Raw genomic sequence first — 144179 nt, forward strand, 5'->3', positions numbered from 1 at the left:
TAGATAGAATATCTCAGCATGTATCTGATCACTTGACCCTTAAAAAAATCTACACTTGTGGCAGGTTCCTGAATCTTTATAGGGTCTATTTCCCACCTCTGAAGCACATGTGTGTTACAAAGGCTTCCAGCATAATAGCCAGTCATTTATCATGAATGATGTCATTTATCAATGAAATGATGTTAAGATAGTCCAGATCTCTTTGGACTACAGTATGTATGACGAAGGACAGGAGAGTTAACAGAGCCCTATGGAAAAACTATAAATTTTTACTGTTGTCCATAACATGAACATGTACAAACTGTTTCTGATCCTCTTTCTGATGTAGATAGGAAAGAATGTATTCACGAAATCAAAAAACATATGCCATGTGCCTAGGACCATGTTAATCTTCTCCAGCAAAGAGCATATCTGGGACAATGCTACAAGTGGTACTTTTGATGCTGCAGTTGGTTGAGTTTGATAGTCTATTGTCGTTCCCCAAAATCTGTCTGGAATTTTCAAGGACAAGAGTGGTGAATTAAATGGAGACGTGATGAGAATTACCACCCCTGAATTCTAAAAATCTTTGAGTAGGCCTTAATTTCTACCATCTCCCTCAGGGTATAACATTTATTCCCTTGTCCAGAGCAGAGGTGTTCGTTCTGAGCCTACAACTTGGCCTTCCCCATTGTGCTAGCTTTTACCCCACAGGCTAATGACCCAATGCAGTGTTGTACCAACTAGCAGGTATGGGTTTCCCAGGCTTAGCGGGTTCAGGGGGAATCTAGAGATTCAAGATCTTTTAGGTTATCAGACTAAATGTCCTCACTCTATATGTCAGTTCCCATTCTTTCTCAATTAGGACCCTGAACTTGGCATAGAAGACCTGTCTTGTAGGGAGTTTAACTCTCTTTGGAGCTTGGCTACTCCAATGATTAAGTTTTGGGCCTGGTCTTTGGCTTTCTCTACCCTCCCACTGTAGGAGATGAAAACCTCTTTGGAGGCTATCAGGGAGACTGCCTGGATTTCACACTTAGTTTCCAACTGGTAATTAATGCTCTCAGGTTTTCATTATCTTTTTTTTGTGCTTAGTGATAACCACCCAATATCATTGTCCTTAGAGTTACTATAGTTTCCTCTTCCCGACATAGTTAGTTTACAATCTTCAAATGCCTAACATAGCTCACCAGCTAATGCATTCCCTTCCACCACGTATCAAACAATTCACCCCTGGAGAAAGTTTCAATCTGTGATCTGTCCTTATCATACTAGTCAAAATTTCATTTTATAACTGCTCCTTGACTGAAACCCTCCTGGTAACAATTGTCACAGGATGGATTTACCAGGAAGCTAACTCTGAGACAGAGTTTGGCTGAGATGGCCAGGCCTTTATTCCTTTCTGTTGATAAAAGTTGTTGGAGATGGGACTTCCAGAAGGAGTGTGGCATTAGGTAAGGTGGCTCTCAGCTGCAGACACAATCCCTGAAGCAATCGACAGCTGAATGTAGACTGCAGACAGCAGAGATGGCAGCATAAGTCATTATACAAGCAGAATCAGCATGCCCACCAGAGAAACTTATAAGTTAAAGAGACTTAGGGGATATATCAAGTATATGTGTTGTATTGATCATATGATCCTGATTCAACTGTAAAAAAGAATTGTGTGACAATCAGGGAAAACTGAATACTAAACAATGATAATAAGACATTATGTTGATTTTTTAGGAGTGATAATAGTATATAGTCGTGTTTTTTTAAAGATTTTTTTCATTAAAATATAGTAACATACAATATTATACTAGTTTCAGGTAAACAGCATAGTTATTCAACATTTATATACCTAAAGAAGTGACCACCATGATAAGTCCAGCAACCATCTGATACTATACCACACTAAGACAATATTATTAACTATATTCCCTATACTGGACATTACATCCTCATGACTTATTTGTTTTAAGCCTGGAAATGTGAACTTCTTATTCCCCTTCACCTTTCCCCCTCCCTTTCTTAATCTTTCATTTACAGTTGACATTCATTATTATTTTATATTAATTTCAGGTATACAGCATAGTGGTTACACATTTATATAATTTAGGAAGTGATCCTCCTGAATAGTCTAGTACCCACCTGGAACTATAGTTATCACCATATTATTGACTATATTCCTTATGCCTTGCTTGAAATCCCCATGACTATTTTGTAAATACCAATTTGTACTTCTGAATCCCTTCACCTTTTGGACTCTGCCCCCCCAACACCCCTCCCATGTATCACCCCAATAAATGTAGAATCCATCTGACACCACACATAGCTATTCAATATTATTGACTATATTCCTTATACTATACCTTACATCCCCATGACTATTGTGTAACAACCAATTTGTACTTCTTAATCCCTTCCTCTTTTACACTTACCCCAACCCCACTCTCATCTGACAACCATCAAAATATTCTCTGTATCTTTGAATGTGTCTCTGTTTTGTTTGTTATTGTTATTTTGTTCTTTAGATTCCACATATAAATAAAATTACATTGCATCTGTCTTTCTCAGTCTGACATACTGCACTCAGCACAATACCCTCCAGGTCCATCTATGCCACCCCAGATGGTAAGAACCCACTCTCTTCCATGGCAGAGCAATATTCCATTGTATATATTTACCACCCCCTCTTTATTTATTTATCCATGGATGGACACCCAGGCTGCCTCCACATCTTGGCCATTGTGACAATGCTGCAGTGAACATATAGATGCACACATCCCCTCAAAATAGCGTTTTGGGTTTCTTCAGATACATACCTAGAAGTGGGATAACTGGGTCCTTTTTTGTCTCTTCTTATAGTCTTTGTTTTAAAGTCTATTTTGTCTGGTTAAGTATTTCTACCCCACTTTTTTTTTTTCAATTCCATTTTCATGAAATATCTTTTTTCATCCCTTTACTTTCAGTCTGTGTGTGTCTTTTGATCTGAAGTGCGTCTCTTGTAGACAGCATATGTGAGGGTCTTGTTTTCTTATCTGTTCAGCCATACTGTGTCTTTTGATTGAAGCATTTAATCCATTTACATTGAAAGTAATTGTTGATAGATATGTAGTTATTATCATTTTATTATTCATATTTTTGACCTTTTTTTCATCTTAAAGACATCCCTCTACCATTCCTTGTATCCTGGTTTGGTGATAATGAACCCTTTAGATGATTCTTGTCTGGGAAGCCCTTTATCTGTCCTTCAATTTTTAATGATAGCTTTGCTGGGTAGAGTAGCCTTAGTTGTAGGTCCTTGCTTTTCATCACTTTGAATACTATGGGAGCTCCCTTTTAAGTAACTAACTGCTTTTCTCTTGCTGCTTTTAAGATTCTTTCTTTGTCTTTAACCTTTGGCATTTTAATTATATGTATTTTCATGTGGGCCTCTTTGGATTCATCTTATTTGGGACTCTCAGTGTTTCCTGGGCTTGTATGTCTATTTTCTTTGCCAGGTTAAGGAAGTTCTCCATCCTACTTCTTCAAAGTGGTTTTCAATTCCTTGTTCTTTCTATTCTTTTTCATAAGGTACCCTTATGATGTGAATGTTTGTACACTTCATGTTGTCTCAGACACCCCTAAACTATCCTCATTTTTTTAAATTTTTTTTTCCTTTTGCTGTTCTGACTGGGTGGTTTCTACAACCTTTTCTTCTAAATCAGTGATTTGATCAGTGGCTGCCTTCATGTCCAGAATTCATTCAAAACATTTACCTTTCATGGTCATTTTGACTTTGGGGAAGAGCCAGAAGTCACACAGTGCCACATTTGGTGAATAAGGTGGATAAGGACACACCATAATGTTTTTATTTGACAGAAATTGCCACACCAGAAGCGATGTGTGACACGGAGCCTTTCTGTTGTGATAAAAAATATATATATGGTGGATGCTTCTCTTGAGTGTCATCCAACAGAAAGGCAGGGATCTTCAGTATGGAAAGTGGCGTGTCAAACCTTAGTAACAGTGTGTGACGAGTTTTAGCTTGCTTGGTGCAGTCAGTCAGGTGTGAGCTATGGTTGAGAAAAAGTGTGTTTTAAAGTGTACCGGAAATCATCCTCCATCATGACAATACTGCGTGTCACACATTGCTTCTGGTACAGCAATTTCTGTTAAGTAAAAACATTATGGTGTGTCCTCATCCACCTTATTCACCAAATCTGGCACCATGTGACTTCTGGCTCTTCCCCAATGTCAAAATGACTCAGGATATTGAAGAAGCCATGATAGCACAACTAAAGACACTCACAAAAGAGAACTTCAAGAACTGCTTCAGAATGTGGCAAGAATGACAGGATAAGTGTGTTTAAAGCAGGGGAGAATATTTTTGGGGGGATTAATGGCAATGTGTCTTTTGCTGTAATACATTTTTTTAAAGTTTAAATATTCACCATATTTTTTTTATCATACCTCATATTGTTCATTTCAGTTACTGTAGTCTTCATTTCTATCTGGTTATTTTTTATGTTTTCTATCTCCATTTTTACATTTCCAATCATTTTCTTGAAGTTCTCCCTGAGATCATTGAGATCCTTATAACCAGTGTTTGGAACTTTGCTTCTGGTAGATCGCTTGTCTTCATTTCATTTCATTCTATTTCTGGAGCTTTGTTCTGTTCTTTTATTTGGGAAATGTCTCTGTGTCTCCCCATTTTGGCTGCCTCCCTGTGTTTGTTTCTCTGGAATAGGTAAGGGTGTTATGCTTTCTGGTCTTAATAGCATGTCCTCATGTAGTAGGTGTCCTGGGGGGCCCAGTGGAGCAATCTACCTGGTCACCAGAGCCGAGTGCTCCAGGTGTGTCCTTTGTGTGGGTTTTGTGTGCCCTCCTGTTGTAGCTGAGCCTTAGTTGCTATTTGCACATCAGTGGGAGGGATTGACCATTGGGCTAATTGGTTGTGAGGACTGGCTGTGACAATAGTGGAAGAGCTGTTGTGCAAGGGCTGACCCTATGGAACAGGATCTGCTTTAGCAGGGCTCTTGTGCCTGCCAAGAATGCCCGTTGGGTGTGTCATCCTTGGAGGCAGCTGGATGGTGCTGCAGCCGGGTCTGAAGTTGGCTACCAGGAGTGCCAGCCCTGGGGACCTTCTTGGAGGGTCCCTACCACAGGTCAAGTTCAGCCACAGCCTGTGCCCTTCCCAGAGCCACCTAGCATGAGCCAGGAAGCAATCCATAGATGGCCTCCTCCTGTGCCATGCTTGTAGGTTCCTCTAGGGGCCAGGCCATGAACTGAGGCTGGCTGCCACTAGTGACAAGCTTAGGGCAGTTCAGGAAACTATATGGGGCATGCCAAACTTGTTTGGGGTTTGTGAACCTTTGAGAGATTTTAGGAAAGTTCACAGCATGAGCCCAAACAGGCCATTTGTATAGAAAAGCCACTGGAAGCATCTTGGGTGGGCCCACATGTTGGGTAGGGTGGGGCTTTGGGGAATCACCAGGGAGGGGAAAATGAATGGTGTTAGCTAGATTGATGGAGACTCAGATATGGTGACTGCCAGGTGTGGAGAGGGCTCAACAAAGAAACAATGGATTCTGCCAGCACTTCTGTCTGGGAGAAAGCTGCCCCTCCAGTCCTTGCTCTGAAACCAGATAATTCAGTTCCTCCCTGTCAACAGCACTGGAGCTCAGAGCAAGTGAGTCTGTCAGTGAGTAAGTCCGTGTGCATGCCCTTTAAGGAAAACACCTGGGATTCTAGCTGCCCTTTGTGTCACCCAGCTACAATCTCTGCTGGTTTTCACTGCCAGACATTATGGGGAATTCTCTTCCTAGTATTGTAATCCTGGAATGGGAACCTGGTATGGGGCTGGGACCTCTGCATCTGAGGTATCCCTCCCGAATTTTCAATCACAAACAGGTATGGAATTAGCCCATACCACATCTCAACTCCTCCTACCAGCCTCAGGTGGCTCCTTCTGCATGTCCTTAATTGTAGGACTTCTGTTCACCTGGACTTTGGCTGGACTCAGTGATGGTTATTCTGTAGTTTAGTTGTAATTTTGATGTGGTCGTGAGAGGAGGCAAGCACAGATGACTCTGCGGTCTTGACCAGAAATCTATAGTCATGATTTTTAAATGAGCTGTTACCTTTTAGAGACAGATACGAAAATGTTTTTGGATGAAATGATAGGCTTTCTTGGATTTGCTTCAAAGTAATAGGTTGGAAGCAAGTTAGAGTATACATGGGACAAGAGTAACTATGAGTTGTTAGTATGGATAGAAAACAAAATAATGCCCCACTCCCCAAAGATGTCCATGTCTAATCTCTAGAATACATCATGTTACATTGCAAAAAGGATTTTGCAGGTGTAATTAAATTAAGCATCTTCAGATGGTAAGACTATCCTGGATTATCCCCAGAAATCATGAGTCCTAATGAGAGGGAAGCAAGTAAAAAAAAAAAAAAAAAAAAAAAGACCGAAAAAGGAGAAGACCATGTGAGAGTGGAAGCAGAGGGAAGCCGAATCAAAGAATGAAGATGGTATGTTGCTGCTTTGGAAGATGGAGAAAGGAGCCACCAGCCAAGGAATGAATGTAGCCACTAGAAGATGGAATAGATAAGGAACATTATTTCCCAAAACCTTTACAAGAAATGCAACTTTGCCAACACTAAATTTAAGCCACTAAATTTATGGTAATTTATTACAGCAGCAATAGAAATTTAATACAATAGACATATGAGAATTTCATTGTACTATCTTTTCTACTTTTGTGAAATTTCCTATAATAAAATGTTTTTTTAAAAAAGAAAAGAAAACCAGAATTGAAAAAATAAATGTAATATGGGTTGATACATAGTTGGGCAAGTCCTCGTTTTGCTTCCTTTTAAAATTATTTTTTGCTGTTCTTCCACATTTTATCTCCCAAATACACTTTTATTTGGCTTGTCAAGTTTCTGTAAAAAAAAAAATCACATATTTTATCCGAATTTTATTGAACATACGTACAAATTAATTTGGGGAAATCATATCAAAGATAAATGTAATAGGATGTCCCTGCTAGTCTGTGCTGATTCTTGTGTATGTCTAGTGGGTAGATTCCAGGCTATCGTCCCTCCTTGCAGGAGTTAAAGGAGTACTGTGTTTCTCCAGCTGCCCCATCTACAACTTAGTAGGCAAGTTCTATTCAGAGAGAAGAGAGAAAAAAATGACACTCAGATCAAGTGTCACTTTCATGACGCATTCTCCAGGATAGCTTTATTACTATAATATAAATATTCTGAGACCTGTTTGTTCCCTTATGTTTGTTCCTAATTGGCTCATAATCATTGTATCTAATTATATTCTCTGAAATTACCAATACATCATCGATAGCCAATTAAATGATGGAGCTGAATGGGACTGAAGAATACAAAGAGAATTGATCCTGAGCATTTTGAGGCATGCCCTGGAAACTAACAAAACAAAACAAAACAAGTGAAGGGGAATAAGTAGAGGCTGGTAGAAGAAGTGGCAAAATTTAAGTATTAATATTGATGTGATTCATTGTCTACATTTGTGAAGCCTGGGGAATAGTTTAATTTTATAAGCAGTAAGTAATTCACTAGGCAAAAATATAGAACACATCTTTTGTGCTGCAACTACTAGATTGCTTTGGTACAGCAAAAATACTCTGACAATTTACTTCAGATTTAATCAATAAAGAAATTGAGTTTCATCTAAAAATACCCTAAATTCTATTACTAAAATATTATTTTCATAGTCCATCCTTATCTTGTAAATTGTCTAAACTGAGAGAACTTAAAAATAAATTAGATAAGGTTTTTATATGATGGTGGCTTGAATAAAAAGTATTATAGACTTTAAGGGGGGCTGGATGGCTCAGTTGGTTAGAGCACGAGCTCTTAAGAACAGGGTTGCCGGTTCAATTCCCACATGGGATTGTGGGCTGTGCCCCCTGCAACTAAGATGGAAAACTGCACCTGGACTTGGAGCTGAGCTGCGCCCTCCACAACTAGATTGAAGGACAATGACTTGGAGCTGATGGGCCCTGGAGAAATACACTGTTCCCCAATATTCCCCAATTAAAAAAAAAAGTATTATAGAATTTAAGGTAGATTAAGTCTCCAAGTGGTAGCATGAATAAAAATGTTATAATTGGCCAACAACTGCTGTTTTTTGGTTTCTTCTACTTAATTTATTAGGCAAGATAAAGTTATTTGTTTTCTCTGGTATTGGGAAAGTGAATAATTATTTGTGTAATTATAGATAATGAATCAAGTAACAAGTATTAGGAGAGAGAGAGAAAGAGAGAGACAGAGAGAGACAGAGAGAGACAGAGAGAGAGTGAGAGTTTCTTTCCAGGTCTTTGAAATCCTCCTTAAGCCAAACAGTCAATGCGATCTCCAATGGCAGCTCCTGCCACTGTAGTTCTGTTGCACCACTGGGCAGAGCTAGTGAGATAGAGTTTTGAACGCCCTATCCCAGCAGCTGCATTCCCAGCAGTGGTCACTTGGTACCAGAATGCAAGGTTAAGGAGCCTCGAGTTAAACCTCTGACTTTTCTCTCCATGGAGGAAAGTTTCTAGCTGCTGGTGAATCCATTTGGTGGGCGAGTAGGGGAGAAAGGGTGAGCTTGACTTGAGCATTGGCGCAAACACACTTCCAGAGGATGTGCAAACAGGTGCAGCAAAGGTCAGAAAACTTGGTACTATTCTCCTATATGTAGAGAATTATGGGACAATGTGAGAGTAAGGCACTAGAGATCCACACCTGTAGACCAAGGGTGAAGAGGAACTAGAGCCTGAGTCTTTTGTGAGGCAGCCTCAGAGGATACAAGTATCAGGTCCAGAAGTGAAGGTTCTGCCTTACAGGACAAGCGAACTATTACTTGAGCTTTTTGTCGGTTGCTTTGATGCTTTTCTCTGAAACCATCCTTCACATGAGAGTATTAAATCACAAATCGGAGCACTTGGATCTAGTCCCAGTTCTGTCAATTGACCCCAAGCAAATTCATAGGCTGCAAGCTGGTCAACCCAACAAATTGGTTGAAATATCTATTTGTTCCAGAAATCATATGCCTAATCACTGTTTTTTCAAGAATTGATGATTCTAGGGCCTCACAGTGTTGTTCTGCAATATTTTTTAATCTTTAGACACTTTTCCTATTTTTCAGGGGGGTATTTTGCATTATAGACGTATAGGTAATGTAATAAGTCCCATATTTGTTAATCCATCCTTGTTTAGAAAACATAATTGAGGTGCAACCTTCGGGCATTGTTTAACAATTGGTAAGAATAATAGTGAATAAGTGAACAGGTTACTATTCACCTGTTGTTTTTGACAAGACTAGTCCCAAACTAGTTATTAAACATCATTCCCCAGAATTCTCTGTGTTGCAGATAAGCCTATGTCTCTCCCTGGGTTTCCTGCCTCCTTCTGTAAGGGTCAAAGGAATTCCCAAGAACTCCGTGCATTTGAAGGGAGTAGGAACGACCCTCCCCAGCTTCTACACTTTCAACTGCAGCAGAGAAGAGGAAACCTTAGAGGTCTGTGTGTTTCTGGCAAGATCCCCACCCCTGCCTAGTCATGACACACCCCCACTATCTGCCCTTCCACCATTAAAACCAATATCATTATGCCTTTAGCTTTATGTCAGTCTCTGCAAGAAGCCCCTATACCTAGGTCACCCCTCATCTGGGTACACTTCATCACTTACCCCTTTTTGATTCCATTTCCCCAACCTCTGACCTCTGGACAAGCAGTGAAATCCTCCGTATCCTCAAACTCTTCTCTTAACGGTTCCTTTACTTCCTTATTCTAAGTGGAACTTGATTCTTTCCTGAAGTCACTGCTTTTCCTGCATCTCTCTCTTGAGATGGCTAATGTACCACTGGGCCTGGAGGTCATGTGATGGTCTTCTTTGTTCCCCACTGCCATTTCTAAATCATCCTTCTCTCCTCTTCCCTAGAAGCACTCAGCTTGGAGTCTGGTGTCAATGGACCATACATCCATTAACTCTCCTTGCCATAATCATGTACTGACCCCCCCAGGTCATACTCCATCATTCCTTAATTAATTTAGATACTGACTCACTATCATTCTCTCCAACACTACTCCTGTCATAATTCTTAGTGATTTCAATATTCACACAGAAGATTTTTAAAACCCTGGTGTTGTAGTAAGGTTTCTCCTGAAAGTAGACCCTGAAACAAGGACTTCGGTTACAAATGGTTTATTTGGGAGATAACCCAGAAAGCAGGAACCAGGGAGCAAGAAGAATAAGATAAGGAGGAAAAGCCTCTGTAAAGGTGTGGCATTAAGGTCACTACCATGAATGAAAGAAACTTGAGTCCACTGAGACCTCTGCGAAGCATCCTGAGTGCCCCACAAAATTGTTTGCATGAGGACCAGAGGCTGACGCACTTATTCACTGGCTTCTGACCTGTTAGTTAAGGGTTGTTCTCAGGAGCTTTATCTTCCCCACACTTTGCTGTACTTTCCTGTGAACCTAGCAGGCTGCTGGGCCTTCAGAGAAGACCCTGAGGTGAAAGAAGAAAGGAGAGGTGCCCTTTTCGGGTGGGAAGCTGTCAGGGGAGTCTGAAATGTCCATCATAGCTGCTACTGAAATCAGAAGTAGATCAAGGGGATGTGACTAGGACACCATGAGAATGCCTGGCTTCTCAGTTCCCTGGCCTCGTCTGTCCCAGTGATCCTGTTCTCCACCCTACCTCACTACTGTCTCCCTGATCATAGCTTAGCCCTTGTCATTACCAATAACTGCAACCGATAACAGCCTAAGCTCAATGTCACCCTCCAGCCACCTGCTCCTATCTTCCCAACTTACTCCCTCTGGTATCTTCATTCCAACAACCCTTCGTCTCTCACCCATACAGTACTTTAATCCTACTATATTTTCAGTTTTTCACCCTCCAGATTCAATTTTAACCCCATGGTCAATCATCATACTCTTACACATATGCTCAACTCGCTGCAACATCCTCTGTCAACAAAACCCTAACCTGGATTGGAGCCTAGTGTGTATCAATTCAGTGCCTGCACTTGAGTGTCTGAATGTGGCTTTAGAACGAAACAGGTCCTGCTACTCAAGAGCAGTGAGACCTGAGGTGTCTTACTTAACCCTGCTGTCTTAGTTTCCTTAGCTATGCCAAGTAGTCGCAACTAAAATTCAGGGCCACTACTCTCAATTGGGTCCTTGGGACTGCCCAGGAATCAGAACGCATTTCCTCTATCTCTTCACTCTCCCTTCTATATTCTTTTCTCATTTCTTCTTAAACTTCAGAATATCTGTTGTTTAAGACATTTGCAAGAAAATGATTATGTAATATACTCGTATGTATAAATTGGACTGTGAGAGTTTCACTCTGGACCTGGTCCCATGGAAATCTTAGGATGGTTCTGTTCAGTTTCATAGTTGCTAGTGGGGTTTTCACTTCCTTGTCCAGGGCCCCATTTTCTAGAAGGGAGAGTGGAGCTTAGAAGTGTTTTGGACCATGGAGGGGGATGGTCATTCAACCAGAGCAGATTCATGGGCTGAGCGCAGACTTAAAGCACAGGTAACTGTCTTACAGGCAATATAGAGAAAGCTGCCTCCGAGATACCCTCTCTCAAGAAAGACAACTAACACACCTCTCAGCACAAGCAATGTGTGGCATTTCCTGGCACAGCAAAGAAGGATCTTCTGGCTTAGGAATAAGGATAGAAATTGATATAGGGATATGGTTAGATTCCGGTTAGGGTTAGGCTTAGGATTGGCTCCCATGGATCTTCCTGGATAGTCTTTTGAGACAGACTCTTTTTCTCCATGTGGTATACAGAGATCTGGGAGACCCCAACAATCATTCTCCTCCATCTCTTGGGGCTGTTTCTGTCCTCCCTCTTCCACTCCCAAATCTTGCAAACCCTTGGTGCCCCATCTAGTTTTTCACCAGTTCTCTAATCAATATACAGTGTATTGATTAAACTTTATATACTATCTTTACATGTAAAAAAGCTTTTTGTCTTTTGCTTTGCTTTTTACAAATCAAAAGCTTTGTTTTATAGCTGTTGTATTTAAAATAGACTTCCAGAGCCTATTGTGGAAGTAATAATCCCAAACATCGTGGACACAAGGGATGCATTAGGGCCTGCTGGTAATTGTTTGCATTTCTACAAGAAAGTGTGAAAAAAGTACGCACAAACATACTTTTCAGTAATTTATATCACACAGCTGAGTGAAAATAAAGATGTGTGGGAGTCTTGCCTTCAATTTGTAAAAATGCAACAAGTGTGAAGTGCAATAAAGTGAAGAGCAATAAAAAGAGGTATGCCTGTAGTGGGTACTCAAACAAGTATTAAATACTTAATTGGATTCTTTAAGTAGGGTCATTAATTAATTGATTTATTCAATTATTACATCATAGTGTCTTCGGACTTTTTTTAGGGTACATAAAACTGATTATAATTTAATCAAGAGTCTTACATTTTAAATTAAGCAGTAGAGTTGGACTACAGTTGAAGATAACCCAGTTTCACAGGAAAAGGGAACCATGATTATATAAAGTTTATTCTGGACTAGGCCTTTTTCTCTGACCCAGTTGAGTGACTTTGGCAGGATAACCTCTCTGAGCCTCATTTTTGTCCTCTGTAGAACAAAGGTGACCTCTATGGTAAGAGTCATCCCTGTGTTAACATTCTGCCAGAACACACAGGCATAGTGGCTCTGAATCCTTGTCCTACCATTTACTCATTGTTTAATAGTGTATTGCTCTCTACTAAGTCATTTGTAAAATGGAGACACCCAGATGGCATGAAAGTTATGTTGATTTAGTGAAGTATTACATAAGCTTTCCAAATTACAGTTCTGCTTCTATTCACTCCATAGCAGTGAGAGTTAAAATGGGAGTTTGATCATGCCATTCCTGTGTTCAAAAGCCTGCAATGATTCCCTATCTCACTCAGGTAAAAGCCAGTCTTTATGGGTGGTCTACAAGGCCCTATATAATCTTCTGATCGCCTTATTCTCTGCCCTGAACACACCAACCTTCTCACTATTTCTCGGATACTCTTGGCAACCTACTCTCTGTGCTTCCCCTCTCTGGGATACTCTTCTCCCACAAATGACCTGGCTTCTTCCTTACCTCTTTCAAGTCTTTGCTCAAATGCCATCTTCTCAGTGAGGACTACTTGAATCACTGTATTTAAAATTTCCAACTTCATCCTTCCCTTCCGTTTTATTTTACTACATAGCTCTTATTTACTTCCAACATATCATGAATGCTAGTAAAAATGTATAATACAATACCAGGTATATTGTAGGTTGCACATATAAATTATATTCTCTTCCTTTGGCCAGTCCCTTGTGATCTGAAGGGATAATGCTTGGGGGCTTATGGTTTAGGATCTTCTGGGACAACGCCTTCAGGAAATCCAAGGTTAACGTTCATTGCCCAAACAGTCTTTCATAGATTATTTTAGTGCGAGACACACTTGAATAGAAATATTAATAGTTAAGGCCCTTTCTGCCATGTAAGATCTCTGCAACTTAAAAGAGGGCCCTCACCCAACCATGCTGGCATTCTGATCTCCGACTTCCTGCCTCCAGAACAGAGAAATAAGTTTCTGTTGTCTATTAAAAAAATAGTTAATAGTCAACATTTCATTCATTCATGTATTCATTCATTCATGTATTCATCCAACACATATCTATGGGGCGGTTTCTATGGCCAGTTCTTATGGAAGACAGCTGTTACAAGCATTTCATTGGGGTAAGATACCTCCCTTAACACTCAAGTCGCGGGATTTGGGGCGGGGAATAAAGGGTCTGGCCTGGTCTCGCCAGCAGAGGGCGTGATCCCACCCTCTTTGCAGCCTCTCGGCCCACCAAGGCTTCCAGGCTCCCACGCTCGCTCCCGAGCGCGCCCCCGCCCGCCGCGTCACGTGATGCGGCGGTGGAACCTGAGCTGCCGGGCCTAAGCCGAGCTAAATTCGTTGCCGGTGGCCGCTGCGGGTGCAACCACAAAGGCTAATCCGAAGAAGTGGGGAGGGTCGTGGAGTCGATGCTTCCTCTTCCAATTCAGGTCGGCTCCCGTTACCTTCTCACCATTCACCGTCGCCGTCTCCCTGAGCGTTTGCATGAGCTCTTTCGTGTGGGGAAGCTCCGGTGACCATGTAGGGGGAAAGAGTGAGGAAGCCTGGGACGAAGTCAGCGCTGTCTGCACGCCGCCCGGCGCCCACCACACCCCCGGTGCGGGCCGGTGGGCCCGTCGGCCCTGGTGGGACAACTCCGGCCTCCGGTTGTGGCCTGGCCCGGGGCGCCACGAAATCTCGCTACGTCTCGCGAGAATCTAAGTTGAAGGAACATGGCGACGTCTCATCTGTTAAAGGTAAGACCCTCAGGCTAGCTTGGCTTTTACTTCGCGACCGCTGGGTTCAGCTCTTTGGGAAAGGTTCGGATCGGGTTTAGGGGCAAATTGTAGGAGTGTTCAGGGGTTGTCTACCGGAAGGGAGGCCGGGGAAGCTGCCGCCCAGGACCGGAACGCGGGTCCCTGGCCTTGGGGTCGAGAGGCTCTGGTTGTCCCTCGGGCCGGTTGACCGGTGTGTGAAAGGCCCAGCTGAGGGATGGCGGGTAGCGATGCTTTCAATGGACCAGCTCTGGCCTCGGACGGGAGATGAATGGTGGTGCTTTGCCGTGACCGATTGGGCAGTTAGTACTCTTAGGGTCTCGGTTTGTTCTGAAGCGAGAGTCTAAGACGTATAAAAGGAAAATCCAAGAAAATGCTGCCTGACATAGGGATCAATGACGACCCCCACCTCCTTAATTTCAGTTCTTATTCTCTCTGCACGGAATTCTAAGTCAGACGGCAAGCACTGCCATCCACTCCACTCCCGCCGTCCCTTTCTGCACGCTGTACTTTCCCTCCTACTCTCCCATTCTCGAGTTCATATTTTACCCTTTTTTCCTTAGGAAACTGCTCCTCAGCCCCACTACAGCACACAACCAGATGACTACGGTACTGAGGAAGTGCTGCCATCGCTTTAGGGCTTAGGAAAGTTACCTTATCAAAGAAAACGGTTAGTTAGTTTTATATATTTGGGATAGCAAGGGAGATCTAGAGTCAGGAGCAGATTCTCTACTATCAATTAAAACGTTTGGAGGAAAACGAGAAAAGGCACTAATCTGTTTATTCTGTGCTTGTGTTTATAGTAGGAACGTTTTGCCTTAAAAGTATTTACTGAATTGGTCTGATTAGCTCAGGGAACATATATACAAAGGATGAAGTACTCCCCTCGAACCCATCATTATACATTCAGGCCGTGAGGATGGATAGTGGAAAATAATTGAATAGAAAATATGTTAAAATATACCGGAACCTCACTCATGTCCTTTTTTAGACTACTGATGTTAACTGCCTGATAGATGGGACTGTCCTATAAAATGTAGAACTGTTTTAACTAACTTAAGAGGCAATAATATTATCTTCCTTTAAATGGGGGAGGGGCCTAGAACTAGACTGAATTTCAGCCACTTAGAAGCTGTGTGACTTCCGGCAAGTTTCTTAATCTCGGCCTAGGTTTCCTCATCAATGAAATGGAATTATTAATAGAACCTGTTTCATAGGAGCGTTTTGAAGATTGAGTTAATGTATATAAAATGGTTAAAACCGTGACTGGGACTTAATTAGTACACAATACACCTAAATTACTAGAATCACTACTCTTGTTTCTCTAAGAAAACTAAATAACGGAATTGAGTAACCCATCCTACTGGACTCGTCTTTTGTAACATTATTGCAAATTTTAATATATTAGTTCAGAAAGAAAACTTGTTTAACTTCTAAAGACTCCTATTAAAGCGTCTGCATGATTACATAAGCAATCGCTTATGCTATTAATTGAAATCATGAAAAAAATAATTGGGTTCCTGATTCTTTGAATTTTTGACTGGATTACATGCATATACAGCAGTCTTTCCCCACCCCCCAATTATCTCAGCAAAGAGCCTTTTACTTTATTCTACCCCATACAAAGCTTTGCAAAGGATTGTTGGGAGGAGATACAAGTCTGAAGTTATATCAGTCAACACTACTAAGTGGTTACTTTGTAGAGATTATGAATCTACATCTACAGCATACATCTATAGAATAAAAAAGCTGCTTGAATATATAGAAAATGGACACTTAGTGTTTAGGTTAAAAGGATAACAAGAATTCAGAAGTTCTGTAATTCAAACAACTTTTATAAATAAAAGGAAGGTGGCAGTGCTTTGAAAAAACTGGTAAATTCCTCAGTCATTCTAGTGAACGTGAAAACAGATGCCAAAGATGCACTGGGAAAATTTCAATAAAGTTGTTTTATGAAATGTTGAAAGGGGGAAAAAGAATTTTTAAATATTATTTTATATCCTATGTGATTTTAAATATGTACAACTAAGGGAATATAATGGACAATGTAAATACACGTTTAATTCTTTTATCTGTATCACCAAAAGTTTACATATTTAAATTGGCCGGAAATCTTTCCTTCTCTTCTTATTGGGGGGAAGGGGAATTGCCCTAAATTCTTATATCTAGAATTAACTAATTAAAAACTGGGAAGTTTGTCTTGGAGAAATGTAATGTGACCTTGCCAGGGTGGAGCCATAACATAAGTCAGAGGGTCATTTAAATTCAAGGCTAGTGCTGCGTTGAACAGAGACAGGGCTGGCTAGGAAGTGGCCACGTTAGCCTCATTTCCTTTCTTGACAGAATTCATAGACTGGTTCCTTAGAACACTGCCTGAGACATTGTGTAATTAGATTTCACCACAGCATATTTGACAGAATTATCATGTCCTATGACCAAAATGGAGGTATGTGGGCGAGGTGAGAATACAAGTAGAATTTGATTCATTATCAGTTAAACAACTGTACCTGAAGGGAGGCCTTTACCGTCCTGCTGAAAGATAATGTCCTCTACCTATTTACCAGTAACTTGGATTAGGTTAAGTTTATTGAATTTGTGGATGACAGAGTTCAGAGGAATGTGTTATGAAAGATAATAAGAAGCTAATATGAAAGCCAATATGTTATGAAAGATAACAAGATTCAAAACTTTGATGTGGAACTTATAAGTCAGAACCCAATGTAATAAAAACCACCTACTTTTTTTATTTTGGAATTTGTAATAATTGTATTCTCCATTTAAAGCAAGTGGACTATTGCTGGATTTGGGGAATCTTTTGGATATAAAAAGATTTGTGTTGTACATTTTGACAAATACAATTATCAGTTGCTTGGGTGGTTTAGATCTCCAAAAACTTTTTAGTATTACTACTTTAACTTTTTGTTTTACCATATAGTTCCACTTGTTTCTTTACTTTTGCAGTTATCTAGGCCCTCAGTGCTCATTTTCTTTATTTCCGATTGAATATTCTTTTCCAAATAACAATTGTTTAAATCTTATTTTTCTGAGCATTATCCCCGTTTAATTCTTAGCACATTATTTTTTCCAGCTGTTTGGGTGTCCTTAACTTCCTGGGTCAATACCACAAATTTTTCTAGTTTCCCCTTGTTCTCCTCTTTTCCAAGGCACCTGTTGTATTGCCTCCTTCCACTTGTTCTGCCTTCATGCACCACCAGGTCTCGGCAGCATGCCTCCTGTTATTTTTATTTGTCTCCTTTATTCTCACTTCTGTGGGGATAAACGTTCATGTAACTCCTCATATAAACTTGTGCTCTGCTTTGGCCTCAAACTTTTGCCCTTTTCTCTCTTTCTATTCATAATCACAGTTCTTAGAAAAGCAGAACCCACTTGCTGCCTTTATAATTCTTCACCTTTTTTAACTTACTGTGACTTTGTTCTCTCCCCCCACACACAGTTGTATTGAAGCTGTTAGTCTTAAGAGCTCTGGCAATTTCCTGATTGCCAAATGAGGTTATTCTCTGATACACTTATCCCTTCTGATATTGTTGATTACTACCTCTACTTCCCTTTTGGTTTATGACAGTCTCTCCTGGGTCTCATATCTCGCAAATCACCTGTATTTTTCATTGATCTCCCTTCTCTCCTTCCCAGTATAATTATTTCTCAGGATTTAATCTTCAGCCCTTTTCTTTGTACTTTTTTTTTTTCTGGGACAGTCTTCACTCCCATGATTTCACTATTTTTATCTCTTAGCTGTGATCTGAGCTCTAGACCAAAACAGTGCTAACCATATCACTTTCTTGCTGAGATACCTTTGATGGTTCAAATTCTTTGAGATCCTTCCAAGCTGGGTCTTCTCCCTAATAACACATTTATATTCATATTCCCTCCCCACACCGGACCTCTCTCTCTCTACCTGGCTGGTTATTTGTTGGTTCACTAGCATACCAGAGTCTTCAAGACTCTTTATATGTTTGCTATTTCTTCTGTCAGGAATGCCCCCTCCCCTGTTAAAATCTTATGTATTCATCAAGACCCAGCCCAGATGCCTCCTTGTTTCTGAGTGCTCTTATTTGGAATTAATTGTTGCCTACTCTGCATGCACAACCATAGCATTGCATCAGTCTCTTCTAGCACTTACCTTATGCCTTGTGTATTAGTTACAGGATCTGTTTACATATTTAACTCCTTTTCTGGATTGTAAGCCCCATTAGTGCCAGGATTTCATTAATCTGTTGATGCCGTAACTCTCTAGTGTGGTGACCACTCATGGTACGTGCTCCGGAAATGAGTGATGACTGGTTGGAAAGAAGTCTAGTGCAGTACCTGTGTACTGGAGATGCTCAGTGAGTGAGTGTTGATTGGTTAAAAGAAGGAATTTCTGGTTTTATTTATTTATTTTTAATTAGGTGTAGAGAGAGGGAGCAAGAAGGGGGGTAGAGGTTATAAAACCAATCCAGAAGAAAATCCACACTTTAAACTGAAATATGAAGCTCACTGCTTTCCTTGGTGGGAACATTTCTATCCTTTGAGAGGAAAGAAAATAGAAATACAAAGGAGTGATTTAGAGTGTGTGTAGAATTTATTCATTATTAAAATAGTTGTATTGGGCACATGTGCAAGGCATCGTGAATACAAAGCTGTGTAAAACAATGTCCAGCCTGTTTAGGAGTTTACCATAGACTGAAGGAGATTAAAAAGTACTGATGATTTGCTCTACGGCAAGAACTTCAGGAGTGTTACCACATCCTGTGTGGTCCCTCACAGACGAGGAGATCATTTCTGGTGGAATGATCAGGGAAAGGTTAATGGAGAAGGCATTGGAGCTGGATTTTGAAGAATGGGGAGACTTTTTGCAGTTGGAGATTAGCAGAAAATTTGTGAGGAATGGAGACTAGATGAGTATGGCTGAAGTGTGAGAAGGACTGCATGCTGTGTTACCTTGTGTATGAATGGTGCTCCTTGGAATTGTTGCAGCGTAGGAGCCCAGAATATGGGCAGCAGTAGGAGGAAAGTCAGGGTCAGATTGTAAAAGGTCTTCAGTGCTGAACAAAGAAGTTTGAAATAAAGTTCCATAGATGATGAATATTTGAAAAATATGTGAGCAGATATATTGTTAAGCCTTCAGTGTTTTCTTGGCTCACACATAAAACCTGTTATCATTACATCTATTTTGTGTGTATTCAAACTCTGATTTGTGAGGTGGCCACGAATGAAGGGCTTTTGTGTAATGTAACCGTCCGTGTTCATTGAAACCATAACAGGAGTCACCAAATCTGGAAAGTAAATTCATTCAACAAGTATTTAGCATTCTCTAATTCCAACTAGATAATGGTGATCTAGGCAAATTCCTGCCCTTAATGTAACTTACATTTTTGTCGGGGAGAGAAGCAATAAACATATATGCAAATACCGCATTTCCCGAAAAATAAGATCTAGCCAAACCATCATCTCTAATGCATCTTTTGGAGCAAAAATTAATATAAGACCCGGTATTATATTATATTATATTACCCGGTCTTATATTAAAGTAATACCGGGTCTTATAGTGATTTTTGTTCCCAAAGACGCATCAGAACTGATGATCTGGCTAGGTCTTATTCTTGGGAAAACATGGTAAATATGTACTATAAGGTCAGGTTGTGATAAATGTTATGAAGAAAAATAATCAGGGTTAAAGATAGAGAGTGATAGGTGTTATTTTTGATAGGATGATCAGGGAAGGCCTCTAAGGAGATGACATTTGAGGCGAGACCTGAATGAAGCAAGGAAAAAAGCCATGTGCCTAGTTTGGAGAAGCGTTTCAGGTAGAGGGAACAGAACAGCCAGTGCAAAGGCATAGAGTCAGGAACATGCTTGGCAGGGAATATGGATGTAATACCAAGATTTGAATGTTGCCTGTGTAGTTAAGATACACAACTGGATAATTCTTTCTAATGTTTATTTAAACATAAATGAGAGCCTCATTTATTTAGAACCTTACTTGCCAATTTTCACTGGGTGGAAGGAACTTGCCCTTTTGACTGGGCATTTAAGAGGGCTGTTTAGGGCTGCCTTCCCTCACTCCTGTGTCCTGTCCTAGAGACATAGCTACATTTGACACTCACAATCTAGGGAGAAAACAAATTCAGGGGTATGTATGTTGGCCGTGGGTAGGGGTGAGAGTGGGAATAATGCACTAAATCACTTCCTGTAAAACTGTGTGATAAATGTAAATGTGAGAATTTTTCATGGTCTGTGAAAATATATGAGTGAATAGTTACCATAATCTGGAGGTGATGTATGTTACTTAAAGCTAGTAACAGGAAGTGACAGTTTAAGATAAACGTAGAAGAGGAGAATTTTAGACTGCAGGAGGGTATCAAAAGGACACTAGGCATCTATCTATCTGGTGGACAAAGAAAAGTGGAGCAGAGAGGTAGATAAAGACAGGCGTTTCTTATTAGATACTTTGCTAGGGTCCCGGTGAACCCAGTGTGTCACAGAAAGTCATCTGCCTCTTACTTCCATGTAGTAGGTAGACTACTTTGGTGCCTGATAGGCTCGGCTCTGTAACAAGTAAACAAGTTACAGCTCAGGTTAAAACATTGGTCATAATACTTGGAGCACGTACAGGTAATATCAGGATATTTGATCTGTATAACTGGGGTTTGTTCATTCCACAAATCTGTGAGCATCTGCTCTGTGCTGAGTACTATTCTAAGTGTCAGGGGTACAGTAGTGAGTATGACAGACAAGGTCCCTCGTCTTTGGAGCTTATATTCTAATGTGTAAATACAGATACCAAAGAAATAAGTAACAGCACATTGGGTAGTTTTGTAATAATGAGGGCTATGATGAAAACAGTGTAATCAAGAGTGTTCAGAAGATGGGGCACTATTTTACTTATTTACAATGGAAAATTATTTTTAAAGAATTGCTTTCAACTATGTTTTTGGGTTTTCGTTTTTTTATTTCATAGAAAGTATTTATCATCAGAACAGTATGGTTTCCTATGTTTAAGATCTATTTAAACAACTATGTTTTGTTGAATTTTCCTTCCCTGGCACTTAATGACATTTCAGCCAGATCCCAAAACTTTCTGGTCTTCTTAAAAAGTACTGTTTAGTCTGAATTAAAATTTCAGTTTCATAGCAAATCAAAGCAACTCTTCCACCAGCTCAAGACTTTGGCTCTGGATATGCAGAGAAGAGAGGGCGAAGGGCATTTGTCTTAGATTGGTTTGGGAAGGCCTCTCTGAGGTGACACTGATGCTGAGACCTGAATGAGCTGCATTTTAAGCAAAGGTCTTGAGGTGCAGTGGTGAACCTGGCATATTAGAGAAACAGCCTTTAAAATGGTGGTGTGGCTGGAACATAGTGCAAGTTGCCAGTATTTAAATATATGTTGTAGTTTGTGGTTCTTTTGGTTAATGGGGATTGCAAATGTGGTTTTAAAATCACATAACTGGGAGCACTGGCGGTTCATAGACAATATGGGAACCCACACATTCAAATAGTTAACCTCATAATTTATATGAGAGACCTAAAATATACAAATTGGATTCTTTTGGTAAGTCATTCACATGCCATCAGTGGATGTAATCCATAATCAATTAGATCAGGAACTTCAAAGAGGGAACAAATACCAATCTTAAAACAACTAAAATCCTTGTGTTGTGGTCAAAATGTTATGAGCATGAAAGCATACAAGTGATAAAAAATAGTTGTCATTAATTGTATGGACGTTATTATTTCTTGCCCTGCCTTCAACTTGTCCTTTTTACCTTAACTCTTCTTACGCTTTTGTCATCGTGAAGAAGATAGAGCAAGAAGATGTACTGCAATAATAACTATATCCTTTATTTTCTCTTAAATGCAACATTTGACATCATTGTAAAAGTAATACTGCTCCTACTATTTGATGGGTTGTGTTTTGTCCCATATGTTATATGGGGATTTCTGGAGATTTTCAGGTGAACCAATAAGTCAGTATTTGTATTCTTGTTGCAAAGTAAGTGAGTCATTTTAAAATGATTCTGTTACTTTTAAAAGATTTTGCATGCCAGTTGACTTTTCTTTTTTTGTTCACTTATTTAAATATTCTTATTTTTTAATGTGATACCGAATTTTATATTTGCACATAAGCAATTATATGTCTACTCTTTTTCTTGGGATTAACATGGAATTATTGTAGATGAACTCATTGCTTGAACAAACGCTCATGAATTTCTTTTTTTTTAAATGTATTGGGGTGAAAATGGTTAGTAAAATTACATACGTTTCAAGTGTGCATTTCTATAATACATCATCTATAAATCCCATTGTGTGTTCACCACCCAGAGTCAGTTTTCCTTCTGTCACCATATATTTGACCCTCTTCTACCATCCCTCCTCCCTTTACCCTCTAGTAACCACTAACCTATTGTCTATGTCTATGGGTTTTTGTTTTTTTGTCTTGTTCCTTTGTTGCTTTCAGTTTTACATCCCACGTAAGAGTGAAGTCATATGGTTCTTGACTTTTTCTTCCTTATTTCGCTTAGCATAATAATCTCAAGATCCATTCATGTCGCAAATGGCAGTAATTCATCTTTTCTTATGACAGAATAGTATTTCATTGTGTATATATACCACATCTTTATCCAATCATCTATCGAAGGACACTTCGGTTGTTTCTATGTCTTGGCCAACATAAATAATGCTGAACATTGGAGTACATATACCTTACATATATTTTTACGGATAAATGTTTTCAGATTTTTGGGGTACATATCCAGGAGAGGGATTGCTAGGTCATATGGTAATTCTATTCTACATTTTTTGAGGAATCTCCGTATTGTTTTCCGTTGTGGTTATACCAATGTACATTCCCTGCAATAGTGTATGAGGGTTCCTTTTTTTTTCCATAGCCTCTCCAATATTTGTTATTATTTGTCCTGTTGATGATAGCCACTCTATCCTGTTTCCCCGAAAATAAGACCTAGCCAGACCATCAGCTCTAATGTATCTTTTGGAGCAAAAATTAATATAAGACCCGGTATTATTATATTATATATATTATATTATATTATTATATTATAGACCCGGTCTTATATTATAGTAAAATAAGACCGGCTCTTATATTAATTTTTGCTCCAAAAGACGCATTAGAGCTGATGGTCCGGCTAGGTCTTATTTTCAGGGAAACACTGTAAATAGTTTCCTGAAATCATTGTACCATTTTACAGTCTCATCAGCACGGTGAGAGTCCTGGTTTCTCTAAAGTCTCTTCAACACTTGATATTGTCATTCTTTTCTATTTTAGCCTTTTTGGTGGTGTGTAGTGATATTTCATTGTGGTTTTAATATGTATTTCCCTAATAATTAATGATACATACCTTTTCAAAAGGTTTTTGGTTGTTTAGATGTCTTTATGAAGGGTTTATTCAAATGGCTTGCCAGTTTTTAAATTAGATTATCTTTCTTTTCTTAATGATTGTTAGGAATCTTCACATATTCTGCATAAGAGCCTCTAATATGTCTATTAGAAATATCTTCTTCCACTGTGTGATTTGCTTTTTTTCACTCCCTTAATGGTGTTTTTTAAGGAACTAAAGTTCTTAATTTTAACATAGTACAATTTGTCTTTTTTTTCCTTTATGGTTAGTGCTTGGTTATACATAAGGTCATACAAGTGATCCAGACTCTACTTGTATTGATATCTTACTTAATTTTATAAAACAAAAACAAAATTGAACATTTATTTTTATAGTTTTGAGCTTCAAGAATACATCCTGGGACCCTTTAGGAGTCTATGAACCACAATTTATGAAACACTATACTAGAATGAATTCCTTGAAGACCTTTCATTTATGTGTCCTAACAACTGGCATAATTCTTCTTGAACTGTAGGCACTTACATATTTGTTGAATGAATAAATGTAACAAGTGAATGATGAAGAAGCACCCTAAAATAAACTCTTAGCAGTACTGTTATTTTTGCTTCTTTTTTTTTCTTAAAATCAGTTTGTGTGTCTAAAATGCAAGCATTTTCAGAATTTGTTTAAGTTTTTTTTTCCTTTATAAAAGGGGAATGTATTGTGATATTTTTTATTTCGGTGGAAAAAGGTATTTAACTTTTGGGAAAATAGTGTCCTCACCGTCCCCCAGCATGTTTAAAGAAACATATGTCTTTCATGTAGTGATGCTTCCACCTTATGGCTTCTAGATAATTGCCACTAATTTTTTATAATAATAGATTTTTGCAATTTACAGACCTGATGAAATTAAGCCAAAGCCTGGATCTGGCCCATAGGTTAAAAGTTCCTTAATTTCTCATCCAGGAAAGATCCAGGGAGTAGTTAAGAATGTATCTCCAACAAAACTAAATTGTTTGCATTTGAATCCCTGCATTGCCACTTATTGCCTGTAACTTTAGGGAAATAACCTAACCTAATCTCAGGTTGCAGTGTACAGTTTTTTCATCTATAAAATGATAATAACATCACCTAACACATAGGAGTTGTAAAGATTAAATAAATTAATGCACTTGTACCTGATACATAGTCAGCAATCAGATAATATAAAGTAAAATGATCAATGTGATGGCGTGATCTGTACTGAAGATTATACTGAAGTTAAATAATAAAGGGTATAAATAACTCAATTTTATTTACAGATATCAGATATTTGAACTACGTATGGAAATGTAAAGGAAACTATTTGGAGATAAACAAAAGGAAATGCTCTTTTCTACCACAGATATCACATGTACAAAATTGGTTGGACTCTAACCCAAAATTAGCCAAATGCCATATATTTACAGTGAAAGAAATAGAAAATCTTGCAATAAATAAACAGTAAAAATACAATGAGAAATTATTTAAAATTCCTCCCTTCCACAACTTCAATTTCAAGCATCCTACTCTGATTATCCTTTCCTGTCTTTCTAACTCACTCTAGTGCTCTCACTCCAATAATCTAACTGCTATGGCCTGCAGCTCATTGATTCTACCACTATATTGTTTAATGTCTTAGATCTGTGAGTTTATACTTTTCATCAAAGTAAGAAACATTTTAGCCTTTATTTCTTCAAATATTTCCCCCACCCCAAGACTCAAGTTATGTGTAGCTAGGGTCATTTGATGATGTCCCACATCAAATGATATGTGATACTCAGTGATACTTTTTTAAAAAGTCTTTTGTTTCTGTGATGTTCATGCTTTTCCTCTGTGTTCTTCACTGGGGGGGCTATTTACAATAGCTGGTTTAACATCTTTGTCTACTAAAACTATCTGTCATTTCTGGGTCAGTTTCTATTGATGGGTTTTTTTCTTGATGGGTTATATTTTCCTGCTTCTTTGCCTGCTTGGTAATTTTTGATTGGATGCCAGACAGGGTAAGTTTTATATTTTGGGGACTGGAATTTTTAAATTTCCTTTAAATATTTTTGGGTTTGCCTGTGACACTTAAGTTGCTTGGAATCCATGTGATCTTTTTGAAGCTTGCTTTTAAGTTCTGTTAAAGTGGGACTGGAGCAACATTCAGGGTAGGGCTACTTGGGCTTCACTATAGATACAGTACCTTTCTGAGGACTCAGCCGACGCCTAGCATTTTGAAGAACATTTCCACTCTGGCTGATGGGAATACAAACTACTGCTAGCCCTGTGTGGACTCTGGTGATTGTTCTGTCTACTCTTTTTTAATGGTTCTCTCCCAGCCTCTGACAGTTTTCTCACACACTTGTCGAGGTCAATATGCTGTCAAAGGCTCGAGAGGACCCCTCTCCATATCTCCAGAGCTCCCTCTCTGTGCAGCTCACTTTTTTCTGATATTCTTATGCCACAAATTTTCATTGCTTTGGCCTCCTCAAACTCCGAAATCTTTCTTCTAAACTTAGTGAAAGCACCAGGCTATTTCAGTTTCCCCTGCTTGTGCTGAGGCCTGGAAACTCTCTAGGCAGTATGCTTGGGCATATGTAGTGCTCACCTCATTTGTTTTCCTTTTCTCAGGAAGCACTGTCCTGTACTGTCCTTTGGCTTTCTAATTATTTAGGCAGTTGGGGAAATCTGGCCCCTGTTATTCCATCATGGTTAGAAGCAGGAGTCTCTGTCTGTCATCATCCTGATGTCCTTTCTCTCTTCCTTACCCAGCATAATTCTCTGTTCAATCATTATAATCACTCTCTTGAATACACTTTGACTCCCTCGCTCCTTTTTTGTTTCACTGAGGAAAACCACAGCCCTGGTTAAGTCTATCTCGTCACCTTTCAGTGCCAACACCTGTATAGTGGAATGTTGCAGAAAAAGATGGTACACTTACGCTATTTTCGCTTTAAATTTATGACCACAAACTATAATTGAGCGTAGTCACACTACACTTACATAGTCACTTTTCCACTTTCTTAGATGTCTGTTACACATCTTTTTTCTCAAAATTCCAGCATCTCCTCTTCTATCTTCCAGGGCATTTCCCTTGTTTCCACATCGCTGAGAAATTGAAACAGTAAAACATGAACTTCTCAGCATGGTACCGCATCTGTCCCCCTACCAGCGTCTGCATGTGCATGTCTGCCTTCCCCTCTTACATACAGCCAGTTTCCCCACCAGTGCATTAGACCCCATGCCCTGCTGCCTACCAAGGGTGATTTAAATTCTACGGCAGTTTCTGCCTTTTTCTCCTTCATCCTCAGCATTATGTCCTGGCACATGTCTATCAGTATACAAACATATGTATCTTAAAAACAAAACAAAACATTGACTCCCTCTCACCTTACCAGTTATGATGCCATTTCTGTGCTCCCTTTTACAGCAAACATTGTCAAGAATTGTCTGTACTTTCTCTTATTTTTCCCCTTTCTTTCTCTCTTAATTCTACTACAATCTAGCTTTTGTCCTGACCATTCTACAAAAACTGCTGTTAACAAAGTCTGAGGGACGTCCACGTTGCTATTTCAGTGGTCGTTTTAACATGTTCCTTGAGGAGCGTTTGCTAAAGTTGATCAACCCCCTCTTTCTTGATATGCTTTATTCACTTGGTTTCCAGAATGCTGTACTCTTGATTTTCTTGCCACCTCTCTGGTTGCTTTTTCTGTCTTCTTTTCTAGTTCTTGCTCTTCTCCCCACTTCTTTATGTTGGATACCTAATGACTCAGGCCTGGGTCTTCTTGTCTATTTATATTCTCTCCCTTAGTGATCACATCCAGTAACAAATTTTAAACCCTTCTGTACTCTGATGACTTTCAAATTGTTATTTCCTGGTCAGACCTTTCTTTTAAATTCTAGATTTGCTTATCAAATTGCCTATTCAACACCTTCAAATGGCTGTTTAATAGATGTTCCAAATGTAACATGTCTGAGACAAATTCCTGAGCTTTCCTTCTTAAGCCTGTTACATCTGTAGTTTTTGGACTTGTCAAATCACAAAACTAAAACAATTTAGTAATGAGTTTGATGTTCTCTATTCAGGGGAAGACAATCCGTGGATTGGGGGCGTACAGTGCCTAAGAAGCAGTGGAGCATTTTTCATGATGGATTTTGAGCCAGAGCGAGTTTCGTAGAATGTTAGAGGAGACGATGCGGAAATAGGGCTAGGAATGGCTAGGAGGGCAGGGATTTCCTTGTAAGGTAAGCAGGCCCTATGTTTTTAGTTAAGGTTAACTAACTAAAGTTGGAGGATTGTGATCAGTGTTAGGTGTCCTTGACAGTGAGGCATTTCCCGTATGTGGAGCCTCACTTAAGGTTAGGTTTGGGATGTGGGCTGGCCACTGGGGTAGCCTCCATTTTGTGGGTCCCAGTATACTAATGAACTTTACCAGACAAAAGCCTTAGAGCCGTGCTTTACTCCTGTCTCTCATTTGAGACGCATACTGTCAGGAAACCCTGTTAGTGCCGCCTTTAAACCGTGAAATCTAACAACTGCTCACTAGCTCCATTGCCAAGTCATCGTCTCGCCTGCCTCCTAACCCTGTACCCGGCTTTAACCCTGGCGCCTGGTAATGCATTCTCTACACAGCATTCAGGGAGATTTTAAAATGGAATTCAGATCATGTCTCTTGTTTAAAAATTTTTAATGGTTCCCCATCTCACTTATATTGAAGTCGAAGTCTTTACAGTGGCCTTCAGGGCCCTACAAGATCCAACCCTCTGTTGTTTTCCGACCACCTCTGCTTTTCCTCTGTCCTTACTTGGCTCTACCTTGAGTACATCAAACATCCTTCTATTACGTCTAGATTAGGGTCTTTGCAATGGCTGCTTCCTCTGCCTGGAATACTCTTTCCCCCACCTATCTTCACAGCCAGCTCTCCGTTGGCTTCCCTATGGCCCATTTGTCTGTTTGAGGAGTGCCTGTGAAGGAATTAGTTGTGCCGTAAGGCCTGAATGATAGAGGGGCAGGGGGATGGCAAATGTTGAGATTCTCTCGGTCAAAAAGAGCCAGTGGGTGAAATAATCCTAGACTTACTAGCACTTGGTGAATTCTGAGTAAGAATGTTATTGCTATTCTGAGTAATAATGAAAGAGTTAAAGCAGAAGAGACTTTGTAGCACATTAACAAAGATGAGGCAGCTTTAAGTTCGCAGTTGGAAAAATTCATAAATCCTAGTTCATAATTTGAAGGTACCTTCGCTTATTAATAAGGTATTCTATTTTGTAGATAGTAGATTTGGTATCCTGCTGCTTAGTTATGGTTTAATGATGTGCTCTTCGGTTTAACAGACAATAGGTCAAAGAACTGCTTGAGTTACTGATTTTCGAGTCTATTATAAAAGCTTAATAGAAAACGTGTAATTATTAAATTCCTCCTTTGAGTACTGGGAGAAATGTTTCTGTAGTTAATCTCATATGTTATCATCAAACAGGAGAACCAAAATGTGTTTCCTATTATTTTGTCATATCTGATAGATTTCAGAGCCTAACCAGTATTTAATTTATCTCAAATACCTGTTTAGTCCTCTGTACTTTTTTGATTTTTAATTGAAGGATTTATACTGCATTTAATTTTAGAAATTGCCAAAATTGCTTATGGAAATAGACTTATTTGACCTTATAAAGTACCCTCTTATTAAGAGGGAATTATGATTCTCTGTGTCATAGTCAAGAAAAGATTTGTATGTTCTTTATATGGTTCTTTCATATTTGTTTGTTTATACACCCTTTCCTCAGAGTAAATGAAGAAATGAGGGTTACAGGAAAATAATAACAATATAAAAAAGTTAGTACACAAAGTATATAGGATCAGAAATCTGACTGAATTTTTCATTAGCCAACACTAAGGAGAGCAAAGTTACCTACATAATTCACTTAAGTCCATAAGGTAAAAATAAACTAGTTGTTCAAGGGAGAAGCATGCTAATCCTGGTACTAAATTTTTAGTGAAAATCTTCTGCGAGTCTAGTAATAAGAATACTACTGTGTGATAAAAGTGGGTACCTAGGGCAAGACAGTACATAACTTTTAGGATCAACTGTGTTTGTAGATATAAGAAGCATCACTTGCTGTCATAAGAGTTAATGTTATTCAGTAGTTCTTAACCTTTCTGGGTCATAACATTTTAATGTAATTTTATCATGAATTTACTAAACATGCAAATTCTAAACTCAACCTCAAGAGATTCTGATCCAGCAGGTCTGAGGTAGATTTTAGAAATCTGTATGTGTAAACACCACCCTAGATAATTCTGATGTAGGTTCTTGTCAGACCATATGTTTAGAAACTGCTTCTGGATTATAATTTCAGGGAGTTTGCAGATTCTGTGCAGTCAGTACATGAACCTTATCTGATACAAAGGAGCAACTTGCTCAACAACAATCGTATAGTAAAAACAGTAATGAGTTTCCAAGGACTGTATGGTGCTGATATTTTAGAAAACTAATGATTTTGTTGAAATTTATTGGTAAAAGCAAGTAACATGGCCATACTTAACTTGAAAAGGAACAGTACAAATGATAAACATATGGGGGTCTCCCTTTTCTCTTTTTATTATAGTAATGTAATGAATTGATTTTTTTTCCTAATATTGAGCAACTTTCACTATCCTGGGATAAACCATGCATGATTATGAGGTATCATTCTGTTGATATTCCACTTGTTTAATTTTCTCATATTTATTTAAGATTTTTACATCTACGTTCTCTAGTTAGATTGGTCTAGAGTTTCCATTTCTTGTTCTCACCAGTTTGGTATCAGGCTTTTGTTAGCATTATAAAATGAGATGTGTATCTTTCTATGGTTTTTTTTTTTTTTTTTTTTTGTCTTAGTTTTCAGAGTTTATATAGGTTTTTAGTATATAAAACTTTTTTTGTGAGGTTATTCTTTTTTTGTGAGGTTAGGACAACTATAAAATTAGAGGGCACAGTCTCCACACATAAGACCACCCTTACTTCTGACAACAGCTGCATGTTTGGGGGGCTCCCAAAACTAGCCTGAGGTTCCATAATTCATGAAAAAGACTTACAGATCTTAGTGAAAGCTGTTCTACTCGGGGTAATGGTTTATTACAGGGAAAGGAGACAAATTAAGATTAGCCAAAGGAAGAGACATACAGGTCAGAGTCCAGGAGCTTTTCAAACACTTCCCTTGTCCTCTTCTGTATACTCAGGTCACATTTCGCTCCTTTCCCCAATGTGTGGCAGAGCATATGGAGTACTGCCAGCTAGAGCAGCTCACCCAGCCTTTGGCGTCCAGAATTTTTATTGGGGCTTTGTCATGTAGGCATGATTGATTGATTGTTCACATGGGTAACCTCAGTCTCCAGGTTGGTTGACCCAAAACTCCCATCCTAAGTCACACAGTTGGTATTTCTAGATTGGCCAGCCCTCACTGTAAGACTAGATGTGTATGGCAACCCCCTCCCTAAATTACCTTGTTATATTACATTAACCAGTATGACCCAGTGTTCCCAAGCAAATAATGATACAGCATTTCAAGGGCCCAGACATTACCTGCTAGGAGCCAAGGGCAAAAGCCAGACCTCTTTGGGCAAGACCAAATTCTTTATACACTTTTGTACAGTTAATTTTCTTTTCTATCTTTCTCTTCCTCTGATTCCTTGATACCAGCTTAAGTTTACAGGGATTTCATTATGGAAAACTGATTCTTTTAAATTTATCTATCTCTTAAAAGATAAAAATAACGGACAGTTTTGATTTAATTGCATTTAAATTAAACTACTGTTTATCCTTCTTTTTATTAAAGAATAAAGGTTCTCTTCAGTTTGAAGACAAATGGGATTTCATGCGTCCAATTGTTTTGAAGCTTTTACGCCAGGAATCTGTTACAAAACAGCAGTGGTTTGATCTGTTTTCGTAAGTAATCTATTAATTCTAACTTTTTGCTAACATAAAGGAAATTTTGGTGATGTTCTTCTATGTCCAAATGGAATGTTTACTCTAGATTGGTCTGTTTACCTATTTAAAATTATTACTAGTTGTATTGGGGGTCCCCAACACCACCCCTTGGTTCAGTGATTTGCTAGGAGGACTCTCAGGACTGAACATGTCATACTCACAGTTATGATTTATTACAGCAAAATGATACAAAGCAAAATCAGCAAAGGGAAAAAGGCACATGGGGATACAGTCTGAAGAAAAACAGGCACAAGCTGCCAAGAGCACTCTCCCAGTGGAGTCACGCAGGACATGCTTAATTTTCCCAGCAACAGGATTGACAGCGTATGTGTTATGTTGTCTACAAGGGAAGCTCATTGGAGACTCAGTACCCGGGGTTTTTACTGGGGGCTGCTTACATAGGCAGCCTCTGCCTGGCATGCACCAAAATTCCAGAGCCTCAGAAAAAGAGCAGGTATTCAGTGTAAACCATATTGTTTATACAAAGAGTTTAGGCACAGTGAGCCATTCTTACCATTTCAGCAAAGTTTTATGTCAGTGAAGGGAACTGTGGACCATTCAAGTTCTCAGATACCAGCCAAGGCCAAGAAGCCTTTCCTAAGGAATACAGTCTCACTTCTGCTATGTTAACTGTTGGCCTTTGGTCAAATGTCTTTACAGAAAAACTATTATCAGTAGGGCTCCACACAGGAAGGCAAGACCAACCTGTAATACTGATCTCAGTTATACCTTTTAGAGGTCCTGGGTTTACTGTATTTTGCCGTGTATAATGCGCACTTTTTTGTCCAAATTTGTGAGGGAAAAATAAGGATGCACATTATACATGGGTAATACTAATCTGTATTTATATAAATTTTTTAAATTCTTTTATTTATACTTATGAGTTAAAAGTGTAACTCTAGAAATCAGTAATGATATCCATATGCAAAATAATACCCTGGAATACAATTATCAGTTTTGTTGAACTTATGATGAACTTACAACGATGAAGACTTCCTGGCCTTCTATGATGCATAACTATCGCAAATTTGTTACCAGTACATAAAATTTCTTATACCTTGTATCTGTTCTTGTGTTTTGTAATTATTTCTTACATAAAATTTCTTGTACCATAATATGTTAAAAAAATGAATGATTCCCTTATAATACTAAAAACAAGTACCTAAATGTAAACAAATAAAAATTTGAATTATAAAATTAAAATGAATTATTTTTTCCCCCTGAAAGTTGGGCCAAAAACATGGGTATGCATTATACACAGGAGTGCGTTATACATCGCAAAGTATGGTAGCTAATTAATAAATCCCGTCAACCATGGGGTTTATCTTAGAAAACTAGATGGCTTTCTCCTTCATTTACTACGTAGATCTTTTTTTACATGCCTTAAGGTATCAGTTCAGGCAAAGTACAACGCTGGCCCATAAGTTTAAGCATACCTGAGGGCTTTGTTGAAGCAGTGTCATGATAGTCAAGGTACCCACGTAAAGAAGCATAATTTCGGAGGGTACATGTGGTACCCCTGTGAACAACGAGTTTACAATTTTTAGGGTATCCCTCAAATAAGACATACATGAGTCAGGTAGTGTAGGTTAACAAGGCCCCCAGTGCCCTCCTCCCCTGGGGCTTTACGCTCTAGCGTTCCCCATCCAGTCCAGTTATTTCAGTTTGGGCCTTGATTTCAGATGGACTGTCTGGAGGCAGGTAGTTCCACATGGTTTCATTTATCCGTAACACCAGTTCATTTGCCTTGCTACCGTGGATGACATTTAGAGGTGTTCTGTATGGAAAGTGTAGGAACTGAGGCTGCTTCCTGCTCTCTCAGAGCACTGGTAGGTGGGATTAGAAGCTCGGCAGTCAGTTTAAATTCAGAGCACTCATAGCAGCATGGAAAGCCAACGCCAGCAGGTTTTCTTCAGGAAAAGGGGAAAGCTTTCAAGAATAGTTCTAAAAAACAAATATCATTAATGTCTTCCTCTTCTGGTGCTGAGTTTTGTTTTTTCTCTTTTATAAAATTAGTATGTCCAATTCAGTAATGAAAACTATTCATTTTTTGCCAATTATCCATATCTGCAAGAGGAACAAAAGCATTTTTACAGAAAGACATATTTGTACAACCTAAGTAGAAAGACATATTGTGTTTAGGAATTGGTCTAGATGAAATCTCAAATTTTAAAACATTTTCAGAATAGGTTATGTCACCTCCCACCTCTTTCATCCAGCTCTTTATCTAGAAAAGATCCGTTCCTTTCTGAAGACAACTGTGTTTAATAACCAAGTTTCCTTACTAAGATGTGTACAGGAGGGATGACGTGAAGGTGAGGGAAATAGAATCAGGCTATTAATACATTGTTGAAAAAAAGCTAAACACAAGTCAGTAGCAGTGAGACATCCATGAGGGGGCATCTAGAGTCCAGTCTGTAAGGAGTGAGTAGAGTGCCCTCTCCCAGCCTGCAGCTTTTGGCAGTAACCACACGTTTAGGGATGTACTTAACCTCTGTATGAGAACCAATCAGCAGCTTGATTTCAGATGGCCCCATTAGAGATTAAGCCCTTTTCTGTGGATATCTGCAAGTGATTCTGATGGGCCAACCAGAATGCATGATGTTTCCAGTTTATGGCTGCACAGAGGGTATCTTAAATCTTCAGCAGCCCTGGAGTGAGTCCTGTTCATTGAGCATATGCCTGCTTTAACTTCAGTACAGCTTGCAGTGAGGTTTAAACAGCCCAATATCAGACAGTATAGGTTTCAGCTCAGAATCAGATCCAGCAAGAGAGGATCTGTGAATTCAGGTTTCCAAAAAAGCCAGTGACTTTTTTTCTTCAGCATCAACAAAGCCAATATGTGGCAAAACAGGCAGTCATATTCCAAGTCCAAGTGACGAGCAAGACTTTTCTAAGCTCATTTTATCTTGTCAGTATCTTAGAGTCTAAATTGATCTACTCAAAAATTTGCACATCAGGCTGGAAGATCATCAGCCTCTACGTACAAGTCAGGCATCTGATTTCAAAAGAGCTCAGTAGCAACTAAAAAACTGCTTGTTAAAACTCTAAAAGTTTATAGCTTTCTAGATATTTTCTTAGTTTTCATCCTGTCTCCCTTTTCTCAGAAATACCAATAGGTAAAAATAATTGTAAATAACATCCATTACAGAGATTTTTGTTTCCAATATTTAAACAGTTTCAATTCCAGTCCCCTCACCAGCAGTAAAAAGCAAGGAAGTTGTGTATTACTAACTTTTTATTTTGCACCTTTTCCTGATTGATATGATCCCTCTAGCATTTATGAAAGTACAGCTTGTATTTTATATCTTTAGTATATATCCAGATGCAATAGCCACAAAATACAAAGCCATCTTTTAAACCTTTCCTGTGCCATTTTTCTGTTACAAATGTATTCAAACGCCAGCAGTAAAAGCCAGCATTTGTAACATTAACATTGTAGCTCTGGGAGATCCTGCCTGGTGTGCAGGGGGTCTGGGGAGGTTGATGCCGGGGAGCTTAGGCCTCAGTGGTTTCCCTCTCCCTTGGTTTATCTAAAGCTTTCTCCAGTCCTGGGATCTCATTTAACTCTAATTTTATTTCCTCATGCTTGGAGGAAAGAGCAACACAAGCTTTTAACATGTTTGGTCCACCTAAAGCTTACCTTTGGGAACTTTGGGCCTTTTCTCCTCCTACTTGGAGGCGAGAACGAAAACCAAAGGTGTCACCCAGCCAGTCCTTTTTCTCATATCACTTTAGTCAGCATGGCCAAAAGCAGCCAGGGAATTGAGTGAGCCAACTCTTCTGGGGTTAGATCTGTCATTTTAAAATTTCATAGGTAGCTCTCGCAGTAGATACCAACTCAGCTGCTGTTTCATAGCCATGCAAGCCGCAAAGGTTTGTCATCCTACCACTTCATTTTTCCCTTTCCCAAAAAATGCTTTCACGTGCTCCAATGAATCAGTTCTAGTGAATCGCACTTCAGACACCAAACATATCTGCAGCCTCAAGACCACCCCAGGTTCAGTGATTGCTAGGAAGACTCATAGGACTCAGCATATAGTTTATTCATGGCTATGGTTTAATACAGGGGAGGATATAAAGCAAAATGCCACAAAAGTGCATGTGGCAAAGTCCAGGGGAAACCAGGTACAAGTTTTCAAGAATCCTCTCCCAGTGGAGTTACACAAGGTACATTTTATTCCTCCAGTAACTAATTGTGACAACATGTGTGAAATGCTGTCTGCCTAGGAAACTGATTAAAGACTCAATGCCCAGTACTGGGGGCTGGTCACACACGCAGCCTCTGCCTGACGTGAACCAAAATTCCAGACTCCTAAACAAAAAGCAAGTGTTCTACATAAATCACATTTTTTACATACATAGTGTAGGTACCGTGAGCCATTCTTAACAGGAAATGGTGAGAACTCTCCCAAAATCCAAGTTCCCAGATGCCAGCCAAGGACCAGCCTTGCAACCTTATCTTCCTAAGGAGAGCTATCTCGGTCCTGCTATAATTTTTTTTTGTGTGTGTGTATGTGTGTGTTGTGTGTGTGTGTGTATGTGTACTAGTGAAATACGATATCAATGAGTTGTAGATGTGTGACTGAATAATCTATACATGTTAAGCTGCTGTGTTCATTTTTTCTCTTTATCACATAAGAAAATAGTCTAATAATGTAGAAAACGTTGCATAATATTAACTTATATCCATGATTCTACCTTTTGAGAAATTAGAGTTTAATACAGCTGAGACCTTTTAAAATGTCTTTGCATTCATGTATCCATGTATTTTCCTGAAATTATTTGATTAAACTTTTATGAATAATATGTTGAATATGGTAGGGCTTTTTCTTTTATTTTTGCCAATTTGTGTTGGTAGTGATTTATCATCTAGAATAATGCTCGTTCTCTGTGCATCCTGACTGGGAACAGGAGCATAGTGTAATGCTGTTCCTTGCTTAAAAGAATGTTTCTAGCAGAAATAGTTAATAACCTTGTACTTGCTACAGTAAGTGGCCTCAACATACCATTTTTAAAAATCCTTGATCTCCTTGGAGAGTTACCCAAGGTTGCTCAATATGTAGTCTTTATAGGTTAAAGGATGCCATCACCAAAATTGCAAAACATACATTAATTGAAACCTTTCTAAATTGTAGCTTATTTAACCATATTAGTAATATTCAGGTTACTTATAGCTAAATCTGAAGTACTAAAATAATGCATTGCTATTAAACTATATTGACTATATGCTCTCCTTTTCTCACAATCTATGTCATGATTTCTTAGTAGGAGTGCTGTTGGCATTTGGGTGGTTCTACAAGGTTGTCCTGTATATTGTGGGATGTTTATCATCTCGGTTCTTCACCCTCATAAAGTCTAGTAATGGACACTCCCTGTGTGCTCCCTTCCCCTCCCCTTATTATTGAAAATGAAACAAACAAACAAAAAGCCCTCATATGTTTCTAAATGTCCTGACAGGGCGGTACCTCTCTCAGTTGAGAACTGCTGCTTTAGATTAGATATATGTTGTTTGGTTTGACTCTGGTGTGTGAAATTGAAGCCAAAATAAGTAATTGATTATTTTCAACTTGTAAGGCCTTATTTTTAAGCAAATTCCTCTTTACTATAAACAATTTTTTTAAAGATTTTGTTGTTGTTGTTTCTAAGTTGGTTTTTATAATACCACTTTCTCCTGGTTTTTCTCCTCTTTCGCCTGTCTCATCTCAGTCACCTTAGCTGTCTTTTCCTTACATGCCACTTCAATGTTGGTTTCCTCCAGAGTTCCAATATTTCCTTTTCTTTTACTTGTATTCTTATCTCCATATAAGCAATTCAGATCATTTTTCTGAGTTGAACTTCCAGACCTTACGTGGCCTTTTGTGTCATTCATAGTCTCAAGCCAAAAAACCTGACAGCTACTGGGAACTTCCTGTGTTTTTTTCCTTTTTCATATTGAGTTTATTACTAGGTTTCATAGATATTTATTACTTATCTCTTGAACTTCTTTCCATTCCAGCTGCCTTTTTTTCCACTGTCTCATCTGATTGATTACAGTAGTCCTCCATTTCCCTGCTTTCTTTGTCATATCTCTCTATATTAGTTATCTATTCCTGCAAAACAAATTTCACTAAAATGTATCAGCTTAAAACAGCAAACATTTATTATCTTACAGTTTCTGAGGGTCCAGAATCTGACAGCAGTTTAATTGGGTGGTTTGGGCTCAGGGTCTATCATGAGGTTGCAGTCAAGCTCTACAAAAAATATATTGAACTAGGGTGGAATGACCTTCCAGGTTCACTCACATGAGTGTTGGTAGGTCTCAGTTCTTCACTAGCTGCTCAGTTTCTCACTATGTGGCCATTTACAGTGTAGCAGCTTGTTTTCCCCAGAGCGAGAGACAGTGCTCCCAAGATAGAAGTCATGATGTTTTATAACATAATTTTGGAAGTGACGAGCCATCACTTCTGTGGTATGCTATTGATCATGCAGACAAATGTTTATACACTCTAGGAGGAAACTATACACAGGTATGAACACCAGGAGCCTGGGATCACTGGAGGCCGCCTTAGAGACTGTACCTCCAAGTTAGAGGGAGTAGATGATGCAAGGTTTGAAAAATACCCCCCCTAAAAAAGAAAAAAAAATGTAGTTTATATCATTAGAGAGGTATAAAAAGAAAAATTACTTTGGAAAATGAAATAGGCAAAATAAAGATCTTTGAAATAAAAAATAAAAAAAAGGCCAAGTCAGCAATTTGAAAAATAAAACCAAAGACTTCTCCCTGAATGTAGAGCAAAGGCAAAGGACAGAAAATTAAATAAAAATTAAGAAAAATGGAAGCTAGATCTAGAATTAGATTAACTTCTACTTAAAGAGAGTTCCAGAAGGAGAGAAACAATAGAGAGGATGTAGTCTGAAAGTATAAGAGTACAATTTCCCAGGACTGAACACTCTTGTCCCTTCCCTGCCATCCCTACAAGTCTTCATATTAGAAGTGCTAAACATCATGCGTAGACATATCCTTAAGGAATTTCAGAGTTCCGAGGATAAAGAAAATAATTCTAATTTTTGCAGAGGAAAAAAGTTATCTTTCAAACAAAACAGACTGTCCCCACTCTTTTTATCAGTCAAATGGTATGCAGGAGATTAATGGAACATATTCTTTAAATATTTGAAGAGAAATTATCTTGAACCTAGTATTCTGTCCCTACTCAAGTTTTTAATCAAGTTTATGGCAAAATGGACATATTTTCAGCAGGTAAGGATATAGAGGATTTAAGGATCTGCAGAAATGAAACAAGTACCCTTTCCTTTCCTCTACCATTAACAATATCAGCCATTAAACAAATTGAGCTTTGTTAAACTAAACAGAAAGAGGTGCTCTTGAACTAGAAATCCTGACCATAAAATGAATATAAATAGAACAAAGCAGACATCCATCCAAAAGTACAAAAAAGTACAAATCAAAACATTTTAGCTGCTAAAAAGTGTCCCGGAGAAACCAACTGTGAAGCAGAAGAACACAGACGCAACTCTCCAAACTGAATGTAGTATCCTCATACAACCAGTAGGGGTTATACAAATAAATCTTGAATCCAAGATTCAAAAGCTAACAAGATTAAAAAATTGGAGGAAATGAAATGAAAACTGAACTCAAAAAACAAATAGAAAACAGACACAATCATGTCAGGAATCAGTAATCTGAGTAGATGAAGAAAAGACAAAAAGATAAATAATCTTTCCAAAATAAAATAGGAAAATAACATTCTTTAATCTGATAGAGGTCATCTGTACATATACTATCAGCAAGCATCCCAATATTGATAGGTGGAAGTATTTATTTAAAATTGGGAGTAAGACAAAGTATCTATTTGTACACTTTGTTTCAATTTCCTCTAGGTTTAGAAATTTGTTGCCATAGAATTTTAAGTAGTATGCTTATCTTGTTGTATATGTGGTTAAATCTCACTTTTCATCCTTAATCCTACATATTTTTCTTTTCCTTGGCTCTTAAGGAGTTGGTCTGTTTTATAGGTCTTTTCACGTAACCAAGTTATAAAAATATCTTTGATGTGATACATCATATCAAAACTTGTTGTATCCACCTAAGCAGTGCTTAAGTGGTAAAGAGTTTATAACCTAGAATGCATGTAATTGGAAAAAAAGGCTAAAAGTCAGTGAGCTAATTTTTTATTTCAAGAAATGAGAATAAAGAAAACAGCAAATTAAAGAAAGTAGAAGGACAGAAAGCCAAAAGCCAAAATTAATGAACTATAAAGTAATTGTACGATAGAGGAAAAAAAGCAAAAATACTTTGGAAAGAATATGTATTCCATTTATGCTCATTATAAAATTTATGATTTGCTTCTTTATTGTCCTTTTTCTGGTTTCTTTGATTTATTTTGTTCTTTTTCTGGTTTAGTCCTTTTATAGAATTCTTATTTCTTTTATTTTTTATAATTTAAAATAAAAGCATTCAAGGCTATACATTTTTTCTTTTTTTAATTTTCTTTTTTTAAATTGGGGAATATTGGGGAGCAATGTGTTTTTCCAGGACCCATCAGTTTCAAGTCAAGTTGTTGCTTTTCAATCTAGTTGTGGAGGGCGCAGCTCACTGGCCCATGAGGGAATCGAACCTGCAACGTTGGTGTTATGAGCACTGCTCTCTAACCAACTGAGCCAACCAGCCGACTCATACATTTTTTTCTTAATATTGCTTTTATTATCATAGATTCTGTGGTATGAAGTGTTTTCCTTTTTATTCCTTTCTTGATTATTGTAAATTTGTTGTTTTTCGTTAATCCATGTATTATCTAGGAATTTAATTTCTAAATAGTGAAGTTTTTGTCACTTACCTATTTATCTATGGATTATGATCAGAGAAACAACCTATAAAAATATCTTTTAAAAATTTTGTATGTATGCATGTGCTCTTAGGAAAAAATGATTTTTTTGAGAGTTGCAAGAATTGCAATAAACCGTATCTGTTGATTGTTGTTGTTTTTTTTAATTCTTCTATGTCCTTAACTTTTTTCTTCTAGATTTTCAAGTGTTGAGAGATTTTTGTGATAGACACTATTGATTAGCTAAGACCTACTCATTCTCAGTTCTCTCTGCCTTGTGTATCTTCCATTATAGAGGCTGGGTAATTTAATACTCACTTCTGTGGCCTCCCTTACTGCTAGGGTGGCCGTGTCACACAATTCTGGCAAATGGGTCTACAGGAGGGCTTCTAAGAAAGTTTTCGCTCTCCAGATGAGTTAAACTAGTGTGCCTGGCACTTTCCTCCCCTTCCCCCTATAACTGTCACAGGGATAAGAGGCTAACATGCTAAGGTGACAGAGTGGAGAGAGAAAGATCCTGGTGAGTCTGAACAAACACCAGCAATTGCTAGCTCTAGACTTTTATATAAGAAAAAAATGCCTAATTATCATTATTATATAAGCCACTGTTAATTGAGTTTAGTGCTGTTTTCAGCTGAGTGAATCCTAACTGATATAAGGATGTCTTAAAGTATTCTAATGCATTTGTATCAAGTTCTTGCATATCTAATTATTTTTGTTTTACATTTTGAGGTATATATTTTCTGGTGTAAATAGACTGATGACATATCTTCATAAATAATGCTTTTTATCATTACATACATAATGTTTCTTCTCTCTAGTTCTTTTAACCATAAATTCCTCTTTGGATGATATTAATATTGCCACCCTGCTTTCTCTTGGTTTGTGTTTGCCTAGTATTTTTAAAAACGTGGTAGTTTAAAAAAATTTTTTTTGGTAAAACATACATAAAAATTACCATTTTAGCCATTTTAAAGTATGTGATTCAGTGGCATTGGTATGCAAACACATTCACAGTGTTGTGCAAACATCAACACTGTCCAATTTTAGAACTTAAACTTTATCCAAAACAGAAGTTCTATATCCAACAGTAATTCCCTGTACCCCCTCCCCCAGCGCTTGGTATCCTCCATTCTACTTTTTGTCTTATAAACTTGCCTATTACATAAGGTACTTCATGTAATTGTAATCATATAATTATATAATATTTGTCATTTTGCAGGGCATACTGTCTTCTAATAGGATAATTTATTCAACTTAGATTTAATGTTATAACTATATTCTTTTTACTTCTATAAATTTATCACTTATTATTAGATGCTATTTTTTTCCTCATTTTTCTTTTTCCTTATTTTTGTTAATTTGAAAGTTCACTTCCATTAATGGTTACTTTTCTATTTCTCACTCTCAGTCAAAGGCTTTATGGTATTACTATTAATTAAAAGCAAAATACCTATTTTTTATACCAAGCTCACACTATTTCCCTTTTACTTCCATTCTATCCAAGGAAGTTAAAACCTTTGGGATACTTCTTACTTCATGCTACTTGTTCCATCCCTTCTCTCTTGAAATCTTTGAACATTGTCATTCTTCTACTCCCCAACTCCCTGATTTTTCTAACATAGTTTTAAGTATTTAAAAACATTTCCCCTATAGCATGTCTTTTCTTTTAAAGCATCTTGGTTATATGTTCCAAGAGAATGTGTTCTTACCCATTCAGACTTAATTTCATATATTTATTGTGCACTGTTGCTCCTTCCCTTTATGTTGAAGTGCCATTTGATATAACAGATAAAGTGCATGAACTCGAACTCTATGCAGGTATAAGTGGGTAAAGAAATCATTTGGAAAAAATTACTATTTGGTAAAATATCTATAAAGTTCAGAAATCTTTATAGTCTGTTATAAAACTTGAAAAAGTACCAAATTCAGGCTTGGTTACTTCTGGGATGGAAGAGAGTAGGATTAGGGAGTGGAGCATAGTGGCCTTTAAGGGTATTATCATAATACATTCCTCAAGTATGTTATGATATATTCCTCAAGATGTGTATGAAAGTTGACCGGGAGATGCCACATGTTCTGTTGTATGAGTAGTATTGTGTTTTGAATAAGAAAGTGTATCGAGGACATTCATCCCTGATATAGCAACACCTGGGAATACCTGGAGGTTGAGAAAAGGGAGCTAGAGAAGATGTACGAATAAATTAATACCAAGTTTGATTTTTTTGGAGCTTCCCAATCCCACATCTTTCACCACACCATTCCCTGTTGCCTTATGAGATGCAAGTCACATTTGAGCCCTTCTTCCACATTTGAGCAGTGGTTTGAGTGTGGCAGGGATACTAAAGTAGTCCTATTTCGGGGAGACCTGTATCTCCTCTGATGAGTGACTTTTGCTCCACAACTCTCCAACAGCTTTATCAAACTTTCTTAGAACTACACTGCAGTCTAAGACTCTTGCTACCCAACCTTCCTTTCCACTGTTCCCTGTAGGGGTCAGACCAGCATTGTAGGCTCATCACTGCACAGCTTCCTGTAGCGCACTCCCCAGTTTTCCTCAGAAGCATTTCCCTCTGTTAGTTTCTTACACATCTGCTTCTCGGAAAACCTAAACTAACAGGAGTCAATATATGTAAAGTGCCTGGCACATAGCAAGCAGTGAATTCATGTTAGTTTTTGTTACAATAAACTAAGTAAGATATGATGGTGATTTTGATTATGGTCGTGATGATAGTAGGAAATGTCCTAATTGGAGAGACACATTTAGGTGATGGCTACAATAGGACTGTGATTGAACACGGGGCTAATAACGGGCTTAGTCTGCCCAGTTCCTGGCTTATCACTCCCCACTTCACCTGCTCACCACATTGATTTGTTTATAATTCATTGCAAACCCCACAGTGATCCACAGTTCTTTACTCATATTGTTAACATTTACATAAATATTTTCCCCCTCCCTCTTACATCTTTTCCTGGTAAATTCCTACCTGTTCTTTGAGATTAAGCTCAGGAATCAACTCTTCCAGGGAAACTTCCCTTTTCCTGTCTTCCTCTCATTTCTGCCTTCACCTTCTCCTTGGGTTCCAAAATCATCTTGTGTTTATATGCCTTGTAGTAGTTGTCTATATTGAGTTATAACCAATCTATTTTTGTATCAGTTTCTTCTTTTAGACTCTAGATTCCTTTAGTCATGAGGTGAGATTGCAGAGGTATTATAGGGGTCTATTAACCATTTGGTACTTTATTCAAAGAGCAATGGAAAACCATTGGAGGTTTTTAAATACAGAGGTAATATGATGTGATTTTTGAGTTTTACGAAGATCACTTTGGCTACTGTTTGTTGGGTGGATTGGAGGACTACAAGAATAAATTTGGGGAGGTGGTTTGGTGTGGGCTTTCGAGCCCAATTGCCTGGATCCACTATATACTAAGCTATGTAATCTTGGAATGTTATATAACCTTTCTTTGCCTCAGTTTCCACACCTGTAAAATGGAGATAAATATAGTACTCTTTCAGAGTTGCTGTGAAGGTTAAATGAGTTAAAACATTTAGGATAGAATCTGGCACATAGTAAGCAGTCAGATGTTACCTATTATATTATTTAACTAATATCTATGTGCTTACTGCATCGTAGGCACTGGCCCAAGGTACCACTATTAAACTAAATTTCATAAATGATAAAAGCAAGTTCAAAGTAATACACACACATATTAATGATGTCCCTAAGAATCTGAATATAAACTGAACTATTTGGCCTTTGTTACGAGTTTTGGAGATGTTTTATTTAGATTTCTTTGATATTTTTTATAACGGGCTCCATAAGGTACTAAATAAATCACTGTGGAAATTCTTTGAATAAAAAAATCTTTAATATAAGACTCCTTTTGTTATGTTTCTCTGTTCTCCTCATACAAGTTGGTAATTAAGAAATTAACTCTGAATATTTATTAATATTAAATATATTTCCATAATGAATGACTTTTGGGTAAAATATGTCAGCCTTGTAAGTTCAGAGCTTTTGTATACCAGTTTCTGAGGGCTTTTGTTTTTATTTTATTTTTTTTAATAAAGGAGACACAGTCGTACTTGATGTGTAAATGTCATAAATGTATGGGGGAAGCTAGGATAGTCTCCATAATGGGATTTAAATTACTAATTTTTTTTAAAAAGAATAGTTTATATATATTGCGTTAAAGACTTAAAAGGATTTATATTTGTTTTTACACAAGAAAACATTAATAGTAGTTCACTTTGGGGAGTGGGATTAAGAGACAGGAGTATACTTTTATAATTAAAAATATTTTATGCAGTAAGTAGCATAAGTAGCAGACATTTAAAGAAAACAATGACAAAGAAAATAAAGATAGACACAAATATACTGAGGGTGCCAAAAAAATGTATAGAAGTAGGCTCTTTGGTCAGTATTGCTCAAGCAGTAGTTCACCGTAATCAGAAGTGTCTGGATGCTGATGGTAACCACTTTGAGCACCTCTTGTAATTGCAGAAGTCAAACCTTTCTTGTATTCATCTTTGTTATCCGTATATATTGAGTGTTACAATTTTACAATTTTAATAGTTTTTTTCCTTTCTTCAAATGTGTATACATTTTTTTTTGGCACCCTCTGTATTTATGAGGCAACTTACAAAAAGAATGCTTGGTTCATATGAATGGATTAAGGCACCCTTAGCTTATTCTAGCAAGGTCCATGGAAACTATTAAAACAGAACTTAACATGAATTTTGTCTTTGTTCTTTTCCAGTGTTAATATTTGTTTACCTGCTTCGTTTTTACAGGGATGTGCATGCAGTCTGTCTCTGGGATGATAAAGGCCCAGCAAAAATTCATCAGGCTTTAAAAGAAGATATTCTTGAGTTTATTAAGCAAGCACAGGCAGTAAGTTCTTTATATTAAGATTTATTTAAGACTTTATTCTAAGAATATTTTTTTTTATTTTGAATGTAGAACTTCTGAAGTAATTTTAAATATCACATTGACTCTTGACATATTTGTTAAACAAATTTTTTAATGAAGTGATTGTTATTTGTTGTTCCCCACCCCCAGTGACATTTCTTTCAAGAGAGTACATTATTATCCTCAATTAAAAGGTGCTATAAAAAATTCAGTTTTTTATATGTTCTTAGACCACCATAATTTTTGGCCATATGTCAGTCCACATAAATCTACTTTTTCCTCACAACTAATACCTCTTCTTAAGATAATAGTAATTTTCTTCAATTCCAGATACTTCTTTGACAGTGTAATCTTTTCTTTTTTTTTTTTAATTAAAGTTTATTGGGGTTACAATTGTTAGTAAAGTTACATAGGTTTCAGGTGTACAATTCTGTATTACATCATCTATATATCACATTGTGTGTTCACCACCCAGAGTCGGTTCTCCTTCCATCACCATGTATTTGATCCCTTTTTACGCTCATCTACCCCCCTTACCCTCTGGTAACCACTAAACTATTGACTGTGTCTACAATAGATGATTGGATAAAGAAAATATGGTGTATATATACACAATGGAATACTATTCTGCCACAAGAAAAGATGAAATAGTGCCATTTGCGACAACATGGATGGATCTTGAGATTATTATGCTAAGTGAAATAAATCAGACAGAAGAAGTCGAGTACCATATGATTTCACTGATAATGTGGTATACAAAACTGAAAACAACAAAGGAATAAGACAAACAAATGAAGAAACAAAAACTCACAGACAGTATAATCTTTGGACTGTCTTTTGCATTGCTGCTGCTGAATTGAAATTTAGTGTTCTTGCATTGATAATATTTATAAGTATTTAATATTATTGAAATGAAGACAAAGCACATTTAGGCATTAGGTCAATTATTCAAGAGCTTGTTTTGTTTGTTTTGTCTTTATTAACACCTTTTTTGGGGGGGAAATTAATGCAAAGGTGAAGTGTTATTTTGAATCAATTCTGGCATCACTAATACATCCCTTAGAAGAAGAGCCTAAGGACATGATTATTTAACTTTCTAAAGAATGAAGTTTGAAAACTGGAGAGCTAGAATTTATTATTCTTTAGTTGAATTTTTGTGTTAGTGTCTCTTGTACAACTTTAGTAAAAGTTGTCTGTTAGAACTTTTGTTAAAAACTAGCTGCTTAGAAGTTGGAAATTGAAAAATGAGTTTTCTCCATGACTTAAAGGAAGATACTGAAATTAAGTACATGATTGGTATATATTTAATTCTGCTAGTGTGCGGCCACTACCATGATGCAATATGATGTCATATTAGGAATTATTTATGAAATGAAATGTTTCATTGATAACACCATTAATTCTGCAGTCTTAATCATTTTTAAAAATTATAGCTTTAGAGGAAATTATATTTTAATGAAAATAAATCATTTTTTCAGATCTGCCTAGAAAAATTAAATGTTTCAGTGTCAAAATTTAATCAAAACTGTGTTTTCCCAAGCTGATTTAGAAATGCAATTTCCACTTGCATTGGAAAGCATATCAGCTTATCTGTTCTTGACTTTTGGTGAAGATAAATTGTTTCAAATTGATAGAGCTTTATTCTTCAGTTTCTAGAAATGGGCTCATAAAGAATCATCTTAGATACTGCTAACAAATGTTTAAAAATGTACTTCACACTAATATGTTAGTGTGAAGAAAATATGTTAAGGGTTTCACTGGTAACGTGACCCAGTAAAGTTTGGAATGTATACCTCTGTAAAAACCTTAGGATGGGATTTAGTGCCACTAATTCAGAGCTGTTAAATTGTGGCATAGCAGTGCCAGAGACAGGTGTATAATTTTAAAAGATTTTTGAATTTTTAAGAAAATCTAGCTGTATGAGTTGTTTTACTAGTCAATTTACTAGACCAATTGAGCTCACCGTGTTAGAAAGGGCCAGATCTCCCAAACGGGAAAGAAAATATGCATTAAAATGTTTATTATAGCATTTTTTAAAATAAAAAAGGGAAGTAAAAATAAAGATACAATGCTTGCGAAGGTATTAGGATGTTGAATTTTTTTTTTTTTAGATTAACATAACTTATTTGCTCATAATTTTGTGGTTTAGCACTTTGGGACCAGCTCACTTGATTTCACCTAAGTTTACTAATGTGGCAGCAGTGAACTGCAAGGACTGGATGGTCCAAGAAAGCTTTTCTCACATACTTTGTGTTTGGTGCTGGCTTCCATCTGGGCCTCTCTCCCCTCATGTGGTTTCTTATGTTCAAGGAAACCAGTCTTTGAGGTGATAGTGGATCTACAAGACCTTTGCAGGTCTTGGCTCAGAAGTGTCACAGTGTCACATCTGCTGCATTCTGTTGATCAGAGCAAGTCATGGGACTAGCCCAAACTCCAGTGGTGGAGAGATAGGCTCCACCATATGGAAAAAAAAAAGATATAATGCATATACCAGAAAATTCACCCTCTTAAAATATACAATTTGGTGGGTTTTGGGATATTCATAAAGCTGTACAACCATCACCCACTAATTCTAGAACATTTTCATCAACCCAGATAGAAACTCTGTATAATCACTAATTAGCACAATCACTAGATTCGCACAATCACTAATCTCCTTTCTGTCCATATGGATTTGTTTATTCTGGACATTTCATATAAATAGAATCGTACAATCATACAATATGACTGGCATCTTTCACTTATGATAATGTTTTCAAGGGTCATCTGTGTTGTACCATTTGTCAGTATTTCATTTCTTTTTATGGCTGAATAATATTCCATTCCACGGCCATGCCACATTTTGTTTATCTGTTCATCACTGATGGACATTTGGGTTGTTACCTCTTTTTGTCTCTTGAATAATGCTGCTATAAACATTTGTGTACAAGTTTTGTTTTTGTTGGGGTTTTTTGAGGTGTAATTGACATAATATTAGTTTGAAGTGTACAACATAATGATTCAATATTTGTATTATTGCAAAATGATCACAACAGTAAGTCTAGTTAACATACATCAAAACATAAGTACAAAATTTTTTTCCTTGTGATGAGATTTTAAGACTTTGTTAGTAACTTTCAAATATGCAATATAGTATTAACTGCAATCACCATGCTGTACATTACATCCCCATGACTTAATTATTTTATAACTGGAAGTTTGTACCTTTGATCCCCTTCCTTCATTTTGCCCCCTCCCTCTGGTCTGGCAACCACCAGTGTGTTCTCTGTATCTATGAGCTTGTTTTGTGTTTTTTTCCTTTTAGATTCTACATATAAGTGAAATCATATGGTATTTGTCTTTCTCTGTGTTACTTATTTCACTTAGCATAATCCCCTCAAGGTCCATCCATGTTGTGCCAAATGGCATTTTTTGGACAATTTTTATGACTAAATAATATTCCATTGTGTATATATACCACATTTTCTTTATTCCTCCATTGATGGACATTGAGGTTGTTTCCATATTCTTGGCTATTGTAAATAATATTGCAGTGAACATGGGAGTACATATAGTCATCCCTCGGTATATATGGGGGGATTCCAGGACTGTTCTGCACCCGCCTTCCCACCCCCAGATACCAAAATCCACAGATTCTCAAGTCCCTTAGTTCGCCCTTTGTATCTGTAGGCTTCATCTGCAGATTCAGCTAACCGCAGATGCAGAACCCATGAATATGGAAGGCCGACTGTATATTTTTTTGAATTAGTGTTTTTGTTTTCTTTGGATAGATACCTATAAGTAGAATTGCTGGGTCATATGGTAGTTCTACTTATCATTTTTTGAGGAATCTCCATGCTGTTTTCCATAGTTGTTGCACCAATTTACATTCTTACCAACAGTGCAAAAGTTCCCTTTTCTCCACATCCTTGCTAATACTTATTATTTCTTGTCTTTTTAATAATAGACTTGCTAAGAGGTTTGAGGTTTGAGCTCATTATGGTTTGGATTTGCTCTTCCCTGATGATTAGTGATACTGGACATCTTTTCATGTACCTGTTGGTCATCTGTATGTCTTCTTTGGAGAAAGGTCCATGTAGATCGTCTGCCCATTTTTAATTGTTTCTTTTTGTTTGTTTGTTTTTGCTATTGAGTTGTATGCATTATTTATATATTTGGATATTAACCCCTTATCAGATATGATTTGCAAATATTTTCTCCTGTTAGTAGGTTGCCTTTTCATTTTGTTGATCGTTTCCTTTGGTGTGCTGAAGCTTTTTAGTTTGATGGTCTACTTGTTTGTTTTTGGTGTAAAATCCAAAAAAATCACTGCCAACACTGTTATCAAGTAGCTTACGACCTATATTTTCTTCTAGGAGTTTTATGGTTTCAGGTCTTAAATTTAAGTCTTTTATTTCAAGTTAATTTTTGTATATGGTGTAAGACAGTGGTCGAGTTTCATTCTTTTGTATGTGGCTGTCCAATTTTCCCAACACCATTTATTGAAGAGACTGTCCTTTCCCTATTGTCCTTTCCCTATCTTGGCTTTTTTATCATAAATAAATTGACCATATATGTGTGGGTTTGTTTCTGGGCTCCATTCTGTTCCATTGATCTGTGTGTTTGTTTTTATGCCAATGCCATACTGTTTTGATTACTATAGCTTTGTAATAGTGTGAAATCAGGAAGCGTAATGCCTCCAGCTTTGTTCTTTTTCAAGATTTCTTTGGCTATTCGGGGTCTTTTGTGGTTCCTTACAAATTTTAGAATTGTTTGTTCTATTTCTTTGAAAAATGCCATTTTGATAGGGATTGCTCTGGGTTGTATGGACAGTTTAACAATTTTAATTCTTCCAACACATGAGCACAGAATATCTTTTCATTTTTTTGTCTTCTTCATTTTCTTTCATCAATGTCTTAGTTTTCAGTGTAGGTCTTTCACCTCCCTGATAGTTACTTAATTCTTTTTATGCAGTTTCTTTTTCTGATAGTTTGTTATTAGTGTATAGAACACAACAGTTTTTTGTGTTTTGATTGTGTATCCTGCAACTTTACTTAATTCGTTTCTTAGTTCTGACAGTTTTTTGTAGAGTTTCTCTCTAAGGTTTTCTATGTATATCTTGTCATCTGCAAATAGTGACAGTTTTACATCTTTCTTTTTAATTTGGATACCTTGTATTTCTTTTTTTCTCCCTATTGGTTGGCTAGGACTTCCAGTATTGTGTTGAATAGGTGTGGTAAGAGTGGGCCTCCTTGTCTTGTTCCTGACCTTAGAGTAAAGGCTTTCAGCTTTTCACTGTTGATGTTAGCTGAGGGTTTGTCACATATGGCTTTTATTATGTTGAACTACGTTCCTGCTATACCCACTTTGTTGAGAGTTTTTATCATATAAGGATGTTGAATTTTGTCAAATGCTTTTTCAGCATCTATCAAGATGATCATATGAGTTTTATCCTTCATTTTGTTAATGTGGTGTATCACATTGATTTGCCAAAGTACCATTCTTGTGGTATTGGAATAAATGCCACTTCACCATGGTGTATTATCCTTTTAATGTGCTGTAGAATTTGGTTTGCTAATACTTGGTTCAGGAATATTGCATGTACATTTACCAGGGATATTGACCTGTAATTTTCTTTTCTTGTGGCATCCTTATCTGATTTGGGAATCAGGGTAATGCTGGCCTCATAAAATTAATAAGGAAGTGTTTCCTCCTCTTCTATTTTTTAGAAGACTTTAAGGATTGTTATTAATTCTTTAAATGCTTGATAAAATTCACCAGTGAAGCTATCTGGTCCTGGACTTTTGTGTGTTGAAGTTTTTGATTACTGATTCAGCCTCCTTATTAGTAATTGCTCTGTTTAGATTTTCTATTTCTTTATTATTCAGTCTTGGTAGCGTGTGTGTTTTTAGAAATTTACTTATTTATTCTAGGTTATCAAATTTATTGACACATAATGTTCATAGTAGTTTCCTATGATTCTTTGTATATCTGTGGTATCAATTAAAATGTGTCCTCTTTAATATCTGGTTTTATTTGTTTGGTCCTCTTTCTGTTATTGTTGGTGGGTGTGCACAAGTTTTTGTGAACATTTTTTGTATACCGATATTTATAACAGCATTATACACAATAGCCAAAAGGTGAAAACAACTCAAATGTCTGTCAGTGGACAAACAGATAAACAAAATATGGTATATCCATAAAATGAAATAGTATGCAGCCATAAAAAGGAACAAAATACTGATGTATACTATAACAGGCAAATATATAGCCACAGAAAGTAAATTAGTGGTTGCTTAGGGGGTGGGGAAAAGAGGAGTTGGAGGGGAGGATAAGAAGGTGATAGCTAACAGATACAGGGTTTCTATTAATTGAGATATAACTGACATAACATTTTATTAGTTTCAGGTGTACAACAATGATTTGATATGTGTATGTATTGTGAAATAATCACAATAAGTCTATGTGAACATATTTTAATTTCTTTTGGGTATAATATAGTTTTTACAGTAAATAAAATATTTAAAGTTTATAGCCTGAATATGTTCTAGTATTCTTTTAAAAGCATCTGTATTTATTTCAAACTGGTACAATTCTTTTTTTCAGCGAGTACTGAGCCATCAAGATGATACAGCTTTGCTGAAAGCGTATATTGTTGAATGGCGAAAATTCTTTACACAATGTGATATTTTACCGAAGCCTTTTTGTCAACTAGAGATTACTTTAATGGGTAAACAGGGCAGCAATAAAAAATCAAATGTAGAAGACAGTATTGTTCGTAAGGTATGTCAGTTTTCCCATTTTTTCCTAATATTTTTCAGAAAGCCGGTGATTTAAAGACATTTGAAAGTAATTTAGATTTTAAATGGGTTTTTCTACTTCACATATAAATTTCTTTTCAGCTCTTGCTGGATTTTATTGAGTAATAATTTTCTTTCATCCATTTTTAGCTTCAATTCTTTCATCTCTTTATGTGGTTTTAATCTGTAGTTCTGTGTCTTCAAACATTACTTTCTTTGTTTTTCCTTTTTACTTTCTCCTTTTTCTAGTTTTTATCTTCAATATTTTATTTCTGTATTCTTTCTTTGTACTTTTACCTTCCTATAAACTAATTACTTTTATTCTGTTTCAAAAATCTCTCATTTTATTAGGTTAACTTCTGGTATCTGTGTTTAATTGTGTCTAAACTACTGTCATCTTGATAATTTTTTACTTGATTCTAGTTATTAAAATTCAGTATGTACTGTGTTTATTTTCATATTTTGCATAGTTTCTAGTTTAAAGCTCTTCGCTCAGTAGCAACTCAGGATTTAATGGAAAAAGCTCAGGTCTGAAATTAGAGTCCAAGGTTTCCCTTTCAACTCTTCATCAGTAATGACCTAACTTCTCTGTCCTCATTTATCATATATTTTCCTACTTGTGAGAATCAAATTGAACCAGAGATTTGAAAATGAAAAAATGCCATTTGAACTTTAAACAACTCATTACTTGCTGTGATGGTTTTAGCAACAAACTCACACATTCAGACATTCAAATAGTAACCTGGGCATTATTGCCCCAGCCTTAAAATTTGTACTAATGCTGACAGGTTACTGTACATTTAGATACCCAATGGTTCTTCAGTGGTAGAAATAATTGCAATATGAGAAATTACCTCACCCCCCAAAAGAAAAACATCTGGATGCTTTTTAATGTGCAGTTCCATGATTTTATCCTCTCTTGTTTTTCTGTTATTCCTTTAATTTTTACCACTACCTGTTGATTGTGGTACTCAGCGTCACTTAATGATTAAGAGTATACCGGGGGTGCCAAAAAAAATGTATACAGGTGGACACTTCGGTCAATGTTGCTCAAGCAGTAGTTCACCGTAATCAGAAGTGTCTGGACACTGATGGTAACCATTTTGAGCACCTCTTGTAATTACAGAAGTCAAACACGACTTCTTTTGTTATCGGTATATGTTGAGTATTATAATTTTAATACAGTTTTCCTTTCCTTAAAATGTGTATACATTTTTTGGCGCCCTCTGTAGCTTCTTGGACTACAGTAGTTGGATGCAAGTTCCAGTGTTGCCGTATGAGCTGTGTCAATTTGGCAAAGTTAGCTTTCCTCTCTGTGCCCCAGCTTCCACATACCTAAAAGGGAGATAATAGTAACTATATCTAGGTTGTGAGGATTAAATGAGTTATATGTGAAAAGTACTTAGAGCAGTGCTAGGAACACCGTGAATGTTATGTAACTATTATTCTTGTTGTTATTGCTGCTGCTGCTGCTATTAATATATTTCCTGTAGCTGACCAAGTTACTTGGAGTGGTAATACATACTCATGAATATGTATATATCATTTTCATCACTTAAATGGAAAATATCTGTAAAATGGATTTATATATATATTTTTAAGGTCCAGTATCAAATAGATTTTCAATTGGTTCTTTTCACATTTGTTATGTCTTTGCACAAACATATGTGCACGTGAGCGTGCCAAACACGTACCACTAGTTCTGAAATTTAACCTTAGAACTATAGAGGAAGTAACATTTTCCATGTATTACCATATTTAATTTTTACAACAACCACTTGAAATTTCTACTATCAGTTTTGCTATTTTACAGATGAGAAATCAGGTAAATAAATAACAGAGCTGGAATTCCCATCCAATTATATTTGATTCTGAAACACACGTTCTTTACCATTGTTTACCATATTTAAATATACTGCTTCCCTGAAGTATTCAAGTGAATGTAGGCCTAAGAAATTGATTCCATTTTTCAGTGTTTGTACTTAAAATTTTTTGTTGTGTATGTGGCACTTGGTGTACTAATAATTGAAATTATTGCATATTTTGTTCTTTTTTCCTAGCTCATGCTTGATACATGGAATGAATCGATCTTTTCAAATATAAAAAATAGACTCCAAGATAGTGCAATGAAGCTGGTACATGCTGAAAGATTAGGAGAAGCTTTCGATTCTCAACTGGTCATTGGAGTAAGAGAATCCTATGGTATGTTCTGAACTTACATGGTCATAATTTTCTTTTCATGCAAATTCTAAGACAGTAGAGTAGTACTATCAAAGTTACGTTCATTAGCATATAGTCACATCAACTTGTAGATGCTTTTAAGAGTACATAAAAGGTACGATTTCTGCTTTAAGAAATGTAGAAAATTCATATTCGTGTGGTTAATATTTATTTTCTCCATCTCATTTCTTGGCTGGTGAATCTTTTTAGCAATTTCAATTAGAGAAATGTAAATTTGAATCTATAGCTTATGAAAGGTAACTAGTTTTGTACTTATATTTTTAGGACAGAAGTTAATTACATGTGTACATTTCTCTCTCTGAACTTTTCCATTTGAGATAATGACATTCTCATTTGTTTATTCAATCAGTTGTTATTCCCTCTAACTAGAATATTCTTCCTCCTGCCTTTTTATCTTCTAACTCATCCTCATCCTCTATTTCCTTTGGAGGCCTTCCCTAATTCTCAGACTAGGTTAGGTCCTCTAATAGGGCTTTGTAGTACCTGTGCCTCCCTGTCATAATACTTTAGTGTAATTAACTGTGTTGTTGACACTGTGTCTTTACTGAATATGGAATGCCTTATCGACAAAATCGATGTCGATAAGAATTTTTATATTCATGAACCTTTAGTTATCTTTGACTTGCTTTCTCCATTGCCTTCATATTTCTTTAGGTATCAAGTCTAGATTTTCATTAGCCATGTCCCTGAAATATGTTTTTATTTCAACTGCCACCAGGTTAGACTTCTTTAAACTCTATTTCTGAATTTTGAAACAGTCTTCTTACAGCGATCATATTGCTATCATTTTACCCACATACTGTTCACAAGATTAATTTTCAGCTACTATTTTATGGGCACTTTTCTTACCCATTTAGTGGTACACCATGCTAAATTCTGATTATTTAGCCTGAGATTTGAGGCACTCCGCAACCATTCCTAACTTTCCATCCTACCTTATCTTCTATTAACTTTATAATCCTCTCAGACAACCTAATTTTTATATCTTGACTTGGCCTTGTGCTTTCCTACTTCTGAATATTTACTTGCTTTACTAATCTACGTAAACCCTGGTTTATTCCTTAAGGCTCATTTCAAATCCCATTTCTTAGGTGAATGGTTTCTTGATGTAGTTAAAAGGCAGCATCTTTCTTACTCAAAATTAAAATAGTCCATATAATCTATACTGTTTGTCACTTTAATGCTTTGTGCTGTTTTCTTTTACATTTTTTATAGAGGAGATTTTTTGTCTTAGATGTTTTTATGTTTTCTTGAGCATTGTCACAAACCCTTGCACATAATGACTCCTCAGTATCTGTTATTTCATTTATTGTCCTCAAAATACTGATTTGAATCATAATTAGAGTAAAATTTTATTTTCTGTTTTTCAGTTAACCTTTGTTCTAATCCTGAGGATAAGCTTCAAATTTATAGGGACAATTTTGAGAAGGCATACTTGGATTCAACAGAGAGATTTTATAGAACACAGGCACCCTCGTATTTACAACAAAATGGTGTACAGAATTATATGAAATATGTAAGTCAGAACTTAGTATATGTGATAAAATTGAGCTATTCTCTTGATGTTCTTAAAATGATTGCTATTTTGCTTCTGGACAGGCAGATGCTAAATTAAAAGAAGAAGAAAAACGAGCACTACGTTATTTAGAAACAAGACGAGAATGTAACTCTGTCGAAGCAGTAAGTAATTTTTTAATTGTTTATTCTATGGGATTATTTGACGTACAGTAGCCCAGGGATGGCAAATAAATATATAATGCAAGTAACTTTATTCATCTTTTCTCATGTCTGACCAACATTACTAATTGATTATAGTACTCTTTCCCAATGAACCAAAGCACAGCTTTCAAAGGCATCTTACTCAGAAATCGTTGTTTTACAGACCTGATGTGGAAGATAAAATCTATTTGCCATCCCTGCTCTAGGCGTTACTATATTTATTTTTCTTAATTTTTAATTAGTCTCCTTTTATTATGTGTTCTGCATATCTAAAGTCAACAATTTCAGTGACTTTCCTATGGCAAGAAAATTATGCTCCCTAGAGATAGTTGGTTCTCACTATTCACAGTGATTATATTCTATAAAGTGGCTGTGAACACTGAATTAGTGAGTACTGACCATTACTACTAGAGGTATTTCTTCTCACGGGAGGATGTTTTCAAAGTTCATCTTGTTATGAGATCAAATACTATTTGATAAGACAACATCAGTCTTTATATTGTTTTATTTGTTTTATATTATTAAGTTCCTTGTTAAAAAACACAAATTGATCAGAGGTAGTAGCCATGCTACAATGTCTGTGCCGGGTGTTTTCTTTTACATGGAAAATAACCTGTGTGCTTTAGTAAGGAAAACATAGCAATAATTTTTCCTCCAGTTCCCTTCAGTCTTTGGAGACTAGGACGTAAATTTAGATTTACATTTAAAGAAGTAACATTTCAGGTCACCTACAACCAACTAATTTTCTTTTTTGTTTTATGTTTCTTTTTTTTTTCACTTTTGTTTTGCATCTTCCGTCTTGAATGTGGTAGCATGTTTATTCTTTGTTCAAGAGTCAGGTTGTGTTGGGCATTTTTTCCCATGTTTTTTTTTTCTTTGTGTTTCTTTTCATAATGTGCAGTATATTTCCTCTTTCAAAGATTAATATAACTTTGATATTGGCCAGAAAAGGGGGCTAATTTAGTGGTTGCTGATAGAAGTTCTCTATAGAAATTTAAAGCCAGGCGTGGGCTTCTTTCAGTAGCAGTGGAGGCAATTGAACGTTAAACAAGTGTGTCATGCTCAGTTATCCCTCAGAAAGATTAATCTAGTGACAGTGTGAAAGTTTAATTGGAGTGGGGAAGAGCTGGGAATAGGAAGTAGGAGGTTTTTGCAGTGATTCAAGCACATATTAGGAGTACCAAGAAGGATTACAGTAATGGGAATGGAAAGATAGGATAGAGAGAAAGACTTCCAGAGGTAGAACATTGTATGATATGGATGGGGCTAGATATTGGAGAGAATTGAGTCGATAATGTTTCTGAGGTTTCGACTTGGGAGAATTGTACTGCTACAGAGAGATCAAGTATATAAGCTGAATGATTCTAGAATTTAAAAATAAGTTTTTGTTTCATTTTTCAACAAAGACCCTATGTGCAATACAGCATGATTCCAAAGAATTTGTAGTTTATCGGGATATAGATCTGTTTGGTGGTTTGTTTTTATTTTGTTTTGATTTTGTGCTCATTCTGATTGAAGTATGACATACATACTGAAAAGTGCACAGAAATCTCAAGTATGTAATTATGAGAATTATCACAAAGTGAACATACCCATGAAATCATCAGAAAAAAAGAATTAACAGCAATTCAAAAACCTTCTATCGTAACCCCCCACAAGGATAATTAACCATCTTTTTCTTCAAAGCTTGTCACTTTCCTAAGTTAACAACAAAGATTAATATTAATCAGTGACTACTGTATAGTTTATATAGCAGAGGAGACATCAAGCAACAAAACTGTAGAATTAATTATTACACTGGGAATTTAAGGCTTAATGCAGATGCATTTCTATATTATATACCTTACTGAGCTAAGGCCATTATATACTTAATATTTATTATATATTTGTAATATACAGTTTTTGTTTCCAAAGAGAATCATGCGTTAAAATGAAGTATGTTGTAATGGAAGGAACAGTAAACAAAAAAATCACCAAATCCTGGGTTCTAATTTAATATGAATAAAATGTAAACACTGTTATTTGAAAACCTAGTAAGAAACAAATCACTTTCCACACTACAACTATTGAAAACAGATTTACTGTCCTAAATTCTCTCTTAGAGGAATTATCAGCCATCGGAATGTGCTATGCTGTATCTTTTTATTTATTTATTATTAAATGTATTGGGGTGACAATGGCTAGTAAAATTACACAGGTTTCAAGAGTACAATTCTATAGTACATCATCTATCTATCACAACTATATCTTAATGCTTTAGTCTGTACTTACCTATTAGGCTATTCTTATTAATGGAGGAAAATTACATATCAGTTCATATGGGGCTATATAATAACACACCTGAATTTAAGATTAAAATATGTACATTTTTGGCACTTAAATTTTCCTCCTAAAATTAACAAATTATTATGGTTTATCAACTACTCTCTTTGATTTGAATTAGTATGAGTCAGTCTTAATTTTCTAAACCTGATTGGTGTTCAGTATATGCAGGAGAACAAGTTTCTGGACCTTTAACAGAGCACATCTCACCTAAGTAGTACCCAGTTGTGAGGCGAGGCCTTATAAAGGTCAGATGTACATTTCAAGTAATGTTCATATAGTGCTTCGCAGCTTACTGAAAATTTTAGTTGTTTATAAGAGTTCTATTTCATTCTTTAGGGTATTTCAAGCATCTGACTATATCATTTCAAATGATGATGATGCTTCCTTTCTAATGTTACCATCTCCTCTTTCCTTCAATGGACTAAATCCACCTAAAATTAAATGGTTAATTTTAAAAAAATGGTAATAACATTGGGGACTTGTTGTCTTCCAGTCTTTGATGAGAATACTTCTAAATTTTCACCATTAAGCCTGGTGTTGTGTTTCGGCCTGATGATTGCGTTTTATTATGTTAAGAGAGTATTCACTTCTTCTTCTTTTATTAAAGAGCATTATCAGGCCTCCGTTTCTACTTTTACTTACAGGAGAGCAACTTAGCCCCGCTCAGATGCAGTGATATACACAATTCTAATACGCTGGGTTACCATTGATGGGCCTGTAGCAGAGAGCAGCACTATATTAGTAAAACCAAGTAAGAGGTTCCAGAGCTATGCTGCCGCAGAGGCAGTATTGACAGCAAAAAGTGATACATAACAGCAAGAGAAGAGTGAGGAAAAAAACTTTAAGCCAAAGTAACTTTTTTCTATGGCTATTAGTATTTTAGGTAATAGTCCAATATACCTTGGTAATCCCTGAGGGCAATTAGTATTTATTATGCACCTAAAATATATCAGGCCTTGTGGATATTGGGGATAAGGGGACAGATCTGGTCCCTGTCTTCAGAGCGACACTGGAATAAAATGCATTGTTTATACAACAGAGTAATGGAATAGAGAGGGAATCAGTGATGGCAAGCCTTCATCTCGTCACAGTAATTAGGGCACTGATAGCGAGGCAGTGTATGACAGTGGTTAGGGCATACTATTGGAAATAGATGGGGATTTGAATTCCATTGTGGTCATTTTACCAGCTATTGGCCCTTTGGCAAGTTAGTCAACCTCTGTAATCCTTGTTTTCTCCACTATAAAATGGGATAATACCCACTTATGTTGTCAGAGTTTAACGAAATACTATATAGAAAACATTTAAGTACTGTGCATGGCATGATCATTTTATTGTTAGGGCTCTGGTTTGGAGAAAGTTGCTTACTGATTCTAAGACAGGTAGGAACTAATTTCCTGTCTCTACGAAACATTGATAAAACTGAATTAGAACCTGGTCACAAGTCATAAATTATTAACTTTAAAGTGAGTACTTGTTAACCTTTAATATTCAGTATTAAGGGTGGTATCCAAAATGTCAGGGTGAATTGGCCTGACTCTTCATTGTTCCGTGGAAAGAGTTACTTGTGTAACTAATTTAGAAATGAAACAAGTACCACTGGTTATAATGGTTAAAGAAGCAAACAGCAACAACAAAACTAAACCAAGCTGGAAAGGCCAAGAGAAATGAATTTTTGAAATAACCTACCACACAAGGAATGAATTAATTCTTGAATACATTACAGATGTCCATACATTGTTAACGACCTAGCTGATAATGATAAAGTAGAATCTGAAAATGGAGAAACCTAGGATAATTTTTAGTTCAACTTCTACTTTATAGCTGAGGCAAAACAAATTATTACTTACATAGAATTACATAACTAATGAAAACTAAAACTGTTCCTGTTGCTTTTTACTAAATTTCAGTGACGTAGAACTAATTGTTCAAGTTGAATATAAGTAAAAGTAGACTACTCCATCACTCAGCCTCCCTACTCCACCTTCATAGACCTACGCATTCATTCATGCAACAAATGCTGAGTGCCCGCTGTGTTTTATGGCAGGCATCATCTTTGAAGAGTTTTGCTATAGAGGAAGGTAAAACATCAAGCACATTGATAGTTAAAGTGTTTCACCTTGCAGACCTCTGGGGAGAGATTGCTATGGATTGATTTAGACGTTGTGCTCATCTCAGGCAAAATACAGCATATGGCAAAAAGGTTTTTTCTTCACGGAAGCTAGCAAAAGGAGACAGAAAGGGGAATACAAGGTGAGACAGATGGTTTATCGCTATCCTTTCAATTCAAGATGTATTTTTAAAATAACAAGAAGATATTTAGAGTTGACTGTATGTAGTACTTTGGTAAATGATGGGGAAGAAATACAAAACAGGAATAAGGTGGTCTCTGCCCTCAAAGAATTGACCCTCTCATTAAGACAAGAGTTATTTGAAGTGAAAGAACTCTATCAAGCAATCTCCCTTTCTTCTTTTTGCTTACATAAAATCATTGTCTAAAGGATTTGTCAACACACCGAGATCTATATCAGTTACTGTTTTTTTGAAAAAAAAACAAACAAACTTTGTTATGAAAGTTTTCAAATATTTACAAAAGTAGAGAAAATAGTACAATGAACGCAACCCGCCATACCTGCCCCCAAATTTAACAATGACCATCATTTTGTCATACTAGTTGTTCTCTTTTTTCTTTTCTTCCTCCCTCCTTCCTTTCCTTCTTTTCTTTTTTCCCTAACATTTTAAAAGAAATGACATCATGCATTTTTACCCTAAATCTTTCTATATTATAACATTTTTAAGGCCTGTTTCTATTTCATCATATATATATATATATATATATATATATATATAAAGTATTATATACCTAACCAATCCGCTAATGTTGGGCGTTTTAATTACTATTCATTATTATTATAGTTTGTTTCTTATAAATTATACTTCCTGGAACATCCTTATATGCTTATATCTTTTTAACATTTTTGTGCATACATCTTACTCACTCACGTGTGGCATTCTCTTGGAATGGAATTTCCTGGAAGTGAGATTGCTGAAGCAAAGGGTATGCACCTTTTGCAAATTGCTACATAACACCAAACTGCTTTTCAGAAATGTAGTAATTCTTACTCCCTTCAACAGTGTCCTTGTTTAATCTTTGTTGATCTGCATTTTGTTAGTCTATTAATTTGGCCAATCTACTAGTATAATAGATTTTTAAAGACTTTTTTAATGGTTATGTATAAATTATAAATGAGGCTGGGTGTCTTTATTCTTAATTTATTCTTAATTTAGACTATTTGTATTTCTTCTTTTGTGTGTTCAGGTTAATCTTTTGTAAACATTTTCATTATTTTACTTCTTTATTGAAAAACCATAGTATCATTATTTCCCATCTCTGATTTTAAAGACCCTCATACTTTGGCCCTGTCCTATTTTTCTTACTTAATACTGTCCTATGAGAGTCATTCTACTTCAATAAGGAGTATTTTCTCATTCTATTGATTTTTTTTCTCAGATTTATTTCTGAGTAACGTTTTACCTTTCTTACTGTTTTACTTGTTTTCTTTTATTCTGCCTGTTACAATCCTCCAGATTCCTCATAGCCCGCTGTGCAACAGAATTGTCTCACATTCTCTAGCTTTCATCAGTTTCCTCTTAATTGATATCCCACTGTACCTATTTATTGTTTCTGCCACTTGATTTAATAGCATATTACAGACTGCTTTGTTGTGTTTGTTATTTATCAAGCACCAACCATGAATGGTTGCTTGAATACATAGCTATGGACAGAACAGTCTCTGTCCTTATGAAATTTATAATGTGGATTTATTTCCATTTCTTTGCTTTATTGGTCAGTTTGAACTTTTTTTTTTTTAAATTTTACTGGGGTATATTGGGGAACAGTGTGTTTCTCCGGGCCTATCAGCTCCAAGTCGTCGTCCTTCAGTCTAGTTGTGGAGGGCGCAGCTTAGCCCCAAGTTCAATTGCAGCTTAGCCCCAATTCAATCTTTAGTTGCAGGGAGCGCAGCCCACCATCCCATGTGGGAATTGAACCTGCAACCTTGTTGTTGAGAGCTCACACTCTAGTAAACTGAGCCATCCAGCTGCCCCTCCGGAAGCTCAGCAGCAGCTTGTTGTCTTCAATCTAGTTGTGGAGGGCGCAGCTAACTGGCCCATGTGGGAATCGAACAGGCAACCAAACAGGGCTCCCGCTCTAACCAACTGAGCCATCCGGCCACCATGAACTTCTTTCATATACCTCTTACATATAAAATATGCACAGATTTTTAGGTATACAATTATATGGTTCCAACTGGATTGTAATAAAATCATTGATGGTATAAACCTGTTTTATGCTTCTCTATTCCTTACAACACTTAACTCAGTTCTGAGCATGTAGCCATTACTAAGTATAATCTTGCTCTGTTAAGGTAGTAATGAAAGTTGTAGGCTGTGGAGTCATATTACCCGGCCTCATATTACAGTTCAAGACCTTATGAAGTAACTGTACAACATTTGCAAGTTACTTAGCCTCTGTAAGCTTGTTTTCTCATATGTTAAATATCTGCTTCATAAGGTTTTCATGTGGGTTAAATGACAGAATGTATGTAAAGCATTTAGCACAATGCTTGGTACAGAGTAAGTGCTCATTAAAAGATAACTGTTATTATAATGAGTTGTTAGAGCTCTCAAGCTAGAAACTGCTTCAACAACCTTTTATGTCCCTAATTCCTTTCATCTAAGTAATTAGACCAAATTCTGCAATTTACTTCAATTGTCTTGGTAAATTAGCCTCTCCTTTTAATCTCATTGTAACCCGCAATAAGAAATACATTTTATATTGTGGCTTAGTACATGCTATGTTTGTTTTCACATATTTGAAACAAAAGTTTTATGAAATAATATTAATTGTTATTACTTGTAATGCACTCTGATTTTCGTTGTTGTTCTATGTTATTTTAAAAAGCTTACATAGCCATTAAAACTGATTTCACAACCATTTGAAAAACACTGGTCTAGATTTTTGGAATCTGAAAATTTGGACTACTACTGAACTGGTTATGTTCAAATATAAATTATCAATGAAATATAAAACAGATGAAATGACAGGGTCTTTGAGGTTATTTCAATTGAACTTTCTCTTTCTTCTCTATTAGCGCTACTTAAATTTACCTATTGTCGTCTGGTTTTGCTGATGAAGGTGGGAGTGTTTAGTTGTGCATATTCCACATATAGAATGGTATAGAATGAGATTACTCAAAAATTGGGACAGAGCTTCGCACTTTGGCAGGGCAGAAACTTCTCAACCACTTCGTATGCTTCATATGTGTATTGTTTTTCTTAGGACAGAAATTGACATACATGGATTTTAAAGTCATTAGCATTTCTAAAGAGGTCCATGAAAAAAATCTTTTCAGTATGTAAAACTTAATAATTTTGAAAGTAGAAAAAAATAGTATAATGAATCTCCATTACTTAAATTCAACTTCAGTAATTATCAACATTATATCCATTCCAAGAGGAATTTTTAACAAAACTTGTAAGGCACACATAATTCCCTTTCTTAATACAGATGATCTGTTTCTCAGGAGAGATGTATCATCTTTAGTGTACCTTGCTTTAGTCCTCACAATCCATTCATTTTATTTGATACCTGCAAGAAAAGTAAATAACGATGTGACACAAGGGAGCAATGGTGGGTAGAGTGGATTTTCCTGAGGGCCAGGGAGAACACTGGCTATCTTACCTGGAACGCTTCAACAGTCTCATTGCCAGTGCCCCCACTGCCACTCAGTACCACCTACCTTGCTGCCATTAGACCGATCTTTTAAAAGTGATGAGGAGGAAGTAGAAGCTCATCACATGTATTCTCTGTTTAAAGCCTCTGATTCTTCCTTCCCTACCCCATTCATAACCTGGCTCTGGCCTACCTTTCATAATCTGGCTCCAGCCTACCTTTCTAGCTTTCTCTTCCACTATCTGTCTCTTCCTTACCCCATTCAGTGTCTCGTTATTCCTAGAATACTCAGTTTATTTGAAGGACTTGCACTTATTTTTCCAGATCCAACTTAAGTTTCATCTTGTGGGTGACAACATTTTAACTACCCCGAAAGAAGTACATAATTCCTTTGATTATTTTTGTTTAGGTGTGTGTGTGTGTGTGTGTGTGTGTGTGTGTGGCCACTTAACTGAGTTGTCTTTATTAGTTTGTGTTTGCCTCTCTCCTCACCCTTAATTAGACAGTGATCTCTTTCAAAGCAGGGCTTATATTTTATTCTTCTTAGTCTCCTAACCACTTCTTTGGTGCCCATACATAGTAGGCATCTAATGATGGTTTATTGAATGAATGTATGAATAATTTCAGAATTTTAGGCTCTAATTTCAACACAGGTTCTCTCCAGAATTGTTTGTCAAAGTTTATTTTTTTATTTTGTTTTGTATATGTGTCATTTTTTTCCTCTCCCCTCCTTTGGGGACTTTCATTAAAACTTATAAAGAGAATCTAAGTTCTACAGCCTTTTCGTTAAGGGGAAATACACTTTGATAAATTAGTGTAGAATCTCTATCTTCAATATTCCTGTAGTAAAGGTAAGTAAAATCTACTTTTAGTATACTTAACTTGTTTCTGTTGTTGAAAAATATAGTTTTATGTAGCTATAAAGCAAAATGGAGTGGAATAAATTTGTGCTTATTTGTGCTTTTAATAGCCTTGACCAGTTTTTCATATATTTCAGCTCATGGAATGCTGTGTAAATGCCCTGGTGACGTCCTTTAAAGAGACAATCTTAGCAGAGTGCCAAGGCATGATCAAGAGAAATGAAACTGAAAGTAGGTAAAACATCACTTAAAGTTCTCATAAGCTTTAAGAGGGTATCTTCGAAGCAGATCACTTTTAATAAATTGCTGTTAGGTCATTCTTTTATACATAGGTGCATTTGTTACAGTAAACTGTGCTTAAAGAAAATGGTAAAATATTCAGCACAGTTAGAAGCACTGTAAACAAGATCATAAACTTCTATTTTAAGTAATTCATCCCCCTTAGGTATCAATATGTGCATGCGTGCATGTGTATTTGTGAATTTCAGTTTGTTCTCCGAAGGAGGATTCTGCTTTTACAGCCTAATTTAAATGGTAAACTTACGATACCGGATAGAACTAGGTATCTGACTTTTGTGTGGAACCTCGCAGCAAATAGTTTTAGAAAACAATAAAGCACTCCATGTTCATCTTCATCCCTCTCCCCCAAAATATTTTACAATTTAAGATTTTGAAAGTGATTTATCTATAACTTAAATGTTTTCTTAATAAAGATGTATTTGGGTGGGTAATAAGTACATCGCAACCCACACTATAAATTATTCATATTCCTAACTACCCGAAGATAAACCACTTTTAACATTTTGATGTATTACTATCGAGATTTCATTTTTGTACAATTGCAAGGTCCTATTTAATCTCTAGTTGCATTTAAAGTATGTATTTTAATTCACTTAAGTTCATACACTTTTTACAAGTAATGTTGTAGTAAAAAGCAAGCTGCTCATTGGCATAAATGAAATATTTGAATTTCTATATGTCAGGCTAAGTAGAGTTATATATAATCCATGTTGGACTACCTTCAAAAGGATTTATTTAGTAGTAACCAATTCTGTGAGGTAAGATTTTTGTGAAGGTCAGTTAAATGGTGTAACATGAGAAAGTGCTTTTGAGCAGTGAAAAATTCTTTGTGAATACAGTTTCGTATTATCTCTAACATACTTTTTTAAAATAATCATTACTCTCAAAATCTGATGACATGATTGTTTTGCCCCATAATGATGTGGCCTTGTATTGTAATACAAATATTGCATCTACTTCATGAAATGTACTAATGTTTTAATAAATTTTTGTACTTCTTAGAATAAACAAATATTCCGTTGCATTCAAGGTCAAATGATTCATGTTTTAAAAAAGAGTTGGGGTTTGCAGTGTATGATCACTTGTAATTAAGAATTTCTTTTAAAAATACTTTATGTTGGATTGAGAAGGTGGCTCAGGAAGTTATAGTACTTATAACAACTTCTGAACTAGTTGTACCCACAAAATACTATCAACTTCCACCTAATATTTCTCCAAAGTCTTTCTATCATAGGCATTCTAGACTCATGATACAAATCAATGAGAAAATTTGTTCTGATGGATGAAATGATTGCATGAGTGTGTTCTATCCTTTCAGAATTACACTTAATGTTTTCATTGATGGACAAAGTTCCTAATGGGATAGAGCCAATGCTGAAAGACTTGGAAGAACATATCATTAGTGCTGGCCTGGCAGATATGGTAGCAGCTGCTGAAACAATTACTACAGTAAGTTTTCCACAATGGCAATGATAGATGTATAACAAGTTTACTGTTTTAAATGGAGGTTTGGGTGTTTAAAATAGTAATGATGACAAAACAGTGATGTTGGAATACCTTTTAATTTTAAAGAAAAAATTTTTTGGAAAATTTCCCAAATTTAAAGCTATAGTGTTTTGCTAAAATTATGTTTATGTTTTCTCACTTTTTAATATTATTCTTTTCTTTTTAAAAACTCAAATATAAAACATTTTATTTTTAGGACTCTGAGAAATATGTTGAGCAGTTACTTACACTATTTAATAGATTTAGTAAACTCGTCAAAGAAGCGTTTCAAGATGATCCACGATTTCTTACTGCCAGAGATAAGGTATATATTCCTATATATTAACACTACTGTTATAATTTACTTTTAGTAGGAAATTTGCAATATTATGCTATTAAATTACAAACCAAAAAAACCTAGCAATTCTGATTTTTCATCAATGGAAGACAACCATATTTTTTATATTCGATGTGTTATGTTTTTGTAAGCATTGGGTAGGCTTGTGAACTATAATTTAGCCAGAAAGTTGCTCTCTTCCTCATTTTTCCCAGAACGTTTTTCTGTTTTCTCATATTACTGATTATTGAATTCCTATTCATCTTTCCTTTATGACCCAGCTCAAAGTACCTATCTCCTGGAACTTCCTTAGAACCCTGCCTCTCCCCACTTTCTAGCCCAAGCAGAGTTGAGTCCTCTGTCCTCCCCTAGGACTTCTGTGAGAGTTCTGTTACACTTATCCTTGCTTCCCACACCCTTTTCTCCCATCCTCACTAGTAGGGGATAATGATAATGAAAGACAGTGTTGTCCTTAGACTTGTATCTTTTTAAATATCATAATCCCATTACTAGAAATTACCCTTAGTGTTTTTCTCCCTTCAACTACTTTTCTTTACTTCCCAAGTTAGTTTTTTTTCTATGACTCTAAAAAGACTATCAGCTTCTTCCAGTAGGTTTTTTTTTTCTCACTCTGTTTTTCTGTTTTTAGATAGCTAGGTAGACAGACAGAGTAGGAAAGGGGTTAAAGGAGGTAATAAGGTGATTTGAAATATTAAATTGAATGGCCTGCAAAGGCTTCATTGAGGTGACAATCGAATCAAGATTGAAGGTGATTAGGAATAAGTCAGGTGGCTTTCTGAGGGCAGAGTGTTCCAGCCAGAGGGGGCAGCGGATGCAATGGCTCTAAGGCAGGAATATACTTACCATGTTCCAGGAACAAAAGAAGAGGCCCTTGTGGCCAGAGTGGATTGAGTAAGGGGGAAAATTGTAAGAAATGAACTCAAAGGGGTGACAGGAAGCCAGGTCATGTGACACTCCGTAAGCCATGGCAGAGAGTTTGGTGTTTACTCTAAGTAGCGTGGAAAGTCATTGAAAGGTTTTGGACAGAACGGCCAGACCTGACTTACATTTTGACAGCATAACATGGCTGCTGGGAAAAGAATAGACTGAAGGGAGCAAGAGAAGAAGCAAGACTATCAGTTAACCTACTTAGCAATTCAATTAAGTAATGATGGAAGCTTGGCCCAGTACAATAATAGATAGAGGTAGTCAAAAGTAGTTGAATTCTGATTACATTATAAAAATAGACTATATAGGATTTGGTAATGGATCAGATGTGGAATGTGACAGAGACCAGTCAAGGATAACATTCACATTTTTGTTCTGATCAATTTAGAAGTATGTGCTTGCTGAGATGGGATAGACTTTGGAAGAAGCACGTTTAAGGAAGAGAGACTGGTTGCAGAGACCCTGGGAACTCAGTTGTAGACAGTTAACTTTGAAATGTTTACTGAGCATCTGTGTAGCAAAGTCAAGTCTGGAGTTTAAAGGAAGAAATGGTCCTAAAAAAATAAATTTGGGAGCTTCAGCATATAGATGGTATTTAAAGCACTGGCACTGACTGTGATCACCAAGGTAATGAGTGAGGATAGAAAAGAGAAGAGATCCAAGCACTGGCTTGGGGCATTCTAAATTTTGTTATCAGAATGATGAGGAACAATCTCTCAGGAGGGGAGAGGAGAATGAGTGGCATGACCAGGAAAGTATGGTGGAAGGGGGAAAAGCACTTTCAGGAATAGGGCATGCTGTGCTGTTTCAAAGTGCTGCTGATAGGTCACCTAAGACGGGGATTCATCACTGTCTTCAGCAACATGGAGGTTGGGAGTGACTTTGTGAAAGCCTGGTGAGAGTGGTTTTCAATAAGAAATGGCAGTAGAGAAATGGGAGAGAGTAAGGTAGTTCCTCCAGGAGTTTAACTTAGAGACAGAGAGAGAAATGGGGCAGTAGCTGAAGGTGGCCAAAGACAAGAGAGAATTTTTAAGATTTAAAGAATAATATGTTTATATGCTGAGGCTACAGGAACAATGGAGAGGGAAAAAGTTGGTGATGCAAGAGGAATAGACGGGAATTCTGATTATTAAAGTTTATTCAGTGAAATAGGAAGGTACATTATCAGCTGAGAGTGTACATGGAGGAGGAAATATTGCAGGTTTGAAGAAAAAAAAGGTAGTATAAAAATGTTTTCTAGGATAATGTGTGGACGAGAGAAAATGGTATGATTGTCAGGCAGCATTAAGACCCCACTTAAGAATAATGATAATCATACATGATAGAGTATGCTGAAATTAATGACTTGAAAAATTCTATTTAATGTCAAATATACCATTAAAAATAAAAACTTATATTTTTGTGTATTTTTGGAATTGTAACAATTTATCTAACTATTTTAAATATCAAAAAGAATGTTCATATTTTATTTTAAATTATTATTTGCAGGCATATAAAGCAGTTGTTAATGATGCTACCATATTTAAACTTGAATTACCTTTGAAGCAGAAAGGGTAAGTTTTTTAAAAAGGATACATTTAGAATTCTTAAATTTTTTGGAGTGTTATTGGATATGCAAAGGTGTCCTATTTTCCTAATCCTATTAGTTTTGTTTTCTTGTTTTTTGTTTTACTTTTATGATTTTTGCAGCCTTTGATTATTAAAAACTCTGTCTTGATTTTAAAATTTATATTATCGCCATTTATAACCAAAACAAATGTTGACTTTATTTTTTTAAGTAGAAAAAATATTTTTTCCTTAATCTTTTACAGTCTCTCATTGTTTTTTCCTCTTCATTAGTCACTGAAGTTATTACCTGTAATGCATAGAATAGACTCAATTTACCATAAGGATACAAAATGGAAATCAATTTTAACGTAAACTTTTATTTACCATTTTTAAAAATGGATCTCTCATTAGTAGGATGAATTTATCTGTACTAATACGTATTATAGAAAAATTTGAAAATCAAGGTTTAGTGAAATAGTAATAAAGCTGAGCTAGTAATGCTTCACAGTAGTGCTAAGTAATGCTAAGTAGCACTAAAGGTTAATTGGAAAAATATTTGGATGTAATTTCTAGCTGAGAATTGTTTCGTATAAAACAAATTTTATGCATAATGCTGAAATATTTGAAAGAAGCATTTTTTAAGGAAAAGTTCAGGGTTTTTAAATTTTATTTTAATTATTTTTAGTTGCTTTTTTAAAGCTATGTAAGTTATTGGAGTGATATTACAGTGGAAGACAAGTGGATCATACAGTATTTACTTTTTGACATAGTTTAGAAGGGCATTTATTGTGTTCTCTATAAATTGCGAACTATATGAAACGTAACACTGCATCTTGGAGATCTCTTCATATTAATACATAAAGGTTTTCCTCATTCTCCACTGCCCCAATATTAATGAAAATTTCCAGACTTACAGTAAAGTTACTCTATTGCTTTATCAAGTATGTATCTCTATATCAATCCATCAGTCAACTTTTTAAATACTGTATTTTTCCATGTATAATGCACACTTTTTTTGCCCATATTTGTGAGGGAAAAATAAGAATGCTCATTATACATGGGTAGTACTAATTCGGTATCTATATAAATGTTTTTAATTCTTTTATTTATGCTTATGAGTTAAAAGTGTAACACTAGAAATCAATAATGATATCCGTAAATTATATATAAAATACCTTGGCATATGATAATTGGTTTTGTTGAACTTGCGGTGACAAAGAGTTGTTGGCCTTCTATGATGTGTAAATATCGTGAATTTGTTACCAGTACATAAAATTTTTTGTACCTTGTATCTGTTCTTCTGTTTTGTAATTATTTGTTACATAAAATTTCTAGTACCATAATGTTAAAAAATAAATGCGAAATTTCCTTTATAATACAAAAAACTAAGTACCTAAATATCAACAAATAAAATTTGAATTAAAAAATTAAAACGAAAGGTATTTTTCTCGTGAAAGTTTGGGCCAAAAACGTGGGTGCACATTATACATGGCAAAATGCGGTACATTTCAAAAGAAGTTTCAGGCATAAATAACATTTACTCCCTAAATAGTTCAGCACGCAGTCATAAATTGAATTTGGTGTTTATGTTTTGAAATAAAATTTTCCTATAGTCATATGCATAAATCTTACGTCTACAGTTCTGTGAGATTTCACAAATGCCTACACCTCTCTTAAGATATATACGGTATCTTCATCATCCCTGGGTTACCTCATGCCCATTCTCAGTCAGTCCCACCTCCACTTCCACCTCCTTCCAGAGGCAGCTGTTATTCTGATTATTTCAACACAGATTAGTTTTGCCTCATCTAGGACTTCATATAAATGGAATTATGCAATATGTCCTTTTTTGTGCAAAGCTTTCAGTTCAGCGTAGTGGTCTTAAGCTTCATGTTTTTGCATATCACAGTGGTTTATTTTCCTAAGTGGTGTACTGTTCTGCACTCCCACCAACAAAGTATGAAAGGGCCTTATTCTTGCCCATGTTTAGTATTGTCATTTTAATGTTAGTCTTTCTGGATGTAAGTAGTGATACCTCATTGTATGTAATTTTAATTCTCATTTCCATTGTGACTGTTCATGTTCATCACTTTTTCATGTATTTTTCACGTTCTTGTATCTTCCTTTATAAAGTATTCAAATCTTTGGCCTGGTTTTTTTTGTTGTTGTTGTTGTTTTTTTGTTTGTTTTTTTTACCATTGGGTTCTTTTTATTAGTGAACTATTAAGAGTCCTTACATATTCTGTCTACAGGTCCTTTGTAAGATACATGCTTTTCTTTTCTGTTTTTTCCTTCCTATGTTTTATCTAGAAAACCTTCATCTACCTCTGCTCTTAGGTCATGAAGATGATCTTTTGTTTTCTTCTAGAAACTTTATAATTTCGCATTTTACATTTAAGTCTAATATCCGTCTTAATGTTTGTGTATAGTGTAAGTTACAGTTTAAATTTTGGTTGTTTGTTTGTTGATTTGTTTGTTTTCCATATGAATAGTAAGTGGTTTTATCACCGTGTGTTGGAAATATTTTCCATTCCCTACTGAATGGATGTTGACTTTTATTAAATGCTTTTTCTGTGTTGAAATGATCATAAGTTTCCCGTATTCTCTTGATGTGGTGAAATACATTGTTTGTTTGTTTGTTTGCTTGTTTGTTTTAAACATTTAACCCAGTTTGAATTCCTGGGATAAACTCTGCTTGGTCATGATGTATTGTTCTTTTTATATATTCCTAAATTCAATTCATTAATGTTTTCTTAAATTATTTTTCATTTGTGTTCGTGAAAGAATTATCTCTTCCTGTCTGGTCTTTGTGCCTTGTACAATTTTCATCTTTGTGATGTCTTTGACATTTTCTGGTATCAGGATTATGCTAGTGTCATATTAAGGATTGAGAGTCATTCCCTCCTTTCTGTGTTCTAAAAGAATTAGTGAGATTGGTATTCTTCCTTATATGATTGATAGAATTCATAAGTAAAACCATCTGGGCCTGGAGTTTTCTTTTTCTTTTTCTTTTTTTTTTTAATTAAAGTTTATTGGGGTGACAATTGTTAGTAAAGTTACATAGATTTCAGATGTACAATTCTGTATTATATCATCTATAAATCCCATTGTGTGTTCACCACCCAGAGTCAGTTCTCCTTCCGTCACCATATATTTGATCCCCTTTACCCTCATCTACCATCCCCTTCCCCCCTTACCCTCTGGTAACCACCCTCTGGTAAACTATTGTGTGTCTATGAGTTTTTGTTACTCATTTGTTTGTCTTGTTCTTTTGTTGTTTTTGGTTCATATACCACATGTCAGTGAAATCATGGTTCTCTGCTTTTTCTGTCTTATTTCGCTTAGCATTATAATCTCAAGATCCATCCATGTTGTCACAAATGGTCCAATTTCATCTTTTCTTACTGCCGAATAGTATTCCATTATGTATATATACCACAACTTTTTTATCCATTCATCTATCGAAGGACATTTTAAAAATAAATAAGCTGCAGTGAACATTGGAGCACACGTGTCTTTATGGATAAATGTTTTCAGATTTTTGGGGTAGATACCCAGGAGAGGGATTGCTGGGACATATGGTAATTCTATTTGTAATTTTTTCAAGAACCTGTACACTGCCTTCCATAGCGGCTGCACCAGTCTGCATTCCCACCAACAGTGTACGAAGGTTCCTTTTTCTCCACAGCCTCTCCAACACTTGTTACTATTTCTCTTGTTGATGGTAGCCATTCTGACTGGGGTGAGGTGATATCTCATTGTGGTTTTTATTTGCATTTCTCTGATGATTAGTGATGTTGAGCATTTTTTCATATGTCTATTTGCCATTTGTATGTCCTCTTTGGAGAAATGTCTCTTCAGGTCCTCTGCCCATTTTTCAATTGGGTTGTTTGCTTTTTGTTGTTGAGTTGCATGAGTTCTTTGTATATTTTGGATATTAGCCCCTTGTCGGAGGCACTGTTTGCAAAAATCTTCTCCCATTCAGTTGGCTGCCTCTTTATTTTGCCGATGGTTTCTTTTGCTGTGCAGAAGCCTTTAAGTTTGATATAGTCCCATTCATTTATTTTAGCTCTTACTTCCCTTTGGAGTCAAATTCATAAAACGCTCTATGAACCCAAGGTCCATTAGTTTAGTACCTATGTTTTCTTCTATGCAGTTTATTGTGTCAGCTCTTATGCTTAAGCCTTTGATCCATTTTGAATTAATTTTGGTACATGTTGACAGACAGCAGTCCAGTTTCATTCTTTTGCACGTGGCTTTGCAATTCTTCCAGCACCATTTATTAAAGAGGCTGTGTTTTCTCCATTGTATGTTTTTTGCTTCTTTGTCAAAAATTATCTGTCCATATTTATGTGGTTTTATTTCTAGGTTCTCAATTCTATTCCATTGGTCTATGTATCTGTTTTTCTGCCAATACCATGCGGTTTTGATTATTGTAGCCCTGTAGTACACGCTAAAGTCAGTCAGGTAGTGTGATACCTCCAGCATTGTCCTTTTTGCTTAAGATTCCTTTGGCTGTTCGGGGTCTTTTGTGGTTCCAAACAAATCTGATGATTTTTTTGTTCTATTTCTTTAAAAAGTGCCATTGGGATTTTGATAGGGATTGCATTAAATCTATATATTGCTTTGGGTAATATGGCCATTTTAACTATGTTGATTTTTCCAATCCATGAGCACGGAATGTCTTTCCATTTCTTTGTGTCTTCTTCAATTTCTTTTAAAAATGTCTTGTAGTTTTCAGCATATAGGGCCTTCACATCCTTGGTTAAATTTATTCCTAGGTATTTTATTCTTTTTGCTGCAATTGCAAAATGAATTGTTTTTTTTTTTTTTAATTTCTTTTTCTGAGATTTCATTGTTAGTATATAGGAATGCAATAGACTTTTGTACGTTGATTTTGTAGCCGGCAATTTTACTGTATTCGTTGATAGTTTCTAATAGCTTTTTGGTGGAGTCTTTAGGGTTTTCTATATATAGCATCATGTCATCTGTAAAGAGTGACAGTTTAACTTCTTCATTCCCAATTTGGATGCCTTTTATTTCTTTCTCTTGCCCGATTGCTCTGGTGAGGACTTCCAACACTATGTTGAAAAGCAGAGGTGATAGGGGACAGCCCTGTCGTGTTCCTGAACGTAGAGCAAAGGGCTTAAGTTTTTCACCATTAATTATGATATTAGCTGAGGGTTTGTCATATATTGCCTTTATTATATGAGGGTATTTTCCTTCTATACCTGTTTTATTAAGTGTTTTAATCATAAATGGATGTTGTATCTTGTCAAATGCTTTTACTGCATCAATTGATATAATCATGTGATTTTTGTCCTTTATTTTGTTTATGTGATGTATCACATTGATGGATTTGCAGATGTCGAACCATCCTTGTGCCCCTGAGATGAAACCCGCTTGGTCGTGATGAATAATCTTTTCAGTGCGTTGTTGTATTCGATTTGCTAGAATTTTGTTTAGGATTTTTGCATCTATATTCATCAGAGATATTGGTCTGTACTTCTCTTTTTTTGTGTTGTCCTTACCAGGTTTTGGTATCAGGGTCATGTTGGCCTCATAAAATGAGTTAGGGAGTACTGTCTCTTCTTCAGTTTTTTTGGAAGAGTTTGAGCAGGATGCGTATCAGATCCTCTTTAAAGGTTTGGTAGAATTCACTAGTGAAGGCTTCTGGTCCTGGTCTTTTGCTTTTGGGAAGGTTTTGGATGACTGATTCAATTTCATTACTGGTGATCGGTCTGTTTAGATTTTCCAGTTCTTCGTGGTTCAGCCTAGGAAGGCTATATGTTTTTAAGAACTTGTCCATTTCTTCTAGGTTGTTGAATTTGGTGGCATACAGTCCTTCATAGAATTCTTGGATGATCCTTTGTATTTCTGTGGCATCCGTGATAACTTTCCCTTTTTCATTTCTGATTTTGTTTATTAGTGCTTCTGTCTTTTTATCTTAGTGAGCCTAGCAAAAGGTTTGCCAATTTTGTTAATCTTTTCAAAGAACCAGCTCTTTGTCACATTAATTTTTTCTATTGTCTTATTGTTCTCTATTTCATTTAGTTCTGCTCTGATTTTTATTATTTCCTTTCTTCTCCTGACCTTGGGTTTCATTTGTTCTTCTTTTTTAGTTCTTTAAGGTGTGATGTGAGGTTATTTATTTGGGATTTTTCTTGTTTCTTGAGATAGGCCTGTAATGATATAAATTTCCCTCTTAAAACTGCTTTTGCTATCCTAAAAATTTTGGTAGGATGTATTTTCATTCTCATTTGTTTCTATGTATCTTTTGATCTCTCCTCTAATTTCTTCCTTGACCCGGTCGTTCTTTAAAAGTATGTTGTTTAATCTTCATGTATTTGTGGTTTTTCCTGCTTTCTTTTTGCAGTTGATATCTAATTTCAAAGCCTTGTGTTCAGAGAATATGCTTGGTATGATTTCAATCTTCTTAAATTTGCTGAGGCTGATTTTATGTCCCAATATATGGTCTATCCTTGAGAATGTTCCATGTACACTAGAAAAGAATGTATAGTCTGATGTTTTAGGGTGAAGTGCTCTGTATATGTCAATTATGTCCATTTCATCTAATGTGTCATTTAGGGCTGCTATTTCATTATTTATTTTCTGTTTGGATGATCTATCCATAGCTGTCAATGATGTATTTAAGTCCCCTAGTATAATTGTGTTTTGGTCAATTTCTCCCTTTAGTTCTGTTAGTAGTTGCTTGGTATATTTCGGTGCTCCCTGACTGGGTGCATAAATATTGATGACTGTTACGTCTTCTTGTTGCATAGTCCCCTTTAGCATTATGAAATGTCCATCTCTGTCTCTTGTTACCTTTTTCACCCTGAAGTCTATTTCATCTGATATCATTGTAGCTACACCTGATTTTCTCTGGATACCATTTGGTTGGAGTGTCAGTTTCTACCCTTTCACTTTGAGTCTATGGTTGTCTTTGTAGCTGAGATACGTCTCTTTGAGATAGCATATAGTTGGGTTTAGTTTTTTGATCCAATCTGCTACTCTGTGCCTTTTTATCGATGAGTGCAGTCCAGTTACATTTAGGGTGATTATTGATATGTGAGGATTTCCTATCATTCTATCTTTAGTTTTCTGGTAAGACTGTGTCTCCATTGTTTCTTTGTCTTTTTGTTGTTGTTTATTATTTCTGTGTGGTGGTATTCTATGATGTTTCCCTCTCTTTCTTCTTTTATTACAGTATATATTCCAGTTCTGGATGTTTTTTGAGTGGTTACCCTTAATATTTAGAGTGTTCCATTTTCTTCAGCACGCTTACTTTCTCCATTCCCATATTCCGTTTCAGGCCTTTACTCTTCCCCTTTTTATGTTTTGGTTGCCACAAATTGTCCCTGTTGATGGTGGTCAAATAGCCTCCTTTAGTATTTTTTGTAGTGCAGGGTCGTGTATTAGAAAATTCCCTCAGCTTCTGTATGTCTGGAAAGGTCTTGATTCCTCCTTCATATCTAAAGGACATCTTTGCTGGGTATATTATTCTTGGCTCTTAATTTCTCTCTTTCAATATTTTGAATATTTGTTTTCACTCCCTCCTGGCTTGCAGAGTTTCTGCTGAGAAATCTGATGATAATCTAATAGGCTTTCCTTTGTAGGTTACCATGTTCTTTTCCCTGGCTGCCTTGAGGATTCTTTCTTTGTCGTTGATTTTTGACAGCTTCAATACAATGTGCCTTGGAGAAGGCCTGTTGGGATTGAGGTAATTAGGTGTTCTAATTGCTTCTTGGATTCGAGGATCCAGTTCTGTCCACAAATTTGCGAAGTTCTCATCAATAATTTGTTTGAGAATATTCTTTGTTCCCTTCTCTCTTTCTTCTCCTTCTGGTATGCCCATTATTCTTATATTGCTCTTTCTGATGGAGTCAGAAAGTCCTTGTAGAGTTCTTTCATTTAAGTCTCAAGTCTCTTTCTTCTTCCATCTGTGTCATTTCCAGATTTCTATCTTCGATGTCACTGATTGTTTCCTCCATCTGGTCAACTCTACTACCTAAGCTACCTATTTCGTTATTAATTTCTTCTATTGAGTTCTTAATCTCCAGAAATTCTATTTGGTTATTGTTTAAAATTTCAATCTCTTCTTAAAATGTTCATGTTGTTCTTTGATTGTGCTTCTGAGTTCATTAAGCTGCCTTTCTGTGTTTTCTTGAATCTCGTTCCATTTTTTCAGAACTGCAATCTTGAATTCTCTGTCATTTAAGTCACATATTTCCATAGCTTTAAGTTCATTTTCTGGAGTCTTTTCACTTTCTTTCTGAGCTGCCTTGTTGCCTTGGTTATTCATGGCAATTAATGATTTGTTATTTCTCTTCCTAGGCATCTACAGGAATGGGTTCTCCAACAGGCTGATAGGAAGAGGTCTTTCTTTTGTTTTCCAGTGCATGTTGGTAGAAATGTTTTATTTTCTCTCCTTTTTTTCTCTCTCACACTGTAGTGTTATGTTTTCTCTGCACTATTCCAGCTTCTCACACAATGGGGGGATTCCCTGACAGGCAGGCTTCTCCTCTGTTAACAGTTCACCTGGGTCATAGCGCCTCTCTGTGGGAATGTGGAGAGCCTTTGAAGTTCCAAATCTCTTCCTGCAGCAGATTCAGAGCCCATATGTTTCAGCAGTTCTGATTACTCCTGCAGCGATCCGCCCAGATAGGTGGGGATAGGGACCGGGTGTGTTGTGAGAGGTGGCCCAGAGCAATGGCAGCGACCACCACCACAGCCAGTCCTGCTTCCACAGCTCCCTCTTCTTTGCCGGAACTAGTTGGGCTGCGAATCTGTGTCTGCGGACCACAGTTCTCAGAACTGCAAATATTCTGTTCTTTTTATCTGGCACTGCTACTGTTCCACTTCTAGTCGGGGCGAGCTCTGGGAGGGTAGGAAGGGGGTGACTAGGCTCAGTGCCTATGGCTTCCATTCTCTGCTGGGCAGTGAGGGCTTAAGTCACCGTTTTCAGCCTTCTTCCCTCAGTCTTTTCTCCGAGGTCTCTGCCGTGAGCGTTGGGTTCAGCCCTGTTATATGCTGTCCCCTCAGCCCTGTAGGCCATAAGTGGAGCCCTAGCAGTCCGAGTTCCTCTCTTTCCCGCAGCTGCAGTAGTTCCGGGATGCAGCGAGCTCGGAGCACTGAGCTAGGTCTGCGTCCTGTGCCCCCGCGTCTCCGTCTCCGCACTTCTCCCTTCCTTCCTCCCCTGCTCGCGCGGTTTGCGCATTTTAAGGTGAATTCAGTAGTGAGACTCTTCGTCTTGCTTGTCTGCTGTGCAGGGAGTCCTTTGTGGAGTTACAGTTTTTCAATTTGTTGTAAATTCCAGTGGAGATTTCCAGAGGGTCACCTCACGCTGCCATTTTGATAACATCTCTGGAGTTTTCTTTATGGGAAGATTTTGATCACAAGTTTAATTTCTTTAATCAAAACAGGGCTCTTCAGATTTTTTATTTAATCTAGTTTTAGTTTTGATAAGTTATGTTTTTCGAGGTATTTGTTCATTTCCTCTAAGTTGTTGGATTTATGTACAGATAATTATAAGTACCGTTCCTTATTACTCTCTTCTCTTTGGAAATACATTAAAACATTTTTTTCTAGAACCATTTGATAGTAAGTCGTTCTCATTCCAAGTACATTATTGTATTTTCTATTAATACCATCACAATATAACTATCAAAATCAGGAAATTGATTTTGATGCATACTACCATCTATTATTCCTCAAACCCTTTTAAATTTCATTGATTGACTATATACTGTTTTTTATTTAGGGAAAGGATCCAGTACAGAACTGTGTGTTACATTTAGTCATTATATTTCTTTGGTTCTCTTTGGTCTGGAACCATCTCTCAGACTTTCTTTGATTCGCAAGACCTTGACGCTTTTGAAGTTTGCAGGCCAATTATTTTGTAGAATGTCCCTTTTTGAATTTGAGTTAATCTGGTGTTTCCTTATAATTAGAATCAGCTTTGTATCTTTGGCAGAAGTGAAGCTTTGTTCTTGTCCTTGCACCTTATCTGAGGGTACACGATTTTGATTTATCCCATTACTGATCTTGTGTAGTTTGATCACTTGATTTAGTTGGTGTCTGTCAGACTTCTCCATTGCAAAGCTATGGTTTTTCTCTTTATAATTGTCTTGTGACTGTTGCTTTAAAACAGTAAAGATCTCATTATTCATCAGATTTTCAGTTTATACATTGATTTCAGTTTATACATTGATTTCAGATATCATATCAGTTTGGACTCATGGTTTTCTAATTTAACACTGGGTTATAATTTACTATCATTCTTTATTTTGGTTTTGAAATGATCCTAGATTTCACTAGTGGGAGCTGTTTTCATGGCCTTTCAACAGTAAACTCTTCCTTTCCTTTTGGCACATGAGGAAATCCAGACCCATTTGGTGTATTCCCTTGCCTAGTCTGGGAGTCAGCCATTCTTTCACAAAGCCCCAGTTCCTTTTAGTAGGCAGTGATGTTTAGTGGACAAGATCTGCTGCTCGGTATATACATTGCTATTGGGATGTCACTGCTTCTAGGCCCTCAGTGGACCAATTTGAAGATGCACATACACATTTATAACTACAGTGCGTGGCCCTGTTTCCTTGTGATGCATTCCTCACCCTGCTGAGGCTCTGACTCCCCAAGCAGAGTCACCCCCTGCATGACTGCCTTCCTCATCCTGCTGAAACCATAGTGCCTGGCCCTCACATGGACAGCCAGCCTCCTTACCTGTTGGTCTCTCATACGCCATACCTGGCCACTCCATGTCAACACACCCTTTAGCTGTTTGGGCTTTGACACTGATGCTAAGCCTTTCTAGACGATGTTTAACTTACCCAGCCTATGCTCTGACACCCCACATAAGCAACCCTACGTGGATGGCTCTTTCACTCTGCTTGGGCTTTCGTGTCCTTCGTTAAATTTATTCCTAGGTATGTTTTTCTTTGAGATGCTGTTGTAAATGGAATTATTTTCTTGTTTTCTTTTGGATTGTTCAGTGGTGGTGTATAAAAACACAACTAATCCTTGTGTGTTCATCTTGTACCCTGCCGCTTTGCTAAAATTCATTCATTAGCTCTAGTAGCTTTTTTGTGAATTCTTTCATACTTTGTATGAGCAAGATTGTGACATCTGCGAATAGAGATACTTCTTCCTTTCTTATTTGGCTGCCTTTTGTTTCTTTTTCTTGCCTGATTGCTCAACTAGAACTTCTGAACAGCAGTGGGGAATGTGGGCAGCCTTGTATTGTTCCTGAATTTAGGGAGAACACTCTCAGTCTTTCACCACTGAGTGTGTTCACAGCGGGTTTTTCGTACCTTCATTTTTCTTAATAGTAGCATGGCATTCTGCCTGCTAGATGTAGCATAGTTTATTTAATTGATCCTTTATTGCCACACTAGGTAGTTTCTGATATTTGCTATTACTGATAGTGCTCTAGAGAATAGTATTGTATATTTGTCATTTTATATGGGTGAAAGAATCTCTACAGTCTAGATTCCCAGAAATGGGGATTGCTGGGTTTCTCTTTACTTTGATTCTAAGGTTACCATGTCCTACCTTTAGCTCCAGATTAAAGTAGAAAATTTCTGTGGAATAAAAGGAGTATTACTAGCTGATCCAAGCATCAGAACATGGATGTTGTGGTTCTTGGAAGTGGTGGAGGTAATGTTTTAGAGAAATAAAACTCATAGTGGTGGACAGTTATTTGGGAGACTGACTTCTGAGGAGGAATGAAAAAGGTTTTCCATTGAGAACAACCAATGTTTTCATTGAGGACAACCAGAAAAATCAGGTAAATTTAGAAAATAGTAATTTTAATATTAGCAAAGGGCTACAGAGGCAACTAAGACAAAAGATTTGAAACTTCTGGAAGTGAGAGAGAACCTTTCAGAGTTAGCTGAGATTTGGAGCTATGTTTTCCTGAAAAGAAGCAGCTAAGAATTAGGTTTGTCTAAGGCTGAGGAATACTGCTGAGTGACAGTAGAGCTTTTGGTGGTCACACATGACTGGAATGACAAAACCCACGAGGCTCGTAATTGAAAGCCCAGGAGAGACACTCCTTAGATTCAGTGGCTAACCAGACAGAATTAGATTGATTGAATCAACTCCATTCTTAATTGGATTAGACTTATCAGCCTCTTTCATAGCAGAACAAAGGATCAACCCACTCTTAATGAGAGGTTCTTTTCTATGCAGTGCCCAGTATTCAGTCCTGATAATTCAGACATTACTAGTCCTGTGATGGCAGAGAAACTTCTCATCAACTAAGAGAAAAATCATTTTAGAAGCAGATTCTCAGATGATTCTCAGATGATTGGAGTTAACAGATAAGTTCTTTAAAATAATTAAGACTAGTCGCTTAACTGCAGCAATAGACCACTCACACCCACGGGAATGGCTAAAATTAAAAAATGTTAGCAAGTGTTGGTAAGGATTTGGAGAGATTGGAATCATATATAGTTGGTGTGCAGCTGTTTTGGAAACAGTTTGATAGTTCTTCAAGAAGTTCAACATAGAGTTTCCATATAACCCAGCAGTTCCACTCTTGGGTGTATATCCCAGAAAAATGAAAACATACATCCACTCAAAAACTTGTACATGAATGTTTATAGCATTATTATTCTTAGTAGCCAAAAAAATGGAAATAATCCAAATATTCATTATCTGATGAATGGATAAACAAAATATAGTATGTATATCCATGCAGCAAAATACTATTCAGCCTTAAAAATGAATGAAATTCTAACATATGCTACAGAATGAATAAAACCTTGAGACTATTACGTTAAATAGAATAAGCTAGACACAAAAGGACAAATTTTGTATGATGCCACTTATATGAGTTATCCAGAATAGTCAAATTCATTGATAGAAAAAGTAGAATAGATGATAACCAGGGACTGGGTGTGGGGGGGTGTAGAAGTTATTGTTTAATGGATATAGGGTTTCTGTTTGGGATAATGAAAAAGTTCTGGACATGGATAGTGGTGATATTTGCAGAATATTGTGAATGTACTTAATGCCACTAAATTGTACACTTAAAATGGTTAAAATGCTTAATATATTTGCTACAGTAAAAAGATAAATATATTTAGAAAGAAATGAGCTAATGAAAATGTTTTAAATTTTATTATGATGATGGTTGCACAACCTTATAAATGAGTATACTTAAAAGCCATTGAGTTGCACATTTTAAATGGATGGAATGTGAATAATGCCATCGCAATAATAATCTTAAATAACAAGTATTAATATTAATGGACAAACAGGTGAAAATTGTTACCCGAGTAAATGTGAAACAGCTATAACATGGAATTGGATCATAGAAAACAGAAAGGAAGGCACAAGCAATAACTGAAGATTTAGTTGTTGACCAAAATTTTCCAAAATTGATTAAGATACCAACTCTTAGATTCAGGCATCTCTCTGAATCCCGAGCAGGGTAAACACAAAGTAAAGCATTCCTGGGTACATCATAGTAAAACAGCTCAAAACTGAAAACAACAAAAAAACCTAAAACAGGCAGAGATGGGTAAAATTACACAGTGCCTTCAAAGAAACAACAAAAAGCCTGACAGCTGTCTTCCCAACAGGTTGAATTGGAGGAAGGGAGATAGACCACTGCAGTTCTGACAGTAGTTCACGCAGGAGCTAGGCATTGGCAGTGCGAATAAATTGGAAGAGATGGATAGATTCTTGTGAAGTAAGTTAGTGCTTCAGACTGGCGTGTGTCTACCTGGCGAGACACAGAAAGACTTGCCTGGAGTATGCCAGTGTGGATACTTTTAAGGAAATAATTTCTCTCTAAATCCTCAACTTCCACATCTACTCTTTTCTAAAATTGAGCCCTCTGGTGGAAGGATTGCCATTTCTCATGGCCACTTCTTTCTACAATTACTCTTCCTCATTTTGCTAATAAAGGCTTACCTCTCTTGAGATATGTTTCCTCAGAATATTTTTAAAAGCCTCCAAATTGCATAAGAAAGGAATATTTTGAAACATTGGTATTGATGTACAAAAAAAATGAAATTCTAATGACTAGGTATCAGATTCTTTTGCAAGTCAGATCGTTTCCAATTCTTTGCCTTCAACATAATTGATGACTAGTTTGATGCATTATTAAAAATAACTTTGTTAGATTATCATCTATCTTTTTAGGAAATAACTCAGGAGGTACTCAAGGAAATGAGTAACATAAGAAAAACTTCCTCCAGTTTTATCTACTTACTTGAGTAAGATTTTTCAGGGCAAAGACATAAATTTAGAAAAATAAAAAGTAGAAATAAAATTGATTGTGATTTATAATTGGAAGGGAAAAAGTTTCATCCACTCATTAAGAGTTTCACATACAGTAAAATTTTACATATTCACATGTTTTTTTATGTTGTTTTGGTAAGTTTTATGCTTAAAATAATTTGGATAACTCAACTCTGGTAAAATAACCCTTGAATTTTATATACACAAACAATTTTTAAATGTTGAACATACGTATACATATTTTAAAGAAGTAGGATAAAGGAGAAATACAAGACTTTCAAGCATAAAGGTACCATACATCGGTCGTAGATTTTTGTTGATTAACTGAAAGATAACAAGTTCTTTATTGTTTAAGAAAAATTTGTTTACAGTTTTTCAAAATGGGTGATGGTCGCTATCACATCACCATAGAATTTAGGTTATATTGCAAACATTTCAAAGAGTGAAGTCACAGTTTTAACATATTAATAATGAAAAGTTTTAATTATTAACATATAAATATGCATGGATTTGCACAGTTTTCAAAAGTATTTTAGCAAGTGTCAGAATAAAATCTTTTAAAGATCATTGGCGTGGCCACCACTAGAATGAGGCAAGGAGACACTTCGGGTACAAAATATAACGATGTCTCACCCTCAGGGTCCTACAAGCATGCTTATGAGAATCTGAGTGTGTGCCTCCTTAAATCATGCACCCTAGGTGTCTGCTTGTTCATCCTAGTCCCAACCCTGATCACATAAGAAATTTGTGAAAAATTGGCTGTATAAAAAAAATTTGCAAATATCAATCATTTTTCATTAACTGCTTTTGTTTTTTAGGGTGGGATTAAAAACTCAGCCTGAATCAAAATGCCCTGAGCTGCTTGCCAATTACTGTGACATGTTGCTAAGAAAAACACCATTAAGCAAAAAACTAACCTCTGAAGAGATTGAAGCAAAACTTAAAGAAGTGGTACAGAAATCTTTTTTCTTAATTTCAAAAGATTTAATTACCTTACTTTGAATTCGTGTTTTGCTCATAAGACTCTCTGTGATAGTATCAAATTTTTAAACATGTGTAACTAATATGAAATTTTACAGTGCAAGGTCTCTATAAGGCAGTTATTTTTCTTCCTGGAAAAAAATTTTTTTTCAAATCTTTCATGTGTTTTTCCAGGATTCATCAGCTCCAAGTCAAGTAGTTGTTTCAATCTAGTTGTGGAGGGCACAGCTCACAGTGGCCTATGTGGGGATCGAACCAGCAAACGTGTTGTTAAAAGCGCCACTCTCTAACCAACTGAGCTAACTGGCCACCTCCCACTGAAAATTTTTATTCTATAGCTTCCAGAAAAGGAAACAGTATTTAATTCTTCCCCTTGATCAATTCTTTTTGGGTAATTAAGTTCTAACACCTATTAAAGGACAAAAAAAAGTGAGGGCGGGAGGGCAGGGAGTATGGTGCTGATGGTGTTTGGAATGACTAGGAGTTTTTTACTTCTGTTTTTGTGAGAGTCCAAAATATATAACCAGGTATGAGTGAGAGTGGATAAAGAATTAGTTGCTTTCATTTTTGTTTGTCTCCTGGTTGTTAGTGTAATGTCATATAAGTCTAGGAATACAAAGAGGAAAATAATAAAGAACTAGAGAAAGTATTAGAGAAAGTATAGACTAAAAGGCCTAGATTAGTGTCAGAAAAAGGTGAAGAAGATGTGTAGAAGAGAAAGTTGAGAGGAACCATTGCTTTTCATGTAAAATTTTATCACATTTTATTTAAAATTTGAAAACTTGATGTTTCTAGGAACAAGTTATTTGGTTATAGTTTCAAAATTTGCTAACTTTAGAAGTAAAAAATAGTGTATCAGGACTGGTTACGTTTCAGAGATGGGCAATTTAGTAAACCTCTCTCTGTATATGCTTATATAAATTTCTGAATTTTGACAATTGGGAGATGCAGAGAGGTGTAAATGAGAGAGACGGCTAAACATATATGTAAATTGACAGTAACATTGTTTTCTGTACAGCTCTTGGTACTCAAATACGTACAAAACAAAGATGTTTTTATGAGATACCACAAAGCTCACTTGACACGACGTCTTATATTGGACATCTCTGCTGATAGTGAAATTGAAGAGAATATGGTTGAGTGGCTAAGAGTAAGTACATTTTTTTAAATATTTGGTTTTCTTAATATGGTTCATATATAACCTTAAGTAATACACTTTGGTGATATCTTTAATGTCCAAGAAATAGGGAACATTTTATAAGCATATAGCATCTATTATATAAAATAAAATGATATCTAATAAAGTATATTTTCTTAATAAAGGCTTTTAGTGAAGTACCTTTGCTCTCATTAGAACTGACCTTATTAAATAGGTTACAGGAAAAATAATTTCATTTTTAAACTGTTTTCTGTACTAACTGATGTTTTATGTACTATAGAGATGTTTGTAAATAAATACTTCTACATAGCAAAAAGAACCAGCAGCTAAAGGTGATGGCTTATTTAGGGTAATCATTGCTAATTGTGACCAAATTCCCAAAATCCCCATATGTTGTCTGTTCCTTTCAGTTTGTTTTAATGGAATTTAAGTTACATTAAAATGTCTTTCATTTATATATATATTTCAAATTACAGATGTTTCTTTGTACTGTGGGATAGTAAAAATTACTTTGCAGACTGAAACCATGCAGATTGATCTTAATGTTAACAATCAGTGAGGACAATAGTTTTGTGACTGATTTCAGAAATTTTTGTCAAAATATTAAACAGTCTTTCTGTTATCACTATATAAAAAAAAACTAGTAAAATTAGTATGTATTTAGTACACTAATTTAAAACATAAACTTTCAGAGTTAAAGTATTTTATTTCCTTGTAAAAGATAAGAGTAGTTAGGGAAATGTTTGCAATTCATATTTCTGATAGTGCATCTAGAATATATAAAGAACTCTTACAACTCAACAGTAAAAAGACAACTCAGTTAAAAATGGGCAAAGGATTAGAATAGACATTTCTTCCCAGAGGATAACAAATGGCCAACAAGTATATGCAAAGATGCTCAACATCATTGATCATTAGGGAGATGCAAATCAAAGCCAAAATGAGGTACCACTTTACTCCCACTAAGATATCTAAAATTAAAAAGACACACAAATAAATGTTGATAAGGAAATGGAGAAATTGGAATTTTCATGCATTGCTGGTGAGAGTATAAAATGGTGCAAACACACTGAAAAGCTCTATATAGTTCCTCAACGAGTTAAACATAGAGTTGACCCAGCAGTTGTACTCCTAGGTAATTCCACTCAAGAGAAATGAATATGACCACGCAAAAACTTGTACAATGAATGTTTATAGCAGCATTATTCATAATAGCCAAAAAGTGGAAAAAACCCAAAATGTCAGTTAGCTGATGAAAAGATAAAATGTGGTCTATCAATACAATGGGCTATTATTTGGCAATAAAAGAAATAAAGTCCTGATACATGCTACAATAAGGATGAACTTTGAAAACATTATGCTGACAACCCAGTCACAAAAAAAAACACATAATGTATGATTCCACCTATACAAAATGTCCAAAATAGCCAATTCTGTAGATACAGAAAGTAAATTAGTGGTTCCCAAGGAGCTAGGGGAGGGGATCAGGGGAGTGACTGCTGATAAGTATAAAGATTCTTTTTGGGGTGATGTATATGTCCGACAGTGACGGTTGCATAACTCCATAAATACTGTACAAAGATCCACTTAATTGTAAAAGGGTGTATTTTGTGGTAGATGAATTATATCTCAATAACACAATTAAAATGAAGAATAGATTGACTAGCACTTGCCTTCTTGTCATGTAATTTGCAATACAGAGCGAGCATCTTTTGTATGCCTTGGAGAGTTGTCATACTCTCTATAAGTTTGGATCAGCTTTCAGCCCTTGGTCTTTTGGTCTTTCAATGTCATGCTGGTGTCACTTTCTCTGGGGCATTTTATCTTTTTTTGTCACTTTTTTCTCATTTATGTTGATAATTTATCTTCACTAAATTGCTATGCCTCTGCATACTTAGAGTCTTCAACGTTGGCAGTATCAACATTACAACCACAGTCAGCTCTGTTCTGTTTTATTTTAACTTCCAGGATTATTTTCATTGGTATAAGCTTATCATTTTTGTTGGCCATTTTTGTTAATGTCATATGGATCTATCACTGGAAGAAAAGGATGCAATAAAACTATATGCTTTGTCGCCTGGGTAAACTGAATCAACAGAAGACTAACAGATTTTTGAAAGAAGTATTGTGATTGATCATTGATATGATGTGCTTTGTTATTTGTATAGTGATTTGTAGATTGAGGAGCTAGAGATGAAGTTTGTACTTTACGCATTACTGACATTCAACATATAGTGGTACTGAAAGTTGAACTGTGTGGTGAGTGAATTGACTGGTGCTATGTATCTATTCTGTGGTAACTATAATTCATGCATATTTCAATCATGCAAGGAAAACCAGGCTTGCTTGTACCCTATTGGTATTAAGAGTGAAATTTAATAGATGTTAGACTACAAACATTGTAATAAATAAAAGAGAGAGGAAGAATTTTGTATTAAAGCATCTAAGATGTAGTTTTCCTTTAAAATTTTTACTAATAGTGTATCAGATTTTATATTATTTATTACATCTCTGTTTTTGGTTTTCATAGGAAGTTGGTATGCCAGCAGATTATGTAAACAAGCTTGCTAGAATGTTTCAGGACATAAAAGTATCTGAAGATTTGAATCAAGCTTTTAAGGAAATGCACAAAAATAATAAATTGGCTTTACCAGGTATTATTTCATAATTTATGTATATAATACAAATATGTATATATATATTTAACTTTAAAAAAGAGTATCTTTGTTTTCTAATAAATTAAAAATAAATCTTGGCAGTAATACATACAAAGATGTTACAAAGACCACATTCCTTGAAGACATCTTGCAAAACAATTTAGATTTGCTAATTCTTATTATGGAAACAAATGGACACTTTTTAACAAAAATTTTAGTCATATTTATTTTTCACCAAAAGGTTACCTTGTGTGTATGTATGTTTATTTATTTTGAATTTTATCCATTGTTAACATTATTTACTTTTTTTCTAATATTCTTGCCTATAGCTGATTCAGTTAATATAAAAATTTTGAATGCTGGTGCCTGGTCGAGAAGTTCTGAGAAAGTCTTTGTCTCACTTCCTACGGAACTAGAGGACTTGATACCTGAAGTAGAAGAATTCTACAAAAAAAATCATAGTGGTAGAAAATTGCATTGGCATCATCTCATGTCAAATGGAATTGTAAGTAGATTGTGTTAGTTCAGCTATTGGTTTGGCTGAAAGTAGCAGAACTCCAGATAAGAGCTGCTTAAACAAGATAGATCTTTGCTTCTCTCACATGTAAAAGTTTGAGCAGGTACAGTAGCCTTGGACCTTGAACTTGTTAGGGACATAGGCTTCTGGTTATATCACCATTCTTCAGGTATTGCCCTTGTTTGCAGAATCCAATATGACCCCCACTATGTCTGTCTTCTGGTACAAAAGAAAGATGAGGGTATATTTCCTTTAAGGGCAACTTCTGGAAGTTTCCTCCAACATTTCCACTTATATCTCATTGGCCAGAATTTAGTCACATGGCTAAATTTTGCTCCAGGAATCACTGGGAGATGAGTCATTATTCTGGTCAATCATTAAGGTCTGCTAAAAATTTTATTACCGTGTAAGAAAGAATGAATGGATATTGGAAGACAACTACGAGTCTTTGCCATATATAATCTCACGTGAGAGATAATGATGGTAGATAGATGATCATCATTATGAAGAGATTCTTATTGTTTTTTAATTATTTTATCTATTATAGATAACATTTAAGAATGAAGTAGGTCAGTATGATTTGGAGGTAACAACGTTTCAGCTGGCTGTGTTGTTTGCATGGAACCAAAGACCCAGAGAGAAAATCAGCTTTGAAAATCTAAAACTTGCAACTGAACTCCCTGATGCTGAGCTAAGAAGGACTTTATGGGTTTGTTTTATGTGTTTTGTTTTTTAAATTGTATCCTCTCACGTAACAGGAAATCGTGTTGGCTTGCTTATAATTAATTTATGAATTCATAACACACTCAAATGACTTTTAACTAAGAAAAATACACTAATGAGGTATTAATGGAAAAAAGGAAATTGAAAACAAGCAAGTTACTAAGATGGAGAAAGGCCAAAAAAAGGTGGGGTGAAATTGCATTGGTTACCTGTGAGGAGCATGATGAAAGATTTCAGTAATGAGAATGTGTTCAAAGATTTTAAGATGACCAAAAATTTAAGACAACTGTGGTCGTTTTGAAGTCTTGTAAAATGTCCTCATTAGCCTCCTTGTTCATACCTACGTTCTCAGAATAAATGATTACCTAGAGAGAAACAGCTGGTACATAACTGGCAGGTGGTGTTTGCTGTGGGTCATATGTGATCAGTCCCTCTAGTTTCTTGTCTTATATTGTAAAGAGAACATTTATAGCTTCCTCATCGCCAGCTCTTTTCTCCTCTTTCCCTTCTTATTGTGCTTTTCCTTTGTTATATTCATGGAGGTACCAAATAAAAGTTTGAATTCTGAATTTGTGCTTATAATCCTTTCTCGCCTATATCAGTCATGTTGGAGACTTGATCTTTGTATTTAGTGCTGTTTATAGATGCTAATTCTTTCCTCTTTATTCTTCATAGTCTTTAGTAGCTTTCCCAAAGCTCAAACGGCAAGTTTTATTGTACGAACCTCAAGTCAACTCACCCAAAGACTTTACAGAAGGTACCCTCTTCTCAGTGAACCAGGAGTTCAGTTTAATGTAAGTTTTACATTGGTTGATGTAAAATAAAACTACCTTGTTTGAATTTTAGTGCTTCATTTTTAGCTAAATAATTATTTTCCTTACATGATATTTAAAACACTGTATACTGTATACTGTCATCACTCTAGATTGATGCCATTTATTTGTTTATTAAACATATTAATGAACTGGAGATGTTTATTTCTTTACATATTTTTCATGAATACATTTTGGTGTCTGACATTCTACTATATTGCTTTTCATGTTTAAAGTAAACCATCCTATTGCATTTTAAAGCAGTGTTAACCACGTAAAGCATTTTTTGTCCTTAAGATCTAGTTGGAAGATAATGCTGAATTACAACCTGTATATCTTCAATTATCTAATCGATTTCATGGCAGTATAAATTATATTGTTTGTTATTACAGAGAGTATAGTCACCCATAATTTATTAACAGAACCTTTTTGTGTTTTAGGAAAATCGTAGGGTTCATTTTAAATAAAGCTGTATGTTGGTCATTTGTTACTTTTCCTTTAAACCGTTCTGGATATTAATTTTTAGAATATCTCTAACTCTTATCTCAGACATTGTTTCTATAATATGTTTAAAAGGCTTTTCACTGTAAAATATTTGATTAAATGTTTTTTCTAGAAAAAATGCAAAAGTTCAGAAAAGGGGTAAAATCAACCTGATTGGACGCTTGCAGCTCACTACAGAAAGAATGAGAGAAGAAGAGAATGAAGGAATAGTTCAACTAAGAATACTAAGAACCCAGGTTTGTAATGTTAAGACAGAATGTCTAAATTTTGAAAAAATTTGACTTTTTGTTGATTTTTTTTTTTTCTTAATCTTCAAACCTTTTTTGAATTTAAAAGCATGTAGGTATTCAGACATTTTGTAAGGAAGATCTAATTTTCATTTTACTGGAATTTAAAAATTGTATTGATAGCATTCTCTTAGCCGCTGAAAGAGATGTTGTCTGTATGGCTTGGTGGACTCTGGTAGGTTCTGTTGGCTGGGCAAAACCTTGGTTTTAGGGTATGTCTTCCTTTGACCACACCTGAATAAATGTAACTCAGCAACAAATTACAATTCTAGGATTGACATATTTTAAATTTTATTTAAGACTTGTAATTCCATTGTAATGTGAAATTGGGGACTTTTTAAAAATATTTTAAAGCTAGAATTATGATACCTTCTGAACATGATAAAGAATACCTATTGTAAGCTAATATATGACAGCTTTAACTTTAGAAACAGTCTTACTAAAATCAAGTTTTCCCACTTTTACTATTTTTATTTAATATTATTTGAAACGACTGGCCAATGCAATGAAATACGAAATACATAAGAGGAAAAGACTAAATGTTTTATTATTTATAGATCATATAATATGATAAAGGAGCAGAGAAAATATGAATACATAAAAATTGCTTTTCTAGTTAGGAATATACAAAGCTTAAAACTTCAGAGGAAAATAACAGAAGAAAGTATAGAATTCAAAGTATAGCTTTCAGTGAGTTTTGATAAATGCATATACCTATGTGACCATCAGATCAATTAAGATACAGAACATACCTGTCATGCCAGTAATTTCCCCAAACCTTCCATCCAGTCTGCCTACTTCCAACCTATCTGATTCCTGTCACCACTGCTTAGTTTTGCCTGTTCTTATCTTCCTAGAAATGGAATCAGACAGTGTATGTTCTCTTGGTATCTGTCTTCTTTTGCTCAACATTCTTTAATGATGAGGCCGAATAACTTAATGAGTGAATTTTTCTCATATTACTATCAAGTTGACTGAATTTCATTTAGAAATTCAACTAGGAATGTTTTTGGAATTTCACAGATGATTCTCAGTTTTATCAGAAAGAATAAATAGTTGAGAGTAATTGAAAACCTTCAAAAATACAAATAAAGTGGTGGTGGTGGTGGCGGAACTTGCCTCACCGAATATTAAAATTTATTAAAATATCTACAAAAAGACAACAATATGACAAGCAGATTGAAGAAAATAACTCAGAATTAAACCTTATATCTAAGTTTAGACAAACTTTACAATAAAGGAAATCATTTCCACAGCCCATGAAAAGGCAATGTATTATTCAGTAAGAAGTTTTGGGAAATTTTACTGTTGTGGGGGGGAAATCAGGATATATTCCTAATTTATGGCTACACCAAGGTAAATTTCAGTTGGATTAGAGTTGTATAAATCCCAGATGTATAATGGGATGGCAAGTATAGTTACACTGTAAGGTGTGCAGAGAAAATGGGGTTTTTTGTTTTGACTTAAACTGATCCATAGTTATGCCCAGTAATCCAAGCTGTCCCTTTAGGTAATGCTGAGACTTGCTTATTTCTCCCTTACCCCACTCCATCCATCCCCATTCTTGGCTGTTTTCACAGATGGCTTCTGGATGTGTTGAGGGTGAGAGGAATTCATTTAACCGCATAGTGGCAGTAAAGGGATCAGCATATTTACACAATGGTGACAGTGTCCTGGGTTCTTGCTCTTGGCAGCAATGGAGTGCTTTACCTGTCACCTATCGGATTTTGACTTTCTGTTGCTGTTTCCTGCTGATGTGTGTAGCAGATGAACCATGATTTATTCTTTTTCCAGTTGGTAAGGACCACATAGTCTCTTCCCTACTCTGACTGCCTGTCCTGTGCTCTTACTGGGCTCTTGAGCTCTCTGAGACTATGCCACCTCTTCTGTGTGGCGCCCTTGGCCTACATGGAACACTGGTATTATCATCTGCTGCTGCAGGATCACCCTTTCCTGCCACTAAAGGACCCGTGGCAGGTCCATTAGCTATAAATTCTGTGTCATGTGGGATCTGAGAGATTCGGGAGTGCTAATTGTTTCTGTCACATTTCACTCTTCAAGTGACCTCCAGTATATTAAATAGGGACAGAGCTAGAGCCCCTGCGCTTTGTTTTTGCCTCTTGACTTCTTTAACACAACGTGTGATCTTAACCTCTAGCAAATCTAGAAGAGGAGAAATTGGGACATTTACAATGGTTCCTCTCCTCCTCCCTGGTTCCTGTAATCTTCAAGCCCCTGAAGGGACAGTCTTCCCCTGTTCTTCTTTCTATTTGCACTCTTGACATAACCCCCTGTGATCAAGATCTTGGCATCTGGATATATTGAGAATGGGATGTATTCCCCTGACCTCCTAGTGACAGTGAAGGAATCCTCGTGTCTAGACAGGGGAAGTTGAATTATGCTGACTCAGTAGTGCCTGCCTTCCAAGCCTTAATGCTTTGCTACAAAACTCCATTTTGAATGTTAAAAGTAATTATTACCTCATTTTCTGTTTTCACATTTCCTTTATAAATAAGTCTAATGTCCATCAAGGCAGATAGATGCCTTTCGTTGGCTAAGGAGAGAGCTTGTACTGCAAAAGGCAAAAGAGAAAAGAATAATAATTTTCTAATTATTACTATTACAAGCTTAATATTAATTAATTAAGAAACCATCAAGGAAAATATTGATAAAATTGACTTAGACGAAAAAATGCTTACTCCTGAAGAAAGTTAAAACATTTCATTGAATTAGTACACACTGAAGATAATATTTATAACAAATACAATTTATTTATCTGGTAAATATATAGAGAGTAGTAATTACTGATTTTTAAAGCAGACACTATCAGCCTCCTACACAAATAACTGAATACAAGGGGGAAGTATTTGTAAGGGGTTTGTTGTATCTTAATTGGTTTTTAACACAATACCAGTTTATATACATATGGTGTTCACAGGTAAGATAAAATTTTTAAATGCACATGGTATGGAAAAAGGAATGAAAGGAATTGGCCAAAACATTAGTTATAGCACAGAGGTTATAATTTTGCTTCTCATTTATTAAATCTCTATAATCAGGTTTTCTTTTATAGTGAGAAAAAAACTATTTCTGTTTAGTAAAAGATACTTGTCTCAAGATTAATTTCCTGGTGATTGCTAATAATTTTGGATGGATATTAGATAGAGGATGAAATACATAAAAGTCACTTTTTGTTTTGTTTTACTTAAAATAATATAGTAATGCTTTTTCATTTTTATTTTTTCTTTTAGGAAGCTATCATACAAATAATGAAGATGAGAAAGAAAATTAGTAATGCTCAGCTGCAGACTGAATTAGTAGAAATTTTGAAAAACATGTTCTTGCCACAAAAGAAAATGATTAAAGAGCAAATAGAATGGCTAATAGAGCACAAATACATCAGAAGAGATGAATCTGATATCAACACTTTCATATATATGGCATAATTTTGAATATCATGAACAATATTAAGAACCCAAATTTTGGAGTGCGTGGGCAGTAAGTTGTAACAGTTTGTGCTGGAGGAAGGTTTATTTGGACTTTGATTACATAACTATTAAAATCTCTGCCTTACCTAACAAAACAACTATATTTTACCAATCACATTAGTTAGCATGACGGCATTATACCTTCATGTTGCAAACTCTTTGACGGCATGCTGTTTTGTGGAGAAACTTGCATTCATGAAGAGCCCTTTATGAACTTTTAAAAGTAAATTTGATTTATACCCACCAGAAGAAATACAGATGGGAAGGGTGAAGGCGGGGTTCTTAACTGCTTTTCTCTCTTTTTTTCCTCTCTTACAAAAATGTACTTGCACAACGAAGGATCTTCACTGAATTTGTGCACTGAAAAGTGCTGTTATGTTTGTGCACTGAAAAATGCTGTTATGTTTTGTTTTAAAAATGCAATTAAAACTAGAAATAGCACTCTTGGTTTCTTTTGATCAAAGGAGTGAGCTGGTCTACACAAGATTGGGAGAGGGCAGGTTAGGTGAGAAGATAAGTATTTAGTAAGAATCAAATTATTTGTTCAAACACTGCTTCAGTATAACTGGATTTTAATAGTGACCTAAAAATGGTATTAAATTTTTCCAACTTAAAAATGTTGGCTTTCTTTAAGCAGGAAACTGCTGTTTTAGTTGTTGGTTGTTAAATGATAAGGAGTTTTTTATCTTACATGTCTGGAGAGCTTGTTTTGAAAAAGTGAAGCTTATATTGTTGCTTCAATTGTTTAAGAAAATGTATGGAGATAGTCATTTTGATTGCAGAGTCAAAATAGCAAAGGAAACATATTAAGTATGTTAATAAACACACTTAATATACTTAATACCTAATATTTATTATGCTATACCCAAATTTATTAAAACAAGGCAGAAATCTCTTGCTCTCATATAATACAGTTATGTAACTGATCTCTTAATTTGTAGCATAGAAATATTTTGGTATTTTAAAGTCTCTTGATTAGAGATTTGTAGCCTCAGGTTTCTGGAAAGGAAGACATTCTGTTTTTAAAAGTAATAAGTATCGGTGACCTAGGAGGAAGAGAAAAACTACAATGTAAGACCTGAAAAGCATAAACAAAATTGTTGCAGTTTTAATACGAGCAGTAAGCTTGCCAAATATATGTACATACATATTTATATATTTTAAAAATAAACATTTTTAAAATGTTCTGAAGGCAACACTTACCTTGTTCCTTTAGTAGTCAATCTAAAGTAGCAATTTCCTAGTTGCTGGTGACTGAATACCCTGAGTAGGGAAGATTTTTAGGATTTAAGGACGTGACAACTTCAAAGAGAAAAACTTATTCCCCATTGGGAAAGAATGGCTCGACGTGGATTTTTATTCATTACGGTGCACATTTCAAATTTTCTTGCAAATTATTTTATATCTGGATTGATATTAAGTAAAATTTTAAACATATGATTTTGAAGATAGTAGGAAATGCAGTGCTGGAGCATTGAAAGGCATACAGGATTAACATACAGTAATTCCAAGTAATCTGTCCCCAATCTCAAGAGGTGCTGTGAGCCGTCTGCTGAAAGAGAGGAAAGCAAATTTAAAACACATAAGGTTTTGCTGGTCATAGTCAAATGCCTGTTCTGAAACTCATAGGAAATTGGAATTTTCTTTCTAATTTAAAATCTTACAGTTGAGCTTTAAGGTAGAATACATCAATTAGTAGACCGAGCATATTGTGAAGAATTAAACTCAATTAGTGCTCACCATTTTCTCTAATGCTAACAATGGATAAATTTTTTTAAATTTTGTAATAATTGTCCTTATGTTTAACAGATAGTTTGGTATTGGCATATTTGCTTATCCAATACGAGAATGCCAAAGTAAGAAACAATGGAAGGGAATATTACAGGCCATTTTTTAAAGTTTAAGACTTGTTTTAAACCATAATTGTTCTCAGAACTTTTTTGGAACTTCTAATCATTTGGGTCACTTAATTTAAGAATGAGAGCCATAATGTTTTGATTTATAAAGGCAAATTTAACAAAAAGTGGATAACTCTAAATCCATAACAAAGTTTTCTATTAAATTTTATAAACTTTTTAATAGCTAAGTATGTCCTAATTGTATTTGGGGGGATAGAACAGCAGTAAATACTGTAGATTCAAAGTTTTCATCATTTTTTTCGTCATGGACACAAAAGTTTAACTACTTTTTGGTGTTTATGGAAATCATTTAGTTGATAAGGTGCCTATACCATTATTGAAATTTTTTTAAATATGTTTTCACAGTAGATTTCCTAATTTAAATTGGAAAAAAAAAAGTACCAGCAATTTGCTAAAGGCAGAATCACAATTAGTATCCTTTGTCAGATCCCGTTTCTATAACGTGCACTTAAAATTAGTGCTATCTGAGCAGGGAGGAAACCTGACATAGTTAAGGGGGAAAAAATACATACTTTTTTTTTCGTGAGTAGCGTGGCAATATAACTCTTCAGAGGTTAATTTAAGCTTCCAGCAATTATCTTCTAGTTAAAAGATGGAGCCATCTGGAAAATGTTAGCCTTTGTTGCCATCTCATCGACAGAGTAAAAAGACATGAAACACAATTTACAAAGTAAAACTATAGAGCAATTTTAGTGCTTACAACGAAATAAATATTAGACCATTACTGTTCCAGTGATTTAATGAGGATCTTGAAATAAATTCTGAAGTCTTCCAATTTTTATATTTATTGGAGAGGTCCCTGCATTCTGTCAACCTACATAAGTCTCTTATTTTGTGCATAAATGTTAACATTTCCAAAAATGAAATGTTTTCTAAATTTTGCTTTTTATTAAAATGTAACACAAAATATGACTGGGGTAGTTTACAAGTATTTTGCATTATTTGCAGTAGTTCATTAGCCCTTTGCTCAAAGGGCAAATTTTAAAAATTGAATTTGGGTGAAAGATTTGCTAGTTTTCCAGAAAGATTTGCTATCTTAAACTCAAGCTGGTTTTTCTATTTTCATGTAAATGACTGGGATGCTGTCTTATAAACTCTTCCAAGGTCATGTTTGTGAAATAAACATTACATGAGAGCTTTCCTGTCATCTACACATATATGTCGTCTGGAGTGCTGAACAAATTTGAGTTCTTAAGTTGTAATCTATCCTCGTATGGTATATACGAATTTGAATGTGTGCCACTACATACTGAGATGATAATGCTGTACAATTTTAAGTGGTAACAGGTTCTGTATGCAGTCGGCTGAAATATTTTGATGAACTGCTTAATTTTTGGATTTTATTTTTTAAGTTGTATAATTTATTTTCTTGCAAAATAAAAATGTAATATAAAAGCTTTCACCTACCCAGAAAATGTTGATGTTCTATACAATAGTTTCTAAGAGTTTAATTGAAATTTTTATGATAGGTATAGTTATATATTTCATGGTGAAATAGTAAATCTCAGCCAGCCTTAGGAATCAGAAATATGAAAATAACCACTTATTTCTTTTTCTTTTAGACTTCGAATTCTAGTTCAAAATGAAAGCTATCGGGAATGTAACTTTTCCATTGATGATAGCATATGGCTATCATGCCTGGAAGAGGTCAAAAATTTTAAACCTGGAAGTGATTAGTACATTCATTCATAAATTTAGATAGTCCTTGTCATAACCAAAAATTAAATTTTATGTCAGATAAAAATAAAAAAAATTATTTCATGTTTTACATAAGAAAACTTGTGAAATATTTAACTTTCAAAGCTAGAGGTAGTTTAGTGATAAGGTTATGGAAATGGACCATGTCATTGTCACTTTTGGCTGCTAATAACAAAATATAAAGACTGCGTGGCTTAAACAATGTCGTGGTCACTCGGGGGTTGTGAAAGGATTCACAAGTCAGAAAATGTATTTAAGAAGAGAAGCACGGGCAGAGGAATTGCCAGGGGCAGAGTCTAGAGTAGACAGCTGCACCAATGAGCAGGAGTGTTGGGGTTTTATATTTTTCTGTGCAGGATGTAGGGTGTGTCGTCATAGCCGTTGCTGCTTCTGGGAACTGTTCCGTTCCCATCTATGAGGGATATAAGGTGCTTGTCAGCTTGCAGGTACAGTGTCAGTCAGGTTCCGAGCCATGCGGCTCACTTTTAAGCTCATTCCTGCTAACTCACAAGCTCGCCCCTGTTAAGTCTTTACCTGTCTCATCACAAGCTCATTCCTGTTAACTCTTTACTCTGATCGGCAATGAAACATCTTTGGGAATTGGGACAAGTGCCTGTCTTCCGTAGCTACTTCAGAGCTAGGTAGGGGCCTACAGCTGCCCCTACCTACGAGATTGCTGGTCAAGGATGGTGTAGTGATTGGGCCTCAGAAAATCCAGGCCGTGTTATCTAGGGACTGCACCGAGCTGGGGGCCCCAGACTAGGAGTTGGAGCTGTGATCTACAGGGCTGAGTAGTTTCAGGGCTACACGTGGGGATGGGCTGGACGCCCTGCCTGATGAGCACCATATGTAATTCAACGGACTTGGTTCTGGAAGAGAGAAATTTAACCAGAAGGTTAAAGAGGCATGATCTGAATAGTAGTCACCCAAGAATAATAATAGGGAGGGGAACCAGTAAAGGTGAGAGAAAGCTCCGTAACTAGGATCCCCAAGAGAAAAAAGGGGATCCCAGGTGGGGTGCAAGTAAAGCGGAAAACAAGCCCTTAAGAGAAAGGTCATAAAGAGCAGCTCCAGGAATCAGGTTAGTTATTAGTACTTATCAGTGTTGGGAGATTGACTTACTTCTGAAGAAGAGTTTAAGATCTTCAACTGATTCACAGAAACAGGTGCAACAGTCGTCCTTTCTGGGGGAGTCCTGTGGAGACTTAAACAGGTTTCAATGGAAGGAAGGGGATCCAGCCACTGACTGCAGCCCAACAACAGTTGGGATTCTCTGGAGAACTGAATAAGGTCCCTACTATTTAGGAGTTCATGTCTGTTAGGGACCCCTCTTTCCTAGGCTTTTAGTAATTCCTGGTCCCTTGGTTTTACGGGGCTATAAGAGGGAGAGGGGCCGGCCTGTGGGAGGTGCCGGTTCCCGTATTTTCTGAGTGCCTGCTGAACCTCTCCCAAGTTAACAGTATAGGAAACAACAGAACTGAGGTTGGAATCTAAAGTAATGGGCAGCAATTAGAGCCAAGGCTCAGAGGTCTCCTGACCAAACTTTTTCTAGAGTCCTGTTTAAAGTCTGATTGGATCATTTTCCTCCAAGGTACAGGCTACAAGGTGTGATCACATAATATAGTGACTGTTTACATTAAAAAAATTTATTACAGTAAAAGACATGTTGCCATTAATCCCCTCAAAGTACTTCCCCTCGCTTCGAACACAACCCCTCGTTCTTGCCACTTTCTGAAGCAGTTCTGGAAGTCCTCTTTCATGAGTGTCTTTAGTTGTGCTGCTGTGGCTGCCTCGATGTCCTGAGTTATTTTGACTTTGGGGAAGAGCCAGAAGTCGCATGGTGCCAGATCCAATGAATAAGGTGGTGAGGACAGACCTGATGTTTTTACTTAACAGAAATTGCTGTATACCAGATGTGATGTGTGACACAGCGTAGTCATGATGAAGGATGATTTAGGGCACACTTTAACACACCTGCTCTCAACCATACGTCACACCCCACTGACTGCACTGAACAAGTTGAAACTTGTCCCACACTGTTATGAGGTTCAACTCACCACTTCCCGTATTGTAGATCCCTACCTTTCCAGTGGATGGCACTGAGGAGCATCATTCACGATATTTTGTGATCACAACAGTCACCGTAGTTTTTAATGATACCTCATATTGGCAAGAAATAGGCTGGGCTGAGCCCAAATCTAGGTGTTGTATTTACCCCGACAACCAAGCAGGTTTCAGAGGAAATAGGTCCAGAGTGAGCGGTTAAGACAGACTAAGTGGCTCCCATATCAATCAGGAAATTAACAGGCTTACCTGCCACGTCAAGGATCACCCGCAGTTCCACTCCTGTGACGATAACAGCCTCTTTCTTCTTGGGAGCCTCTGGAAGCCTCAGGCCCATCAGTCCATTACAGCCATCTGTGAGGAAGGAGTTGGTCCCCATTCCCTTCAGAGCAGGGGACAATCCGTCTTCCAAAGCCCTTTTAGTTTGCACAGGGGGCACGACTGCTTTGCAGGATTAGGACACTCCTTTCTCCACTGGTCTGGGCTTTCACATCCAAAACGGGCTCCTTTACCTGGTGTTCCTCTTCTGGGGTTGGCGGGTGGCCCTGTGGTGGCTTGGGCCTTGGGCTGTCTGTAATGGCAGCCAAGTCTGGCCTATCTCTGGCCTTGTTCCTTCTTGCCTCGCTTTCCCTCTCTCAATTGTTAAGGACATTTAAATAAAGTCACTGGCCTTCTTTTAGGATCTGAGCCCTTTGTCAGGAAGGCAACCATGGGCCAGAAATATTATAATACCCTGCCAGATAGAAAAAAACCTCAAGCCAAGCTTCCTTATTGGTCTATATCTGACACCAAGGAGGGCACATGAACAGTTCCCAAATACAGAAGTTTATATAAGTATTAGCAAAACTTAGCTCTTACAATTGGGGAGATTTAGTTTCTTTAAGTAATTAAGGATGTTATTAAGATAATATAAAACACAGATTGTTCTGATAACACATAATCTTTGCTATTTAGGGGAAAAAAAATTTTTAAATAGTAGTATAACAATGTCTAACAAAATTGGTCTTACTTACCAGAGAGAGAAAACTATATTTTACAAGCTTACTTTTGATATTCAAATTTATTTACTTAATTAATAATCTTTAGAACCTGAATTTTTACTGATAACTAAAAGCAAGCAATTAGCATTTCCATTGGGAAATACAGGAACATATTTTGCAACCTTCAAAAGCATAGGCTTGGGTAATAAAATACAAGATATATTTATTAACAGATCTTAATCTTTTAACGTTCCTGTGACAAGAAGCCAGAAATAGATGAAATCAGACCCATCTAATAATTAATACTTCAGCATTTCATTATTTTGAAATCCCTAGATATTCAATAATTTTTATCAGTTAACACAACTTAGCAAAACTAAAATCTTAAGTTACCAATAGATGCTGGGAAGCTGTGTCCAAGCATCCAAATCATATAATTATTACTGAAAAGTTTCATCTAAAACCTTATTTTAGTTGTTTCTTCCTAGTTCTTAACTCTATGAGATTTTAAAGTTAATTACTACCCAAGTTATTTTCTTGACAGATTTTGTAACAGAGATAACATGAATTTATTTTTGTAAACCCAGGTAAAACAAAAGATACCATATTTAATGTTAATAACCTTAAAACATATGTCTATTTTTCCAGTTACCTCAGCCTCAGGCAGCAGTGGCTGTGTTTACACTTCTGGTTATCTGCAAGATCTTGAAAGTTACTGAGAGTTGGAAAAATCTGTCTTTTGAGAGGAGAGAGGTCAAATTTAGCCCAATTCTTAAGAAGACAGCTGAGAAGAGAAGCTTAGAGAATAGAGAGGCTACCTCCCATGACTGTGGGGAGAGTGGTTCATAACAGCTGGGTGGATATCAAGGGGCCTCCCCCTGAGTCGCCAAACAATGATTCCCTGACTGTAGGTTTTGGAGTTAGCCTGCACCTTAACATGTATCCAAGAGAAAGAGCCCAGTAAGTGAAACTGACTGTTAAGCTAGTAGGGCGTCCCCTGCATGACTAAGGTCAAGCGTCATGGACCGGCCTGTGGAATTCCCGGTGCCCCAAAGAGTTCCCCAGGTATATTCACTTACCCTACTGACGCCCTGGCAAGCCACTGGAGGTGTTACAGCAGCACTTTCCCAGAAGACGGAAAAATATGAAATGGAGGAGACAAGGAGAGAAAGACACACAACAGGAAAAGAGAGTCCACACCGAGTTTGGCTGTGGGAGTCGCCCTTGGTGAATAGGAAGGGCTTTAGAGTTCCTTGGAGAGTAGAACCCTCCAGGAGATGTCATTCCCGCATAATTCACAGGGGATCTGAGAGAGACTCGTGGAAACGAGAGGAGACAGAGAGCGAGAACCTACTAGCATGTGTGGGGTTCGCTCTGGACGAGCTGCCAACACATTGGAAAGCGGGTCTCAGAGGGGATAGAGCCACCAGGAAGGAAGTCTGGTGGGGACAGGAGAGAGTGTCCCCGTATGGACCACCAAAAATGTAGTGGTCGCTCACAGCTTATGAAAATTCACAAGGCATGCAGAAATACAGGAGAAAGATTTATTAAAGTAAATTAGGAGGGAAGTCAGCTGGGCAGACTAGAGTAGACAGCTGCGCCCAGACAGAGGGGTAGAAGTCAGAACATTTACTTAAGAGAAGAAACATCAGCAGAGGAGATGCTGGGGCAGAGTCTGGAGTAGACAGCTGTGCCCATAAGAAGGAATGTTGGGTTTTGTGTTTTTCTATGCAGGATGTAGGGTTCCTGTCAGCTTGCAAGGGGTTGCTTTACAATTGGCTTCTTCTGGAAACCATTCTGTTCCCACAGCTAGCCAGGGCATCCAGAGCCAAGCAGTTAATTTGTAAGCTCATTCCTGTTAACTCACAAGTTCGCTCCTGTTAACGCTTTACCTCTCATCCCAAGCTCCTTCCTGTTCACTCTTTCATAACATATATATATATATATATATATATATATATATATATATATATATGTATGTATGTATATATGTCCATTGAAAGCAAAGTCAAAAGACAAATAGAAAAATGGGAAACATATTTACAATCCATATCATAATTAAAGGTCCAATTTCCCTAACATATTAAGAGCCCTTAGTATGAACAAGAAAAAGGACCTGCTCCATAGAAATATGGGCAAAGAACATAAACAGAAATATCCAAAGATATTCATTTCACTAACTCGTAATAAGAAATGCAAATCCCACTGCAAGGGACGTGGCAGGCCGCCCATGACGAGGGCCCCAATGATCCCTGCCTCGTGGACTGTGGAATCCCTTCCCCTCACGTGTGGGCTGGACTCAGTGACTGGCTTCTAGCCACGAGAAGCAAAGATGTCACTCCTCTGATTAGCTTACAATAGAATGATGAGTCTTGCTACCGGTAACAGACTCAATTTTCTCCTCAGGCCAGCAAGCTGCCACGCTGGGGAAAGAACTGAGGATGGCCTGCGGGCAATAGCAGGAGACAACAGACGCCCTCAGTCCAAACCTGCCAGGAGCCGAATCCTCACTTACACTGTGTGAGGGACCTGGGAGGATGAGTATGGCCATGACTGACACCTCCAGTGCAGCCCCATGACAGACCCTGCAGCAGAAAACCCAGCTACCTGAGATTTGGCCCACAGCAGTCATGCATAATGAGTGAGTGCTGTTTTAAGGGTGCGGATTGACTCCCTGCGGAGAGGACTCATGGCCATACTGGGGATCCTCTGGTCCCCTCCTGGGCGTGGCTCTTGCGGGTTGACAAACACACAAGTGTCTCCTTCAATGCAGTGGACAGACCCATACTATCGGGGCCAAGCAAGTTGGGAGCAAAGGGCCTGGCCATGGTTTGTGGGGCCGGTCTTGCAGGCATTCACGGAAAATCGTTTTGGGAAAGAGGACTGGCAAGGGACTTCCTGTGAGGAACAGAGAGGACAACCCAAACCTGGCTGTGGCCCCGTGTGAGGTCTGGGGGTCAGAGCCTCCTCCAGGGAAGCTTTAGATGTCTCTGACTCAGGAGACAGGGAAACGAATGGTCTCTCCTCCTGTGGATGGCCTCGGAGGACGCCAGAGACCAAGAAACACGACAAGGCCAATAATCGTGAGAAGCGGTGGACCGGACGGGGCTGTCCAGCCTGCAGGAGCGGTGTGCCTTCGCTGTTATCTCCTCTTCTCCTTGACCTTCTCAGCAGTTGACGGGTCTCACCTGGACTGGCGGCTTTTAGGTCAATCCAGGAAGATAGATGAGATGGCCAGGCGTCGGTGGGGGTGAGGAAAGAATGAAATGAATTAGTTGGGAGTTGTACGGTTCATTTATTGCAGTTTGAAAGTTAGTGAGGAAAAAACTCCGAAGGTTTATAGTGATAATAAAAACCACCACTGTTACACATTATTGCAATTATTACCATTGTTTGCACTTAATTGTCTTTACTAAATAACCGAATAAAGTTTATCCACAAACCAGTCTCTGACTATGGTAGGTGACAAAGGAAGGATTTCAGTCCATGGCGTTTCCTAAATCTGCCTGGGAGCCGGGGAACCACTCGCTCCAGCAGGTGAGCACCTGAACCACAGCCTGCATGCAGCCATCAGCCCAGCGGGCCAGACCACAGTCTCTACAGCAATCAGCCCAGCTGCTCAGGACTCGGCCAATGACTGACAGCTTCCTCATTTTGAATCCTGCTTCCAACTTAGAACCACATAGAGGAAAGCCAGGTATGTTCCCCTAAGCAGTCAGGTAGGATGCCCCTCTTCTAGACAGCCCACCTCCAGCTTAGCCACGCCAATGACCTCTTATCACCGTGTGCCTTCCTTTGTCTACACACCAGGGAGCTTTCTCACTCCTTCCCCTGCCTTTCGGTCTCTGCCAAAGGCAGGCGGTGGTGCCCGACTCCCTTGCTACACAGGGCAAGCTCTCCAAGGGCTGTCTTCCTTTGGGAGGTCTTCCTCCATCTCCACAGAGGTTAACAGTGTAGGAAGCAAAGAAAGCACTCCAAATAATAGTCATGGCTGCGTTCACTCTTTTTAAAAATGTATTCATGTATATATGTATTTATTCATCCATCACAGTTTTTAAAATGAGATATAATTCACATGCCACAAAATGACCACTTTTAAAGGGTTCAATTTAGTTACCTAGAGTCTATTCACAAAGTTGTGCAACCATCACCATTATCTAATTCAATAACATTTTTACCATCTCAAAAAGAAACCCGATATCCATTAAACAGTGACTTCTATTCCACCCTCACCCCACCCCTGGTAAGTACCAACATGCTTTCTGTGTCTCTGGATTTGTTTATTCTGAATATTTCATGGAAATGCAATCATACAATATGTAGCATTTATGTCTGGCTTCATACACTTAGATTCATGGTTTCAAGGCTCACCCATGTTTCTGCATGTGATTCATTGCTTTGTTTGATTTAAAAATTTTTCATTCTAAGCCATATATGAGGTGTGGCAATTAAGTACGCGAACTCATCCTGTGAAAAGTGCTACATACCTCAGTGCTGAATATTGCTCCAGTCACCTTCACAGTACTCCCCTTGGGAAGCTATGCGCCAAAGCCAGCACCTATTGCACCCTTCAAAGCAATTTTGGAACTCTTTTTCTGGAATGGCCATCAGAGCTGTCGACGTATTATCCTTGCTCTCCTGAATGTCATCAAAGTGTCTTCCTTTAATATTTCTTTCATCTTCGGGTAAAGAAAGAAGTCATTGGGGGCCGGATTATGTGAATAGGGAGGGTGTTCCAATACAGTTATTTGTTTACTGGCTAAAAACTCCCTCACAGACAGTGCCCTGTGAGCTGGTGCATTGTCGTGATGCAAGAGCCATGAATTGGTAAAAAGTTCATGTCGTCTAAGTTTTTCACAAGCCTTTACAGCACTTTCAAACAGTAAACTTGGTTACCTGTTGGTACAGATTCATAATGAATAATCCCTCTGATATCAAAAAAAAGGTTAGCAACATTGTAGCAACAAGTTCACGAACTTTATGGTCAGAACTCATACCATAGAGCATGTGTGTGCATGTGTGTGTGTCTGTAGATAGAAACATACATAGATACGTAGATAGATGATAGATACGTAGGTAGATCTACATATAGTTTTACTTTTAAATATAGAAACTACACAGCATATAGAATTTGCCATTATACCATTTTAAGAATCCTGTTTCATGGCATTAAGTACTGTCGTCCTGCTGATCCCCAACTTGTCCCACCGCCAGGCCCAGAAGGCACCATCTCAGCATCATCCCTGAGACCCCCATTTCCTGGAACACCATACACCACTGACCCTGATGAGGACTCCACCCCTGGGCAACCCCAGCAGTGGCCAAAAAAGGGAGCTCCTGTAGGGGTGGGGGGGAGGGAGAGGGCAAAGGAGAGAGACACAGGGAGAGGGAGAAAAGGAGAGGTGAGTGGCAAAAGCCTACGCCTCCTGGTACTCACCGGGTCCAGCCCTGTTTAGCTTCTGAGATTAGAAGTGACAGGGCCCTTTAGTGTTGTCCTGTGATCACAGCCCTTGGCAGCTGAGGCCTGTTACCCCAGAAACCTTGATGCACGGCCCTGCCACTCCAGGCTCCATTCACCAGCAGGCTGCAGAACAGTGGGTCCCAAGCCTCCTGTGGACAGGCTCTCCTGACCCATCGTCCAGTGCTCTGTGGGCCAAGCCACCAGGTTGCATCTTCTGAGTTCCCAGGAAATTGTGCACACTCGGGAGTGTGGCCAGTGGCATCCCTGTCCAAAACATCTGGAAGTGCTGGGAGGGAGGAAAGTCAAGACTCCTGTATTTCAATGCTGCCCCAGAGCTGCTATCTCCTCTTACTCAGTATGCACCGCTCCTTCCAGGCATTTCCCAAACCCAGCCATGTTGCAGGCTGGGATTCCAGGGACAGCACTAACTATAGCAAGAGCTACAGCGTCTCATGGTGACCAGTCACTTGCTGGACCGGGAACTCCCAGAGCACAGCGAGACTGTGCTGGGGCTCAGCACCCAGGACCAGAATGACTATAGCTGCCATCATGGAATGTTTCTGGTGAATCATCTTCAAAGATGGCCATCCATTCCTTTTCTCCTTATACACACACACACTACCCCACCCCAGGCTTACACACACAGAAGATACATGCAAAATATATATGCATACATATGTGTATGTATACAGTTGAAAGATCACTGTAGTATGGACCCCTGTGTTGACCACCCTAGTCAGTAAATGGGACATTGCCAGCAGCCCAGAAGCCACTGGAGTCCTTCCTAACAACAAGCCCTCTCCCCAGGGTGACTGGTACCCTAACTTCTATGACAATCGTGTTGCTAAGTCTCATAGTGTAACTCCCAGGTGGGCGCCTCTTAGCTGAGGCATTGATTTTGCCTCTTTTAATGGATTCAGATGGATTATGATGTGTGCCCTCTTTGGAGACTGGCTGCCTGGGCGACTCACCCTGCTCCTGGGAGCTGCCGGGGCTCATGCATCCCCATGGCTGTTTAGCGTTGTCTGCGTGGGCCACGCTCATCCATTCTCCTGTTAGACACAGAGGCCCATTCCAGCTCAGGGCTCCGGGACCTCACGGCCTGGGCTGTGTCACACATTTCCCTGGCCACTGGTGTTTGTACCTCGGAGCACAACTCCTGAGTCAAGGGTGCTCTGACCTTTCTGGGCAAAGCCACCATCTGTAAAATGGAGCACTGTTGTGTGGCAGGCCCTGTGCTGAGGGATGTCCTGTTGTTCTTTCTGCCCACACTACTGCACCCCCACTCTCTCCCAAAGACTCAGCTCCTTTCCAAATACGTTGTGCTGACTCTGTTCCTGCTAACTTCTGCAGATATTAAAGAACTCAAGGAACAGGCTGTCTCACACCTGCTGTAATGTGATAATTGCTAGAAATACGACTCTGGAACCGACAAGTTCTCTGCTAAGCGGACAAGTTTAAAAGCCTAATTTCTAAAACCATCCAAATTCCATTCATGGTATGAAGGCAGAAAGTGGACTTGGTCAAGCCTTGCCCGGAGCTCTCAGGCTGGGGAGACAGATATTTAGGACTCCGCAGGTGTCTTGTCTTGTCCTTATAGTTTTATGTGCACTCCATTCTCAGGGAGCCTGCAATTTTATGGGGAACGGCAACTCTAATATATATTAAAACATTAAAGTTGTTGAGGACATCATACAAAGAAAGGTATATAGTTCATTTGTCTTCATATGTTTAAGCATTTGCAAAATGTCTTGTAGGGCTGGTTTCAGTAGAATGTATTAATAGAAAATGTGAGGTTCAGTAAGTCCAGCAGATCAAGAAATGACGGCTAATGAACAGGTAGTTTGTTCCTCACAGTTCCCAGAGGAGGGGGAATTTCAGGGCCACACCTTTCAGGGCCACGCAGAGAACCACCAGGATCGCTCAGGAGGCAGAGGGAGCAGAAGGATCTGGGAGAGATTTTCCTTCCTGAAAACAAAGAGATGGGCAGAGAAGGAGGTGCCCCCTTGGTTTCGGCTTGAGCACTAACTATGCAGATGTGATGGCTGGAGTGGAGGCAGCCATCCTGCAACCCTGAGGGAGTGACACCAACATTCTGTGAATGGTGAAGCACAGAGGTGGTGGTATCTGAGTCACTGATGACATTTCTGGGCCACCAGACCACCTCTGGACCTCCCATATCTCATATCTTTAAACATTGAATGCGAGATGCCTTCGTAATAGTTTAAGCCTCTCCTGGCAGGGTTTCCTGTAACTTCAGCCAAACCCATATCTGAATGATACACCCTTCAAGTCTTAGTGGAGAATCCTCTGTTCTTAACTAGTTCCCCAGCGGAACTGGGTCTCTGCCCCTGTCCGCCCACCCTTCACCCATGAAAGCAGCTCATGAGCTGTGGTGCTCTAGCTGGCTTGTTCGTCTTTGGTGTGTGACCACCTGTGGAGCAGGCCTTTGCCTTTTCTGCTCTGTGCTCTCTGAGCCTGCACATAATGGGTCTTCAGGACACCTGAAGGACATCACTACTCACACCCCCACTATGGCCAGAAGCCTTCAGCCATGAAAAAGCCTGTTGATTCACTGTGGCGGAAGCACTGCTTCCAGACCCCAGGGGCTTGTACAGACTCTTCTGTGTGAAATGTGAGGTCCCAGCTGTCAGTTCTCACCTCACATGCACCTTCAAGTGCTGAGTTGGCGATTTATTGTCAGCTCGGTCTCTCCTGTGGCAGCCACAGGAGGCCACGGTGCCGAGAAAGGAGTACGTGAGCTGAGCTTCAAGGGAGCCGTGCACAGGGCAGTGACGGATACATCCCGTTCCAAAGGGACTGAGCTTTCTGTGTTTTCTGCAAAAGACTCCTGGTGTGCGGATGGGCTTTCCCTTTATGGAAGCAAATGGACTCGAAGGCCCAAAGGAAGGAGTTGTACGGTGGGGACGAAGGCTCTTGTAGGAGCTCCAGATGCTGGCCTGTGAATGGGGAACTGCCCGTGTGGTCACATGAGCATACCCTATAATTGCCGAGCAAAGCAAGAGAAAGGGATGCCGGGCTTGAGGGAGCTGGGAGGGTGTGGTAGTGCCGGTGAAGGAAGGTCTCCTTCCTCCCTTCAGTGCAAATTGCTTTGGGGAGACTCCTAAGGGCTACATGGCCGTTACCAAGTCTCAGGCTCCCACAGTATCCTGGGCGTGGGGCTGGCAGCCTTAGCCCCCGTCACATGGACAAGACACATCATGCGGCTTCTCAGAGTATGAGCAGCAGAATCGGGGGTGCAGTCTGGCTCCACACTTCCTCACCATTGCCCAGTTATGTCCCTTCTCTGAGCCTCAGTCTCACCCTCTAAAATGGAGACATCAGTTGCTACCTTAACAGGGTTAATCCCATGAGGATTGATTTGGGTAACATGAGTGGCCCAGCCTGTAGCCGGCCCTCAACAGACACCGCTTGAATCCGTTTGGATCTCCACTTTAGACTGGAGTGTTACAGTGTTATCTGGAAGTTCTTCCTTGAAGCTAGCCTAAATCCATGTTGTTGCAGTTCCAGGATGCTCCATATCCCAGCTGGAATGACCAATCAGAACTTTTCTGATAGCCAGTGACAGGAATCCCAAAGTGGTTTCAATAAGCAAACAATCAAAGCAGGAGGAAATAATTGATATAACTAGGAATTCTAAAGGCCAAGGGCTTCAGACAAGACTTTACGTGGGTGCTCGATGATGCCAGCAGGAACCATCGCTGTCCTTACCTATTGGCTTTGCCTCCTTCCCTCTGTGCTGGTGTCATTCTCAGGTGGGCTTTCCCTTTATGGAAGCAACATGGCTTCCAACAGACACTGGATGACGTCATATTCCCTCAGGACCCCAAAGGAAATTGAGCTTCACTAGTCCCACCATCCCACATACCCGCCCCTGAGCCAATAACTGTGGCTGTAGAGGATGGATGATGTTGATTGGCCAGATGACAGCCATAGGACCACCCTCTCCAAGGATACCTGTGAGGTGTTCCCTCTGTTTCTAGGGTGGGAGATAGTGGGATGCCTGAGACAGCAGTGCTGAGTGTCCAGCGCTGTGTTTTTCTGGGCTTGATTTCCTGGGATATACCTGCTCATATCCTCTTTTCACACCCCACTGTGTCTTGTTTACAAAACAATTCATGGCAGTACCTCTTCCCACCACAAGGCTCCTTTCACCCAGACCAAAAGGAGCGAGACCTCCAGTTGGAAGACAGGATTTGGGGTCCACTCTCAGCTTTGAGGCCTGCTTTTGCTTTGCCATCATATCGTTCATTCAGCCCACCACCGTCACTGAGCACCCACTGTGTGCTACTGTGAGTTTCAGGACTGGTAATTAGTCTGAGAGTGGCCATCACCTGGGAGTCTTCCAAAGAAAATGAGTTTCGTCTGAACAAGCATCTGGAGGTAGATTCCAGTCCTACCCTGCCACTCACTGTGTGGCCCTGAGAGATTTGTTCCCCTATCGGGGCTTCTGCTCTCTCACCTGCAACACGAGGCACTGAGGAGAGTGAAATCCTGGAACCGCTCAGCTCTGACATACTGTGGTTGAGCCTTGAGCATGTCTCTCCTGCTGGGAGTCAGCCAGGATCTGGGCCTTTCTGTACGTGTGAGGACCCAGGCTCTAGGTGCTGGGAGGTTTCCTGATGCTGCTACCGCTGCTACAGAAAATCTCTTTTGGGGTGTTTGTGAATCCCACACCCTCCCACCACTAAAAGTCAAGTTTGGGAATCTGAAAGGGAAGTGTAGAGAGGCCACATGGAGGGGAGGAGAGGACGATGTAGAGCTTCCACCGAGCCCATCCATCCTCCAGCTTCCTCTCCCTCCCCTCTTCCTCTCCCACCCACCCCCCTTTCTCCGTTGCAGCTGAAATTGCTCCTGACTCCCTGGAAGAACGGAGGCCCCTGGTGTTGGTAAGGGAGGGAGGGACCCCTGTGAGACACATCCAGAGGGAAGGCCTTTCTTTTTCTTCTGCTTCAGGCCTGTTTCTCTTCACTCTTGGAACATTTCGGGACATGAATTGCTTGCCCTGGTCACTCTGTCACTCCTTTGTCAGTTCACTCAGCTGCTCATCACCTGATTAATCTATCTGTTCCCTCTTTTACTTCACTCATGCCTGTTTTTCTAAAGCAAGAGGGGAGAGAAACCCCAGAGACAGGCAGGACACCCAAGAACAAACAAAGACTAGAGCAGCTGGACTCTGAAAAGACTGGAGGCAGCAACTGGTAAGACCTGAGAAACCGAGTCAGCTGCATCCCGTCCACCACGCGTGGGCCGCAGTCACTCATCTTGCTCCTCTTTGCACATCACTAGACCCTCCTATTTATTTTTTATTTTTTACTCTTTTTTAGGAATAAACAGTATTTATTTGAGCAAAGGATTGCAATCTGAGAAACGCAGATTCAGGTAGCAACCCAAACTGTCATCCTCTAAGACAAAGAAGAGGCCATCTTTCATGGAGAAAGTTCCCTTCCAGGTTCCCATTTGGATTACCTCATTGATGTTGACCAGAAAATTCCAGACTGGTTGACTGAGATTATGTTTCTGGGAGAGGTTAAAACAGCAATTAGGTCAGCTATAGACCCTCCTGTCTTTTAAACCCATTCCTTTTTCTCCATTCCCACTGCTATGATCCTAGACTAAAGCACTCTTTGTTTTTGCCCTGGAAAACTGAAATGGCTTCCTAATTTTTCTCCCGACATCTAGTACTCTTTCCCATTTTCTGTCTGTTCTCCTCACTGCAGCCAGAGTAATTCCGATTTTTGATTTTTGAAGTGCTAGAAAACAATTATAGGAAGTAAAGATTTCAGGACACTGCTGCCAAGGATACCAGTGTGTTTCCCCAAATCACCGCATGCTCGGTGAAGCGCTGGTTCAGGTGCAGATGAAAGAGTCTAGGACACCCTCTTGGGCGTCTCCCTCTCCGAGCTCAGATGCCCTCAGAAGCTCTCGTCAGTGTCATCCTGGGCACACTGCCCCTGCCTGCTGTGCTTGCTGATGCTCCGCTGCTCTCAGTCCCCGCCTATGATAAATTTCTTCTTTAGTAAAATACACACTTCACCAATTCGTTTCCCATTGTTGTTGTAAAGAATCACAACAAATTGATTCTCTTACAGTTCTGGAGGTCAGCAGTCCTCTCATTGTGCCGGCATCAAGGTGTCCTTCCCTTTGTAGAACTATACTTTCTATTACAGGCAATAAAAATACACTTCAGAATACAATTTCTGATATGTAAAAGGAAATATAAGTAAGTGTTTACACATTGTATGATTATGATGTGTTTGCTACTAGTCTACAATGAAAAATAAAATTAACATTTGAAACGTTGTTGATTCTACTACTCTGAAAGGGTGTAATTCTCAGGATGACTGGCTTATTTAAATTACTTTACAAAACTGTGAACCTTTGAAAATCTATTCTGCAACATTTAGGGAGAGCAAAGCTAGATTTCCTTTCCTAAAAGTCAGGTTTGCTGTTCAGTATATTATAAAAAAAGTAATTTTAAAGTAATTGTTTGAATTTCAAAATGTATTTTTTAAAATCTATAATGGTTTTTACAAGAATAAAAAGTCTGCTACACATACCTCTTAAAATTCCACTTTTTATCCTCTGTTTTATTTGAGATTAAATGAGTAACCATTGTATTTTTTAAAGATTTTAATTTAAAAACATAGCTAACGTACCACATTATATCAGTTTCAGGTGTACACCATGGCCGTTCAACATTTAAATACCTAGAAAAAGTGATCACCATAGTTCCAACAACCACCTGACACCGTACTAGTCTATCTCAACATTATTGACTATATTCCCTGTGCTGTACATTACATCCCCATGACATTTGTTTTATACCTGGATATTCAATCCTCTTATCCCCCCTCACCGCTTTCAACCCCTTTTTAAGTATTCAATTACAGTCAACATTCAATATTATTTTGTATTACTTTCAGTTGTACAGCATAGTGGTTAGACATTCGTATAATTTAAGGAGTGATCCCCCGATAAGTCTGGTACTCAACTCACACTATATCTAGCTATCACCACCTTCTTGACCATATTCCCTGTGTTTTACTTTCCATTCCCTTGACTGTTTTATAACTACCAGTTTGTACTTCTTAATCACTTCATCTTTTTCACCCTGACCCCCAGACCCCTCCCATCACCCCCATAAGTCTTGCACCCATCTGACACCATACACAGTTATTACAATATTATTGACTATATTCCTGTGCTATACCCAACATCCCCATGACAACATTGTAACAACCAATTTGTACTTCTAATCCCTTCCCCTTTTTCACCCATCCACTCAAGTCCTTTCCCATCTGGTGACCATTGAGATATTATTCGTATCTATGAGTGTGTTTCTGTTTTGTTTGTTTGTTTCCCTGTTTTGTTCTTTAGATTCCACCTATAAGGTAAATCACAATGCATCTGTCTTTCTCTGTCTGACATACTCCACTCAGCATAATACCCTCCAGGTCCATCCATGCCGCCGCAGATGGCCAGAACCCATTCCCTTCCATGGCTGAGCAATATTCCATTGCATATAGGTACCACCCCCTCTTTATCTATTCATCTATTAATGGACACCCAGGCTGCCCCCACATCTTGGCCATTGTAAACAATGCTACAATAAACATATGGATACACATGTCTTTTCGACGTAGCGTTCTGGTTTTTTTTTCAGATAAATACCCAGAAGTGGGATTATTGGGTCCTTCTTTGTCTATTGTTATAGCCTTTATTTTAAAATCTACTTTGTCTGATATAAGTATTGCTACTTCTGATTTTTTTTCCATTTCCATGAAATAATTTTTTTCATCCCTTTACTGTCAGTCTGTGTGTGCTTCCAATCTGAAGTGAGTCTCTTATTGGCAGCATATGTAAGGGTTTTGTTTTATTATCCATTCAGCCACCTATGTTTTGGGTTTTTTTTTGTTTTTTTTAAGATTTTATTGGGGAAGGGGAACAGGACTTTATTGGGGAACAGTGTGTACTTCCAGTATTTTTTTTTTTCCAAGTCAAGTTGTTGTCCTTTCATTCTTAGTTGTGGAGGGTGCCGTTCAGCTTCAAGTTGTCCTTTTAATCTTAGTTGTGGAAGGGGCAGCTCAGCTCCCGGTCCAGTTGCCGTTGCTAGTTGCAGGGGGCGCAGTCCACCATCCCTTGCGGGAGTTGAATTGGCAACCTTGTGGTTGAGAGGATGCACTCCAGCCAACTGAGCCACGGGAGCTCAGCTCAAGGTGCCGTGTTCAATCTTAGTTGCAGGGGGCAGAGCCCACCATCCCTTGCAGGACTAGAGGAGTTGAACTGGCAACCTTGTGGTTGGAGAGCCCACTGGCCCATGTGGGAATCGAACCGGCAGCCTTCAGAATTAGGAGCATGGAGCTCCAACCGCCTGAGCCACCACACCGACCCCCACCCTATGTTTTTGATTAGAACATTTAATCCATTTACCTTGAAAGTAATTGTTGATAGATATGGAGTTATTGCCATTTAATTATCCTTTTTTTTTGGTCTTAAAGTAGTTCATCTAACAAATACTCCTTGTAATACTGGTTTGGTGGTGATGAACTCCTTTAGCTATTTCTTGTCTGGAAAGCTCTTTATCTGTCCTTTGATTTTTCTATGATAGCCTTCCTGGATAGAGAAATCTTTGCTGTAGACCCCTGCTTTTCATCACTTTGAATGTTTCCTGCCAATTCCTGTGGCCTGTAATTTTCTGTGGAGAAATCGGCTGACAACTTTATGGGGGCTCCCTTATAAGTTACTGGTTCCTTTTCTCTTGTTACTTTTAGGATTCTCTCTTTGTCCTTTGCTATTTTAATTATAATGTGTCTTGGTGTGGGCCTGTTTGGGTTCATCTTGTTTGGGACTCTCTATTCTTCCTGGGCTTGTGTGTTTATTTCCTTCACCAGTTAGGAAAGTTTTCAGTCATTATTTCTTCAAATATGTTCTCAGTCCCTTGCTTTGTCTCTCCTCCTCTGGACTCCTATGATGCAAATATTGTTACACTTAGTGTCCGAGAGGTCTCTTACATTATCCTTATTTTCTTATATTTATTTTTTTCTGTGGCTGTTCCAATTGGGTATTTTCTGCTATCTTGTCTTCCAAATTGCTGATTTGATCCTCTGCTTCATCTACTCTGCTGGTGATTCCTTCTAGTACTTCTTCATTTCATTTATTATATTCTTCACTTCTGTCTGGTTCTTTTTTATGATTTCCATGCCTTTCTTTATGCTTGCTATCTCATTGTTGAAGTTCGCACTAAGTTCTTTGAGCATCCTTATAACAAGTATTTTGAACTCTGTATCTGGTAGGTTGCTTGCATCCATTTTGTTTAATTCTTTTTCTGGAGTTTTCTCCTGTTCTTTCATTTGGGGTGTATTTTATTGTTTCCTCATTTTGGCTGCTTCTTTGTGTTTGTGCTTCAAGTTGTCCTTTTAACAGTTGTGCTGTATTTGGGAGTGGTGTCTGTCTCCCAGTCTTGCCAGGTGGCCTTATGTAGTAGGTGCCGTGTGGGGCCCAGTGGCACAGTCTCTCTGGTCACCTACACTGGGTGTTCCTGGAGTGTCCTTTTGTGGCTTATGTGTGCCCTCCTGTCATAGTAGAGTCTTGATTGCTATTGGCATATCAGTGGGTTGTATGGACCCTCAGGTTGACTGGCTGTGGGTTTTGGCCACGTCCACAGCTTATGGGCTGCTGTTGGGGATGGGCTTACCCCATGGAGCAGGATTCACCCCTGCAAGCTCTGGTGCCTGTTGACATTGCCCTACGGGTATGCTACTTGTGGAGATAATTGGGTGGTGCTCTGCTGTGGTCTGAAGCCAATTTCCAAGTACGTTGGTTCTGGGGCCCCTTAGGAGGGGCTTTGGTGCAGGCCCAGGTCAGCCACTCCCTGTGACTGGCTGGGGAGTACCTGGTAGTAGCTACAAAGAGATCCGCAGTTGTTCGCTCCCTGTGCTCAACATGGAAGGGCATGGGAGAGGTCATCCTGCTAACCGAGCATGGCTGCTGCCAGTACCAGGCCTGGGGTAACCACACAATAAGCCAGGAAACCTAAAGGCCTGCTTCCACCTGCCAGCTCCTGTAAGATTCAGCCTCTGATAAAGCCTCCTGTGATATGCAAATTGGGTGAGGCAGGGTCTTAGTGAGTCAGCAGGGTGGAGCAGCAGAGCTCATCAGGCCAATGAGATTCAGATTTGGCCTGTGGGGGCAGTCTCAACACAGGAAAGATGGAGCCTGCCTGCTGGCTGCAAGTCGAGGAAAGCACCCCACAGGAAAAATGGGGACTGTCCCTCTAGTTCTTGCCCTGAAGTTACACAACTAAGTCTCTTTCCATATGTCTTCAATGCACCCAGAGTCATTATCCCTCCACCAGAGCCCAGGGTGCGTGCCTGCATGGGCCCTTTAAAAGGATGTCTAGGCTTCTCACAGCCTTCTGTCCCACCCAAACAGTCGGAATCCCTATTGTTTTACACAGCCAAATTTTGTGGGCCTCCTCTTCCTGCCACCAGTATTCCAGGCTGGGGAAATTAGTGTGGGACTGGGGGTCCCTTGCTCCTCTATAGGGAACCTCTGCAACCTAGATATCTCTCCCAGTTTTCATCTGCCACACAGAGGTTTGGGGCTGGCTCATTTCGCATCTCTGCCCCTCCTGCCAGTCTCAACATGGCTTCTTCTTTATATTTGCAGTTACAAAATTTCTGTTCAGGAAGACTTCAGATAGTTCTCTAGGTTGATAGTTCTCTAATTCAGTTGTAATTTTGATGTGTTCATGGGATGAGGCAAGCACACTGTTTATCTGCTCTGTCATCTTGGATTTCTTGTCTTTGGGACTCTGCACTTCCTGGGCTTATATGTCTATTTCCTTTGCCACATAGAGAAGTTTTCCATCATTATTTCTTCAAATAGGTTTTTAATTCCTTGCTCTCTTCTCCATCTGGTACCCCTATGATGTGAACGTTGGTACTCTGGATTCCAGAGGCCCCTTAAACTACCCTCATTTTTTAAAATTCTTTTTTCTCTTTGCTATTTATGCTATCTTATCTTCTAAACTGCTGATTCCATCCTCTGTTTCACCTAATCTACTACTGATTCCCTCTAATGTGTTCTTTATTTCAATAATTGTATTCTTCATTTATGACTGGTTCTTTTTTACTAGTTTCTTCTCCATTTTTATATTTTCTATCTCTTTGTTGAAGTTCTCCCTGAGATCACTGAGTATCCTTATAACCAGTGTTTTGAACTCTGCATCTGGTAGATTGCTTGTACCCATTTTGTCCTTTACCTGGAGCTTTGTTCTGTGTTTTTCATTTGGGACGTGTTTCTTTGTCTCCCCATTTGGGCTGCCTCCCTGTGTTTGTTTCTATGTATTAGGTAGAGCTGCTATGTCTCCTGTTCTTAGTAGAGTGGCCTTATGTAGTGGGTATCCTGTGAGGCTCAGTGGTGCAGTCTCCCTGGTCACTTGAGCTGGGTGCTACAGGTGTGTCCCTTGTGTGGGTTGTGTGTGCCCTCCTGTTATAGTTGAGCGTTGATTGCTGTTTGCACATTAATGGGAGGGATTGACCCTCAGGTTGATTCGTTGTGAGGACTGGCCTTTACTACAGTGGAGGTGCTGTTGTGCAGGGGTTGACCCTACAGAGTAGGATTGGCTTTAGTAGTGCTTGCCCAGTCTGCCCTTTGGGTGTGTCATCTGTGGAGGTGGCTTGATGGTGTTCCTGAATAGTTTGAAGCTAGCCACTGGTTGTGTTGGCCCCGGGGCCCTGCCACAGGCCAAGTTCACTTGCAGGGGCTCAGTAAAGAAACAGTAGCTTCTTCTAGCACTTCTGTCTGGGAGAAAGCTGCTCCTCCAGCTCTCACCCTGAAGCCAATCAGTTCACTTTGTCCCTGTGTGTCCCTGGTGCCTTTGGAGCTGCTGCCCTAGCTCTGGAGATCAGAGCGAGTGAGTCTGTCAGTAAGTATTCCATTTGTGGGCACTTTAAGAGGAGCACCTGAGATTCTAGCTGCCCTTCATCTCACACAGCCATAATTTCCGCTGGTTTTCACAGCCAGAAATTGTAGAGACTACTTTCTCCAGCATTGGAACCCTGCGCTGGGGGTCTGGTGTAGGGCTGGGACACCTTGATCCTCTGGGAGAATTTCCACAGCTGAAATATCCTTCCCGATTTTAACTGCCACACATGGGTGTGAGACCAGTCTGTTTTGCATCTATACCCTTTCTCCCAGTCTCGATGTGGCTTCTTCTGTATTTCATTAGTTATAGGATTTGTGTTCAGCTAGACTTAGGTAGTTCTCAATGACGGTTGTATGTAGTTTATGTGTAATTTTGATATGAGAGGAGGAAATCATAGTGTTTACCTATTCTGCCATCTTGTCCAGAATCAAGAAAAGGTTTTCAAACTCATGCAAATCTGTTATTGTTGTTGAAAATCTATCACTACATTCCAGTGAGTGTCAACTATCAGTTTCAGTCAAAATTAGAAGTTGGAAGGAATTGATACTCCAGTATTAACAGAAATAGGGAAATAAAGAAGCTTTGCAAGATCAGTTGGCTGATCTTGTTCCCAGCTTTCAGTCTTATGTGCATGAAGTATTTGTACAAGAACATAGCATTGCCCTTTCACTGAAGTTTGTTCATAATGGAAATGATAAAAAGAGACCACTATTGATAGAGCACTGTTCATTTAGTTATTCAGAGCAACTTTAAAGAAGTTTTCTTTAAGTAAAAAAAAAAATCTTTACAAAAATGAAAGTTTATGTCCCCATTCACATCTCCCTTTATCACAATGTCTAACAATATCTGCTAATATATAAATTATATAATTTTCAGGCAAATATATTATTTTAAATCATTTGCTGCAATATTAATTGCAATTTTTATCTCTTCTGTTTAAACATTTTCTTGACAGCTATGTCATTAAGTAATCATGGCACATAATCTGATTTCTAAAAACTGTGATTTCCATGGGTGTTCCTCAGAATTTGTTTACTCTGTAAATTAAGGTATATTTACATCTAGGTATCTTTAGTTCTAATTTCAAGTGATGAACATGTCCCATATATATAGTTGCTTTCTCTCTTTCTCTCAAAGGGATTTCAACCAAGGCAGGACATGGAGTCCTGTGATCTATCCCTTCATTTATCCCACCATCTCTCTTTATTTTATTATTGCATCATTACTTTGCCAGGGTTTATTTATGATCTAAACAAGATATAAAATCTGAGTCAAATATTTTGTTTCTTCAGAAAACAAGTAACATGGATGGCTGCAGCTATAAAATATATAGCAATGGGGAGGGGAACAGTACCCCTGGGTAAAGGAGTGGACACTTTGCCTGGAACCAGCCCTTCTGCAAACTTTCTGGCTTTATATTTGGGCTCCCTCAGGAGTTTCTTCATACATGGATGTGTGAACAGACCCATCCACAGCAGAGGGCGCCTCAGCATAACACAATAGCCCAGGCTCACTGAACAGCTCTGTGATTATTTGATTTGTGCTAAATTCTTACACACCTGGTGATATTGTTCAACAAACATCTGATAAGTGTTATTATGTGCCAGGTACAAATGGTCTTTAGGCACTTCAGATGCAAAGATGAATCTGGCTCAGTTTCTGTTCTCAAGAAACTTACATGAAATCAAGTAAGGGCGAGGAGAACATGTTCTAACTAGAAGTAACGACAGCTAACATTTATTTACCATTTACTATCTTTCACTCACCATGCTAAGGGTTTTGCCTTGATAATCTCATTTATTCTTCATATTTCTTCAAGTTAGGAACTGTTATTATGGTTGGCATCGCATTGTGAGAAGTACCATATTTGAGCAATGACAGTGCTTGAGAAGAAATAAGAAAAACTTAAGTCTACCTAAGGGAGTTAGGGAAATAAATAAGAAAGTGATGTTATCTATTTACTTCTTTGTCTTTTCCTCAACTGTGAGCTGTTTGAGAATAAACTGTGTCTTGCTCAGTTTGGAAATCTTAATGCTTATTTTCAATAAATACCTCCTGAATAAAAGAATGATGTTTAAGCTTGATCTTGAATGATGAGTAGATTTTCACAAGATAGGAAAGAGCTTTCTGGGTAGAAGGTGTAGCATGACAAAGGCAGTGAGACATGATTGTGAGGTACTCATGGAATGTGATAGAATTTGGGGTGAAGGAATATCAGTGTACAAGGTGGGGAGTGGGAGGAGAAGCTGGAAACCAAGTCAGTGTCTCAGTTAGCTATTGCTGTGAAACAAATCTTGCTAAATGGAGTGGCTTAAACAATAAGTATTTATGATTGCTTATGAGTGCACAGGCCACTTGGGAGAATCTGCTGATCTGGGTCAGACTTGGCTGATTTCAGCAGGGCTTGGTGGCAAATCTGCAGTCATCTGATGGGTAGGGTGGAGGATGTCTTGTCTATGGAGGCCTCATCCATGCATGTGGTGGTTGGCTAGATGTTGGCCAGGTGGATAGAGGTGATTGGGCCATGTATCTCCCATTATTTAGTAGCCTAGCCTGGGTTTGTTCATGAGGCAGTGGCGGCATTTCAAGAAAGTGAGTAGAAGAAGGCAAGGCCTCTTGAAACCTAAGCTTGGCATTGGTACTCTGTTATTTTTCTAAAGAAAAATCACAAGGCCAGCCTAAATTCAAAGGGTGGGGAAATAGACTCCACCCCTCGATGGGAGGGGCTGCAAAGTCAAATTGCAAAGGATGGGGAAACAGAGAGGGGTGAAATTGAAACATGTTTGCACTCAATCTGTTGCAGTTGAGGCCAGATACCAAAGGGTTATCACCATCTGAATACTGACTTTGTTTTGTAAGAATGGGAAGCTCTCAAAGGCATGGCAGAGATTTGAGTTTTAAAATAATACCTCTGGTAGTAGTATACCAAGTTTGGAGGGAGGAGAGATTAAAAACAAGTCTAATGCAACAGTATAAGATGTTGTGAGTTTAAATAGAACCTACAACGTTAACTCCATCTAGTCTGCCAAGTTAGATCAAGACCACCTCTATTACTCTCTGCCCCCATCAATTCATTTTGCATAGAGATTTAAGGATTTGAGTTTAAATATGTGGGCCTATAAATTACCTTAGGTGGCCTCTAAATTTCTTCCCTGTGTTAAATTTCTTTCATTCTAAGAGCTTTTTCAATGGTTGTTTCAAATGCCTTGAGGATGAAATACTGTTTAAAAGTTATTTTCTTAACTAAAAGAAATAATTGTTGTGGGAGCAAGGTTTTTGAGCAAGAGAAAAATGTCATCATAGATACCATTGGGAAGTTAAATTTTACAATGAAGAGTAGGATAGCTTGATGGGGGAAGGTAATGGTGGGGGACCATTTGGAGCCCGTAAAATAGTTCCTATATGAATCCATAAGTCCTCAATCAGACGGGAGGCAGGGGTTGGGCTCTGGGAGTAGGTAGGGAGGAGTGGATCCAGACAGTGTTTCTATGAAGATTAGAACCTGGAGCCTGACTGGATGTGAGGGTGGGAAAAGGGAGAGTAAGAGTTGAAGGTAATTTCATTGATTAATGTCAATCTTCAATCTGATTCATTGTATCTCCAAGATCATATTTTATAAAAGTTAAATTTTATTGCTTTAAGTAATACCTAGATATTGTAGAAAATACTACATTTGTTCTTGTATTCATCTATTGAACAAATATTTAAGGAGTGCCTCCTATGTGCCAGTCACTGTTCTAGGCACTACGGATATGGTAGAAAACAAAACAAAACAAAACAAATACAAAACAAAACAGAAATCCCTGCCCTCATAGAGCTTACAAGAGAAAAAGAAGGGGAAAAAGTGAGGAAAATCGCCCAGATCTTTTCTGTTCTCTCTCTCTCTCTCTCTCTCTCTCTCTCTCTCTCTCTCTCTCTCTCTCTCTCTCTCTCACACACACACACACACACACACACCTCCCTCTCCCTCTTTCTCTTTCTCCTTCCCTCTTTATGAGTACAAGTTCTGACAATTAAGATTGGGAACTTGCTGCAATGATGTTGCTAACCTTTTTTGATATCAGAGGGATTATTCATTATGCATTTGTACCAACTGGACAAATAGTTAACCAAGTTTACTATTTGCAAGTGCTGAAAAAGCTGCGTGAAAAAGTTAGACGACCTTAACTTTTTACCAACAATTCATGGCTCTTGCATCCGACAATGCACCAGCTCACACAGCACTGTCTGTGAGGCAGTTTTTAGCCAGTAAACAAATAACTGTATTGGAACATCCTCTCTACTCACCTAATCTGGCCCCCAATAACTTCTTTCTTTACCCGAAGATAAAGGAAATATATTGAAAGGAAGACATTTTGATGACATTCAGGACAGTAAGAGTAATATGATGACAGCTCTGATGGCCATTCCAGAAAAAGAGTTCCAAAATTGCTTTGAACGGTGGACTAGACACTGTCATGGGTGCATAGCTTCCCAACAGGAGGTGACCTCCCCTTCAAAGGTAACCGTAGTGATATTCAGCAATCAGGTATGTAGCACTTTTTCTAGGACGAGTTGGAGAATTTAATTGTCTGACCCCATATGACTCAGTTATTCATTTACATGAGCCAATAAATCTTCTCCTACCCTGACACCTCCAGTTTGGTTCCCCAAAATGTGTTACCTGGACTGTACTACCAATTTCCCAATAATTTTACTGTCCTGCGTTTGACCCCTCAAGTTCACCCTCAAGGCCCAGCTCTTTAACAAAGCCTTCAAGCCCATCGTTATCCCATGACCCCTGCTCTCTGACAACAGAGATGCTTGCAGTGCTCTGCCCAGACTGTGTTCATGTCACCTTGGTGCCTCCGTTCATGTTGTGGTATCTCCCGTAGTGCCCAAGACTTAGTGCCAACCCCAGAACTAACCTCCTTGTAGTAGAACAGACTTTTATGTGTCTATCTCTGGACAAGACTTGCAGGCAAGGAGCATGTCTTATTCTTCTCTGTATCCTGGCACCTAGCACAATGCCTTGTGTATAGCAGGTCGTCAGTTAATATTTGCTGTTTGAGGGGATGAATGAATGCACTGTTCTCTAGCCCTCTGATTGCACAAGAAAATGAACATTTATTTCTTCGAGTGGTATTCCACCTGTTTAACAGGACCATAAGCAGCATGGAGTCTGCAGCATGGAGCTGCTAAGTGGGAGGAAATAAAAAGAGCATATTCAGGGTTGAGCAGTGAGATGGAAACGAATATGGTCAGTTGTGCTGAAAGTATCACTCCTTGCAGCAGTGATAATAACAAGACATAAATATTGATGGTGCTATTATTCAGAGACTTATGAAGTGTTGGCAGAGGATGTGCTGCCTGGAATTTTTGCTTCAGTGCCTAAAATGATTACTGATGACAAAAAGTGAAAGAAAGAAAACCCGACAAACTAGTGGTCTCTGAGCGCCAGTGAGATGATGAGAAACTCTTAAGGTGAAGTAAAAAGAGGGTCCTGGCCAACACCAGCCCAGGTGGTTGCTAGCTGACAGGACTTTTATTGGAAATATTCTTAGGGTTTGCTCTCACTCCTAGTGGCAGCCTGGGCAGGTGCCAAAGAACATGCATAAATTTAGATTCCTGAGGCTATTCTTTCTTTCTCACAGATGTTATTTTACTATTTAAATAGAAACATTTATTATTTTCTATATTATAGATACTATGCATACTCATGGAAGAAAATCTGGAAAACATAGATATGTATAAAATAAAAATAATACCACCAAAGGTAACCATTTTGGTATATTTTCTTTCAGTTTCTTTTTTGAAAAATACAGAATTGAAGTACTGAACTGGTAGGATACCAGCATAGGATTGTGCAACAGAGACCTGAATCGTCTCTCATGTCATTTCTTGTAAGGGTTCTAATCCCATTCATGAGGGTTCTTCCCACATGGCCTAATCACACCCTAAAGGCTCCCCTCCTGGTGACCATCAGATTGAAGGTTAGGATTTCAACATATGAATTTTGCAGGGACACACACACATCCACTGCTTAGCAGCTTTCTGTCTTCTCCATGCTAACTCCTGTTTCTACCTCTGGGTGGATGACAACAGAACATGCTAGAAATGAGCAGAGGGTCCAGTTATACAGACAAAATCAGTTGAAGGAAAACAAAGTGAATGTTTGATTTGTTTCTAAACCATTAAGAGCTGAGATTAAAGCTTGTCAGGTTTCAGTGGACAGTGACCAGATCAATACCCTCTAGAGCACTGCTTCTCACGCTTTCATGTGCACATGAACCATCCAGGGAGAGTGTTAAGGTGACGATTCTCCCTCAGCAGGTCTGGGAAGGGGCTGTGATGATTCATTTCTAACAATGTCATGTCAGTGGTCCAAACAGCAAACTCTGAGAAGCAGGGCCGTAGATTTAGACTATGAGGTCTGTGACAAAGGCCACTGCCTTCTTTCCCATTCTTTGTTAGGACTTGGCATGATGCCTGGCACAAAAATAAGTTCTCAGTAACTATTTGCTGAATTGAATTGATGGGAGACCGTGGCTACAAGGACACATTTTCTGTTAGAGTTAGCTCCTAGCCAAACACCAAGAGGATCAAAAGCAATCATATTTAAACATGTTTATCTAGTACTCTGGAGTTTCCGAAGTGCTCTAACCAATGATTGCTTATTGGATTCTTGCTCTGACAAAAATCCTCTGAAGAGATGTCATCATTATTTTTCCATTATGGATGGTAAAGCAGTCAGAGAAGGTAAGTCGTTGGCCTAAAGAATGCTAGTGACATGTACACTGGAACACAGGTCTTCTGACAGCTAGCTTTACCCTGCTGTACTCTGCAGAAAGTCATGACTTGACCGAAAGTGGATTACGTAACACTTAATATCACACAGCTTGAGATTGTTGATGTCTGTATTTTTCTGTATTTGCTACATACTTTGCACAGAAGAGCTGGTACATCTAAAATGTAAGTGTGTGGGTGTGATATGAGGTGATCTATCAAAAAACAACTCACACGCTTTCTCTGGGCTGCTGAGACAAACCAGCTGTGCCTGAAGGTTCATCTCTCTACCAGCAGATGGAGTTACATCCAAGCTCAGCTTGCCTACCACCAGAGATTTCTTTCCCCAAGCCGGCATCCCACAGACCTGAAGGTCTCCTGGGACCAGGCAGCGGGTTCTCCCAGATGCCTCCCAACCAGCAGGCAGCCAGATCCAGATGGCCTGGCTACAAAGTGGTCCTATCAGATCATCACCCCTCTGCTAAGTTTTCTTTCATTACCCTGCAAGAGGGGAGAACAGCGTAGGACGGGGGCTCTACCTGAACGCAGACCTACAGTATGTCCAGCAGGGCATGCAGGCCCTGGCATGCCTGGGAATGATGGGAAGCACCCACCTGCTTTTCTCTTGCTGATCCTTGCTTTAGAAATGTCCCTAATATTGTCTATTCCAAACCCATGCCTTGTGATGCTGTGGAATTCATCCGGGCCCTCGTATGGTAGGGGGCAATCCTGAAGGGACCCACTTTAACTCACCTTGCATAACAATGGGGGTTTATCTATGGTTTTACAAGTTTAACCTCAGCTTTCTCTTCTCTTTGCCCTGCTTTCCTAGTTGCCATAAACTTTTCTTCTGTAGCCTCTTTCCTAAAGCAGACCACAGTACTAGGTACATAACAGATACAACAACAGGAAGGTACCAAGTCAACATTTTAGTTTTCATAACTCTTCCCTGCCCCCTCTCCTAACCACCTGTCTGGGGTTTCCGTGAAGCAGTCAAGGTTGTTAACAGATGACGTCATACCTGTCATGTGCCTGCGAATAGTAGCATTCTGGAGGCTCAGTCAGGTCAGTGGGGCACAAGAACCTCAGTACCGAAAGCAATGTTTCATTTATGAAGAGTCCACATGTCCAAAGTCCTACATGCTTCTCTTTCCACCGAAATGTCTTATAGCTTCTTGTCTGAGCATAAGTCAGAGCAGGCTCTGTGAGCCCATCTCCTGAGGTTTTCCATAAGTCAGCAAGAAGGAGGAATGCAGGTTTCCAGTGCTCTTGGGGGACGCAAGGATCAGGAGAAAGAGCTCAGAATCTGTCAGAATTGTTTGTGTATCAAGGAAGCTACTGTGACCGAAACTGTGGGAAGTCTTGAGGGGCACTCAATGGTAGCATTTGTGATCTGCAGGTATGAATTCACCCTACAGAAATCTGAGCAAGAAATGTTCACTTGGACGTTCGATGTATATGTATGTTTATAATCTACCAGTCCCTTGGGTAGTAGAGAATAATTCCAATTAGGTAGGTGGCATAATGATTAAAAGTCTGGGCTTAAGGCCCTGGGTTCAAGGTCTAGCTATGCCATTTACTTTTGGGGGGTACCTTTGAACTACCTTAACCCATTTTGCCCACACCCCAACCCCCACCTCTGGCAACCACCAATCTGTTTTCTGTATCTATAAATTAGTTTTTTCAGGTTCCACATATAAGTGAGATCATATGGTATTTGTCTTTGTCTTATTTCACTTAGCATAATACCCTCTACGTTCATCCATGTTGTTGCAAATGGCAGGGTTTCCTTCTTTTTATGGCTGAATAATATTCCATTACATATATCACATTTTCTTTATTCATTCATCCAATGATGGACATGTAGGTTGTTTCTATGTCTTGGCTACTTTAAATAATATTGCAATGAACATGGGGATGCGGCTATCTTTTTGAGCTAGTGTTTTCATTTTTCTTTAATAAATACCCAGAAGTGGAATTGTTGGATCATAAGGTAATTCTATTTTTCATTTTTTGAGGATCCTCTGTACTGTTTTCCATAGTGGCTGCACCAACTTGTGTTTCTATTAATAGTCCATGAGGGTTCCCTTTTCTCCACATCCTCTCTAGCATTTATTATTTCTTGTCTTTTTGATAATAGCCATTCTAACATGTGTGAAGTGGTATCTCATTGTGGTTTGTGATTTTCTTTCTCTTGACACCTTTAGTAATGTATTTAAATTCTCTAATCGTGTTTGTCTAGAATAAAGGAAGCAAACAAGCTCACTTTGCATATTGTTGAAGAGATGAAATAAAGGACTAGCAGGGTCCTGGCACATGGCATCAGAACTCACTAAATCTTAGCTCTTGAAATGGAATCCATACCAGAACCTCTTTCATCTTCTAGGGCTTGATGTTCACTTGCTTCTGCTTTTCAGTCATTTCATTTCTAGATTAGAGCAGTTTTTTCTGATAAGCTCCCTAAAGATTTACAGGCATTGCTTTGATAGAGCACGTGACTCAGAAGGTTACTAGATGTGGCTCTGGGCCCAGCTGACTTTCCTTTTCGTCTGTTCCTTTTTTCTTCTTTCCACCTCCCATCCCCTGTCCACACACTCCACCAACTCTGGTCCCCTCCTCATTCCTAGTCAGTTTGGATATGGCTCCATATGTTTATGTATCGAGATAATTTGTAGCCACGGTGTTTGATTGTCAGGTTTTATTTCCCCATTGCCGACTTGCTATAAGCCCAGTGACCCTGCAGCTCAACCAATCCCTCCCCCTGATGGGTCTTTAAGATTTTGGGTAGTATTCTGGGTATCAAAATGTCTATGTTCTTATGATGTTTCTCCTGCAGAGGTTAGAGACTGAAGAAACTGGATTATGTTTGTGCACTGAGTTGTGGGTGGACAATAGCTACTTATGTCTGTCTCTTGGTCTCTCTTAATCACCTAACATCTCAGTTTCCTCAAACTGTCCCAGTTGACCCTATTGTCCTACAGAAATTATTAACAACATCTTCTTCTGCTCTCAAAAGTGTCCTGGTTTGGAGGATACAGTGTAAGTTTATCTTATCATTTGGGATTGGTATATACTTAAGCTTCTTTTCAAATAGAAAAGATGGTGGGCTACCAGGCAAAAGGTATTATTTTTTAGTACAAGGAGTGTGAGAAAGAAAATCAGATTGAGGTCACCAATTTTCAGAAATGGTGCTCAAAGAGTATTCTTTCATTAGTGTGAACTGGAATGTGTTTTTATCATAGCAGGAGGGTTTTGGAAAACTTGGAAGAGGCTTGCTATATCATTTATATTTTAAGCAGTCAACCCTTGTTCAATGAAATAAGTATAAGGAGGCTAGGTCCGACCCGGTGGCTCAGGTGGATGGAGCTCCGTGCTCCTAACTCCGAAGGTTACTGGTTCGATTCCCACATGGGCCAGTGGGCTCTCAACCACAAGGTTGCCAGTTCAATTCCTCGAGTCCCGCAAGGGATGGTGGGCAGCGCCCCCTACAACTAAGATTGAAGACGGCACCTTGAGCTGAGCTGCCGCTGAGCTCCCGGATGGCCCAGTTGGTTGGAGAGTGTCCTCTCAACCACAAGGTTGCCGGTTTGACTCCACAACTAAGACTGAAAAGACAACAACTTGAAGCTGAACGGCACCCTCCACAACTAAGATTGAAAGGACAACAACTTGACTTGGAAAAAAAGTCCTGGAAGTACACACTGTTCCCCAATAAAGTCCTGTTCCCCTTCCCCAATAAAATCTTTAAGAAAAAAAAAAAGGTATAAGGAGGCTAAGAATGCTCAACACACACATCACACATTTTTAATGCTTTTAAAACCTTCTCCTCTTCTTTTTCTCATCTCACTTCATGTTATCGGGTAGAATGCATCTTCCACAAAGAGGTGTGAATAAGAAGTCTAATAATACTCCAAACTAGAAGGAACTGGCAGTGTTTTTCATCCTAAAATTGTGCAGCCATGTTAAGATACAACAGAGAGAAATCATTCAAGGAGCTGGGAGGGAAAACTCCCATCAACTTTCTCTACCTGAACAGAAGAGACACGAGCTGGTGTAAATGCCACATACTATCAAGTTATGTCAGTGACACAGGACCACAGTGAATAGAAATAGACAATGCACACATATGTGGGTGACAAAGCCTGTACTGCATGTGGAATAATGCCTTCATCTATAGCAGCCACAGCTGTGGTCGAAATTCAGGGCTCCCAAGACAGGCCATTTACCTGGTTCACAAGTTCTCACCTACTCTGGAGGAGCGTATGCTCTTGTTGTTAGTTGTGGTACACATCATGCATTAACCAAACTGCTTCCCTTCCCATTCTAAGAAAGGCCACAGGGCTGTAATAGATGCAGTGCAGAATGCTGCCACCAGGTACATGGTTGAATTGGAAACGATAGCCAAATCCCAAAGGAACTAGAATGGACAAGGAAACAACAGGTGGCTTAATGTTTCCTTTATCAGTTGTCTAGCAGTAGATAAACCAGGCTTTATAGGAAGTTACAAAGATAAAGGTGGATCTTATTCATTCATTAAAACACCACCAGGCCTCAAAATCAGTTAAATAAAGAAGCTTCTCAGACATGACACACTTTAATTTATTCCTGGTTACTCTGAACGATGGCGTGATTTATATTCAGCTCCAGGTTGTCTGTCTTTGACATTCTACCCACTCACATATTTGCATATTCAGAAACTGTACGAGCACAAAAATATTAAAATGAAACCCACTATATGTTACAGTAGAACGACATGTAATTTATTCATACAACTGACAGTTAGGCAGTACTCAAATTCATTTAAATAAGCAAGTGATTACACAAATGCTTAATAATACTAAAATTGATCAAAGGTATAAAATACCATGGGTATGAAATGCCATGGTAAATTCTATTCAACAGACTACAATCATAATTCCCAACTAATTTATGGTTTTTAAAATGATTTTTTAGCAATTTTGGACTGATTTGTTCTCCTTCCCCTTCCAAGCAGTTTATTTCTTCTACTGATACAAAGCTGTTATTTTCAAGAAATATTGCAGAATGACATAGATTAGGTTCCTCTCTTGGAACACTTTTTCTTGCAAATTGCTTTTTAATATTGCCTCTTGACAGAGAAAACAAACCAGTCAGCATTCAGTTCCCCAAGCAAAGACGCTTGGATCAGAACAGTGCCAGGGTAGAACTCTGAGTTCAGCAAGAGGCAGGCAGTGAAAAACATTTTATAGCTATTGAAATGTGCACACTTCTTTTCAGAGGCTCCAAGCATCATAAACATATTTAGGCATCGAAGCCCGTGAAATTATGGAAATAAAGTAATTCGATATCCAGATGACTATGACAGAATTGTAACTGTGGGTGAGTTACAATATAATTCTGCAGTACTTCAAACAAAAACAGCACCTACCTCAATTTGCTTCTTGTAAGCCTTGTTACATTTTTGTGAAGCCCAGCTATGTTTGTAGGAATAGTTTGGCTTATCATGTGTCTGTCTGTCTTTATTATTCTAAAGTCTTGTACTTTATTGGAATGAGGCCCAAGCATGAACCTGGCTTGGAAAACTAGCAGCAATAGTCGTGAAACATATCAATAAATTAAAAGGCTTCCACAAAACAAGATTTAGCTAAATCTCTTACATACAAAATACAGCTAGAGAAATACAATTCATCAATGCTGAGTTATGAGAGAGAGGAAAACATTCTAAAAAAATAGAAAACTCTCTCCACACCTGGGTGTCAAGGCAGGATGTAACACTGAGTAATGCCACAATATGAGCAGTCACTGGATGACAGATACTCTAGAAATAGTGGTATCTGGGGATCTGGTAATTATGACCAAGAGATGAAAATACTGTACCAAAAGGCATGCATACAACCACTGTGTGCATTCAGTGTGTGAGCTGGGACCTAAGCAGAGTCTAACACGACAATGAGGCAGTGTTCCACGGTATCCATTAAAATCAGTGTAGGCGACTGCATGTTGACTAAACCTTCCGAGGCAGCAAAGTGGGGGCACAACGCCATTTCTGGTTCTGCAGCTGCTTTATGATCCTCTTGCGGAATTTCTCCCTCACACGGTTAAATTCCATTATGTCCATGGGGTCCTCTTCAATCCAAAACTTATGAAACTCGTGCATCAAATAGTCTGTTAGAAATAAGACGGTGATAAGAATAAAGGAGAAAAAAAAATCCTGAATCACATTCAAAATCACGCTGAATGTTGAAAGAGTTGCCAGACGAAACAACAGCAAAGACGAGATCAAAATATTTAAATAAAAGTTTTTCACAGCAAATACTACTGTTAAAAATTATTCTTTAAAACCAGTGCAGTAGAAGCTAATAATCTGCAGGATTTTTGCAACTGGTCCTGGAATTATTTTCACTCTTCTTAAGCAGGAATACAAATCAATTCTGCCATCTCGGGAATATCTCAATCACATGTGGAACATATTCTGAAAGGCTGACAGCAACCACTTCATCCTTGCCCTCCTGATTAAGTTAACATAATGTTCGAATTTTTCAAGACTATTCCACTTGGCCTTTTTTCTCTTGATATTTGATTTGAGTAAAGTTGTCGGTTACCCTGACAAATCAAACAAATGTGTCATGACAATCTATTATGAGACAATAAAAATGGTAAATCAACTCAAAACAACGCAGACTGGTCATTAAACTACATGAAATTGTTAATAAGACTTCCTTGCTCTGAAGCGTGATTTCATATTCAAATACTTCTGTGCCTCCCGAATGTTACCTATGAATGATCTGGATTGGGAAAACTTTCAGAATAAATGTTAAATATTTGGTATGAGAATCTATCCATTATGTTCTGTTTCCCCACTGTGCCTCCTTCTCCACCACATTTAAAATGGAAATGTGAACAGCTTTTTAAAAAGACAATAATAGATCTTTGTATGTAGTAAAGCTATTGCAAGTTCAAATGTCTCTACATATATTAGAAAAAATGTATTTGAGGAAATAATCCTAGTTAAAAAAAAAGAAGACCAAACATCACACAGGCTTTTCTGTCTTAACATTAGAAGACAGTAGAAAGTGGGAGGAAGGATGCTGGAGCCAGAAACCTAGTTGAAGCTTACTCTTTCACCTCCTGGGAGCAGAGATGACAGGGGGCATGGAAAGAGAGTTTTGGAACAAACATACTCAATTCTAATGGTAAAAAAAAAAAAATCAATAGCTTTTGTTTTTCTGGTAACTAGCTACTTATGGAAAACGTTTAACATAGTTCCATGAACAGATGTTTTAAAATCCTTATTCATATCTCACTATAATACAAAATTAGAAGAGACCTTTGCTCCCACCCCCAACACACATGCAAGATGTTGGTTACTTTGACAGACTCACCTGCGGACTCATTTATTACATTGTTAAATATGTTTGTACATCTTAAAGTATGTGGTCTCTCTACAACTATAGGAGGAAGGGAGGTAAGGAGAGAATTTATTTTACTTTTTTGGGGGGTTGATTGCTCCATTTCTTTTAGGTTGGACTGTCTTTGGGCCCTCCACACACACAACACATTGTGTTAATTTGTGTTAATACAAGTTAACATATGACTGCTTTTAACATCTCTGATAGGGACTCATAGCAACCCTCACCCAAATGCCTCTGGGCCACCCAAGCCAGGGTCCCCTGTCACTGTCAGGGGAACCTGTCCACATCAGAGAAGCCCCAGATCAGAGGTATCTGTGACCCCAGGAGTCATCCCATCCATCTCTGTTCCATCTGATGCTTGGATTACCTGAGGCAACATCTACTGGTGACAACACCGACCTGTTCCATGGATGAAGAACCCAATTCTTAAAAGGTTTTTCCTGGGCCGGCCTGGTGGCTCAGGCGGTTGGACCTCTGTGCTCCTAACTCTGACGGCTGCCAGTTCGATTCCCACATGGGCCAGTGGGCTCTCAACTACAAGGTTGCCGGTTCGACTACCGCAAGGGATGGTGGGCTGTGCCCCCTGCAACTAACAACAGCAACTGGACCTGGAGCTGAGCTGAGCCCTCCACAACTAAGATTGAAAGGACAAGTTGACTTGGAAAAAGTTCTGGAAGTAGACACTGTTCCCCAATAAAGTCCTGTTCCCCTTCCCCAATAAAATCTTAAAAAAAAAAAAAAAAAAAAGGTTCTTCCTCACACTAAGCCAAAATATGTTACCTTGTATTTCTTGGAACAAATTCAGTGCTTCTCCAATTCAGGTATTTGAAGTGCCCTTTATGTCCCGAGCATATCTCTTTTCCAGGTTAAGCAACCCTATTTCTCCTCACCATTTCTCACATGACATGACTTAGAGTCTGTTTATCATCATCCTGGTTGTTTCAGTACACACCAACAGAAAGGTTATCATCGATAAGACAAATAGTATCAAGTGTCAGTGGGAATGCAGATTGGTGTAGCCGCTATGGAAGGCAGTGTGGTGGTTGCTCAAAAAATTAAGAATAGAGTTACCATATGACTCAGCAATCCCTCTCCTGGATATTTACCCAAAAAATCTGAAAACATTTATCCATAAAGATATATGTGCTCCAATGTTCATTGCAGCTTTATTTACAGTGGCCAAGACATGGAAATAACCAAAGAGTCCTTGGATAAAGAAGTTATGGTATATATACACAATGGAACACTATTCTGTCATAAGAAAAGATGAAATAGTACCATTTGTGACAATATGGATGGATCTTGAGATTATTACACTGAATGAAAAAAGTCAGATAGAAAAAGTCGAGAACCATATAATTTCAGTGACATGTGGTATATAAAACTGAAAACAACAAAAGAACAAGACAAACAAATGACGAAACAAAAACTCATAGATACAGACAATAGTTTAGTGGTTACCAGAGGGTAAGGGGTGGAGGGTGGTAGATGAAGGTTAAGGGGATCCAATGTATGGTGATGGAAAGAGAACTGACTCTGGGTGGTGAACACACAATGTGATATATAAATGATGTATAATAGAATTGCACGTCTGAAATTTATGCAACTTTACTAACAATTGTCACCCCAACAAACTTTAATTTTAAAAAAAAGATAATGAAAGGTGATAGACTGGTTGATAATTGGGGACATGTATAATGTAGAAACATTCTCAACATCATTAGGATCTCTGTTTTTGCTATTAGTTTCATTATGATTAAAATAACCACTAAAAATAAACTTGTCCCAAATAATTTTAATGTAATCCGGCCTTTATTATCAATTTTAAATTAAATGTATCTTAGAAATTGCCGTGAATATACAAAAGATCACAAAGTATTTTCCTTTAAGTAAGTGCAAAATGGAATGCAACACTGAATTATTCTAAACTTTATCCAAACTTGGGAGTATCATACTTGGCTAGACACATACGCAAAATGGGAAATTTGGTGATTATCATCTTCCATTTTAATGGCCATTTCAGTGGGCAATTCTCAGAAAATATGACAATTATAAACTTGTGGCACCTAGTTTCAACAGTCTCAAAATACGTGAAGTGAAAATTTGATGAATCCAGAAACAAAATGGGAAATATATAACGTAACTCTTTCAGTAATTTCTGTCAAATAGAAAACAAGATTAACAAGCATAGAGATTTGAATAACATAATTAAGTTTAACCTAAATATATGTATAGAACATTCCACACAACAATTTAACGATATTCTTTTTAAGCACAGAGAGTACCCTTTCAGATATTGAATATATACTAGTCAAAAAAATCTAATTATAATAAGTTTCAAACAATTGTTATACTTTAGATGAATCTGTGATGATTAATTTTATGTGTCAACTTGACTGGGCTGAGGGATGCCCAAAGAGCTGGAAAACATTGTGTTTGGTTTGTCTGTGAGAGTGTTTCCTGAAGAGACTGGCATTTAATTTGGTATATTGAGTAAAAAGATTGCTCTCATCAGGGCAAGTGGGCATCTAATCTGCTGAGGGCCTACATAGAAGTAAAACGCAGAGAAAGGGCAAATTTACTTTCTGCTTGATCTGGAACATCCATCTACTGCTGCCCTTGGACATCAGCATCCCTAGTTCTCAGGCCTTTGGACTCAGACTGAGCCTTATACTGTCTTCCACTGAGTTCTCACCCTTCAGGGACTTTGCTGAGCCTCCAGCTGGCAGACAGCAGATAGGGACTGCTCAGCCTCCATAATTGTGGGAAAAATCCCTCATGGAAAAATCTCTTTCAATATATCTCTATTTATCCTATTGGTTCTGTTTCTGTGGAGAATTCTGACCAATACAAAACCTAAGGGCAGAATGAGAGCCTTTATCTCCTGCTACCCTGTCTTGTTTTTGGAAAGATCTCTGGGCAAAGGGGTTTTTTTGGTCAACTTAAGCCAATCCAATACGGTGAAGAAGGCAGAGGCATATGAACAGATAGAGGGAGCATCTAATTGACACACTCCCTCAGTTTTTGGGTGACTAGTAGACCTGTCATGGGGTCCTCCATAATTAAACAAGGGATCTTACAACAAGGCAGGAACTGATAGGAATATTTTGAAAGCTCTTAAAATATGTAGCTAGATTTCTTTTCAGATGACTTTTATCAATGTATGATCACATCAACAAAGTCCTTTTATGCTTAACATCGAAAGATCTGTGTATAATGTGATTACTTGTGTAATGGAGTGTCTTCTGGAGACTGAAAAATTAAAATTTAAAAACTTACAAACATTTTCTACCTTCTGTATAAAAAATTGAATTTGTCTTTAGAACATGGTACTCCTTCATTCTAAGGGGTAATAATGTGGCCAGTAGGTGGCCTGGATGCTAAGTTGAGAGCTAACAGATCTTTCAACGAGGTCCCAAATGATGCCACAGCAGAGGATGCATGTGGGTAGCTCAGGGGCCTGGTTCTTAGGGAAGAGCCTCCACAGCTGCTGCCAATGAGACCTGAAGGGAAGTGGAATCACAAAGGGATGATAAGCCAACGCTCCCCAGGAGGGAGAGCTGAAACAGTTAACATAAATCTACCACTCAAGTACTTCAACCATATTTGATCTCAGACCATGTTTGTCCAAGCATCTTATAGGTCTATTGTTACCAAGAGCACACATTGGTAAATACTGCATCATAGGATATGCAAACTGGAACCTCCAGAAATGTGAAGAGCATAGTTTATTTGTGATAAAGTAAAATTAGAAGGGACTGTTCAAACCCAACGAACAAAGGATAATTTATATGTGTGCTTTATACGTTAATCATGACATATTTACAAAATGGAAGTTCCGTATTTTAGGTACGGGGAAGAGGATGGCTGAATTAATCTGATATTGATGATGTGCAGGATGAAAGTGATAGAAATACAAAGGGGAGAAAGGGTGTGATGGCAAAGTAGTTAAAATAATGTACCCAGAGGTCAAGGCTAGATTGGGAAGTGAAGCTGGTGGAGGGGGGAGGGGCCCAGAGTAGGTTGCCCCAAGGTATCCCATAATGCCATATTGATTATTTTGAATTTAAGTTACTTAAGTAATTGCCCATCCAAGAAGTAAACTCTGACCTCCATGTTCCCCTAAAAGCAAGAGATGAATCTCCCTTACGATAGGTGCCCTCCTGCTCCTGAGTGCTGAGAGACAATTACCACAAGAGTTAAAAGAATTCAGAGTGGAAACCTTGTATAAACAAGCTTAGTAACACCTTTACTAATTTATCACCCAAGCCCAAACTGTGTTCAGATTCTTATTATCGAATACCCAAAACTTGCTTAGATTCCTTTCTAATGAGCACTAACTTTCTTTGTCCTGTCAATGTCTCACAAATTTATTGTTCCTTTGTCTAATAAGTATAAAAAGGTGCCTGGTTTGATCATTTCTTTGAGCTTTGTTTTATGATCTGAACATCATATTGTGATTCTCTCGTGAGCACATATTAAATTGGTTTTTCTCCTGTTAATCTAGTCTTGTGTCAATTTTAATGTTATTGAGTCCAACCATAAGAATTAAAGAAGGGTGAAAAGGGAGGAATTCCCTCCCTCCCCGAAATGGGTTGCAAACTTGCTTCAAAAAGAAGAACTGAGGAATTAGAGATCTCTGTGATAGTAATGAAGAGGAGTAGAAGAAAAGTGGGGTTGGGAAGGTAAAGGGATAGAAACTGGGGTTGGTGAGAGAAACTGGTACAAAGATTCTGGAAGTGATGACATTTAAGGTCCACAAATATGGAAGTTCTTAATAATTTTCAGGCACTGTGTTTGGCATTGGGGATTAAAATAGGTATAAATAAGACTCAGGCCCTGCTTTTGAGTTGTTCATTGATACAAGAAAGAAGATAGACCACTAAAGTAATCATTTCAATCAAAGAGGCAATGGTTATGCACGTATAGGCACAGAGCAACATAGGGGTAGAAGCACTTACAGATATACAGGAGTAAGAAAAGGCAGAAGCTCAGAGAGAATAGGATCAGACAAGGTTTCCCCTAAGAGGCATTGTCTCATCTGAGTCTTAAATGAAAACTAGAACTCAGATACAGAAGGAACTATATGAGGAAAGGTCGCAATGTCCTACAAGTCCATGGCACCTCTGTTAACCTCTGTGGTCCCTCCCCAGGCTGCAGAGATCTGACTCTGAAGAAGCTTGGGCTTACTTTCCCAGAGGACAAGTAGCTGATTTATTCCTAAACTAGAAAGTGACTTAGCACTTCCATGCATGAACTCCCTAAAGGGATTATTTGCCCACTTAACTGCTAAACAAGTAAACATTCTACTTTCTGTCATCAAATAGAAAACTTATTTGAAAGTGAATTTTTATTATTTATTTATTTATTTATTTTTAGACGGGAATTGCAACTTTTTTTTGTTTTTCAATTGGGGAATATTGGGGAACAGTGTGTTTCTCCAGGCCCCATCAGCTCCAAGTTGTTGTCCTTCAATCTGGTTGTGGAGGGCGCAGCTCAGCTCCAAGTCCAGTCGCCGTTTTCTATGTAGTTGCAGGGGGCACAGCCCACCACCCCATGAGGGAATTGAACCAGCAACCTTGTTGTTAAGAGCTTGTGCTCCAATCAACTGAGCCATCCAGCCGCCCCTCTGGCAGCTCAGTGGCAGCTCATTGCCTTCAATCTAGTTGTGGAGGGTGCAGCTCACTGGCCCATGTGGGAATGGAACTGGCAACCCTGTTGTTAAGATCTCTTACTCTAACCAACTGAGTGATCTGGCCACCCCAGAAGTGAAATTTTAAATAAACTTGTCTGTCCAAAAACAAATTTTTCCGAAGCTTTATTACAGTGACTATAAATCTCACACAAAAAACTTCATATTTCTTCCCCATTTGCTCATCTTTATTTTACTCCCTCTTTTTGTTAATATAACAAAGTTTCCTTGTTTATTATAGCTGCTGGTTCAGCTCAGAGGACATAGGGATAATGTCTTTTTGTGAGTAACTATTCCAAACTCTCTTGCTGGAAACAAGACATTGCACAATGAACGTCTATACCAGGAGTCGGCAAACTACAGCCCTTGGACCAAATCTAGCCCACATCTATTTTTGTAGGACTCACAATCTAAGAAAGGTTTTTACATTTTTCAGTGGTCAAAAAAAATCAAAGAACAGTATGTCATGATACGTGAATATTAATCACACGTGAATATTAATTATATGAAATCCAAGATTCAACGCCCATAAATAAAGTTTTAGAACACAGTCATGCTTATTTGTTCATATACAAGTATTCTATTAATATAGCTGCGTTCACACTACAAGGACAGAGCTGAGTAATTATAACGGGGACCACATGGCCCACTAAACCAAACATATTCATTACCTGGCCCTGTACAAAAAGTGTTCGCTGACCCTGGTCTATATGTCTGCTATCATTTTCCTTTACTTAGAAAAATATGCCTAAATAAATATCTGCCTCCAAGACCTTAGAAAGAAAAAAAAGAAACCATGTTTAAAATCTATTTTCAAAAGATGTATCCAAATATACCAATTATTTGCTTTCTGATTTTGTATAAGATTGATTTTCATTTTTTATCCTTCTATAATAACACAGATGGGTAAAAAAAAAAAAATTCCAAGATTCTAAAATTAATAGACATTCACAACAAGAATCTGATAACCTAACCAATAAATTATTCATAATTACAGATTGACCCCAACTTATGACAGACTTACGATATTTCGACTGTATGATGGTGCAAAAGCAATAAGCATTAAGTAGAAACCGTACTTTGAATTTTGATTTTCTTCTCCATTCTCGCAATACGCAGTTGATACTCCCTTGTGTTGCTGGGCAGTGGCAGGGAGCAGCGGCTCCCCGGGGGCCGTGCAATCAAGAAGGTATAGCTGATACTCGATGGTGTATGCATCGTGTGAGGTGATTTTGCTAATGGAAGTGTTCTGAGCACGTTTAAGGTAAGTTAGGCTAAGCTATGATTGGAAAGTGAGGTATGTTAAATACGTGTTTGACTTATGATATTTTCAGTTTATGATGGAGATATAACCCAATCGGAAATAAGTTAAGGAGCATCTGCATTCATTTCTTTTTCTGTTTCCCCTTTAGTGGAACAGAAAGTGGTAGCTACTAACTAAAATGAATAATTTGGTTTATTTGTGTTTTTCACAGTTCTTGTTCACATAATTGAAATCAAGAAAATACAAAAAGATTCAAGATATAATATATACTGCTTGCTCTTATGGAATTTCAGTTAATTGGGGAGTAAAGACATATATATATATGTTAATTGGGGAGTAAAGACATATATATATATATATGTCTATATATATATATATATATATATATATATATATATAGAGAGAGAGAGAGAGAGAGAGAGAGAGAGAGAGAGAGAGAGAGAAAGCTACTAATATAAGATATTGTGTCTCTCAAATGGGTCACACCAGCAAGTAAGTCTTTAGGATTTTTAAAGAAATGTGTGATTTTTTTTTTTTTTTTTTGAAAAGTGTGATTTTTAAAGAAAAGTTTTGGGAAAACTTCATTAAAATTTTAGGATTTTTACCCCTTTTGCTTAGGGGAAGTCAATCTTTTGTCCCAGTTAGACCTTCAAGTAACTGGATGAGGCCCATCTATATTATGGAAAGCAATCTGCTTTACTCAAAGTCCATGGATTTAAGTTTTAATCTTAGTCAACAACACCCTCACAGTAACATCCAGAACAATGTTTGACTAAAAGTCTGGGCACTGTGATCCAGCAAAGTTGACACATAAAATTAACTATCATCCTTGCCTTAGGACCTTTGCACTGGTTGCTTCTGCCTGGAACACTCTTTCCCAGCTGTGACACCTATTCTGACCACACTGTTTAAAACAGCAACATGTCCCAAACTCCCACTCCTGAGTCCCTTTAGCCTACTCCAATTTCCCCATTGCTTTTCTTACCTTCTTACCTTATAATATACTATATAATGTATTTATTGTGCTGATTATTTTTGACTGTACCCCTTTCTCCCGCTAAAATGCAAACTCCATGAGGGTAGTAACCTTTGCTTTGTTCATGGCTTAGGGCAGTTCTTGGCACATTGCTGGTGCTCAATAAATAATTATTGAATGAATAAAGTTGAAACTGTTTTTTTACATAGTGGTTCTAAATATTTATAAAATTTATCATTTCTTTCCTTAACTTTTTAGTGAAATTTCAAAGTTACTATCACTCACTATGAAAAAACTCACATGAAGTCCAATGATTTCCTGTTCTTTTCTTGTTTATTTTCTTCTATTAAATTCATAAAATTAAATTTTATATTTTTCATTGAAAAATTAATATATAATCCGATTAACACCACCTTTAACCAGGTGATCAGGTTAAAAGCAGTGGAAATAAGTCATTTTGATATCACCTACCTTAATACGATGCAATAAGAAGAGCCATTCTCCTCTATGGCATTCTCCCCACAATTCATAGTCCCTACTCCAGTCATAAGAAATAAGACAAATTCAAATTGAGGGATGTTCTACAAAATATCTGACCAGTACTCTTCAAAAGTATTAAAGATGTGACAAACAAAGAAATTAAGAAAATGTCACAGACTGAAGGAGATTAAGGAGATATGATGACTGAATGCAGTGTGGAATCCTGGACAGAAAAAAGACATCAATGAAAAATTGGGCACCCCTGAATAAAGTCAGTAGTTTAATTAATAGTGTTGTACTAGTATTCATTTCTTACTTTTGATAAATATATCTAATGATGTAAAATGTTAACTTTAGGGAAACCTAGGTAAAACGGGTATACAGGAAAACTCTATTATCTTTGCAATTTTTCTGTAAATCTAAAAAAATTTTAAATTTTTAAAAAAGTGATATGTGCATCATGATCATATTTTTATAAAATTATTTTTATCTGTACTATAATCCATTCCTTTATAAAATTATTTTCACCGATAGTTTAATCCGTCTCTTTATTTGTATCTAGAGATAAACAGACACTTAAAATAATGGTCACCCAATGTTAACGCTATTTATTATTGGATTTTGGGATTTTCAGAATATTGCTTTTTCGTTGGCCTTTTCTTTATTGCTTAATATTTAAAATTATTTCAGATTAACAATAATAGAAATGACTAGCATGCAGTGCACACTTCTATGAACTAGAACTTCTAGGATTATAAAATTTCATACTTTATTCTCATCCTCACAGTGATGCATGAGATGAGTGTGGTTATTGTTTTTATTATTAGAATATTCTTATCTAAGTTAGATATTTCATAATAGTGACAGTCAAAGTTCTACAACCATGTTTCCCTGAAAATAAGATCTAGCCGGACAATCAGCTCTAATGCGTCTTTTGGAGCAAAAATTAATATAAGACCCGGTATTACATTACATTACATTATATTATGTAAGACCCGGTCTTATATTATAGTAAAATAAGACCTGGTCTTACATTAATTTTTGCTCCAAAAGATGCATTAGAGCTGATTGTCCAGCTAGGTCTTATTTTCGGGGAAACACGGAAGGTGTACTGTAAGTCTTTTCTTCCTACATACATATCCAGTTTTTTGCTCTCCCCAAGAACAGCTATTTTAAACTTTTAGCTGTTTATTTTAGTATTTACCTACATATTTCTTTCCCCTGCATCCTCAAAACAATGCTTCGACAGCTATTTCTTAATTTTCTGTTTTAGATCTTGATTTTCTATTATAGAAAAGGAATACTTAGATCTTGTAAGCTGCTATGTACAAAATTTTGCTAGGTTAATATCCTACGTTTGCATTATTATGTCCATGTAAATATGATTCACAGCTAAGCCATAAGTATTACCTTCCTGGTATAGCTTGCTCTTTTTCCTGAAGTTAATAATTGTTTCTTATTTATTTCTCACATAGACTTTCAACCAATCAGGTATCTGATTTTAGAGATACCTGTCACCTCCAATTCCATTCTTTCTATAGCTTGGCAGTGTGAAACAAACTTGCTTCTTGCCTTCCCCTACTTCGAAGGTTTTACCTTTCTTGGTTCTGCTAATTCAACTAACACTAGTCCATTTGTTTTATAGCCTCCAAAGATAGTATCATAACTTTTTGTTTCTGTTTTCTTTGTCCTTCTGGACTTTGGGCCATGTTTAATCTTAACTATAATTTTTATGGGATTTTAGGAGATAGTAAAGGTAAAAAAAAAAGTGTATTAAATCCACTCTTTAATAAGAATTCTATTGCTGGGTATTTTAAATAATGAGCTGTGTCATTTTTATGAAGACAATCTGTCTTGTTTGATGAAGACAAAGTTATTTAGTTCAAAAGAAAAAAATAACCTTTAATATCTTCCTGTAACCCTCTCAGAATTAAGGTCAAATTTCTCATATGTCACAGGAAACCCCTTGTGAATCGGTCCTCTCTCTATGTGACCTCATTCGACGACCTAAGTAGAGCCACTAGAGTAGAAATCATGGGCTGGGATCTTTTGGATTACCCATAAAATAGATGATGACTTACTTTACCAATACTATTGCTGCCCCTAATTTCTCTGTGCCTAACTGTCTTCGTTTTTGTAAGACAGGAACCATGACATTTATCTCATTGAATTTGTTTTATCAGATCAGGCCAGGAAATCTATTCTACATTGTTAAAAGTGGCCTTTTTAGAAAAGAGCTTCTGTCAAAACACTGAAGTATTGTCCATTAGGTAGCTTACCTTCTAAGGCTTATCTAGATGAGCAGTGTTTCCAGTTCTCTACACTGACAAACATTTCATTACTCACTGTGGGTTAAGTTGTACTGCCAATTCCTCCACCCACTGTATCAAAACAAAAGTGACTTAAAAGAAGCAGGCATTGGACAGAGCGTAGACTGTGAAACTGCATAATCTTAAATGTCATTTACGTTTCAATCTATGTCCTTTCCTGCTTAATGACAGCAG

General features: G+C 37.8%; 1 protein-coding gene across 3 annotated transcripts; it reads left to right on the plus strand.

The window, feature by feature from the left end:
- Positions 1 to 13684: 13684 nt before the first annotated feature.
- Positions 13685 to 98394, plus strand: CUL5 (cullin 5). Of its 3 annotated transcripts, XM_033120737.1 has the most exons (20): positions 13693 to 14321; positions 14903 to 15009; positions 31489 to 31598; positions 45261 to 45360; positions 51964 to 52140; positions 54218 to 54359; positions 55769 to 55914; positions 55998 to 56078; positions 65174 to 65267; positions 66655 to 66785; positions 67039 to 67146; positions 69595 to 69659; positions 84723 to 84855; positions 85904 to 86035; positions 88575 to 88698; positions 89031 to 89206; positions 89766 to 89927; positions 90617 to 90735; positions 91370 to 91493; positions 94796 to 98393. In XM_033120737.1, exons 3-20 carry the CDS (start codon positions 31528 to 31530, stop codon positions 94988 to 94990), a joined length of 2280 nt encoding a protein of 759 aa, XP_032976628.1. In that variant the 5' UTR covers positions 13693 to 14321; positions 14903 to 15009; positions 31489 to 31527; the 3' UTR covers positions 94991 to 98393. The 3 variants fall into 3 exon arrangements, with proteins under 3 accessions (XP_032976627.1, XP_032976628.1, XP_032976629.1); XM_033120736.1 differs by lacking the exon at positions 14903 to 15009 and having other exon boundaries at positions 13685 to 14321; XM_033120738.1 differs by lacking the exons at positions 14903 to 15009; positions 31489 to 31598 and having other exon boundaries at positions 13696 to 14321; positions 94796 to 98394.
- The last annotated feature ends 45785 nt before the right edge of the window (positions 98395 to 144179 follow it).

The sequence above is a fragment of the Rhinolophus ferrumequinum genome, chromosome 11, assembly GCF_004115265.2.
Source record: "Rhinolophus ferrumequinum isolate MPI-CBG mRhiFer1 chromosome 11, mRhiFer1_v1.p, whole genome shotgun sequence".
NCBI lineage: Eukaryota > Metazoa > Chordata > Mammalia > Chiroptera > Rhinolophidae > Rhinolophus > Rhinolophus ferrumequinum.

Bases quoted from the DNA above. Each gene is read 5' to 3' on its own strand.
- CUL5 (XM_033120736.1), top strand. From the start codon at position 14,298: ATGGCGACGTCTCATCTGTTAAAG. The intron at 45,361-51,963 runs GTAAGTTCTTTA...TCTTTTTTTCAG, and splicing joins TTATTAAGCAAGCACAGGCA to CGAGTACTGAGCCATCAAGA. The intron at 84,856-85,903 runs GTACAGAAATCT...TTTTCTGTACAG, and splicing joins AAGCAAAACTTAAAGAAGTG to CTCTTGGTACTCAAATACGT.